This window comes from Moschus berezovskii, chromosome 1 (assembly GCF_049115385.1).
Source record: "Moschus berezovskii isolate FMDL1 chromosome 1, NW_MosBer_1.0, whole genome shotgun sequence".
NCBI lineage: Eukaryota > Metazoa > Chordata > Mammalia > Artiodactyla > Moschidae > Moschus > Moschus berezovskii.
This window is the reverse complement of record NC_142460.1, coordinates 101,934,145-102,078,323: the sequence shown is the minus strand read 5'-3', so window position 1 is coordinate 102,078,323 and position 144,179 is coordinate 101,934,145. Positions and strand designations below refer to the sequence as shown.

Sequence of the window (144,179 nt, the reverse complement as noted above, 5' to 3'; positions counted from 1 at the left end):
ATTATCCATATACATCCCTCTCCCCTGAGTCCACCAAAGCCAGCACCATCATTGCCAGGTCAACCTTTTCTATTTCTGCAGGCTTTTCCCATCCTTTGTACTCTAAATTTGTTATTGCCAGTCCAATTTCCAATTTTATGACAGAGAGAAATGACCTAGGGAGAAAAATAGAGGACTGGGAGATGAGAAAACCGAGGCTACAAAGGCTGGAGATGGGCAATGTGGTAGAAAGATGGGGGCAGTAAATGAGAGGTGCTAGGGGACACAGGGGATTAGTCCTGGGTGTTCATTGGAAGGACTGATGCTAAAGCTGAAACTCCAATACGTTGGCCACCTCTTGCGATGAGTTGACTCACTGGAAAAGACCCTGATGCTGGGAGGGATTGGGGGCGGGAGGAGAAGGGGACAACAGAGGATGAGATGGCTGGATGGCATCACTGACTCGATGGAGGTGGGTTTGAGTGAACTCCGGGAGTTGGTGATGGACAGGGAGGCCTGGCGTGCTGTGATTCATGGGGTCGCAAAGAGTCGGACACGACTGAGAGACTGAACTGAACTGAACTGAATTGAGGGGACACAGGAGGTGAAGAAGGGGAGGGGAATATGTGAAATGTTGCTAAGTTGGTGAATTTGATCACTTTGTCTCATTTTGGAAAAGCAAATAAATAAAAGTCTTCCGTAATTACTTGTTTGGTTTTCATAATATGAGTCTTGAACACAGTGCCATGTAGACATGAAACTTTATGGACTATAACTTCGTATTCATAATGTAAGCACCTAATGTGTTTGCAGCAGATACCAGATTGAGATTTAAGTTGGCTGTGAGCATGCAATCAGTTATGTGTGAATTAATATATATGTACTGACTATGTACTAACTGAAAGCCATCCACGTGCTTGGGTGCACTGCATGCAATGTAGGTATGTCTCTTTCTAGTTATGAGCAGACCTAGAAAGCAAGGCTGGGTCCTACCAGATACCACGTGTCCACTTATGTCTTAGTGCTTGCATCCAGGTCTTCCGGAATGAAACTGTGTGAATCCCTGGCAAAGTTTCTAAAAAAGAAGAAAAAATATATCAACAGAGTATAAAGCCTGACTCTAAGCACAGCCAACATATTAACTAAACAAGATAGGCCAAGTTGTCAAGATGTTGGCAAGTGTGGCTGTCACATGAAAAACTCCTACAGTCAGGTTTTCCATGATCAGTGCCCGAGGAGCTGCCACATCTGTCCTGCACAGGATTCTTTCATGGGAAAGGAGCCTTCTGGGCCTGTCCCTGGTGACCTTGAGGGCTGATTGGAACCCATTCCCCAAGGGTAGCATTCTTATAATCCTCTACTTAGTTGATCTCTATCTGTGGAAGACCTGGGGCCTGAATTCTTTTTCCAGAGAGTTTAGTTTTTAAACTTCTATTTGCAGCAACCTGGGGAAGTCACAGACCTGTGACTGCTTTAGACTCTTTCCTTGTCCCAGGCTTCATCTGGGAACCTTAGGTTGATTCTGCTTTCCTTCTGCTCAGAGTTTATTTCTGGATTATTGTACTGATACACATTGGTAAATTGCCAATGAGGTGACTCTCTCTTTTTCTGCCCACCACTAGTTTAAGCTCGACGTTTTAAAAGTAAATGCAAACTTTTCACATACTTAACTAATTTATGCTCATGAACATTCTGTGAGGTTATTATCCTGGCCCCTACCATGACCTCCCAAATCAGCCAAATGAGGCTACAGGCTTTAGAAGATATAAATTCTTTCAAAATTACACTCATAGTAAGTGGCAGAGCTGTGAGTTTCAGTCCTGTCTGTTTGACTACAAAGTGCATGCTCAAAACCACCATGCTTCCTGCCAACTCCTCCCAGGGGTAGACTATGACCTTGGCCTTCAAACAGCCACTCTGCTGTTTTTCTTCATGTCAATCCCCACTTTGTGCTGCTAGCCAACTGTCCCTTTTTGAACATGGCTGTCTAAGATAGCACCAGTCTAACCATCCTTCAGTCGTGTCCAATATGCCATCTCCCTACTTCCCACCAAAATGTGCAAAAATACACAAAGGACACAATTGCAAAAGCATTTCAAATTAAGGATGGTGATGGACTATTTGCTAGTGTCTGAAATTTTCCCAATAAGTGAGACGTGAAGGGGCTTACAATGGCAAACTTTCCCTTTGACCTGTGACACAGAACAGCAGAACTAGCCATGGTGATGCCACAAAGCAGATCTGACATTCCCCTCCCCAAGGTCCTCTCTCCAGGCCATAGCAACCCTTCATCTCTAAGCTGTCACATCTACTGGACAGCAATTCCCTGGGTGGAGGGAGAATGGAGGAAGTGTCTGTGTTTGTTTCTTCCTGGCACAAAATCTAGAGCCTTGGGGGCAGTGCCTTCAGGGGCTTTGTTTCCTGAGACAGCACTGCCCTGCCTCTCCCTCCCTTTCTTGTGCCAAGAGAAGTAATAGATGGGCATAGGGTTGCTTGGGAAGGAGGCCAAGAGATCTCGGTGGGGCGGTGAGGGTGATTTAACAGGTTTTGTTGAGGGAGGCACTCTGGAGAGCCAGTAAGGATTAGGTTTCTATGTTACTTTGAAGAAAGGAAAAGAAAAAGATTTTAGAGGAATATGCTATGGTATATAAGAGATGGATACGTGAAAAGAACATTTAGGACATGTTGCTTTGTGTTACACAATATAATTCACTACCTGGCAACTCTCTGAGTAATGTCAATAAAAATATAAGTTATTTTTCATTGCCTTTTTTGGATTGTGCTTCTTTTGGTTGTAGCGCTGTGTAATGAATGACTGTATGGTGGTCCAAAGGTACCTTCCCTTCACAGTCAGACAAATGGGCAGTGGAAGAATCAAAAGATTCCTTCTTAGTCAGAATGGGTCACTCCTAATGTCTAATTTTCTACAGGACAACCACCTCCCTCCTGGGTGTGACCTGAACGAGGGGAACTCAGGCAGGCAGTCGATAAAGAGGATATCCATACCAACAATTTTCTGGAAAACACTGAGCCTTCACGGATCTCCTTTCAAATTTGAGCAAAAAGAAAAACAAACAAGCCTCAAATAAAGCCAAATAAAAATAAAAACACACTCCAAGTGGAATCTATAATACAATTAAGCCACAAAAAAGCATAGTAATACTCTACAGTTGCAAAGTAAAAATTTAAAAGAAGTTACTATAGGAAACAAAAGCTTGCTTTAGAGTAATCTGCTTTCCCTTATTTCCTCTCCAACTTCCCTTTCTTTCTTCCTGTGACTCCCTTGTTTCTCATAATCTCTCACTGTTCCATATTCTTTTTCTTCTCTTCCTCCCTGTCCACATGACCTCTCTTTCTTCCTCCCTCTCTAATTTTCCCTATTTTCCCATTATCCTTTTAAGTTTCCATAGTCCTTTCTAAGGATGACAAGGAGGACATCTTTAAATCTTCCCCCCATTCCCTATCCTGTGTCATGGGGGGCATGTGGGATCTGAAGTCCCAGGTCATCTCAGCCCCTGAGACACCTGGGTTTGGCGGGGAATCTCTCTTCCTGTGGTTGCCTCCTTTTCAGAGTTTAAGTTCATGTCTTACATCAGATTCCCTTGGCTCTGTGTTCACTTGTTGAGGCTTGTTAGGGAAGGCAAGCTGCACCAGGTGTGTGTGGCAGTAGTGATGCCCTATGTAGAGTCCAAGGTTGCCTTGGATTGAGTCTCCTGGAAACAAGCTCTGAGATGGAGAGTTGCATGTAGAGTTTATTGGGAAGTGCTCTCAGGAGTTATACCTGTAGGGAGGTGAGGAAGGCAGGATTGGATAGATAAGAAAGGAACATGCAATATGGTTGCAACTGGGCAATAGTCTATCCTATGTGGGGCTCTGGCAGTAAGATGGTCCTTTAGAGTTGTCTCGAATCAGGCTGGGGTGGGGGGCAAGACTTCGGATCCTTGAATCAGCCAGTCATTGACCTTTGCCCACTGTGAAGGGCAATTCCCAATGAGCCATCAGCAGTCCAAGTATTCCTAGGTGAGGGATGCCTGGGGCATTGGCAGAGAGGAGGCATCTAGGTGGAGAGCTGGAGTGATATCTTGGGGATGGGCATAATACATATTCACCCATCCAATGTACTTCTGCAGTCAGAGTGATGAATGAGACCTAGGGTAATCAGACAGGGGTTTGGCCTTTCACTCAAGGTGCAAAAAGATAATGACCAAACTAATAAAGGAGCAGGAAAAAGCCTAAAAAAGGGACATATCTTTGGGGGATGATATAAGAGGGGTCCCGGGGGAGGTAGCATTGAATTGGGCCTGAGAAAAAGGCCAGATTTTGATAGGTAGAGATGAAGGGTAGGTAGCAAGAATGTAGGCAGAGAGTTATCTGGAAGGACTTCAAGTCTTTGCAGGTCTTCAAGTCCCAGATTATTGTGAAGAAAGAGGATCTAATTTCTCAAAGATAATGTCCTTTAAAGACACTTTGGATCATATGGCAGTTCTATTTCCAGTTTTTTGAGGAATCTCCACACTGTTCTCCATAGTGGCTGTACTAGTTTGCATTCCCACCAACAGTGTAAGAGGGTTCCCTTCTCTCCACACCCTCTCCAGCATTTATTGCATGTAGACTTTTGGATAGCAGCCATTCTGACTGGTGTGAAATGGTATCTCATTGTGGTTTTGATTTGCATTTCTCTGATTATGAGGGATGTTGAGCATTTTTTCATGTGTTTGTTAGCCATCTTTATGTCTTCTTTGGAGAAATGTCTGTTTAGTTCTTTGGCCCACTTTTTGATTGGGTGATTAATTTTTTGGAATCGAGCTGCAGGAGCTGCTTGTATATTTTGGAGATTAATCCTTTATCAGTTGCTTCATTTGCTATTATTTTCTCCCATTCTGAAGGCTGTCTTTTCACCTTGCTTATAGTTTCCTTTGCTGTGAAGAAGCTTTATGATCTAGCAATCGCACTCCTGGGCATACACACTGAGGAAACCAGAATTGAAAGAGACACATGTACTCCAATGTTCACTGCAGCACTGTTTATAATAGCGAGGACATGGAAGCAACCTAGATGTCCATCTGCAGACGAATGGATAAGAAAGCTTTGGTACATATACACAATGGAGTATTTTCAGCCATCAAAAAGAATGCATTTGAATCAGTTCTAATGAGGTGGATGAAATTGGAGCCTATTATACAGAGCGAAGTAAGCCAGAAAGAAAAACATCAATACAGTATACTAACGCATATATACAGAATTTAGAAAGATGGTAACCTTAACCCTGTATACGAGACTGCAAAAGAGACATAGGTATATAGATCAGTCTTTGGGACTCTGTGGGAGAGGGTGAAGGTGGGATGATTTGGGAAAATGGCATTGTAGCATGTATATTATCATATGTGAAATGAATCACCAGTCCAGGTTCGACACATGATACAGGATGCTTGGGGCTGGTGCACGGGGATGACCTGGAGGGAGGATATGGGGAAGAGGGAGGTGGGAGGGGGGTTCAAGAGGGGGAACACATGTACACCCGGGGCGGATTTGTGTCAATGTATGGCAAAACCAACCAATATATTAATGTAAGGTAATTTGCCTCCAATAAAATAAAAAAAAGAGACACTTTGGATAAAGCATAGAATGGATAGAATGAAACAGAAGAGAAGCCCAAGAGACCTTGCCCTGGAGGTGTTTTCATATATTAATACTTCAAATATGGCAGGAAGATGCAGATGTTTCCCAAAGGCTTCTAGCATCTTTTATTTAATAGAAGTTTATTCACAGAGCCATTACTGAGGCTTGTGTCTTGAAGCGAGTGTTAGGAAAGTTCCAAGGGTCATAACTGCAGCTGCCTTTAAATATCTGAAGGGTGTCTTGAAGTGGGAGGAGTGGATATCATTTACTCACTGTGAATTCACAAGGCAAACCTGAGAACTAATGGATGAAACAGGAAAACAGAGGGTTCACGGCATTGAAAGAAAGAGTTTAAAGGAAGACAGTATTTTTTCAGAATTAGGTAGGTTTTGAAGTAGTGAGTTGACTACAGGAGGAGATATTCAAGAAGAAGTTGGAGACTATTAGAGAGAAGATTCTTTCTTTGGAATTGGCAGTTGACCTAAATAACTTTAAAGCCCATTCCAGCTCAGAGGGGCTTCCCAGGTGGCGCAGTGGTAAAGAATCCACCTGCCAGCACAGGAGACATAAGAGATGTGGTGTGGGTTCGATCCCTGGGTTGGGAAGATTCCCTAGAGAAGGAAATGGCAACCCACTCCAGTAATCTTGCCTGGGAAATCTCATGGACAGAGGAGCCTGCTGGGCTGCAGTCCATGGGGTTGCAAAGAGTCAGACACAACTGAGCAACTGATGCCAGATACAGATGCCAGCTCAGAGATGATATAAGAATGACAAACATTTATTCAACATTTGCTATATACCAATTACTATTCCAAGCACTCTGAATGTATTACCTAATTTAATCCTCATGAGTTCATAAATTGGGAACTATTGTTCATTTCATAGATAGGAAATTGAAACTAGGGAGATCTAAACAAGACATTTAGCCAATTGTCACATAACTAGGGAGAGGTAATGCCAAGATTTGAATGCAGAAGGCTGACTCTAGAATCTGCTTTTCAAGTCTGAGCCTGTGGCATCATTGACCATCCCACATCAGTAGGAAAAGCCCAGGAATAACAGTGATAGACTCTGATAAGTTAGTAAATGTCCCCTCCACTCAGTGAGTTACTTAACTCAGTCATCTATAAAGTGTCCACAAATAATGGTACCTAGGGGACATATTACTGCCACTTACCTGAGGCAGGAATAAGATAATCAAGCCCTTGACAGTCTCTAAGTGATGGATGTTACTCAGCAAGTGGACTAAGTTTGCAGATGCGTTTCTTTGCTTCTCTTGCAAGTTTAGAGGGGGACCAAGAATATATGACCCAGTTGTCCTATCTGAGTGGAAGTCCTTGTGGGCAGGAAGTGTAGCCATATTTCTTGAGGCCCAGCGTATTTCTTGGGGCCTCACCTCTTGTGAGTCAGCCTGGATTCCCAGACAAGAGCACTGAGCCTGGGTAGTTCTGGCAGACACAACCCTACCCTTAAGGGGCTTATGAACGATTAGAATTGCTGTCACATTCATAACTCACTCACACTCAAGATAACATCACAAGTGTAACTGAGGCATCAGAAAAGAGTTTGCAGTGGCTTAGAAGACAAAGGACATTTTCTCACAGGGCAGAGTGGGGAAACTTTCCAGCGCAAGCAGGACTTTAACTCATTCATTCAACTTTCTTTGATGCTATGCCTAACATATCAGTGAGTTAAGCTGGAGGAGGAACTTGTCTCAGAGAGCTCAGCTTTTCTTAGAGAAGACGGATTATCCTGCCACCACCCAGCACAGTGGTTAAGAGAGTGGGCACTGCCATCAGATTTCAAATCCCTCCTTCACCACTTGCTGACAAGTGATCCATGGCAAGATGCAGAACCATTTCAAGGCTTGAGTCATCCATGAAAGGCAGAAAAACAAGAATTTACCTTATAGGGTTGGTACTCCGCGTTCAAGGTCAGGAGGGGCGGCCTTGAGGAGATACCCCTCACCCAAGGTAAGGTACAGCGGCTGCACTTTGCTGGAGCGGCTGTGGAGATTTTCCACGACCAAGGTAAGAGAAACCCAAATAAGATGGTAGGTATTGTTAGGGGGCACCAGAGGGCAGACAAACTGAAATCATAATCACAGGAAACTAGCCGATCTGATCACATGGACCACAGCTGAATGTGGTCCACTGGAGAAGGGAATGGCAAACCACTTCAGTATACTTGCCTTGAGAACCCCATGAACAGTGACAAAGGGCAAAATGATAGGATACTGAATGAGGAATTCCCCAGGTCAGTAGGTGCCCAGTATGCTACTGGAGCTCAGTGGAGAAATAACTCTAGAAGGAATAAAGGGATGGAGCAAAATCAAAACCAATACCCAGTTGTGGATGTGACCAGTGATAGAAGCAAGGTCCGGTGCTGTAAAGAGCAATATTGCATAGGAACCTGGAATGTTAGGTCCATGAATCAAGGCAAATTGGAAGTGGTCAAACAGGAGATGGCAAGAGTGAACATAGACATTCTAGGAATCAGTGAATTAAAATGGACTGGAATGGGTGAATTTAACTCAGATGACCATTATATCTACTACTGTGGGCAGGAATCCCTTAGAAGAAATGGAGTAGCCATCATGGTCAACAAAAGAGTCCGAAATGCAGTACTTGGATGCAATCTTAAAAATGACAGATGATTTCTGTTCGTTTCCAAGGCAAACCATTCAATATTACAGTAATCCAGGCCTATGCCCCAACCAGTAATGCTGAAGAAGCCGAAGTTAATCGGTTCTATGAAGACCTACAAGACCTTTTAGAACTAACACCCCAAAAAGATGTCCTTTTCATTATAGGGGACTGGAATGCAAAAGTAGGAAGTCAAGAAACACCTGGAGTAACAGGCAAATTTGGCCTTGGAGCACGGAATGAAGCAGGGCAAAGGCTAATAGAGTTTTGTCAAGAGAATGCACTGGTCATAGCAAACACCCTCTTCCAACAACACAAGAGAAGACTCTACACATGGACATCACCAGATGGTCAACACCGAAATCAGATTGATTATATTCTTTGCAACCAACGATGAAGAAGCTGTATACAGTTAGCAAAAACAAGACCAGGAGCTGACTGTGGCTCAGATCATGAACTCCTTATTGCCAAATTCAGACTTAAATTGAAGAAAGTAGGGAAAACCACTAGACCATTCAGATATGACCTCAATCAAATCCCTTATGATTATACAGTGGAAGTAAGAAATAGATTTAAGGGACTAGATCTGATTGATAGAGTGCCTGATGAACTCTGGACGGAGGTTCGTGACATTGTACAGGAGACAGGGACCAAGACCATCCCCATGGAAAAGAAATGCAAAAGAGCGAAATGGCTGTCTGAGGAGGCCTTACAAATAGCTGTGAAAAGAAGAGAGGCGAAAAGCAAAGGAGAAAAGGAAAGATATAAGCATCTGAATGCAGAGTTCCAAAGAATAGCAAGGAGAGATAAGAAAGACTTCCTCAGTGATCAATGCAAAGAAATAGAGGAAAACAACAGAATAGGAAAAACAAGAGACCTCTTCAAGAAAATTAGAGATTCCAAGGGAACATTTCATGCAAAGATGGGCTCGATAAAGGACAGAAATGGTATGGACCTAACAGAAGCAGAAGATATTAAGAAGAGGTGGCAGGAATACACAGAAGAACTGTACAAAAAAGATCTTCACGACCAAGATAGTCACGATAACGTGATCACTGACCTAGAGCCAGACATCTTGGAATGTGAAGTCAAGTGGGCCTTAGAAAGCATCACTACTAACAAAGCTATGGAGGTGATGGAATTCCAGTTGAGCTATTTCAAGTCTTGAAAGATGATGCTGTGAAAGTGCTGCACTCAATATGCCAGCAAATTTGGAAAACTCAGCAGTGGCCACAGGACTGGAAGAGGTCAGTCTTCATTCCAATCCCAAAGAAAGGCAATGCCAAAGAATGCTCAAACTACCGGACAATTGCACTCATCTCACACACTAGTAAAGTCATGCTCAAAATTCTCCAAGCCAGGCTTCAGCAGTATGTAAACCGTGAACTCCCAGATGTTCAAGCAGGTTTTAGAAAAGGCAGAGGCACCAGAGATCAAATTGCCAACATCCGCTGGATCATGGAGAAATCAAGAGAGTTCCAGAAAAACATCTATTTCTGCTTCATTGACTATGCCAAAGCCTTTGACTGTGTGGATCACAATAAACTGTGGAACATTCTGAAAGAGATGGGAATACCAGACCACCTGACCTGCCTCTTGAGAAACCTGTATGCAGGTCAGGAAGCAACAGTCAGAACTGGACATGGAACAACAGACTGGTTCCAAATAGGAAAAGGTGTACGTCAAGGTTGTATATTGTCACCTTGCTTATTTAACTTATATGCAGAGTACATCATGAGAAACGCTGGGCTGGAAGAAGCACAAGCTGGAATCAAGATTGCTGGGAGAAATATCAATAACCTCAGATATGCAGATGACACTACGCTTATGGCAGAAAGTGAAGAGGAACTCAAAATCCTCTTGATGAAAGTGAAAGAGGAGAGTGAAAAGGTTGGCTTGAAGCTCAACATTCAGAAAACAAAGATCATGGCATCTGGTCCCATCACTTCATGGGAAATAGATGGAAAAACAGTGGAAACAGTGTCAGACTTTGTTTTTTTGGGCTCCAAAATCACTGCAGATGCTGATTGCAGCCATGAAATTAAAAGACGCTTGCTCCTTGGAAGGAAAGTTATGACCAACCTTGATAGTATATTAAAAAGCAGAGACATTACTTTGCCAACCAAGGTCCATCTAGTCAAGGCAATGGTTTTTCCCGTGGTCATGTATGGATGTGAGAGTTGGACTGTGAAGAAAGCTGATCGCCGAAGAATCGATGCTTTTGAACTGTGGTGTTGGAGAAGACTCTTGGGAGTCCCTTATACTGCAAGGAGATCCAACCAGTCCATTCTAAAGGAGATCAATCATGATGTTCATTGGAGGGACTGATGCTAAAGCTGAAGCTGCAATACTTTGGCCACCTCATGCGACGAGTTGACTCACTGGAAAAGACTCTGATGCTGGGAAAGGTTGGGGGCGGGAGGAGAAGGGGACGACGGAGAATGAGATGGCTGGATGGCATCACCGACTCTGTGGACATGAGTTTGAGTGTACTCCGGTAATTGGTGATGGACAGGGAGGCCTGGCGTGCTGTGATTCATGGGGTCGCGGAGAGTCGGACACGACTGAGCGACTGAACTGAACTGAACTGTTGAGAGTAAAACATGAAGCTTTAGCAGGGTGCCTGCTTGGCATATAGTAAGTGCTCAGTAAATGCTAGCAAGCTTTATAAATGTGGCAGTATGGAATATGTGGGCTGCTAGAGAATGTATCGGAGAAGGCAATGGCAAGCCACTCCAGTACTCTTGCCTAGAAAATCCCATGGATGGAGGAGCCTGGTAGGCTGCAGTCCGTGGGGTCGCTAAGGGTCGGACACGACTGAGCGACTTCACTTTCACACATTGGAGAAAGAAATGGCAACCCACTCCAGTGTTCTTGCCTGGAGAATCCCAGGGATGGGGGAGCCTAGTGGGCTTCCATCTATGGGGTCACACAGAGTCGGACACAACTGAAGTGACTTAGCAGCAGTAGCAGCAGAGAACATATGCACCCCTCCCTTTCCACCGAATAGGGGAAGAAGCATACCAGGCTGGGTAAACTGGTGCTCTATGAAAATGGCAACAAGGCATGTCAGGTAGAAGAAACAGAAAGAACAAAAGAGGAGGTAGATTCCAGATCCTGTTCTGGAGAAAGAAGCATCGGCAAGGTGGATTGAGAAGGGATGATGTGGTGGGAGCTGTGTTTGGCGAATTAGACTGAGAGCAGGTGATGGGAGAACTTGGGTCCCATGGGGACTTAGTTCCACACTTGTACATCCATCCTTCTTTGCAGACTCTGCTGAGTTTACGTGGAACCAGAAAAGACCTGGAGGATACACTGATTCAGGTAAAGACATAATCTTGAATTATCTGGATGTGAGGGTAGTTATTTTATAACTTTGGCCATTTAAAAATCTGAGGAGTTTTCTAAATAATCACCAGTTCCTATTTATTCAGAAAATATTTCATGAAGAAAACTAAGGGCACAGCAATATCTATTCATTGGGAAAATAGAAAGTAGTTCCTTATATGTTTCCGAGTATCTAAGTGGCTTTTTTTAAATAATTTTTTTTACTTAAGGATAATTGCTTTACAGAATTTTGTTGTTTTTTGTCAAACCTCAACATGAATCAGCCCTAGGTATACATATATCCCCTCCCTTATGAACCTGCCTCCCATCTCCCTCCCCATCCCACCCCTCCAGGTTGATACAGAGCACCTGTTTGAAAATGAGCCATACTGAAAATTCCTGTTGGCTATCTATTTTACATATGGTAATGTAAGTTTCCATGTTACTTTTTCCATACATCTCACCCTCTCCTCCCCTCTCCCCATGTCCATGAGTCTATTCTCTATGTCTCTCCATTGCTTTCCTGTAAATATATTCTTCAGTACCATTCTCTAGATTCCGTACATTTGCATTAGAATACAATATTTATCTTTCTCTTTCTGACATACTTCACTCTGTATAATAGGTTCTAGGTTCATCCACCTTATTAAAATTGACTCAGATGAGTTCCTTTTTATTGCTGAGTAATATTTCATTATGTATATGTACCACGACTTCTTTATTCATTTATCTGTCGATGGACATCTAGGTTGCTTCCATGTTCTAGCTATTGTAAATAGGACTGCAATGAACAATGGGATACATGTGTCTTTTTCAATTTTGGTTTCCTTAGGGTATACGCCTAGGAGTGGGATTGCTGGGTCATATAGTGGTTTTATTCCTAGTTTTTAAAGGAATCTCCATACCGTCTTCCGTAGTGGCTGCATCAATTTACATTCCCACCAACAGTGCAAGAGCATTCCCTTTTCTCCATACCCTCTCCAGCATTTAATGTTTGTAGACTTTTTGATGATGGCCATTCTGACTGGTGTAAGGTGATATCTCATTGTAGTTTTGATTTACATTGTCACCCTGCTTATTTAACTTATATGCAGAGTACATCATGAGAAACGCTGGGCTGGAAGAAGCACAAGCTGGAATCAAGATTACCAGGAGAAATATCAATAACCTCAGATATGCAGATGACACCACCCTTATAGCAGAAAGTGAAGAGGAACTAAAAAGCCTCTTGATGAAAGTGAAAGAGGAGAGTAAAAAGGTTCGCTTGAAGCTCAACATTCAGAAAACAAAGATCATGGCATCTTGTCCCATCATTTCATGGGAAATAGATGGGGAAACAGTGGAAACAATGTCAGACTTTATTTTTTTGGGCTCCAAAATCACTTCGGATGCTAATTGCAGCCATGAAATTAAAAGACACTTACTCCTTGGAAGGAAAGTTATGCCCAGCCTAGATAGTATATTGAAAAGCAGAGACATTACCTTGCCAACCAAGGTCCGTCTAGTCAAGGCCATGGTTTTCCCCGTGGTCATGTATGGATGTGAGAGTTGGACTGTGAAGAAGGCTGATCGCCGAAGAATCAATGCTTTTGAACTGTGGTGTTGGAGAAGACTCTTGGGAGTCCCTTATACTGCAAGGAGATCCAACCAGTCCATTCTAAAGGAGATCAATCCTGGGTGTTCATTGGAAGGACTGATGCTAAAGCTGAAACTCCAATACTTTGGCCACCTCATGTGACGAGTTGACTCACTGGAAAAGACTCTGATGCTGGGAGGGATTGGGGGCGTGAGGAGAAGGGGACGACAGAGAATGAGATGGCTGGATTGCATCGCTGACTTGATGGACATGAGTTTGAGTGAACTCCGGGTATTGGTGATGGACAGGGAGGCCTGGTGTGCTGTCATTCATGGGGTCGCAAAGAGTCGGACATGACTGAGCGACTGAACTGAACTGTACTGAACTGAATTATGAGTGACGTTGAGCATCTTTTCATGTCTTTGTTAGCCATCTGTATGTCTTCTTTGGAGAAATGTCTGTTTAGGTCTTTTTCCCACTTTTTGATTGGGTTGTTAGTTTTTCTGGTATTGAGTTGTATGAGCTGCTTGAATATTTTGGAAATTAATCCTTTGTCAGTTGTTTCATTTGCTATTATTTTCTCCCATTCTGAGGGTTGTCTTTTCACATTGCTTATACTTTCCTTTCCTGTGCAAAAGCTTTTGATTTTAATTAGGTCCAATTTGTTTATTTTTGCTTTTATTTCCAATATTCTGGGAGGTGGGTCATGGAGGATCCTGCTGTGATTTCTGTCAGAGAGTGTTTTGCCTATGTTCTCCTCTAGTAGTTTTATAGTTTCTGGTCTTACATTTAGATCTTTAATCCATTTTGAGTTTATTTTTGTGTATGGTGTTAGGAAGTGATCTAGTTTCATTCTTTTACAAGTGGTTGACCAGTTTTCCCAGCACCACTTGTTGAAGAGACTGTCTTTTTTCCATTTTATATTCTTGCCTCCTTTGTCAAAAATAAGGTACCCATAGGTAAATGGGTTTATTTCTGGGCTTTCTATCTTGTTCCTTTGGTCTATATTTCTATTTTTGTGCCAGTACCATACAGTCTTGATGGCTGTAGCTTTGTAGGATAATCTGAAGTCAGGAAGGTTGATTCCTCCAGCTCCATTCTTCTTTCTCAAGACTGCTTTGGCTATCCGGGGTCTTTTGTGAATCGTGGAATTTTTTGTTCTAGTTCTGAGAAACATGCCATTGGTAATTTGATAGGGATCCCACTGACTCTGTAGATTGCATTTGGTAGTATAGTCATTTTCACAATATGGATTCTTCCTACCCAGGAACATGGGTAGTGTCTTATACTTTTTTGTGTATAGTTCTTTTGTCTGCTTAGGTAAGTTTATTCCTAGATATTTAATTCTTTTTGTTGCAATGGTGAATGGGATTGATTCCTTAATTTCTCTTTCTGATTTTTCATTGTTAGTATATAGAAATGCAAGTGATTTCTGTGTATTGATTTTGTATCCTGCAACTTTGCTAAATTCACTGATTAGCTCTAGTAACTTTCTGATACTATTTTTAGGGTTTTCTATGTATGGTATCACTTCATCTGCAAACAGTGAGAGCTTTACTTCTTTTCTGATCTGGATTCCTTTTCTTTCTTTTTCTCTCTGACTGCTGTAGCTAGGACTTCCAGAACTATGTTGAATAATAGTGGTGAAAGTGGACACCCTTGTCTTGTCCCTGATCTTACAGGGAATGCTTTCAGTTTTTCACCATTGAGAATAATGTTTGCTATAGGCTTATCACATATGGCCTTTACTATGTTGGGGTAGGTGCCTTCTATGCTGATTTTTTTAATAGTTTGGCTGGATGGCATCACCGACTCTGTGGACATGAGTCTGAGTGAACTCTGGGAGTTGGTGATGGACAGGGAGGCCTGGTGTGCTGTGATTCATGGGGTCGTGGAGAGTTGGACACGACTGAGTGACTGAACTGAACTGAATCTTAAAAACTGAATTTTGGGTGCTGAATTTTGTCAAAGGCTTTTTCTGCATCTATTGAGATTATCATATGGTTTTTTATCTTTCAATTTGCTAATATGGTGTATCACACTGATTGATTCGCATATATTGAAGAATCCTTGCATCTCGGAATAAACCCAACTTGGGATCATGGTGTGTGAGCTTTTTAATAAGTTGCTGAATTCTGTTTGCTAAAATTTTGTTGAGGGTTTTTGCATCTATGTTCATCAGTGATATTGGCAGGTAGTTTTCTTTTCTCCTCTTTGTCTGGTTTTGGTATCTGGGTGACGGTGGCCTCGCAGAATGAGTTTGGAAGTGTTCCTTCCTTTGCAATTTTTTGAAAGAGTTTTAGAAGGATAGGCATTAGCTCTTCTCTAATTGTTTGATAGAATTCTCCTGTGAAGCCATCTGGTCCTGGGCTTTTGTTTTTTGGGAGATTTTTGATCACAGCTTCAATTTTAGTGTTTGTAATTGAGGGATTAATAATTTCTATTTCTTCCTGGTTCAGTCTTGGAAGACTGAATTTTTCTAAGAATCTGCCCATTTCTTTGAGGTCATCAATTTTATTGCCATATAGTTGTTCATAATAGTCTCTTATAATCCTTTGTATTTCTGCATTGTTTGTTGCAACCTCTCCTTTTTCATTTCTAATTTTGTTGATTTGATTCTTCTTTTTTCCTTGATGAGTCTGGCTAAAGGTTTGTCAATTTTGTTTATCTTCTCAAAGAACCAGAATTTAGTTTTATTAATCTTTACTATTGTTTCTTTCATTTCCTTTTCAATTATTTCTGCTCTGATCTTTATGATTTCTTTCCTTCTACTAATTTGTTTTGTTCTTTTCCCAGTTTTTTTAGGTTTCCAGTAACTTTAGGTTTAGACAAGTTAGGTTGTCTATTCAATGTTTTTCTTGTTTCTTGAGGTAAGATTGCATTGCTATAAACTTCCCCTTTAGAACAGCTTTTGCTGCATCCCATAGGTTTTGACTTGTTGTGTTTTCATTGTCATTTGTTTCTAGAAATTTTTTGATTTCCCCTTTTGATTTCTTCAGTAACCTGTTGGCTATTTAAAAATGTATTGTTTAATCTCCATGTGTTTGCATTTTTTACATTTTTTTCTTGTAATTAATATCTAGTCTCATAGCACTGTGGTCAGAGAAGATGCTTAATATGATTTCAATTTTCTTAAATTTATTGAGGTTTGATATTTACAGTTGTATGTCTTCCTCTTGGATTGATACCTTGATCATTATGTAGTGTCCTTCATTATCTCCTGTAATCTTTATTTTAAGGTCTATTTTGTCTGATATGAGGATTGCTACTCCAGCTTTCTTTTGCTTCCCATTTGCATGGAATATATTTTTCCATCCTCTCACTTTCAGTCTATATGTGTCTTTAGGTCTGAAGCGGGTTTCTTGTAGACAGCATATATATGGGTCTTGTTTTTGTATCCATTCAGCCAGTCTGTGTCTTTTGGTTGGAGCATTTAACCTATTTACATTTGAAGTAATTATTGATATATATGTTCCTATTGCCATTTGCTTAATTGTTTGGGGTTGATTTTGTAGGCCTTTTTCTTCTCTTGTATTTCCTGACTATATAAGTCTGTTTAACATTTACTGTAAAGCTGGTTTGGTGGTACTGAATTCTCTTAACTTTTGCTTGTCTGAAAGCTTTTTATTTCTCCATCAGTTTTGAATGAGATCCTTGCCAGATACAGTAATCTTGGTTGTAGATTTTTCCCTTTCAGTACTTGAAATATATCCTGCCATTTCCTTCTGGCCTGCAGAGTTTCTGCTGAAAGATCAGCTGTTAAGCATATGGGGTTTCCCTTGTATGTTACTTGTTGCTTTTCCCCTGCTGTTTTTAATATTCTTTCTTTGTGTTTAGTTTTTGTTAGTTTGATTAGTATGTATCTTGGTATATTTCTCCTTGGGTTCATCCTGTATGGGACTCTTTGTGCCTCTTGGACTTGATTGACTATTTCCTTTTCCATGCTGGGGAAAATTTCAACTATAATCTCTTCAAAAATTTTCTCATACCCTTTCTTCTTTTCTTCTTCTGGGAGGCCTATAATTTGAATGTTGGTGTGTTTGTATTGTCCCAGCAGTCTCTGAGGCTATCCTCAGTTCTTTTCATTTTTACTTTATTCTGGTCTTCAGTAGTTATTCCCACCATTTATCTTCCAGCTCACTGATTCTTTCTTCTGCTTCAGATATTCTGCTATTGATTCCTTCTAGAGTATTTGTAATTTCAGTAATTGTGTTGCCTTTCTTTGTATGTTTATTCGTTAATTCTTCTAGGTCTTTGTTATTTGATTCTTGCATGTTCTCCATTTTGTTTTCAAGGTTTTTGACCGCTTTACTATCATTATTCTGAATACGTTTTCAGGTAGTTTGCCTATTTCCTCTTCATTTATTTGGACTTCTGTGTTTCTAATTTCTTCCTTAATTTTTGTAGTATTTCTCTGCCTTTTCATTATTTTTTTTTAACTTATTGTGTTTGAGGTCTCCTTTCCCCAGGCTTCAAGGTTGAATTCTTTATTCCTTTTGGTTTCTGCCCTCCTAAGGTTGGTCCAGTGGCTTGTGTAAGTTTCGTATAGGGTGAGATTTGTGCTGAGTTTGTTTGCTTGTTTTTCCTCTGATGGGCAAAGCTGAGTGAGGTGGTAATCATGTCTGCTGATGATTGGGTTTGTATTTTTGTTTTGTCATTTAGATGAGGTGTACTGCACAGGGTGCTACTGGTGGTTGGGAGATGCCCAGTCTTGTATTCAAGTGGGTTCCTTTGTGTGAGTTCTCACTATTTGATACTACCTAGGGTTAGTTTTCTGGTAGTCTAGGGTCTTGGAGTCAGTGCTCCCACTCTAAAGGCTCAGGGTTTGATCTCTGGTCAAGAATGAAGATTCCACAAGTGGTTTTTTTATGATATTAAGTGAGATTAAAGCAAATACTCAAAAATGAACATCAGACAAATGACAGTTACAAAATCAGACAAATAATAATTAAAATAATGGAATATATACATATACACCCATAAGCAAAATCAAAATAGTCTAACAAAAATAAAATTCTGTACATTGACCAGGTAAACAAAGGAAATCAAAAAATTACATTTACCAATTAAGAACAAAACTGACCAAAGCACAAACGAAAACAAAACTAAAGCAAGGTCCTAAGTACGGAATAAAGCAATGAAAACAAAATTTAAAAATATGTTGAGAGGAAAGGAAAGAGAGAAAAGAAAGAAAGGATAGATGTGCAAAGTTAAATAGAGGTAGATGAAGATTTATATGCATTAACGATTAAATGCAAGAGGAAAAGAAGAGTAGGAAAGGCAAACAAAGGAATAAATGTAGAGAAATATAATTGGTTTTAAAGGATTAAAAACTGAAATAAAAAAAGAGAAAAGAAAAAGAAAGGAAGAAGAAAGAAAAAGAAAGGAAGAAGAAAGAAAAAGAAAGGAAGAAGAAAGAAAGAAAAAAAAACAACAACAAAGGAAAACGCCACAGAACTGCAAAAGCCCAATACAGAGGAAGAGGTTTATAACAATAAAAAGTGTGACTGAATATTCACATATACATATACGCTCATAAGCAAAATCAAAACAGTCCAACAACAAAAAAAGTACAATAGATTGACCTGGTGAACAAAGAAAACCAAAAATTATAACTACCAGTTAAAAACAAAACTAATTAAAGAAAAAAGGTCAGTTTTATTCCAATCCCAAAGAAAGGCAATGCCAAAGAATGCTCAAACTACTGTACAATTGCACTCATCTCACACTCTAGCAAAGTAATGCTCAAAATTCTCCAAGCCAGGCTTCAACAGTATGTGAACCGTGAACTTCCAGATGTTCAAGCTGGTTTTAGAAAAGGCAGAGGAACCAGAGATCAAATTGCCAACATCTGCTGGATCATAGAAAAAGCAAGAGAGTTCCAGAAAAACATCTATTTCTGCTTTATTGACTATGCCAAAGCCTTTGACTGTGTGGATCACAACAAATTGTGGAAAATTCTGAAAGAGATGGGAATACCAGACCACCTGACCTGCCTCTTGAGAAACCTGTATGAAGGTCAGGAAGCAGCAGTTAGAACTGGACATGGAACATTAGACTGGTTCCAAATAGGGAAAGGAGTACATCAAGGCTGTTTTTGTCACCCTGTTTATTTAATTTCTATGCAGAGTACATCATCAGGAACGCTGGGCTGGATGAAGCACAAACTGGAATCAAGATTGCTGGGAGAAATATCAATAACCTCAGATATGCAGATGACACCACCTTTATGGCAGAAAGTGAAGAACTAAAGAGCCTCTTGATGAAAGTGAAAGAGGAGAGTGAAAAAGTTGGCTTAAAGCTCAACATTCAGAAAGGTAAGATCATGGCATCTGGTCCCATCACTTCATGGCAAATAGATGGGGAAACAGTGGAAACAGTGACAGACTTTATGTTTTGGGGCTCCAAAATCACTGTAGATGGTGACTGCAGCCATGAAATTTAAAGGCGCTGGCTCCTTGAAAGAAAAGTTATGACAAATCTAGACAGCTTATTAAGAAGCAGAGACATTACTTTGCCAACAAAGGTCTGTTAAATCAAAGCTATGGTTTATCCAGTAGTCATGTATGGATGTGAGAGTTGGACTATAAAGAAAGCTGAGCACTGAAGCACTGATGCTTTTGAACTGTGGTGTTGGAGAGTCCCTTGGACAGCAAAGAGATACAACCTGTCAATCCTAAAGGAAATCAGTCCTGAATATTCACTGCAAGGACTGATACTGAAGCTGAAACTTCAATACTTTGGCCACCTGATGCGAAGAACTGACTCATTTAAAAAGACCCTGGTGATGGGAAAGATTGAAGGCAGGAAGAGAAGGGGATGACAGAGAATGAGATGGCTGGATGGCATCACCGACTCAATGGACATGAGTTTGAGTAAACTCTGGGAGTTGGTGATAGACAGGGAGGCCTTGGTGTGCTGTGATTCATGGAGTCACAAAGAGTTGGACACTACTGAGTGACTGAACTGAACTAAACTGAACTAAAGCACAAATTGGAAAACAAAACTAAAGCAAGGTGCCAATTGGGGAGTAAAGCAGTGCAAATAAAACTATGTTGAGAGAAAAGGAAAGAAAGAAATAATAGATATGCAAAGTTAAATAGAGGTAGATAAAGAAGATTTATATACATTAAAGATTAACTGCAATGGGAAAAGGACAGTAGGAAAGCAAACAAACAAATAAATGTAGAAAAAATAATAGGTTTTAAAAAATTAAAATTAAAAAAGAGAAAAGATAAAAGGGGAAGAAGAAGAAGAAAAAAAGAAAAACTCTACACAACTGCAAAAGCCCTACATAGAGGCAGAGGTTTATAACAACAATAAAAAATGTGACTGAGAAATAAAAAGATCAAAAGCTTAATTAGATTTCATAGTGCCAATAAAATTGACAACTACAACAGAGGGGGGACAAAAAAGGGGGAAAAGAATCCAAAACTCTACAGAACAAGTAGAAATGTAAGAAGAATAATTGTTTTTCTTGAGTCACTGCTGTCAGAATCCTTTCCCTCACTGGGAGTCACAGTCCACCTCACCTTCCTAAGATGCCCTCCAACACTGTGCTGATCTCTGGACCTGCTGTGGGGGCAGCTCAGATTCTAATCTGGTCCTACTCCTGTGTGTTCTTGCCTCCAAAGCCCACAGCTTTCAGAATTAGTGCATTTTCCTTTTTGGGAGCTCTCAGTGTCCTTTTATATATTCCACAGACAGAGAGTCTGCCTAGTTGATCATGTGGATTTAATCTGCAACTTGTTCAGCTGATGGGAATGTTTGGGGTCTTCTTCCTGGGGTCACACTGCCCCTGGGTTTCGATTGTGGTTTTATTTCCACCTCTGCATGTGGGTCGTCCACTGGGGTTTGTTCCTGAGGCTGCCCTGGAGGACTTGGGTCTGTCCCAGTGAGGGCCAGGTGTGGAGGTAGTGTAGATGCTTGGGTTGCAATGGTTCTGGCAATGCCAGGTACTCAGGGGAGTTGGCAACTAGGTTAGCAGGAAATATAATGCTCTAGAAGGGTATGGCAACCAGTATTGGCCAATATGCTCCAATATTCTTGCCTGGAGAAACCCTCTGACAGAGAAGCCTGGCAGGCCATGGTCTCCAGGGCTGCAAAGAGCTGGACACAACCGAAATGACCCTGCATGCACAGACACAAGACTTTTTTTTGCCTGTGGTAGCTCTGCCCCAGTGAGGGCTGAGCGTGAAGGGGCGCAGCTGCTTGGCTTGCAGGGACCCTGGCAGCACCAAGTGTGCAGGGACATAGACTGTCTCCACAGCAGGAGTTGTGGCCCTATCAGAGTCTTTTTTCAAGCCTTTTGTAGCTGGTGATCAGAAGGCCTCTTTAGGGCTCCCTTGCCTGGGGCCCTTCTCTGTTGTCTGGCACATCAGGCACATAGAGGGGACCCCCTGGTTGGGGTCCTACTCTGTAGATTGGTGTGTCAGTCACTTAAAGGGGCACCCTGGGTGGGGTCCTACTCTGTAGTTCAGTGCGTCAGGTGTTTGATGGTCCAGCCTCTCTATTGTTCAGCTGCTGATGCTGACCTGTGGGGAGAGAAAGGCTATGGTGATGGCTCCACCCTCTAAGCGTGACTCAGCAGTGTAGCCTTGCTTCCATGGCTTCCCGGCTTTCCCCCACAGGCATTTCCCACCACAACCTTCTCCCTCATATCCCCTCAATCCATCTCTCCACAGTCAACAGCAGCCCTCACCTTGGGATTTCTCCACAATCCCTAAACTCCAACTCCCAGCCACTGCACCTTCCAGGGGACCTGCATCCCTGTCCGGGGTATGTATGGTTGCAGCAAGGACTATTTGATTTTCATTCCATTTAGGCTGCCACAGATCAGCTGTTTCACTCTCAACCTTAAATGTTTCTCCTCTGACTCAGACAATGGCCCCGATGTGGGGATCAGACCCCTGCTTCAGTTCCCCCACCCGCTGAGGTCAGGTCCAGTCCTACTAACACACCAGTTTTTCCCCTTTATCTTACTGAGATTTGCATGGATCTATATATTCTTGTCCACTCATCAGGTATTCCTGTCCACTCTCAGCTGGTGTTCTGCATGCACTTCTGTGTCTAAAGGTGTATTCCTGAAGTATCTGTGGAGAGAGATGTATTCCACGTCCACCTACTCCTCTGCCATCTTAATCTCCTAGGTGGAGTTTGAAGAGAGAAATCCTACCTTTGCCAGAGCTTTAGGTGTTTCATATAACCGTGTGCCCATAAATTGTTAGGACAAAGAAGAAACTTACAGATATGTGGTACAATTCTATTAACCTTAGGGTCACAGAAATGTAGGACCAGAGAAGTCAGCTTCTCTAGGTCACACAGCAAGTCAGTGACAGAATGGAGACCGCCCCCCCAGTTTTACTTGCTCCCATTCATTCCACAATTCTTTCTACTTCTCTCTCTCCTTGTAGTTTCTGAGAGTTTATATATGTAGATATGTACTGAATATCATATTATATTAATATACAGGGGTATGTAGCACCATGTAGTCAGACAAGAGGCCAGTTGCTTCCAGAAGCAGGTAAGGTGTCCCAGATGTTAAAATGCAATTCAGTCAAACAATGGCCAAGAGTCCAAAGAAAACAGTCAAGGTAATACTTACATTGAAATGGCTATGGATGCCAAAATCCTTCTCAGTCAGGCACAAATGGTCTGGGTGATGCCTGGGTCACTATAACCCATGAACTCACTTGGGGGCAGACGTGGCTAGTTCTGGGCTGGAGTGTTAATCTGTTTGAGCCTTCTAGACTTGTTCCCCATGGACATTAAGATAAGGGGCTGAGGGAGGGATAACTTAAGAGTTTGGGATTAACAGATACACACTACTATATATAAAGTACGTAAACAACAAGGACCTATGTATAGCACAGGGAACTATATTTGATATCCTGTAATAACCTATTATACTGCAAGGAGATCCAACCAGTCCATTCTAAAGGACATCAATCCTGGATGTTCATTGGAGGGACTGATGCTAAAGCTGAAACTGCAATACTTTGGCCACCTCATGCGACGAGTTGACTCACTGGAAAAGACTCTGATGCTGGGAAAGGTTGGGGGCGGGAGGAGAAGGGGACGACGGAGAATGAGATGGCTGGATGGCATCACCGACTCTGTGGACATGAGTTTGAGTGTACTCTGGGAGTTGGTGATGGACAGGGAGGCCTGGCGTGCTGTGATTCATGGGGTCGCGGAGAGTCGGACACGACTGAGCGACTGAACTGAACTGAACTGAACTGAATAACCTATAGTGGAAAAGAATCTGACAAATTACAGATATATATGTATAACTGAATCACTTTGCTGTACAGCTGAAACTAACATGACATTGTAAATCAATGGTACTTCAATTTTAAAAAGAGGTGGAGTTCATTTTCTATCTTCTTCACTCTGGCCCTGTGATTGCTTTGACCAACAGAATATGATAGGAATGATATTCTGGGATTTATGACCCCAGACTTACGAGGACTGGCAGCTTCCATTTCCTTCCTCTTGGAATGCTCCTTCCTGGAAACCATCCAGCATGCAATGAGGAAGCCTAAATAGCTGAGGAATGCCATAATAGTGAATAAGGAATTCTGAAAGTTCACATGAACTGTGACCCGCCAGGCTCCTCTGTCCACGCAATTCTCCAGGCAAGAATACTGGAGTGGGTTGCCATTTCCTTCTCCAGGGGATCTTCCCCACCCAGGGATTGAACCCAGGTCTCCTGCATTGCAGGTGGATGCTTTACCATCTGAGCTACTAGGGAAGGCCAATGAAGAAGGAAGAGAAACCTATATCCATAGTACTCATCTATTTCTGTTAAAAACAAAATTCTACCTATTTTCATTTCACTGATGGAAATGGTCAAGTAATATCAAACTGCCACCAGGTGGTTAGCTGGTTCCCCATGGGATTATGCCCCCAGTCAAGGGTTCAGTGTTGATCTCTGCTCTTGTCATTTGGACACTCAGCAGTGAGCCTGAAGCTGCTGCTGCTAAGTCACTTCAGTCGTGTCCGACTCTGTGCGACCCCATAGATGGCAGCCCACCAGGTTCCCCTGTCCCTGGGATTCTCCAGGCAAGAACACTGGAGTGGGTTGCCATTTCCTCCTCCAGTCAGCAGTGAGCCTAGAGAATACCTTATTTGCTACTATGATATTCTGCATAACATTGCTTGGGTTCATGCTCATGGAATTCATTTGTCTTACTATATCTCCCATCACTCTAAAGCGACTGACTTGAATGAACAGTGGGAGGCCTTTGGAAGACTCAGTTATAGAGCCATCTAGGTGACCTTGCAGGGCTTCCCTGGTGGCTCAGATGGGAAAGAATCCAGATGCAATGCAGGAGAGCTGAGCTTGATACCTGGGTGGGGAATATCCCCTGGAGAAGGGAATGACAACCTACTCCAGTATTCTCGCCTGAGAAATTCCAAGGACAGAAGAGCCTGGTGGGCTACAATACATGGGGTCACTAGGAATTGGACACAGCAGAGCGATTAACACACAGCTGACCTTGCAGGACTCAGGTATTATTCTCCAGGATGTGGCATATACTCTGAATTAGCAACCAAAGTTTGGTGATGTTTTCCTCAGCCCCAAGTATTAAGAGGTGGAAAAGCTCTCTCAAAATTACCTCTGATGGTACACTAGTGATTGTAGTTCAGTCAGTTCAGTTGCTCAGTCGTGCCCAACTCTTTGAAACCCCATGGACTGCAGCACACCAGGCCTCCCTGTCCATCACCAACTCCTGGAGTTCACTCAAACTCATGTCCACTGAGTCGGTGATGCCATCCAGACATCTCATCCTCTGTTGTCCCCTTATCCTCCCTCCTTCAGTCTTTCCCAGCATCAGGGTCTTTTCCAATGAGCCAGCTCTTCACATCTGGTGGCCAAATTATTGGAGTTTCAGCTTCGGTGTCTGTCCTTGCAATGAATATTTAGGACTGATTTCCTTTAGGATGGACTGGTTGGATCTCCTTGTAGAACAAGGGACTCTCAAGAGTCTCCTCCAACACCACAGTTCAAAAGCATCAAGTCTTCGGTGCTCAGCTTTCTTTATAGTCCAACTCTCACATCCACACATGACCACTGCAAAAACCACAGCCTTGACTAGATGGACTTTCATTGACAAAGTAATGTCCCTGTTTTTTAATATGCTGTCTAGGTTGGTCATAACTCTTCTTCCAAGGAGTAGGCATCTTTTAACTTCATGGCTGCAGTCACAATCTACAGTGATTTTGGAACCCCAAAACATAAAGTATGTCACTGTTTCCAGTGTTTCCCCATCTATTTCCCATGAAGTGATGGGACCAGATGCCATGATCTTAGCTTTCTGAATGCTGAGCTTTAAGCCAACTTTTCACTCTCCTCTTTCACTTTCATCAAGAGGCTCTTTAGTTCTTCTTCACTTTCTGCCATAAGGGTGGTGTCATCTGCATATCTGAGGTTATTGATATTTCTCCCAGCAATCTTGATTCCAGCTTGTGCTTCTTCCAGCCCAGCATTCCTCATGATGTACTCTGCATAGAAATTAAATAAGCAGAGTGACAATATACAGCCTTGATGTACTCCTTTCCCTATTTGGGACCAGTCTGTTTTTCCATGTCCAGTTCTAACTGTTGCTTCCTGACCTGCATACAGGTTTCTCAAGAGGCAGGTCAGGTGGTCTGGTATTCCCATCTCTTTCGGAATTTTCCACAATTTCTTGTGATCCACACAGTCAAAGGCTTTGGCATAGTCAATGAAGCAGAAATAGATGTTTTTCTGGAACTCTCTTGCTTTTTTGATGATCCAACGGATGTTGGCAATTTGATCTCTGGTGCCTCTGCCTTTTCTAAAACCAGCCTGAACATCTGGAAGTTCATGGTTCATGTACTGTTGAAGCCTGGCTTGGAGAATTTTGAGCATGACTTTACTAGTGTGTGAGATGAGTGCAATTGTGCGGTGGTTTGAACATTTTTTGGCATTGCCTTTCTTTGGGATTGGAATGAAGACTGACCTTTTCCAGTCCTGTGGCTACTGCTGAGTTTTCCAAATTTTCTGACATATTGGGTGCAGCATTTTCACAGCATCATCTTTCAGGATTTGAAATAGCTCAGCTGGAATTCCACCACCTCCATTAGCTTTGTTCATAGTGATGCTTCCTAAGGCCCACTTGACTTCACATTACAGCATGTTTGACTCTAGGTGAATGATCACACCATTGTGATTATCTGGGTTGTGAAGATCTTCTTGTATATTTCTTCTCTGTATTCTTGCCACCTCTTCTTACTATCTTTTGCTTCTGTTAGGTCCATACCATTTCTGTCCTTTATTGTGCCCATCTTTGCATGAAATATTCTGTTGGTATCTCTAATTTTCTTGAAGAGATCTCTAGTCTTTCCCATTCTGTTGTTTTCCTCTATTTCTTTGCATTGATTGCTGAGGCAGGCTTTCTTATCTCTCCTTGCTATTCTTTGGAACTCTGCATTCAGATGCTTATATCTTTCCTTTTCTCCTTTGCTTTTCACTTCTCTTCTTTTCATAGCTATTTGTAAGGCCTCCTCAGACAGCCTTTTGCCTTTTTGCATTTCTTTTCCATGGGAATGATCTTGGTCCCTGTCTCCTGTACAATGTCACGAACTTCCATCCAGAGTTCATCAGGCACTCTGTCTATCAGATCTAGTCCCTTACATCTATTTCTCTCTTCCACTGTATAATCATAAGGGATTTGATTTAGGTCATATCTGAATGTTCTAGTGGTTTTCTACTTTCTTCAATTTAAGTCTGAATTTGGCAATAAGGAGTTCATGATCTGAGCCACAGTCAGCTCCTGGTCTTGTTTTTGCTAACTGCATAGAGCTTCTCCATCTTTGGCTGCAAAGAAGATAATCAATCTGATTTCAGTATTGACCATCTGGTGATGTCCATGTGTAGAGTCTTCTCTTGTGTTGTTGGAAGAGGGTGTTTGCTATGACCAGTGCGTTCTCTTGGCAAAACTCAGTTAGCCGTTGCCTTGCTTCATTTTGTACTCCAAGGCCAAATTTGCCTGTTACTCCAGGTGTTTCTTGACTTCCTACTTTTGCATTCCAGTCCCCTATAATGAAAAGGACATCTTTTTTGGGTGTTAGTTCTAGAAGGTCTTGTAGGTCTTCATAGAACCATTCAACTTCAGCTTCTTCAGTATTACTGGTTGGGGCATAGACTTGGATTACCGTGATATTGAATGGTTTGCCTTGGAAATGAACAGAGATCATTCTGTTGTTTTTGAGATTTTAGGTAGTGATTTTAGTTACTTAAGAGTTTTTTTGTTTTTTGGTTTACTCTTTGCTTCCTGTCCCCCATAACTTTGAACTCTGCTGGTTCAGAGGTCCTGGTTTCCAAGGGAGGAATGTTTCCATCAAGGAAGAAAAAAATGGTTTAATTAGGTGGAAGTTGAGATTACCACCTGGGCTCTTTATACCTGCAAATCAACAGATCATGGAGGGACTTACTATTTGGGTTCAGAAAAGGTAGGTCATTTTAGGAAGGACAGTTCTTTGTTGTGGAAATGTTAGGTATATTTAGATCCTTGGTCTCCAGGCATTGTGTGCCAACAGAAACGTCTAGTCCTTGATCCAACCAGTGAACATAACCCCCTCCTTCTCAAATGCCTTTTAGGGATATGGAATTGTTCATGGTTGAGAATCACTTGTCATTAGTGTGTTATTTTAAGAGTGAGGATGTTTATTTTTATAACATTTTGATTAGCAATAATAGAATAATAAACTTCAGGAAATATTTCTTATTGAGCCAAATAACAAATTAGAGACATAGTTTTCTTTTTTCTCTCCCCCCACCCTCCACACTCTATTTTCCACTTGGGGATTTAGCATTAAGCCATTTAATGGATTTAAATTGTTATCACAAACTTTAAGAAATTGCTCCAGGCGAGGCCATTGGCTTTAAAAATATCTATATTTGAGACAGGCTGGGACAAGGCCCCTTTGCTGCAGTGCTTGCATCTGGGCAAACATCTCCTCAAGCAAAAAAAAAAAAAGAAACTATAAGGGGCTAAAAACAACCGCAGGCATGTGCAGTTGGGGCAAATTATGAACATCAGGATACGAAAAGACCAAAAGCCCACTGCCACTCCAGACGGCTCCAAAGCAAAAGCAAGGTACTGTGCATGCCCCTTGCCCTCAGTACAAGGGTCAAACCACCTAAACTACCCCTCTGGCATGACCCCTGGACCCACCCCTACCCTCATCCCATATGAGGAACTAGCTCACTGCTCTCTTCAGGGATGACCAAGAGAACCTGTTACTTGTTTCTACCCCATCCTGCTGCAGCACAAGTCCCAGCAAAGCCTTGCCTGAATTTTTCCTCTGGCCTCTTATCAATTTGTATTAATTAGGGTCCAAGAATCCTGATTGCTAAAAGACTGGCAATCTCTAAATTGTGGATTTCATGGCATCAGAGTTCATTTGATAGAGAGCAAGTTGCAATACCATAGGGTTATTTGCCTCTATAGAAATATTATTATGTTAGAGAAAATATTCTCCTATACAGAAAGATGTATTACATAGATCTCCGCAATAGTAAGCTCAGGTTCTAAATTAAACTTAATTTGTGCCAATGGGAATTGCATCAGCTGGTTATATACACACATGTGGACATATGCACACACACACACAACTCTGGTGATTCTTACCTTCTGTGTTCTTGTCTTTCATCATGATGTTTATTGTAGCAACAACTGCAAAATACTTCTAGAGAATTTGTTCCTGGTGTCAGGAAATACACTTTGGTTTCACAACGAGTTCACAGAAGCTTCTCTCAGCTTCACATACTTCCTGGCAATATCCTCAGTTTCCACTCTCTCCTTGGCCTGTGGCTGCAGTGTAAGACAGCTCCCATCACACCTCTGAGGCTGGCTAGTCAGTTTATGTACTTCTCTGGGTACTTCAACTGCCTTAACTCAGAGGCGAGAACACTGACTTGAAAGACAAAAGTTTAATGAGCCTAAAAATCCTTTCCAGCATGAATGTTCAGTGGCTCTGATTTAATTTCTGTCCTTCTTATTATGTCCTGTACAAAGCTAGTGGATTGACAGCTCCCCAGAGATCTTTAACTATGTAGCAGCCCCCAAAGAGACAGACCCTGGCCCCAGGCACTACCTGCAATGTCTCATGAGAAGCATCCTTCTTCCATCCAATGGCCTCCATCCTACCTCTTGCCCTCCAAGGATTCAGGTTTCTAAGTATAAAGCTCCTTGAATTCATATGTGGCTACAGTCAGAGGGGATCTTAGCCTTGCCCTCTACTCTAATTCTTCATTGAACAGATAAACAAACTGAGGTGAAGAGAAGTGCCTTGACCATGGTCACAAAGTCAGCTAGTAAAAGGGCTGAGGATATATGTTGATATCTCCACCTTCCAGTTCAGTGTTCTCTCTACTGAACCTGGGTGCCTCTCAACAAATGACTATGGCATCACAGGAATGGTGAAGCTGCTGATATTACCGCTGTATAGAGATTATTTAGTTCAGTTCAGTCGCTCAGTCATGTCCGACTCTTAGCGACCCCATGAACCACAACACGAAAGGCCTCCCTGTCCATCACCAACTTCCAGAGTTCACTCAAACTCATGTCCATCGAGTCAGTGATGCCATCCAGCCACCTCATTCTCTGTTGTCCCCGTCTCCTCCTACCCCCAATCGCTCCCAGCATCAGAGTCTTTTCCAGTGAGTCAACTCGTCGCATGAGGTGGCCAAAGTATTGGAGTTTCAGCTTTAGCATCAGTCCTTCCAATGAACACCCAGGATTGATCTCCTCCAGAATGGACTGGTTGGATCTCCTTGCAGTCCAAGGGACTCTCAAGAGTCTTCTCCAGCACCACAGTTCAAAAGCATCAATTCTTCGGCGATCAGCTTTCTTCACAGTCCAACTCTCACATCAGTACATGACCACGGGAAAAACCATAGCCTTGACTAGACGGACCTTGGTTGGCAAAGTAATGTCTCTGCTTTTTAATATGCTATCTAGGCTGGTCATAACTTTCCTTCCAAGGAGTAAGTGTCTTTTAATTTCATGGCTGCAATCAGCATCTGCAGTGATTTTGGAGCCCAAAAAGATAAAGTCTGACATTGTTTCCACTGTTTCCCCATCTATTTCCCAAGAAGTGATGGGACCAGATGCCATGATCTCCGTTTTCTGAATGTTGAGCTTCAAGCCAACCTTTTCACTCTCCTCTTTCACTTTCATCAAGAGGCCTTTGAGTTCCTTTTCACTTTCTGCCTCATCTGCATATCTGAGGTTATTGATATTTCTCCCAGCAATCTTGATTCCAGCTTGTGCTTCTTCCAGCCCAGTGTTCCTCATGATGTACTCTGCATATAAGTTAAATAAGCAGGGTGACAATATACAGCCTTGACGTACTCCTTTTTCTATTTAGAACCAGTCTGTTGTTCCATGTCCAGTTCTAACTTTTGCTTCCTGACCTGCATACAGGTTTCTCAAGAGGCAGGTCAGGTGGTCTGGTATTCCCATCTCTTTCAGAATTTTCCACAGTTTATTGTGATCCACACAGTCTAAGGCCTTGGCATAGTCAATGAAGCAGAAATAGATGTTTTTCTGGAACTCTCTTGCTTTCTCCATGATCCAGCGGATGTTGGCAATTTGATCTCTGGTGCCTCTGCCTTTTCTAAAACCTGCTTGAACATCTGGAAGTTCACGATTCACATATTAATAAAGATGAAATAAATTAATACATATACAGCACTTAGGAAAATGCCTGGTACCTCACTTAAGTGCTACAGAGTGATTACTGTTACTGTGCAAATTAAAAATGTATTCACATAAAACATCAACACACATTTTGAAATGATATGTATAAATATATTAGGATACCCAAGACGATATAAGAGCATTCCAAAAAAAACAAAAACAAAAAAACCACCCAGGCAAGTAATTTCAGAGCTCCTGCTTTTAATCACCAGAGACACTGCTTCATTATTATCCCATTGCCTATCTGAATAAACTGAGGCTAAAATAAAGGATGCCAAAGCATCAAGCATTCATGCAAAGGCAGGAGAATCACTTGGAAGACAGTCTCGAGTATCAGATAGGAGATTTAGGACCTTCTTTTTCATCCCTAAGCTTCAGAATCTGTAGGCTGTCTACAAGTTATACTGTTGAAAAAGCCTGCTCATGTTCTAGCCACATCAAGCTTTTACAGGGAGTAGAGCCACAGTGTGTTTTCCAACTGCAGGAAGTATCATCTCTCATACCTGAAATGCAGGTCCATGAGCTTCAGCAATAAGCTTTATTCAAATAGGAAGTGAGTGTAATTGAGAAATGTTGGAAAAAATTAATGCCCCCAAATAGAGGGTTTCTTAAATAAATTATGCTTAACCATATAACAGCATATAGGCATCCTCCGAGATGGAATAATATTAATGATGTATGTGTGTATATACATGCATACACACACACACACACATATATATGGATACACAGGTACATGTACAGAAAAATAACAGGCAGGGTGTGCATACCATAATATTAACAGTGACTATCTTGAGTATGGGTATTAGGAAGAATCTTATCTTTGCCTTGTTTGATCTATATTTTCCAATTTTTCTATAAAAAACCCGTATGACTTTTATAAAGGAAAATGTATTAAAGATTAGCCAAAGAGGCACCAATAGTAAAGGTTGTTTTCCCCACGGGTATTATGCTCCTCTTCTATAATCAAGTTGAAGATGATCTTTTCTGCTTCTGCCAGGCTGATGCAATGGCCCCACCTTTGTGCACAGGTGGCTGCTCTTCTACACGGCTGTCACAACACAGATCCTGTTGCATTCTGGTTACTGAGTACACACCCAGTTATAACTGTCTGGCATACACAGAGCCTGGCACATGGGTATGTTTGACAAATGAATTGATGGATTGGTACAGGCTGAATACCTTGGATTTGGCCAGGAGCTCTGCCACTTATATGCTAGGTGAGTCCCAGTCTCCTGATCTGTATAGTGGCAATAACAGCTGTGGGTCAAGAGACCTCCAATTGTTTTTGTAAATGGCAAAGTGCTGGTTGCAACATAGGTCAGGGCTCAGAGAGAGGGTTTATTATTATTGCTGCATCTATTAACAGGTCTGCATCTTCCCATCCCCTATTTCTTTTTGGCTCCCAAAGGCATCATGGTTACCACAGCAGCCAGATGCTGATGATACCTCCAGGGGCAGCAAGGTAAAGCTGAGCCAGTTCCCAGGTCCTCGCCTCTGCATGCCCTTGGCAGGCCAGAGTGAGATGGTCTGAAGCTCAGTCTCATTTCAGGCCCCCCACCCTGTCTAAGGTTGCTTAGATCCACAAACTCTGCCTCCACAGCCTCAGTTTGGGGCCCTGAAACACCCACTCAGAGACTCCCTCCTTCCCAACCTGTGTCTCTTGGCTCCCTGCCTGGTTGCCGTGGAAACAGGTTCCACTGCGGACAAAGGAGGGAGCTGGGCCCTGCTTCCTCCTGGTCCTACTGATGAGGATTTTTAGACCGTGGAGACTGCGCTGCCCTGCCCTGCACCTGCCCTCACTCCCCGTCTTCTCACTCAAGTGGAGCTTGCCCTCCCTCGCCCCTGACGAGACCATGTGTAAAAGTGTGACCACAGGTGAATGGAAGAAAATCTTCTACGAGAAGATGGAGGAGGCAAAGCCAGCGGACAGCTGGGACCTCATCATCGATCCCAACCTCAAGCACAACGTGCTGGCTCCAGGCTGGAAGCAGTACCTGGAGTTGCATGCTTCGGGCAGGTGAGTAGCCCAGGAAACAGGCTCTGCAGGCAGCCCGGGGGACACCTTTCCAGAAGAGATAGAAACGTGGAGAACCCATGTGCTAAGGGTCGGCTTTGCTGTGAGGCCACTGTAGACTGGGAGGCAGAGGAAGGGGAGCTAACTGGGAGTTGGGACATGTGAGTTTGATCCCAGTTCTTCCACTCAGCACCTGGTAACTTTCCCTCTCTGAGTCATAACTCTAAGTGCTGATATTTTATCTATTTTTATATTTTAATAACCTCTTTGATAGCTCAGTTTTAAAGAATCCACCTGCAATGTAGGAGACCCCGGTTCGATTCCTGGGTTGGGAAAATTCACTGGAGAAGGGATAGGCTACCCACCCCAGTATTCTTGGGCTTCCCTTGTGGCTCAGCTGGTAAAGACTGCCGGCAATGCAGGAGACCTGGGTTTGATCCCTGGGTTGGTAAGATCCCCTGGAAAAAGGAAAGGCTACCCACTCCAGTATTCTGGCCGAGAGAATTCCATGGACTGTATAGTCCAGGGGGTCACAAAGAGTTGGAGGACATGACTGAGCGACTTTCACTTTCAACCTCTTAAAAAGGTTGAAAGCCAAGAGAAGGGGGAAGTGCTTGTGGGTCAAGAGATCTGTGTTCTGGTCTTGGACCAATTCAGTTTCAATCTATTTAATTCAGCTTGACTTAATATAAAATACTGAACACATGAAGTATCTTGGAAACTAGCTCTACTCTTCATGGCCTTCGAACAATCCAATTTCCTTCTTGGACCCCTTTCCCCACTTGGAGGAAGAAAGGGTTAGCGTAGATCCTTGTTCCTCATGGAACAGTAGTATTGGCATCACCTGGAACTTGTTAAAGATTCAGAATCTTGGGTCCCATTATAAACCTACTGAATCAGAACCTGCATTGCAACAAGGTTCCTAGGTGATTCGTACATACAATAATTTTCGAGATGACTTTCCAGCACGCTTGTCTGTGGCTGGATTATGTAAAGACTGACCTCTGGGACACAAGGTTTGGAGGCTGAGTGGTGCAGCCTGGGGGTCAGAAGCAAGGCCTTCCTTCCTACTTTCCGTGGTTCAAGTCACTCAGTTTAATTCAAGAAACATCTACTGGGCACCTGTTATGTGTTGGATACCAGCTCTGCCTCTAACTAACTGTGTGTTCCGCTTTCTGACTCTCTGTGTCTCAGAGTAAAACAAAGGGCTAACTAGGTGACTCCTAAGGTCCCTCTAGTTCTGACATTTCCATTCCAAGTTTTGTAGTTTTGTTTCGGAGAGGGGAAACAGTCCCCAAAGGATGTGAGTAAAAGAAAAGAGATAAAAAATGAAAATGTGGAGCCCCTTACCCAGCTGACAGGACACATGCAAAAGGACTGGACACTTGTTGACAGGGCCCAGGAGCTGCTCAAGGGCCTGGAAGGCTTGTGGGGCTGAATGGGGAGGGCTGATGTCTCCTCCGGACCCAGCTGATGGCCTGAGAGCCCCAGCAGGCTCCAGTTAGCTCACTCTGGGTGTGGACTGCCTCCATGTCCAGGACTTCAGACACATTAATCTTGGCACTGGCCCAGAGGCTAAGAAGCAATAATGGTGTCATTTTCTCCTGATTTGGGTCTAACCTGTTCACAGTCAGTGTTGACAGGTAAGAGCATGTGGATGGATTTTGCGATTTCTAGGTGATGGGGGCCATCCCTGCTATCAGACTCAAAGGATGTTTGAACAGGAAGAACTCTTTTCGTGCAAAGTGCACATTTTACATGTGAGGAAAGCTGCCCAGAGCCAATCTCCTAGGGGCAAGGCCCTTGGGCATTGAGATGGAGGGCACTGAGGCTTCTGCAGGGCACAGAGAAGGGCCCCGAGATGGCTGAGCACTGCTGAATGCCAAGTGCATCCTGAGGCACGGGCTCTGGTCCTAGCAGAGCGCACACGGGGGCGGGCTGAGCAGCCACCTGGGGAAAGCTCATGAACTCAGGCAGCCGTAAACACCGCCTCCGCCTCCGCCTTCCAGCTCTGCCTCCTGCCCCATACCTCCTTCCTGCAGTCTGTTTCCACCGCCTCCTTTCTGTCCTCTCCTCTCGCCTCTCCTCGTCCCCGCAGGTTCCACTGTTCCTGGTGCTGGCACACCTGGCAGTCGCCCCACGTGGTCATCCTCTTCCACATGTACCTGGACCGCGCCCAGCGGGCGGGCTCGGTGCGCATGCGCGTCTTCAAGCAGCTGTGCTATGAGTGCGGCACAGCGCGGCTGGACGAGTCGAGCATGCTGGAGGAGAACATCGAGTGCCTGGTGGACAACCTCATCACCAGCCTGCGCGAGCAGTGCTACGGAGAGCGCGGCGGCCAGTACCGCATCCACGTGGCCAGCCGCCAAGACACCCGGCGGCACCGCGGCGAGTTCTGCGAGGCCTGCCAGGAGGGCATCGTGCACTGGAAGCCCAGTGAGAAGCTGCTGGAGGAGGAGGCGACCACCTACACCTTCTCCCGGGCGCCCAGCCCCACCAAGCCACAGGCCGAGGAGGGTTCTGGCTGCAATTTCTTCTCCATCCCCTGGTGCTTGTTTTGGGCCACGGTCCTGCTGCTGATCATCTACCTGCAGTTCTCCTTCCGCAGCTCCGTCTAAGATTCCCTTGCTGGGCCCAGGGAGACGCTGGGGGCCCAAGGCCCGAGGGGCCAGCCAGCTGGTGGGAGGGGGTGAAGAGAGACCTGGGTTGGGAGTGGGGTTAAGTGCTAGCGCTGGTGCCACCACTGACTCCACAGGGACCCTGCACAAATCACCCAGCTTTTCCATCTATAAAATTAAGGGTTTGGGTTTAGTCATTGGTTTTTCGAAGCGAGACCCAGTGCCCCAATGCTCTGCATGGTGCCTTAGGGACTTTTGCATTTGGAAGGGAGACTGACCGAGTGGCTTTCCCACCCTGGTCCTACCTCCCATCCCCAACTCCAACCTCCTCCTCTTGCTTTAATCAGAGCAGCTCCATGTTAGATGGAGTTTTATTTAAGAGTTTTGGATGGAAAAATGTCCAACTGGTTTTAAAAAGTTTGAAAGTTACAGGGCTAGGTGATCTTAAAGGGCCTTTCCACAGTGATGAGCTCACCCTTGCCTTCTGGTTCAGCTTACCCCTACCCCTCATTATCACCCACATCAGGAGCTGTGGCCTTAAATTAGCCTCTGCCTAGTGTATGAGTCTCTTCCAGAGCTCTGTCTCCACACACACAGCAGAGGTTCCTCTCAAAGAGAGAGAGCTGGTGGCACTAGGCTGCCCCTTTTTCCCTGGGTGCGTCAGGGTCACACTCCCAGTTTCCAGCTTCCCCCCATTCAGGGAAGACATGGTGGTTGGGGTGGAACCCCATAGCGCTTGGTTTCCCACCCACTGCATATGAACCATCAAAGAATTTAGCAGAGGTTTAGAAGGTAGAGTATTAGAAGTAAAGCATAAAATTCCTAGGAAACAAATCAGTGCCTCTCCATTATAGTGAAGAGTCTTCAAAGTTCAGGGACAAAGTTCGACTGATTCTCAGCGGTTCTGATGGTCAGAATACAGAAAAAGAGACCTGGCTTCCTGGGCTGTTTGTTGAGAAACTTTCCCTTATTGGCCAGGCTTGGTTCCTCTCACCAAAGGTCAGCGGTGCACCCAGAACTACAGGGTTGGGGGTTCATTAGTAAGAGACGGAACATTAAAGATGCAAAGGGTTTTGCCATAGAGAAGTGCATAGGTAGGTGCAAGAATCCTGATAGCTTTCGAATGGGGTGCAATATGGTTTGGAGAGGGAGGAAAGATGATTTCTGACAGTAGGGGTATAGAATAAGGTATGAGGGGGCAGAAAGCAAGAAGCGGGATGCCACCTTCATTTCTGACGGTCCTCATTCACCTCACTTTTGTTAATAACGGACTCCTTCTTCTTCCCTCACCACTCCCCTTTCTAAGGGAAAGTCACCACCATCTATAGTGGTGGAAGGAGGAGGGCCATTTATATATAGGCAGGGTACTTTAATAAAGATGAGATTTCTTCAGTCAGGCTTCGTAGTGATTAATGTGTGCTTGAGATTCACCAGTGTCCTTGATCTGTAACGGGCTGTTGGACACCCTGATCCCCTCTCTCCCCTTTCTGGGGTCCTCACATAAACTTGATCTGGCTCCAGCTTCCAGGTCAGGGCCGATCATGTACATAGTCAGGAGGGATGCAGACAGACCTTGGCCAGTCATTCAGGGGACTCAGCATAAGATCAGTCTTATTCTTGGCATTGCTCTGATTCTAATAACTGGCTGGTGACTTTCTCTGCTTCACGTACACAGCATTCTTTCCTTTATCCAGGAAGCATACCTGACCACCTTCTGTCTGGCAAGGCCTAATGCAGTGGCCACTAAGGGATGGGCTCTGTCTCTCAGAGATCTCTGCTTACAGCAGATGTCCTCAACCTTGACTGCAGTTTAGAAATCCTGGAGAGCTTTTAGAGAAATGTCAGTGCTCAGCCACTACCTCAGACCCATAGAATCAGATTTTCTGGGTGGCACTTGAGCATCTGAATTAGAATCAGACCCCCAAATGCCGCCTACCCGAGGAATAGGTTTTCTTCTGTACCCAGACTTATGATTATAAGCCCTGAGATCTTCCTTGATGACCTCCCTTGGATTCTTTAGTATTTGGGCACAGTTTCCCTACTCACTACCCCTCCCTGCTGAGGACTTGACCCTCTCTCAAACCTCCCTCCTCCTGCTTGTCCACCTGTGACCATGGCTTTATCTTGCTCTGAGCGTCTCCATTTTTTCAGCTCTGTCACCCTTGCCAGATGCTTGTCAAACTTTGTTGCAGTTATTTAATACTGGTCTATAGTTATACTCCATGCTAGAGCATGATCAAAGTGACCCCAGATCCCACTGCCAGGTAGTGGCAGAGCAAGGAGTCCAGCTCTCACCTGGTTTTAGTCCAGAACTCTTTGCTAAAGCATTAGGCTTCTTACTGCTCTGTAGGAAGATATCTACAATCTATGAATGCCTCCTCTGTCACCCTTATTGTCCCTTATACTTGCTAGGCTTGCTTACAACTTAGCCCTTGTCTTAGCAAAGACTTCTCAGGAACAGTTCTTTCTTTGCACACATGGCCACATGCCACATGATGAACTTGTTAGATGTACCCTAGGTGTTATAAACAAACACCTCAGGGATGTTTCAGGATCCCAGGCCCCTCCCAGTGGAGGTTCTGTGCATTTGTCTTGATGTTCAAGCCAGAAGGAGACCTGTAGGCATTGAATTGGGGTTGGAGAGGCTGCAATCCTTGGGGTCAGCAAGAAGTGCTGCCTTGATCACTTCCTTCAAACTCAGCAGGCCAGGGGATCAGCTCACTCGTCTTGGGGCTCAAGAGTCCTGTGGCTCTTGAGGGGGCTCCAGAAGATCACCGACTAAGGACAACTTCTAACATTAGTAAGTCCATAGGCCATCAGAGCTATAAGACACATTAGAGGTGTCTTGATGAAGTGCCCTTATTTTATGGAGAAGAAACTGAAGCCTAGAGAAAGCACCAAACTTATAGTGTGGAGTAAGGCAAGATCATGAAATCTGAGGAAGAAACACTTAAGTCCTGGTTCTGCTACTTACTAGCTGTATTGTTGTTGTTCAGTTGCTAAGTCTTGTCTGACACCACGGACTGCAGAATGCCAGGCTTCTCTGTCCTTCACTATCTCCTGGCGTTTGCTCAAACTCATGTCATTGAGTCAATGATGCCATCCAACCATCTCATCCTCTGTTGCCCCCTTCTCCTCCTGCATCAGGGTCTTTTCCAGTGAGTCGGCTCTTCACATCAGGTGGCCAAAGTATTGGAGCTTCAGCTTCAGCATCAGTCTTTCCAATATTCAGGGTTGATTTCCTTTAAGATGTACTGATTTGATCCCCTTGTTGTCCAAGGGACTCTCAAGAGTTTTCTCCAGCACCACAGTTAGAAGGTATCAATTCTTCAGTGCTCAGCCTTTGTACTTGACATGGCCTTGGGCCAATTAGTTAAGCTCCTTGAGCCCCATTTTCCTCCTCATCAAAATGGGAATAATAGATTTGCCATGGATGTCTATTATAAGGAATAAATAATACATTTTCTATGACATTCAAGATTCAAAGCCCATATTCATTCTCTTCTTTCTGATGAGACTGAACAGTCATCCTTATCTTTCTTCTCCTTTCCCGTTCAATTGGCAGCTCCCCTTTGAGTCTTCAAGGGTTCTTCCTCTTTGTGATTTCGGTTATGTTGCTAAGTAGTTTAGGAAAACAAGAGTTAACTTCCCAGTGCAAGAGTTAGAACTGGTTTATTTTAATACATGTAGTATCATTTCTTTTCTTCTCCTCATATATCTCTCAAAGCAACGACTCCATTTTTCCAGCAGCATGGTAGCACTCTTCATTCTTCAAAGATAGCTATTAAAAACATCTCCCCAAACAGAGAACATCAGTGATTTCTGGGCCCCATTCCCATTGGCTGAAATACCCAAGAAGGAATTTAGTTCTTTTCCAAGTCCCATTCTGGTTCTCTGTAGGACTCCCAGCTAAGAAATTTCCTTTGGGATCATTTTCGGCATTGCGTGGGTAACTCTGCATGCATCAGGGGAATGAAATCTGCCTATTTTATGGCTTTGTTGTGACAGGGCCTGGTGAGGGTGGGTGGTGGTATAGAAAACTCATTGACCTGAGAGCCAGAAACCTGGGTTTCAGCCCTGGTTTAGCCATTGTCTAGGCCTCTAGGCTGCTGACCTTGGGCAACCTAGTCTTTTCTCTTCCCTGGTTCTCAGTTTCCTCACTTACCAAGCAAAGAGGTAAGGTGATCTGAAGAGTCCCTGCTAGCTCTGACATCACTCAAAAACTTCTGCTTAGCCTTCTTTTGTCCTCAGGCATTTGGGATGGTGCCCTGACCCTGATCCCTCTAATAGGTCATCCAGTTGTTACACCAAGATTTCCGTCTGCTTAGGTCAGCTTGGGGTTGGACCTTCTTATCTGAATGCCCATAGCATTTTCCTTTCCTTTCTGGCAGCAAACTGTTATATGTCTTACTCTGACTCAACCTCTCTTTAAAGGTATTCACATTTTGAAAGGTAGTTACTTTGAAAGGTGTCACCTTATACAAATACTTGTGTGGTAGTGATGAAATTTCAGCCTGTGTCTTATTCTCTCTCTTCTAAAATAAGCCCAATAATTTTTCTTCACTTCCATCTCAATAGGCCTATAATTTTATTTTGAGGACATAATAAGATACTCAGTATTTTCAAGGTTCATTCACTCAATGCATGTTTATTGAGTATGTATTATGTGCCAGTCATTGTTCTAGGTGCTGGGATACATGGAAGAGCAAGGTGACTACATCACTGACTTTATGGAGAGTAGAGGAACTAGACAGAAAACAGTATAAGTAAGCTGTGTGGCACACTAGTTTAAGGACTAAGGCAAAGAATAAAGTAGGCAAGGGGGACAGGAAGGGCAGGGGACAGAGTTACAGCTTCAGACTAGGTAGCTAGGGAAGGTCTCACTAAGAGGTGACATTTGGAAATAAACGATGAAGAAACTGTCAGGGGAAGGGGAAGGGCATATGAAGGCCCAGAGGTAGGAGCAGCCTGGAATGCTGGACCATGAGGAGGCCAATGTGGCTGGAATGCAGTTCAGGCTTAGTAGACATTACTAAGTGGGAATGGGGCGATGGATTCAGAGCATGGAATCCATATAGGTCATTATCAGAACATCAGTTTTTAACTTAAACAAGATAAGATGCCATTGGAGGGTTTGAGCAGTGGGGTGATGCAATTCAGTTTACTGTCACTGTGCTGAGCATGACCACAGAGGGATAACAAAGAAAAAGGAAAGATTAGCCAGGAGGCTGGTGCAACAATCCAGCAAAGAGGGGATAGTGGCCTGTTCCAGGGTGGGGACCTGTAACAGGGTGGCAGCAACTGGAATTGGGTCTGGCCATATTTTAGGGTAGAGCTGAGAGGGTTTGTTGATGAAACAGATGTGGGGTCTAAAAGAAAGGGGAGTCAAAGACACCCTAAGATTTTGGGTCAGGTCATCTGGAAGAGTAGAGTTACTGCTTTCTGAGATGGGGAAGGCTGTGTGAAGAACAGATGTGGGGCCATATCAGGAGCTTGACTGTGGACACATGAAGGTTGAGTTGCTAAAGGCATCCTGTTACATAATGAAAACAAGAAATGCCAAGGCAGGTAAATATTCACACATATGGTTCCAAGGCAAGGACCAAGCTAGAGATGCAGGTAAAGTCATTAGCATTTCCATGATGTTAAATGTCATGAGATTAGATGAGATCCCTGAGGGAGTGAGAGTTGAGAGTACAGAAAGGAGGCCCAGAGACTGAGGCCTGGGGCTGTCTGAGTATAGAGGCTGGAAAGAATGAGACACCCTCGGGGACTGTAGAAACTGAACACGAGAGCATGAACCACTTGAGTTTTCAGAACTATCAGGCGGGAGAGCTGGCTCTGGAGCCCGAGTCTTCAGGGTCAGGGTCCAGGGCTCCTCCCATGAGTCTAAAGTGCCTTCCTTCCCAATGGTACCAACTTACTCCTTGGATTGGAATCCTGCCCACATCCTCTGCGTGGGGTGTGTTGTTTCAGCAGGTCTGAGCTGGACATGGATTTGTGTCTCTGTTTTTTTCTTTTTCTTTTTTTAAAGCATTTCATAATGTTGAAATGCACTGAAATAAAAAGACATAATGCGAGGCCTAGACTGCCAACATGGATTTGGGCCTTGGGCATACAAACTCAGACCAAAGGGAGTTGTTGTTGGAAAGATTCCATTGTCTGGGATCCCGTCAACAGGTCTGGGCCACATGTGAGTGTTTAGTGGGCCTGGGTTAAATAAGCCAGACAGTCCCAGAAGATGGGCAAGATGGAATAGTGGCATAGGATGAACAGCTCAGGGGGAGGTGAGAATCCTCACTGTTAAAGTAGGTCAGCATTTCCGAGACCCCAGGCCTGTACTGCATCTATGCTGTATCCCTGGGGCTTGTTCTGTTTGGTGCTGTCCCATTGGCATGTTACTTTGCAGAGTCTTCCCCTGGGACTGGAGGATATTAGAGGGAGAGTTCTGTTCCCACCCACACTAATCCGTTCATCATTTTGCATGCTCGCCCTGGGCACAGGCCCAGCTTGACACACCTTCCCACTGTTTTGTCGCCCCCTTCCTCACAGGGGCCTCCCATGGAGCCTTTGCCTAAATATTGGCAGGGTCCTGGCTTTTTTTCCTGTGATCAGAGGCTCATTGCTGGGAAAGGAGCCTGTGTTTTTGCATACAAAAAACATTTTCCTTATCTTCTTGAAAAAAGGTCAGCACATACCAGACACAGGAGGTGGTCACAAAGGCCCTGTTTGTCTCTCTCTCAAGCTCAGAGAATGCCCTGGCTTTCTTTCTGGAGATCCCACTGATGCCAGAGGGTCACAGTAAGTCCAGAGACCTGAAAACAGTGACTGCCTTTGGGTTTCGGCCTGAGCTCTTTCCCCTCTGTGCTCCCTACTTATTAACTCTCACATGTGAACAGAAGTTTGACTCTCTTTAAAGAGGCTTCTCAGGGCCCAGTCCTAGGTTCTCAGGGCCCCTGGAAGCAGATTCCTCTCCTCGGCCTGCCCTTGTTCAGGACTAGGGGATCCCTCGTCTGTTGTTCAGAAGCCATACTGAGTCTCCTTATCTTTAGGCTCTTCCCCCTCAGTTTACTCTTTGCAGTAAAGCTTGATTTTGAAAGATATAGCCGATCACGCCTCTCCTTGGTCCAAAATCCTCAAATTCCCAAAACCACTCTGAGCATCCCAGTCAGGACTTCCTGAAGGTGTTCTTTTTTCTCCTGATTTCTCTGGTTCTCCAGGGACAATGAGCTACTCAGTTTTCCCCAAATGTTCACTACCCTTTCATCTCCCTGCTTTTTCACATACTATTGTCCGGGGCTGGGATGCTTTCTTCTTCAGTTTGCAAAGTAAAAGAATATGGTTCTTTCCAGGAAAACACTAATGCAGAATGTCTTAGTGATGGTGCTGCTGCTGAGTCAGAGAAGTTCTGGATCTCGGGCCAGATCAGGAGGGTGTCTGCCTTACCTCTGCCTCCCACCAGATGTGTGACCTGAGTCGAAGACCCAAGCTTGGGAAATACTCCAAAGTGTTATTGATTACCTCCCATAGAACTATTTATATTGATCTAATTTAGTTTCCAAATTTTTTTCCTGTATGTTAATTCATCTGATTGCACAACCCTCAGACAAGGGTAGAGCAAAGATTTCTCTGTCAGTTTGTAGATGGGAAAATTAAGTGAATAAGGAAGTCAACCAATGCTTGGATTACAACCTAAGTCTCTTGATTTCAAGACTCCCTCTAGATCCAGATTGGTTACTGTTTCTGCTGCAAGAGGGGTATAGATTTTCCTTCCCTGATTCTTGCTTACCTTGACTTGAAGGACTTCTTGGTGGCGCTGATTCTTTGATTCTGTCACCTGGTAATAAGTTTAATTCATGGCAGAAGGAAAGTACATATTCCAATTCAGAATAGGCTACTCATCAACCTGGTGCCATGGTCTCTGAACCAAACAACTGAACACATGATTCGGAAAAATATATGTTTTTTCTATTCTAGGTGTGGATGACAATCAAGAAGTATAACTCGGATATTGAAAGATTGTCTTCCTGGAATATTTTGATAACTTACAGGAACAACATAGCAAGGTATTTCATCAGAACTGACCTGAGAAGCCTAAGAAGTGCTTTGGGATCAATGATTTGATTTTCCCATCATAATCTCTCTCTTTCTCTTCATGGTACAGGGATCCTAATTGGATACAGAAAACTGTTGATAAATGACAATGCAACTCACCAGAACCATCAGTCCATGAAAAACATACAAGCCAAATAGGATGCTTTGATTCAATACAGATGTTTATTGGAACAAACGTGCAGTTACAGCTACACATGTTGCAGAGCAACAGTTTCTGTTTCTAATGAAATTGGGTTTGATCATTATTTCTAATAACAACATTCCATGTTACAGAATCATAGCTTTAGATATACTAACTATTCTCTGGGAGGCGAATTGTGGTTGCATAGGAGAGACCTCTCTAAGAGTTAGTCATTTTGAAGTTGAAATTGGCTACATTTGGAGGTAGCTAGTGTCACATCTTTAGATATGCTCAAGAATGAGGTCATAGAGTTAGACAATATGGTGCTAACAGACCCTCCAACCCTCTGCTTCTACAACCCTGTGAGACATTTGGGTTTCTTGGACCTTAGCAGCAGTGCAGGGGCTGGTATATCTAGTAAATGCTCATAGATCAAGGGTAAGGTAAAGTCCAGCAGCACATCTAGACATCCCTTAGATAAAGATGAAGTTGCAATTGGAATAAACAAGATAAACTGGTCCAGCCATAAATTGGCATTTGTATTCAAATTTTGAGGCTGCTTCAAGTCCCAGAATTGCCTGAATTTAAGGAGAAAGGTTCTTTTGATATTGACTCTGATTCCAGAGTCAGAGCACTAGTCTGCTGGACACGTCATTTTTATGAGAGAAGAATGGACATGTGCTCTTGTTGTTGCGTCTAGAAGGCCTCCTTTTGTCTTACCTGTAGAAATGCCCATCTTCTTCAGGGCACAGCTCCGACACCGTCTCCTCTGAGACGCTTTCCCGGTGTCCCGTCCTCCAATGCCTGCATACAGGAATGGCCTTTCTTTCACATCTGTGCTGCTCTGACACACAGCACTCGGTAGGGTTCATTCTGTCATGGGGGATACCTGCGTAGGTGTCAGTTCTTCCTGCAGGAGCTCCTGAAAAGTATGAATCATGTTCCCTTCATCATGGTGGTATCCATAGCAGTCATGACAGCCTGACACAGGGGGGCACTCAGGCAGGGCTGTGAAATGAGCAGGCATGATGTTTGGAATGCTTTAGGGTAGTTCCAAAACTTTGCATTGTGATTCTTCTTTGGTGTCTAAAATAGAGCTCCAGTTTGCTTGACAAATGGACGGTGGGATTGAGTACAAAGGCCAGCTTCTGTGTACAGAACAAACAGCAGGGCACAGACAGGTAGAATGACCTGCTCAGAGAATCAAAAGCAGGCTATAAGTTGCTGTCCCTGAGTGGTCAGCCTAGGGCTTAGTGTTCATAAGTTCTCAGTCCTCAGTATCTTCCTTCGGCAAGAGACCTTGAATGACTCTGGCAGCTGCCATGCAGGTCAAGAACTGAAATCTCCCATGAAGACCAATTTTGATAGAAGAGAAGACAGGACGTGGGGCTTCTGATCCCTTGAAGGGCTCACATCTCAGCGTTCTGGAGGGGAGGAGGACCCTGGAATCTTCCTGAGAGAGAAGGTGGCTCCTGAAGGGAAGAGGCATTCATTCTGCTTGGGAAGATTTTATGACCCTGCAGGGCTGGGGTGTTCTGGCTGAGAAACAGGGGTGAGAAACCAGGGGAATGGTGCTTGGGGCCAGCTGTGGACACAGGGAGGGAGAGCACAGGGCCTGAGTCTGGCCTCCCAGGGCCTACCTCATGCCAGGTTCCCAGGAAGAAAAGGAGGTGGGCACCTAGAACAGAGGTTCTGCTTAGGAATAAGACAAGGCCCCTAGGCTTGCGCTTTGCCTGGGCTACATCCTGGGGAGCCAGGCTGCGGTGCACGGGGTGGGTGTTGCAGTAGCAGCAGGATTTGGTCTGCATCAAAGCTCTACTGGATTCTGGTGGCTCAAGTGGTAACGAATCTGCCTGCAATGCAGGAGACCTGGGTTCGATTCCTGGTTCAGGAAGATCCCCTGGAGAAGGGAATGGCTACCCACTCCAGTATTCTTGCCTGGAGCATCCCATAGACAGAGGAGCCTGGCAGCTACAGTCCATGGGGTCACAACTAGTTGGACATTATTGAGCAACTAAAACTTCCACTTCAAAGCTCTATTGGGCCTTTTTGACCTTTTGGTTATTTTGGCTTTAACTCATCTCATCAGGGAGAAATGGCTTTATTGGATCCTTGACTGTCAGGGCTGGGAGGGTCTTTGTTGGGATGAGGGGAAGGGACTTGCATCGAGTCACAGGGAGCTGCGGGCAGAGCTGGTTCCCAGTCTCCTGTCTCCCTGTCTCTACTTCTCTCAGGCACGGTCACAGTTTGGCATCCAGCTCAGTCATAAGTGTATCACTACGGGACCTGCATAGTCTAAGACTGTCTCTTTTACCTTCTGATGGAGAGGGGTGGGAACTGGGGTTGGGGAATGCGTGGCAGCAAAGACGCATAGAGCATCTGGGGGCAGGCGAAGGCGATGGTCAAGGCTGGGGGGACACTGGATCAACTCTAAGGCCCAGCCAGGATTTAAAAGCAAATGCAGTGTGCCTGGTAGACACACCGGCCTTGCGCTAAGTCACATTTACTGGGCACTTAGTTTATACCTGCACTGTGCTAAGTGCTATGAAAGAAATTTGATCTTCATCATACTTTTCTAAGGAGGTAAGGTAGGCCATTTCCATCACAGGGAGGAAGAAACTGAGGCTCAAAGAGGTGAAGTCACCTGTCCAGTATTGCAAAGCTAGTAGGTGATACAACCTGGGTTCTGAGCCCTCTGCTTCTGTAAGGAGAGTGAGGAGATGGCTGAGATGCCCCCTTAACTGGCCAGTAACAGGTGGGCTGAGTGAGGTGCGTGTGGGGTGAGGGACGTCTGGCATCAGATAATTATTCCCTGCTGCTGACTGACCGTGGGCAGGTGAGGCAGAGGGAGAGGAACTGAACTCAATTGCTCATGCCAGTGACTCTCCGGATCCAGTCCTTGCTGTGGAAGATGTACGAATACACTCCATAGCGGTCCTTCTTTCCGCAGTCCACGCCCCAGGACACTGTGCCCACCAGGTACCACTGGCCTCTCTTTGTATCCAGTGTCACCATGGGCCCTCCAGAGTCACCCGCACAGGCATCCCTGCCCCCTAGAGGAAGAAGTGATGCGGGTTAAAGTGTCTCCTTCCCTAGACCCAAATCCAGAGGACCCTCCCTCCGCCTATGACTGACTTGTAGTTCAGAGAATTGGACACCAGGGGGCGCAGCAGACCGCTGGACTCAAACTTGGGCTCTGAGCTGGTGTTTGTCAGGCCTCCTACTTCCGTGATTTTAGAAAGTGTAGGTTCAGGACTCTCGGTTACATAGCGGGAAACCTGGGCTGGGTGAAGGGAAGTATGGACATTCCTTACTTAGCACACTTTTCTCTGATGTGACTTCTCCAGTGGAGTCTTCCCTCTCATGATCTTCCTCCCGTCCCCTGCCTCGTTCCTCCCCTTCCACCGCTGTTCAACCTGCCAGCTCCAGGGTCTGCAGTGTGGCCATTGCTGGGCTTGGCGCCCCGCCCTGGCTGGTGGCGCCCCGCCGTAGGCAGGCCTCTTGACTCACCTTCCTTCTCCCCAGCACAGATCATGTCTCTGGTCACTTTTTTCTTCAGTGGAGCATAGGCCTCCCGACAGATGTGGTAGTCAACAACTGGGATTTCGATCTGGAACACAAGACCGTTGTCCGTCCCCAACCCTGGCTGAGGAGCCCTGCTCTTCTGACACCCCGTCCCCCTCTCTGTCTCCTTCCTGGACGAACCTGGGTCTGCCTCAGACCTCGCCTCAGAAACTGCCCTCTGGTGCAGGTGAAGGAACACTGAATGCAGAACGAGATCTGTGTTCCGGTACAGTCTTTGTTGTGAACTTGCTGTGTGACCTTGCACGTGTCATTTGCCCCCTCTGGACCTCAGTTTTTTCATCTGTCAAATGGAGATAATATTGCTTAGCATATGCATTACTTCAAACACATCAGCATATGCAAAACCTATGGGCAGTCTTCTTTTCCCCACCCTTAACATTACTGGTTGTGGGATGTGGGACATGTAGCCTTCATCACTGGTTTTTCAGATTTCTGAGACTCTGTTTCCTCACCTGAAAAATGGGAATCATAATGTTTGACATACTAATCACATGGAGTTGTTACGAAAAGAGGAGTTGAACGAGCAGATGTTCTGTAAACTACAAACACTGCATACACAGGGGGTGGTGTAGACTTCCCAGGTGGCGCAGGAGTAAGGAATCTGTCTGCCCATGCAGGAGGCGCAGGAGATGCAGTTTCAATCTCTGGGTTGGGAAGATTCCCTGGAGTAGGAAATGGCAACCAACTCCAGTGTTCTTGCCTTGAAAAATGGACAGCGGAGTCCGTGGGGATCGCAGAAAGTCAGCCGTGACTGAGCACACACACTCACACAGAGGTTAGTGAGGCTCACCTTGCAGCAAGCTTCACGTACGTTGTCCCTCACCATGGTTTGAGTTTCCATACACTCAGACTGTATGTTGCACATTTCTATCTAATATGGCTTGGAACATGGGCTCTACTCAGGAAATGTTGTTTTGAATTGAGGTGATACACTGATACACAAAGGCAAGGTATTGCCTTTATCATTGCCCTTGATTCAGCTTGGGGGTAAATGTTGGAGTGGGTGTCTAGAATAAAAAGAGGAATCGCATGAGTCTCATTCAGCCAAACCAAGAGCAGAATGAGTCACATCCCCCACAAAGCACAAGTCCTATTGGCCCTTGCTGGGAGGTACCAGAGGTATCCACGTCCCTTTGGGGCATGGCCTTCCCAGAGAGGTGGGGCAGGGGGAGTCAGGCAGGGTGATATAAGCACCTGTCCTCAGCAAACCATCGCGCGTCTGACTAACCTCTATCAGTCACTCATACATCGCTTAATTGTCACTTCCTCTGGCCTTCTGCACTCCCAGGACGAGGTCAGAGCTCTGGTTATACATTCTGACGCATCCTGTACCTCTTCCTCATTCCGATGGCCACACTGATGAGTACTTTCTGTCTGTTCCTATAAGCCAAGAAGACAAAGGGGCCAGATCTGTCCTCTTATCCCCCTGCATACTTAGTAGTTAATACAATACAAAGTAGTTAATACAGTGTCAGTCGTGTCTGACTCTTTGCGACCCCATGGACTGTAGCCCACCAGGCTCTTCTGTCCATGGGATTCTCCAGGCAAGAATACTGGAGTGGGTTGCCATTTCCTTCTTCAGGGGACCTTCCCAACCCAGGGATAGAACCCACATCTGTTATGTCTCCTTCATTGGCACGTGAGCTCTTTACCACTAGTGCCCCCTGGGAAGAGGCACTGAATAAACACTCAAGAGTGAATGATTGAAGGGGAAAATGGTTGTTGCAAACCCAAAATTTTAAAGTGTGTTAAAATAATGTACGTTGAATGGTTTAGAAATTAGCTGTGGCTCTCGTAGAACCTGGTAATGTCCAACCCAGATAGCTCTTGGAGGACATCTAGTGTTGCCGGTGACTTTGCAGCTTGAAAAGCTACACTGCAGTCTAGAGAGGCAAGATGACTTGTTTAAGATCACCCAGTAGGTCACTAGGAGCTGGGACTTGGAAGTGTGGCTCCTTACTCCTGGTTCAGTGTTCTTTTCTGAAATGATGGGAAATGTAAACTTTCAAATGCCATAGTCAAGCTCATTGCTGCAAGGACTGTGGCTCTCAGGGCCCATCCCTTGACCCATTCTTGGTTACGGCTATGTGAGTTTTCCTGATGTATACAGATGGATCACCATTTAGGGTGTCCAAGCCTGCTGTTTTTCTGGAAGAATTTCCATAAATTGAGCTTTTAATAAGCTACAGAAATACTGAACAATGTTTACAGATTGGAGTCCTATGACATGTAGAACAAATAGATCAAACTAGCTGGGATTCAATCTCACTTAACTTTGAAGGCGAGTCTGGTCCCTTCGTACCTGTCTCACTCATCCCCAGTCCAAAACTCCAAACCCCTGAGAGACATTGGAGCTCAGAAATGTCCAATGTGGGGCACAATTGTCACCCTCTGAAGGGTATATATTGAACTTCACCTCCATCAGGGTCTCTGGGAACCTTTGCAAGAACTGCTTCCCCCAACCACTGACGATGACCACGGCCCCTGGAGGAGAGAAGACACAGTGAGAGCGGAGAGGCTATCTGCGGAGTTTTGGAGGGTGGCACCTTGCAGCCCCCTCATCCCCTGCATGTGGAGGAAGCACTGAGTTTTCCCCTGAGAAAATGCCAGCATGGTGGGGAGGAAGACTTGGGCTGGAGCTTACCTGAGACAGTGGTTTGGGCATTTGTTCCTGTGAGATGTTAGCTGCTTTATGTGTTTAGCTGTCTGTTCTCTCCCACTCCCAACTAGCTTGGAACCTCAGCTCCGTGAGAGCAGTAATCTCATCTGCCTTATCCAGGGCTGTATCCTTATGCCTCTAGTAGGGCCGACACAGAGTAGATGCCCAATCAGTAACCGAACAAACACAAAGTCCAGCCTAGCCCACAACAGGCTGTGCTCCCTCCCCTTCTGAGTCTTAGTTTTCTCATCCATAAAATGAAGAGGTCGGACTTGGTACCTCTAAAACCCCTCCCAGCTCTGATGTTCTAGGAGTCTGTAAGGTTGGCAGATCTTGAGGCAATGTGGAAATGGGCTGGGCACTAGTAGAGCACTTACTTGTTTCATCATTTGAAAAGAGCCTGGATACTGAAAACAGCTCTGGGTCTTAAGTTGGAAGATCTGAATTCCAACCCCAGACCTACTTCTTACAAGCTGAACCTTGGGTAAATCACTTCCCTTCGCCAAGCCTCAGTTTTCTCACCTGGAAAATGGGACTACAATACTACTTCACAAGGCTTTTATAAGTAGCACATACATTAATTAATGTAAATCAAGTGGTACATGGCAGGCACATGGTATCTGATGCATCAGAGCCATACCTGGGCCTTTCCTGTGGGCTCACTTCCCCTCAATACTTCTCATATTCCATTCAGCCATTTTAAAAAATAACTTCGTTGAACAAAGAAGGTTAGCTGTGACACGGCACCACTGAATTTAGAACAGGATGAAACAAAAACCAACTTCCCCGAGTTGGACTCCCACTCTATGCTGAATATGTTTGATTATTATTTCACTTAAACATCACAACCCCCCATGGGTTATTATTCCTAGTGTAAAGGGAAGGGGCTTGAAGTTAGGCAACTTCTTCAAGGTTGTCCAACTAGGAGATGGCAGCATGGAGAGTTGAGCCTGTGCTAGCAATTAAGCTACTGTCCCTCAGCTCCAGACGTGCCCTTTTATACTCTGCTTTGTGATGCTGCGAATGAGACTCTGAAACAGCAGATCCATTTCGTCAGGAACATTCCTGAAAGCAGGGGGCACTTCCAGGAAGCCTTGCTATTCCTAATGGCATCACCCTAGTGCTGGCTCCTCACCCCACCGGTGGCGGTTGCTTCCCTAGCACCATTGGTCCGGGGCCTCTTCTGCAGAGTCTGAGCTCCTACTTCACAGAGCCCCTGTCTAAGCTTCCAGGTTCTTCCCTTCTTCCCTTCTTCCAGCCCCAGGAGCGGTATTTCCTCCCTGCAAGTGCTATCTCTCTGATCTCAGCATCCGGCTTTACTTCTCCGACACCCTATATGAAATTCTTTTTGTTACAGTAACAGTCTGGTTTCTGTTTTCCTATCTGGACCCTGACGCATACATGCTTGCAATACTGGCCGAGCCTGCCTGCTTCTGTGTACCGCCTTGAGGCCTGTTTTGACTTCGCAGTTTTAGGGGAGGCAGCTGAGTCAGCTGGCTCAGCAGGCCCTGCAGCCTGACCAGTGCTGGAGTGAAAGCCTCCGTGGAGGCTCTGCCGGGGTGGAGTCACAGGTGGGTGCGGTACCTTCCTCCGATGGCCCCTGGGGTAGACAGATGGGCATTACAAAGTCATTTAGCACCGGGCCCCTCGACAGCTCCACCAGAGCGACGTCATTCTCGTACGTGTTGGGGTTATACAGGGGATGGAGGAAGACTTGTTTGACACTGAGACTCTGTTCATTCTCATCTGACTGGGCCCTCCGAAGCTTGCCTGGGCGAGAAGAAGGCATGTGAGGCACGAGGGCAGCAGAAGCTTGGAGGATAAAGTCACACATGTTTCCCCGTCAGCCCCTGTCCCATACGGCCCATGCTTCTAGCCTTAAGCCTTCCAGTGCCTTTCACTTACCCGCTTTAAACCACTCCTCATTTGCCTTTCCCCACATGTTGTCCTGGGCTCGAACCGCTGTCTTTCTTCATAATCTGATCTGATCCCATTGCCTTGTAATTAATACTCATTCCAGTGCCCATTGCCATAGGTCCAAACCATAATCACCCTTCCATACCCGGGTATGTGTTGCCTCCTCCATGAAACCTTGGAGATATCTTGAGTTAGATGGTTCAGTTAGGAATCTCTTCCCTATGAACTCCCCCTGTTCCTCTCCTACAGAACTTACTGCTTCCTGCATTTTATTAGAAGGCTTTGTGCTCATATTTTATTCCTTTATTAGACTATCAGTCCTTGTGGGCAGGAACTTGTGTCTTTAGATCTGACATGGTGTCAGGACATAAATATGCAGTGAACTGAACTCCATCAGCCGGTTTACAAAGGAGAGGGGAAGCTTGGATTATTTGTGTATGAATCACTTAAAACCACGGATTCATAGAAGCCTGAGACATCTTTGGAAGTTATCCAGATAGGAGTCTTTATTATAAAATCTAAGGCCTCACCTTCAATGATCTGCTCATGGTCCTACCACCCGAGAATCACTGCCTTGGGCTTAGACTGTGATCCAGGACTTGGGCAGGTCCCTGGACTCCAGTCCTGGCTTGTCCTTCATTCCCAGGCTCCCTTCCTAATGACTGAGTAGGTAGATACACCCCATCCCCAGAACCACAGCTGGATTCAGGAATCAGCTTGGCCCACACTCACCCATGATGATCTTGAAGGCAGAGGGGCTGAGCAAGTCCAAATGATGAAGAGTTACGTCCTCTGAATCCAGCACTTCATGGAGACAGTGAGCCGCAGTCACAATCCATTTGGAGCCTGAGAACAGAATTGCGAACACACACTGTCCCCATGGCCCCATCTTGCATCCCACCATCTCAAGCTGAGGGCTTTCAGACCCCTCTCCACGGCACCACTCTTCCTTGCATTTCACAGCCCCAAGTCAGAAACTCGTTGATCTTAATCTGAAGATGAGGAGTTGAATCTGTGATTTCTTTACTTCCCCAACCTAGGTCAATACTGAACATTTTAAAAAGGATTTCAGGTCTCCCTTAAATGCATGGGGCTGGTAAGCTCCAGACAGCCCAAGGTGTCCACAGTCTTGCTCACGGGTTGCCCCTTAGGCCTTGTTGCTCAAGGTGTGGCCCCTGGACCAGCGGCATCGGCCTCACCTGGGAGCCTCTTGGAAATGCAGACTCTCAGGCCCCCACACAGGTCTACTGAATCAGAGTCTGTATTCAGTAGCAAAATCTGAGAATCTTAAAAAGAGCTTCAAGTAATTTCTGGGTGTATTAAAGTTTGAAAAGTATTGTACATGATTCTTCTCAAGTGTGAGTGCACATTTATAATAGAATCATGTGGGGAATTAAAAACAAAGAAATCCTCCCCAAACAATGTCTGGGCTTGAGCCAGACCATCTAAGCTGTGGCGTGAGGCCCAGGTACAAGCACATTTTAAGAGTGCCCCCAAAGTTCTGCTGTCACGAAGGCTGGGAACCACTGCTCCGACCCAAACCTCTCACTTTATAGATACAGATTCTGAGGCCTGAGGGGAGTGGGTTTGTCTAGGGCAGCTCTGCAGGCGGGTGGCAGGACCAGGGCTGACCGTGGCTCTCCTGATGATCAGCCTAGCACATCTCTTGTATCTTGGCTCTTTTTCCCTTGCTAGACACATTCCTGCTCTTGCTTAATATAGGATCAGGGCTTGGTTCATCACTAAGGTGGATCAGGTGACAAACCCATAAATAGCTGAGCCCAGAGACATACTGGGATGAGCCAAACAGAAAGAAAGGTACCAGGGCTTTGGAGGGTGGGCATTATAGCAGACTGCAGAGTTGAGGGCAGAGGTCCCTTTCTGTGCAGGGCTCTGGCCCTCTCAGGAGCAGCCACGTGCTCTGGCTACTGGCTTCTGGAGAGTGCCCTACACAGGCCATCCTCTTTCCCCTGGTGGTATTTTTGATCCCTGTCTACAGCCAGGGGCTCCTGGCTAATTTTTGAAGTGGATAAAGTAGAATGAGGTACCCAGATTAGGAAGCCTGCCATGGAACAGGGCTGGGGAGAGCAATGATGAGACCAAAGACATAGCTTCATCTCCCAGCTCTGCAGAGAGTGAGTCCCTGAGTCAGGACCCCTCTGCACAGGCTTCATGGTGGGCACTGAATGGGCAGGTTGCCTCGGTCTGTCCCTCAGCTCCTTCTCTGCTTCTTACGCCCTCTCCGGCCTTTCCTTCCCTCTATAAAACTAGACAGCAGGAGGAGGAGACGGATTCTGGATGAGGAGGGCTATGGGCAAGGCTGAGGAGCTCTGACAGCTTGGCTGGGGGTAGAGAAGTGGGGACAAGCATGCAGTAGACACAGTGAGCACTGAACATCACTGAACTGAAACACCCAAGCCTTCAGAAAACTAACCTAACCCTTACCCACGGCACTCAACCCACCTCTTGTACATGTAGTACATTCTGACAAAATCAGAAGTGTCTTTGCTCTCTTCCGCTCTCCCTGCCTGCCCCTCCCCTCTTGTTGCTTCTTTTCTGAGGCTTTCTTCTCCTCTGGGTACCCCTGCTTGCCTGTGCCTTTCCTGATTCTCTCTCTCATCTCCCGCCCTACCAGCTTCTCTTTCTGTTTGTACTTGTTTTCTTTCATTTCGCCCTTCGTCTCCCTTCGCTCCCCTCTCTAGGCCTCTGACGGGCCCTCTTTCTACATGTTCGTCTCTGCCCTTCTAACCCCTCTCATTCTTGGTTCTCTCCACTGCCTGCTCCCCACTGGGCTCCCCTTTAACCTGTGCTTACTCACTGTGACCCTTTGGGAGGCTCCATAGAGCGAGGGCTCTGGTCTTTGTGTTTGTGGGAATATAAGGATCAGCCCCTCTGCCGGGTTACCATTTCACATACCCCAGATGTCCAGGCTGCAGCCCCACCAATGCCTGCACCTTCCCTCAGGGGTCCTCCCGTGAGTGCACCCTGGGGGAGGAGGGTGAGTCAGGGTGAGGCGAGGCCAGCAACCCCAGAGCTGCCCAAGCAGAGGTGGACCGTCCATGCCTTCCTCCTCTGTGATGGGGTCAGAAGGACTCTAGATTGCTTTAATTTTTATTATGATGTCAGAACTGGGATGGACCTTAGATCATCTGGGCTAAACTGTGATAGGAAAAGCCATAAATCATTTCTTTCCTGCCTTTGCTGACACTCCCAACCATGTTCAGTCCATTACAAAAGTCTGACCATTCTCTTTTCAATGGCTTTGAATCTGAATCTGCCTTGTTTCCATCCCTCGTCCCCTATTCTTATTCTGAGGCTAATGACTTCCCTCCTCACTACTGCAATCTAGCCACCTCACTGGACTCTTGGCTTCCAGATTAACCCTTCTTTCAATCCATGTTGTCTCGGGAGAGGACTTTTAAGAACATGATTATAAACTTGGAGTAACATTAAGGATACATCTTGATTCCCAAGCATTGCATTCAAAGCTTTGTAAACCTCCCTTCTTTGACTCCTCTAGGGTGGGTTTCCTGGTTCTACCTCGGCCCAGGGCACTGGCACACCCTGACTTTGAGCTGCATGGAAGTGCTTTGTGTTGTAGCCCATGTTTAAGGGTCTGACTCCCTGACCCTTCTCAGTGCCAGAGAGTGACCAGGGCTCAGGCTGGAACAGAACAAGTGTCTCCCTGCTCCAGCTAAGGGCTCTTTGTACCACATTGTGCTTCTGGGCCCAGCTGCTAGAGTAGAAGCTTCTCAGTGAAGAAACCTTGTCAGTCTCCAGGAAGAGGGTCAGTCCCTTTCCTCTATCCCACCCTCTAATCCCCACCCCTTCCACCTCTCCTTACCTAGAAGGGAGCCCCCGCAGAAGGGCTGCCCATTCAGGTGTGACAGCATGGCAATCCAGGGGGTGGTGCCCTTCTGGACGGGGCGTCCATTGATGATCCTGGCCAACAGATTCCGGGAGAACTTGGGGATCCCACACACTGCAGCCAAGGGAAGGAGGACAGGTCACACTCTGGGCTCCACCCGGCCCTTTGCGAGAGCTGCTAGCTCATCACCCTCTATTAGGAATATCTGTTATTTTTGATTTCCCAGCATCCATTGCCCCTTTCAGTAACCCGAAGTTTCCTCTGGGGTCCTCTCTTCCCCCAGTTCTTGTCCCTTTAGCCTGAGTTGCAGTGATCTTACCTCTGGTTTTAGGGGTAGGAATGTGGCCATGACCTGACTAATGAAAGCCTCTGATACTCTGGTCACAGGGATTGCTCAGGGATGGGAATGTAACCCTGGACAGGCCAATAAAAGCCTGCCTTGGGAGTTTTTCTAGAAGGTCCTTCTCAGTTGGGCTTGCTAGACTACGGACTATAAACCCAGACTTGCCAACCATCACTTTATGGAAAGTTTGTAGAAAAAGTTTCAACAAACAAACACAAAGCCCAAAAGAAACCGTCCCCCTTTCTATCTACTCCCCTCTAAACATCTCTTCAGAACTGATTCTGGGCTCTGGGTCCCCTCACTTCCAAACTCTTGGGGACCTGGTTTTGGGGATTCGTGCCCTTCTCTATCTTGCACTTCTCCTTTGTCTAAACATGATCAAGACTTTTCATGCTAAAAATGGAATTTTCCACTTTCTCAGCTTCTCATTCATTCCATCGTCTCTCCCTGTCCTTTCTTCCATAGTCAAGCTTCTGGAAAGAAAAGTTGACACTCAGTATCCACACCCTTCCCTGTCCTTCGGAGGTGGACTCAAAAGAACAAAGTACCGTGGTTTGCACAAACTTGGACATGAAGTGGCCATTTGACAATCTAATAGATTTGTCATCATACACGGAGGCAGAATGGCTCCGGACCCGTAACTGGAACTTCAGTGGTGATATTTACATGTATAGGAGGACACTATTTCTGAAATTTTCTGTCATGTATTCTTCATCTCTAAGAATTCTCCTCACCTTGTAGCTGCCCACTGTTAAAGTTGGAGCATCTGTTGTTTTAGGTGAGGCTAGATACAGCTTTGACTCATGAAACAGCAAAACAGAAACCAAAGTCTGAAAATACAAACTCATTTGAAGAGTCACACAAGAACAAGAGGTTTGTATTCATTGGTTTCAAGGAAGCACAACCTGGAGAACTGGGCAAAGACGTCCCAGAGAGGCTGCCTCAGGAAAGAGGTAAAAAACCTAGGAGAAGCTGGAGAGAGAAAGAGAGAAGGAGGGAGACAGTGGGAGGGAGAGGTAGGGAGAGAGCGAGGAAGAGAAACGCGGGAGAGAAGGAGGAGGCTCTGGAGGAAGGGGAGGAGGATCAGGGACATGGAGCATAAAGGAAGCGGGAGGAAGGGTTAGGGACTGGAACATGAGCACGGGTCTGTTCCCTGGATCCTCTTTCAGAGTGGATGGTCCTGGTGTCAGGAACATCCAGCCCGGAAGCGTCCTCTGGACTGTCCCAGCTCATTTGCATTGTTGATCACTTTCTTCTTCTTGACGCTTTCTCTCCTTGGCTTCTGAAGCTCTTGTCTTCCTGTGTTTCTGATTTCCCTTTTCTATCTCTTTCTTGGGGTTTTTCTTAGTCCTCAGCCCCCTCGTCTTGTCTCTTCCTTTCCCGTGGATGATGCCACGTCTTCCCATGCCATCACACCACTTAGACCCTGATGAATTTCAGACCAGTGTCTGTAATCCGCCTTCTCCTCTGGACTCCTCCTTTCTGCGTCTCCAGCTGGATTGCTCATGAACTCCTCAGACACAGCGAAACCAAGCCCTGGTCTCCATCCTCCACCGCCCATCCCCTCTGTTATTCCAGATGCCTGTTAATGTCTGCACAGTGTCCTTGCCGCCTCCCCGTTCTTCGTCACCATCTTTAACCAGCCACTGGTAAAAACAATCGCCAGGAGAGGCAGAGAGTACTGTCGCGGTGTGCTCTTGATGCAACCCCATGACACTTCAGTGTCTCAGTACATCAACAACATAAATCCAAAAACCTAGGGGATGTGATGGAACGCAAGACTTATAGTCTCTGAAACCAGCTACACATAAAGTGTAAGGTGTAATGTGGGATTCTTTTAGTTCTCAGTAGTGTAAAAAGCATGACAGTTTCAATATGGTACAAACTCCAAACACAAACTATGATCATATGACATGGGAGCCCTCACTAACATATTAGCTTGTGTTATACCACATCTCCTGTCTGCACTATTTCACACAATGCCTCTGCACCAAGTTCTACCCACTACACTACTCGAATGCTTTCAGACTCCACACCCACCTCTGCAGTGTCACGCCCTTGGTCTGGTGGCTTGCACCGCCTCTCTCCAGAATGGTTGCAGTGATTTCCCAATCACTCTCTCTAGGTTGGTCCCTTCCTCCACCCCCTCCACTTTCCACAGCCTGCTGCCCACCCTCAGCCTACTGATTCAGATCCTCCCATGGGTGAGACCTAGGAACCTGCATTCCTAATAAACACAAGTGATTCTGATATGCCCCAAATCAGGCAGTCACTGGCTACGGGACAGGGCACTAACACAAGTACGACATTCAAGACTGTCCACTCTCCCCTGTGCCCTCTGTTCCCATCCACTTGGGGCACACTTTCCTACTTGACCTTTGTCCCCCTGCCCTGCCCTCCCATCTCCCACTGGATTCTTTGTAACCTCTTCAAAAAGTCACCCAGACCCCCTTCAGCTGCGTGAACCTCCCCCTCCTTAAATTCCCGTAACACTAGATCTCCACTCCTCTCATGACACTGAACTCCCCTTGCCTGCACGAGACTTGGGGGCACACGATCTTGCTTCCTGTGCTTATCTGGGCACTTTGAGCTCAAGGATTTAAATGGCAGGCACTTCTATGATGGAACAGGTACCCTTTGTTGGTTATGGACATGTACCCATCAACTCCATTTCTCGTCACCCTTTCTTGGATAATGTCCAGGTGACAAAAACTGTACCCTTTCCACAGTGAGAGAGATTGTGGCTTAATGAAGGGTCAGATTTTCTTCAAAAGGTCAAAATAAACAAACATCAACAATAACCAAACCCCAAAACAAAGGCTGTTGGTTATCCACAGAGGATTTATTTCCATTTTAGTCCCCTGATGGAGGAAACAGTGCAGAGGCACCTTACAGAGGAGTGAAGCTTGTGATATAAATATACAAAGTATAGCATCCTCTATATGTACCGTTCATAGACACAGGAGTGTGCTGTCAGGACCCAACTGGAAAAGCAGATGCTTCCCAATTGCTCTCTTGGAATCCTTCTCAAGGCTTCTGTCTCTGGTGGGGATTCCCCAGGAGAGCAAACCCTGGGGAGGAGGACGGTCGGGCTGGGGATAGCCAGGGAGAGGTCGCTGGCATTGGAAGCAGTGAACGCTAGAGCCGGAAGGACCCTGAGGGGCATGCGATGCCTTCCTTTTACAAATGGGGAAACTGAGGCCCAGGGAGGGAAAGCAATTTGTCAAAAGTTACAAGCCAGTTTGGGGGCAGAGCTGCGGTTTGAACCCAGGACTCTGGGCTCTCCGGCTCCTCTTATTGCCTTTCTTGGGCAAGTCCCTGCTTCTCTTGACTTGGCTCCTGGAAGCTGGAGGAGTGTGTCCCTCAGAACATTCATTCCAGGTGGGTTCTCTGTAAAGCTCAGACCGCAGGCATGCTGTGGGGGGAAGGGGGTCTGGTGGGAGAAGGTCACTCATATAATCCTCCCTTCTTCCATTTCCCTGCCCAGAGGCACAGCAGGCATGGGGCGAGCCTTCTCTTTCTCCAAGCAATCGGGTTGAGTCTCCACATCTAGGGCTGGGCTTGGGTAGCCCTTTCAAGGTGACACATTTCAAGACTGGAAGCTTGCTTCGTGCTTGTCTGGAGAGTCAGGTGTGGATGTACCCAGATAAGTGTTCTGCGTTGATGATAGGAATTTAATGGGGTTAGAAAGCTTCCCACTGCTCTTCTCCTCCCCCTGGTCATCACAGAGTTTCCCAGCTTTCTCTTTGTCCTTTGAGATTCCTTTAACAGGGAACAGAAGGGATAAGGCTTGGATTGCAAGAAGCTTTGGGGAGAGAAAACCCAGGGATGAAAGTACTACAAGCCCTTATATTTAGAGAGAGGGGCCTCTAGGGTGTCATCCCTGTTCCCTCAAATCTGAGGGCTTTTCTGCTAGAAAAGGGTCTAGACCCAGAGGGCAGAGTGGGGAAAATATATGGACTCAGCTCTAGGCAAGGAAACATTTTCTAACAGTCAGGTCCAAGCTCAGTTACACCAGCGGGGGTGGGGGGGTGTGCACTGGATTTGATGAACAACTAGGAGTGAATGAGGCCCTTGGGGTGGGCATTCCAGGAGAGGAGTCTGGGCACTGGCCTGAGTCTAGCTCCCTCCCCGTCCTGCGGGAGAGTGCGGCCCAGAGAGGGAAAGGGACTTGCCCCAGGGCCAGGGACCCAGGTTTCCCATGTAGGGCCTTTTCCTGTACCACACTGCTGCCTCTCAGGGACCCAGGAGCCATCTTGGGAGGGTGGGAACAGCGCGTCCGTCCCTTGGTCTTGTGAGTAACAGTGGAGTGTGTGGTCTTTAGGAGGGTGTGGTGCAGTCTTGCTGGGGCTGGGCAGGGCGCTTGGCGGGCAGGAGTCCGGCGGCTCACCGCTCCACCTGCAGCTCGCCCAGGCCCTGCGGGGAGCCCATCTGCTCCCACACCCAGTCCACATAGTTGGAGACCTTGGTGTAGACCCCATACACCTGCTTGCTGCCACACTCTTCAGGGCCTCCCCAGGACACCAGGCCTTGGGCCACCCAGCGCTGGCTGGCGTCGTCGAGGATGACAAAGGCGCCACCGCTGTCTCCTAGGCACGTGTCCTTGCCGCCCTCGTAGTAGCCGGCGCAGAACATGTTCTCGGTGACGCTGTAGTTGCCCGACCGGGACTCGTAGCTGGTCTTGCACTCGGCGTGGGGCACCACGGGTAGCTTGACGTACTGCAGGACGTCTGACAAGGTCCGCGTGCCGCTGCCGATGATCTCGTCCACCGTCACGTTCGGGTTGGAGATGCCCCAGCCGGCTACCAGCCCCAGCACGTGGGGCGCCGGGCCGGCGGGCTTGGGCGGCGGCAGGCAGACGGGGAGGATGTGGGGCCCCAGGGGCACGGGCTCCCGCAGCTGCACCAGGGCTATGTCATGGTTGTAACTCTGGATGTTGAAGTCCGGGTGCAGCACCACTCGGGCGGCCGAGCTGTTGACAGCCCCGGATTTGTCCCGCACGTCGTGCAGGCCCAGGTGGACGGTGACGTGCTCCTTGGAGACCGGTGTCACCGTGTTGTCTCTGCGCTGGGAGCGCAGCACGTGGGCGGCCGTGAGGATCCAGGACTCGGAGAGCAGGGCCCCGCTCCCAAACCATTTGTCATTGGGCACCCTCGAGGTGTCCTCCACCACAATCAGGGCCTGCCACGGGAAGAGGCCGGGCTCGGCGTTGCGGCCCCCAATGATCCGCTTGACCAGGTTTGGCAGCGAGCGCGAGGGCTGACCGCACACTGTAAGGAGAAGCAGGGGGCGGGACGAGAGAAGGAGACTGGTCAGGTCAGCGAGGTGCAAAGAGCCTTTTAAAGAAATGCACATCTCACCCACTGTAGATTATGCCACCGTGGACCCTGGCCTACGTCCGGGGGCCATGCTGGCCTGGGAAAGCTCTGAATGGGGTCATTTTTGGCCTAAGTCTTTCTAGCCTGGCTCCTCTGTAGTCTGACCCTTCTGTAGCCAGGACCCTCTATGGACCAGACCAGGTTACTTGTGGGCCTTCACCATCTTGAACCCTTCCAGCCAAGACCACCTGTGGTCTGGACAATCTTTAACCAGGGCTATCTCCGGCAGCAGTCCCTTTGCCCCTTTCTTCTCTAAAAAAGGCACCTCAGAACCCACATGTGGCCCGTGCTGTGGGCACTTGGAAAACTTTTGAAAACCACAGGTCAATGGCTTTGAGGGGCAGGAGATTAAAAGACTGTCTAGCAGGTCACAGCAAACACTGGAGTGGAAAACAAGACACTTGGGATCTTTGATCTGGCTTTTCTGCCCTCTGTCCTGTGTATCTCTGGTAAGTAAATTTCCTTCTCTGGATTTCACTTTTTGATCTGCTAGATGAGACTGTTGGTCAAAATAATCTTCAAGGATCCTTTAAATTAAAAATTCCTTTGATTTTTATTGCATTTCCCCTGGCCCCTCTCACTTTATAGGTGAATAAAACTCTCCAGAGGGTAAGTGACTGACCCAAGGCCACATTGCTGTTAAGCTGGGTAGCAGGGGCTTAACTAGATTCTAAGACGAATGTCTTATCCTGTATTCCACAATGCCTTATTACATATGAAGAGTATGGTCTCATGCCCTATAACCTTTTCTTCTCTGGCCTATGGGACACATGCTGTGAAGGGATGGCCAGGGCATCGAAGCTTAGAGAAAGGTGGCATAATCTACAAGCAATGATGCATGGGCTCTGCTCTGAGCCATCCATCATTGCACCCAGGAACCCAGTAGTACCTTCAGGGGAAGAAGAAAGGTCTGATCAAACTTCCACTGAGTTGTACCCCGAGCATGCACATGCACCACCAGTCTCCTGCAGCCACACGCCTTTGGCCCATGAGCAGAGGGTCTTCAGTACCAGCCCCTGCTGGCCAAGAACAAGCTCACAAGGGCCCCTCCCAGCAGAGTGCTTAGGTCTGGTAGGTAAGCCTGGTGTGAGCATTGACCTCCTCTTGGTTGCAGATTGCCAGGGCTACACCCCTTGGCCCTGGATACTTTCAGTAATCCTTTAAAGACCAAGGAGATTTGAGTTGTCCTGGCAACTTTGAGAGGTCAGGCTTCCAGCAACCTAATGCTTTTCAGATGCTCTTCTTCCGGATGTTTTATGTGATCCTGAGGCACCCTGCTGTTCACCCCAGGCCAGATGTGAGCTGGGTTTAGCTAATTGGCTGTGGCCAAGCCTTTCAGAGTTGAAGGCCAGACTCCCAATTATAAACAGCGGCCGACAGAGTGACTTCTCAAGGCTGGTCTGTGACTAGCCCTGCACAGCAACTTATTGAGTGCTGAAAGACCCGCATCTGATGAGGGACATGCCTGTGGCTCAATCCATGGTCAGAACAAAGCCAGCCCTGAATGGTGCCTTTTTCCAACCAAGGTGCCAGTGGCATGCCCCAGGTCACAGAATGTCTCCAAGCTGGGGAAGCTTGTAGAACGGCTAATTTACTGATGGCGAAATCGAGGTTCAGGGGATGCAAGAGACATAGTCAAAGTCATTAGTGACAGAGCCAGGAGTGGAGCCTGTGTCTTTGGATTCTAGCTTCATTTTTTCCACTAAAGTCTATTTTTCTTCTTTATATGTTCTTGTCCTTTCAAGACGTTGAATGATGCCACAAGCCTTTGAGAGCGCTCATTGAAATGGGGCCGTTCTTTTTCTCTGCTACCATTCTCCATCCAGTCTTTCCTGGGACAGAAGACTTGACTTAAAATACTAGAGCTTCAGCTATGCTGAAATCAGATTTGGGCTCTAGAAGACTGGAGGTACTGAGGGAGGGCCCTAAAAACAAAATTGTGATATTCTGGAATCCTGGGTTCCTGAGGATGGCAGAGTCAAGAATGGCTCAGCATTGCTTGTGTTGACATCAAAAGTCTTGAGTCCACCTTCCAGTTTTGCCTCTAACTTTTTGTAGGTAACCTTGGTTAAATCATTATACCTTCTTGGTCCTTAGTTTTCTCAGTGTAAAATAAGGGGAAAATAATATTTGATTATTATTTTCCTTGGAAAGGTGGATATTATGCTGCCAGATGAAATGGCTTTCTCTATTCTGGCTTGTTTCTGCGTTCAATCTCAGTGTTTTAGAAGAGAATTTAGAACTATCTGGCCTGGTCCAATGGTATACCATGTTCTGCTCAAGACTAGGTGTTACCAGAATTTCAAGACTCATTATATCCAATATGCTTTGTATGAATCTAGAGGATGATGACCATCAAGAGTCATATACAATGTCATGGATCACCTGATTCTGCTCCCCCACTTCTGAGGTATGAAATCCTAGCCGCAAAGAGGTCAGATGACTTACCAAAGATGGAGATCAGGAAAAGGCAACACCAGGCCTGGGAGCTGGGCCCTTGACTCCCAGCGCAGTGCCTCATCCCCTTCCAGGCATCACGACAGGACTGCCCAGGATGGAACCCACCTACACTGCCATTTTCTTTGGCCCACAAAGTATTAGCAAATGGGGATTTGATCTCCAGTTTGTCACAGCTGTACCATGCCCCATCTTCTCCAAGGCTTCCCCAGTGGTGGCCCTTAGGTGTGCTCCTGGCTAAGCCTAACTCAGATGATGGGGGCCAGCAGAGTGTGGATGGGTTGAGCTTTTCCTTCTTCTAGATCCTCACGAATTCTTTGAATTCTTGCTTAGATTGAAAGCACTCTTAAGTGAAGTCTTTCTAACCTGTCCTCATTTCTTTGCTCCCAGACAACCACCTGTAGGAATGTTTTCCTTCTCTGAGATCTTGTAGCAGTTGTGATGGCCAAAGCTGATGCTAAACTTTCTTCAGATCTGGTAGACGGCTCCATAGCCTTTCCATTTTAATACCTAAATCTAGAAATCTACTCAGTGAATATTGAAGGTTACTAAAATGCACCATTCAAATAATACACTATCTCAGTTTACCCAACACTCTAATTCAGTAAAATATGAATGCCACTCAACCCTGAACCATATGGCAAAGCTACTGCTCTTCGACTAAATGATGAAATCAACACTGCTTCTCTTGAGTGATTATATCTTTCAATCACTATTGATTGAATCACTATTCTTATTTCTTTTTGAAGTGTAAATTTTTGTGTTGTGAATATTTAATTTTGGTGGGTTATTTATTTAACCCTAGAGTGTGCATTTAGGGCTAAAATATTCTAAGTCAATTTGAATATGTGCATACATCATGATTACGATGTAAATCATTCATCTGTTTAATACCAATGCAAATATCCACAAAATAGCCCCCAAATCTATATGCAGAAGGACACTTCCTGTTACCACAAAACTCTTTGTTCATTTTAAAGTAGGGTCAATAAGTAAGCTCAGGGGAGACAGCAGTCACTAAGAGTTGAGTATGCTGCTTTTTGGAAGAACTTGTTGCTGTGTCCTGTGGTTATTTGGTGCTTGTCTGATCTCCACCTCCTCTGCCACAGTGAGTGCTTGAGGAGCAGGTACCCGCTTTCTCACTTTTCCTGGGGCACAGCCGATACAAATACCAACTGTGTGAGAGAAGGAGCCTGGCAGGACGAGAGCGGAATGGCAGAGAGGGGAGGCAGGAAGTGTCCTGTTGTGATAAAACAGGTTGAACATAGAGGCTGGTTTGTCCGAGAAGATGTGCGGCTAGGCTTTTCTGACCTTTGACCATCTAAAGATACCTCTTCAAAAGCAATCAAAGCATCATGCCCCCTACCCCTTACTCCATTAACAGCCGGAGCACCGGTGGACCCAGTGCCTTGCATGGGACCTTGAGGCAGAGAACTTGAGTGCGAGGTACCTGGCAGGCAGGTGGGCTGGCTCCTCCCCAGGTCTTCATTCATCCAGACTCCTTGGGCAGAACAGGTATATACACCTGGGTGAGGGAAAAAAGGTTGAAGAAAAAGGAGAACGTGGTTGATTCATAGCACATGGAAAATAGATCTGAGCTCTTAACTCCTCCACTGTGAATCACTGCAAGTCTTCCAAAGAGTCTTTCTGATGCTGTTCTCTCTTAGCCAGTCCGGTCTGCAACTTGAAGCATCTTTCTAAAATGGGAATCTGATCTCGTCCTGTCTCTGCTCACAATCACAATAGCTCCCTATTGGCCTCCAAAATAAATGGCATGCTCTTCAGTATGGGGTCTGAGCCTTTGAGCAGTCTGACTCCTGCCTGTGGGGGCCCCGCCCAGACCCTGGAGGGCACTTCTCATCATTAGTCACACGGCTCTGGGCGGCGCACTTGCCCTGCCCCTGCTTCCTCCCGAACTTAATAAACCCTTCATAAGCCACACTCATGCCCACCATCTCATGAGGCTTACACTAGCTCTGTGAGCTCTGCCACTATTCCTCTTTGAAAGAGAGGACTTGGAGGCGCAGGAAATTTGGAGCATTTTCTTGGTGCTCGTCTGTGGCGGAGGCAGGACTGATTGGCCTTTTCACATCTTTCTGAGGGTTCCTTCTTCGTGGGGGGCTGTGAGTGTGTCATATAGGTCCCAGCAGTCTGTCGTGCTGCTGGGGTGTCATGAAGCTTCACTCTCAGGGTGCAGGCCTGAGGCAGGGAGAGGTGAGGCAGGTCTCCAAGGGTTTCTCCTCCCAGTTCCTCTCAAATGATGGCCAGCGGACCGGCTGTGTTAGCCCCCAGCCTAACCCTGAGCCCAGAGTGTGAGGAGGGAGTGGGCTGGGTAGGCGCGCAGGCTCACCTGAGGTGTTGTGTAGCATCTTGTAGTAGGGCCTCTGGCAGGAATATCTGATCTCAGACTTGTATGTGGTGAGGTTGTTCCTGGTGGAGAAGGTGACCACTCCGTTTTCCAGCTCTGCCGGCGCTCCACAGTCCGCAACTGAGAGGGGAGAGAGCAGACCCCTCAGCTGGCCTTGCCCCTTCTTCTTGGGGCCACTTGGTCTGTCTCATACCATGTGCAGGTTGTCCACTGCGCACAGCTCCAGAGAGCAGTGTTACAGCCTTGCATTTGGGGGTCTCTCCCATCTGTGAGAGTCCTGCGGGGCAGTCAGCTCACCTGGTCTGGTGTCAATTCCAGGGCAGGGGCTGGTCTGCTGACATTCAAGCAGATCCTAGACTTTTCCCCACCAGGGCCCTCTCCTTGACTTCCAGTTCTATTGTGCAATCCTCTTATCCTCTTTTGTCTAAATATGAAACCCATGGCTCAGTGAGAAAATTCTGGCTCATATAAACTAAAGAACCTTCACTTCTTCCAGCCCCAACCACATGCTGAGTAAGAGCAGTTACTGTGTTCACTTTGAAGCTTGGCATTTAAGGAAAAACAAAAACAAACAAAAACTCAGCTCCTGCATGCCTGCACAGCCCCACCCTGCTGGCTCCCCACAGGCACAGCAGGCAGGATGGGGACGGTTAGGGTGAGCCAAACTTTCATCTTCACCTGCACATTTTCTCTCGTTGTGGGTGGCTGCTCCTGGGGGCTGGCTGAAGGACAAGACCAAAGATACCTGCTCCTCAGAGGTGGTCTTAGGAGAGCTTGCCAGTCTAGGCAAGTCTTGGGAGTTGCCAGCATGAGTCTGCCAGGAGCCAGGACAGGGCCTGAGGAGCCAATTTGTCAATATCTCTTCAAGGGCCTTATTAGGGGGTGATGCTCATTTTTAAGGAAATCATAATCTTAGGTTAAACAGCCTCTGTCAGAACTAAAGAATTCCAGGGGGCTCAGAACTTCCCAGAGAGAATGGAATCTGAAGTTAGGCAATCTAGAACATCATCTTTATTTACAGATGAGCCAGAGAGGAGACTTGACTGGTCTAAGGTCACACAGTGAATTAGTCAGAGAACTAGACCTGATCTTAAACTCAGTGCTTTTTTTAAGTAAACCAGACTGATAGTTATTAGAATCTGTTTTCTAGTGAAAATGGCCTATAATCAATATTCTGGGTAAGGCTGGACATAAGCTGTCTGATGTCAGAGGATCACATTCTAAAGTCAGTTTCCTTCCTCCTGAATTTTACCTGCTTACCTTGGAAAACAGAAACAGGGGCAATTTACCCATGAGATGCTACTCAGAAATTGTGATTTTTAATTTTAGAATTCCAAATTTATCTTTTTTATTGAATAGAGTGTTATCTAGATTAAAACATAGGTGATCTTAAGAGCTTCCAGCATGGAGGAGAGGGATGAAGGATGGGAGTAAATGCAGGTAGGTACCTCCTATCCACAAGGAAGGCAAATACACCCAGAGAACTGGTTAGTGGTGTTTCCTGGCCTCCAATCCCCCTGGATGAATCACTCCCATTTGTTTTGCTCGCCCAAAAGTAGAGACACCCTTCTGCTCTGGGGGGGCGGGGGAAGTATGTAAGTTTGAGCACTATGACAGCCAGAGGCAATAATATTTACTATCTAAAACTGTAAGCAATTTTACATGTATTTTCCTGATGAGTCTCAGAGCAGCTTTTTCTTCCTTCTTTTTTTTAGGAAATATCATTGATTAGTGTCTGGATCTTTGTATGAGCCTTGTCTCCCTTAACTTAGGTCTAGCAGTTTATTTTGCCCAAATTATCCTCAAGACCTAGTATCGAGTATTAGGTGGAGCAATTCCAGGGCTGGTCTTAGACATGGCTAGGTGTTCAAGCCCCTGAGAGCCTGTACGTGTCCAACACTAGCAGATATTATCTGGACTGAGGGCCTGCTTTCACTTCACTCCAGAGAAGTCACTTGCCCTACTGATGAAGCTGCTCTTACAGCCACACAGAGGCTGTGACAATCAGTGGAAAACAGAGGATCACTTCAGCTTGGATATAGTGAGTGGGGAAGAGGTGCACCTTCTCTCCAGGTCTACAGTGGTAGGCAAATTACTGTGTCTCCATGGGACATGGGGACAGCTTCCCTTAGCAAGACCCTTTGGACTCTGCCTGACACAGTCCAAGATGCTAGATCAGGCCCTTCTTTGCTTGCGGAAGGGTCTTGACATCTTCTCTAAAGTGCACCTGGTCGCTTCCACGCTCGGAATCAAACACTCTTCTTTCCTCCATTCCCTTGGCCTCCCTTTCTCATTAGTCTCTGGGTTGGGCTCTGCTACCCACACCCTGTCTTCACTCTCACTCTTGCTGTCATTTATTTTCCTTCAGACATGTCTTTCTTGATCCGCCATCCTGAAGATGCCTTGACACAGGCTAGGGGTGTCCTAGGCAACCAATCACAATTGGCTCACCTGGCTCTCAAGATCTGGAAATGTGCAGCCCACCCCACCCCACCCAGACCCCAGCTCCATCTTCATCCCTCCCATGGTGCCCTTGTGCTCCAGTGTCAAGGACCCCTCACTGTGCTGCTGCTTTCCCACACGGGGAAACCCTGTGGTTCATGCTCTGCCCACCCTTCGGCCTTGATCAAACATTGCTGCTTCTTGAAAGCATTTTCTCATTCTTTTAATTGGATACAGCTGCTTCCACATTTTTCTTTGCACGGCCCTTTATTCTTCACTCTCTGACGCATGTATCTTTTGTTTGCTGGTATTGTAATTATTTGGGTTCATATCATATCTTCAGCCTAAATGATGATCCCCTCTAGCACACTGAATGCAAGGCCTGTTATCCTTTGTGCTGTTCAAAATATTGATTCAACTGATGATTATTTTAGTGATTGCCCCAGCTCCTCTCTCAGGGGCACCCTTGACCTAGAATGGCACTTCAGTCTATGGACCTTTCTTTGGCCAACTTTGCAGGATTCTGCCCTCATCAAGAGGCCATTTAATCAGCGAATAAACTAATAAGCAGTCACGGTGTAATGCAAGGGTTCTCTGAATATGTCCACCTAGATTTTGTTCAGGCTGAAGCAGAGATTCCCAACCTCTGCAGCCCCTTCTTCATCATTATTTATAACCCAGTGATGTCCCATGACTCTAAAGCTGAACACTGCTGTTTTCAAGTCTGATGCCTATCTTTTGAAAAACTTTAATTAGGAAATTTTCAGAAATGCAAACTTTGTAAGCCCCAGAGGAAAGATCTTCTGGTGATGGGATTTTAGCCCCATTTTAGGGACAGGTGGAAGAGAAACTTTTGGGCATGAGGCTAGATCTAGGTTTCCTAAAAACCCACACTGAATGAGTTATTGTTAACCTCACCTACTCAGGGTTGTTAAGAAAGTAGCAACCTCCAAGAGGTGTGGAGTAGAAATCAGGGCTCACTTTGACCTGGTCCTCCTAAGCATTTGAATATAAATTAAATCAAGTGTCTCTAGAATCAAAGCCATTTTTCCTTTCAGAAGAGTATAGTCCACATACACATGCTAAAGAAACCCCCCATTGTCTTTTCATCATTTTCCAGCGTAATGTTTAAATGATGGGTGAACCCTCAGAAGGAGAGTTGTTCTCATACACGAGGCAGTTGCAACTGCTCGGGCCTGTGTTGCCTTGTTCAGCGTCCGTTCTAACCCGCACTGAAATGGGAAATGGAGTGTTGGCAGGATGGGGAGGGATGGAGGAGCCCTGGGACCCGGGGTCTTGTGAGTGGTCCATTCCTGGATGTCTGCACAGTGTGGGGTCCCAGCATTCACTCTGCCACTTGCTCTGACTCAGGTTCGCTTTCCACATCCATTTCCGTTTCTGCCACCATGATGAAGATCAAAGAGGGGTTAGGAGGTGCAGAGAAAGGAAGCAGAGAGAAGGGAGAGAGAAAAAGAAGAGAAAGAAAAATTAGCAAGCAAAGCAGAAACGGTTTATGCAGGAGATACAGAAATTGCTGCACCAGAATTGATTAAGAATGCACAGTGCAGGTACAGTCAGTGTGAAGGACAGCTTGGGACTGGGATGTGTACCATTCTGAGAACTCGCACAGTCATAAGTCCTGGCTCGTGGCAACGATAACATTCTGCTCCCCGAGCAAGCTTTGCATTCATCTGTTCCAAACCCTCATTTGACAGATGGCATCAGAGCAGAGCAAGACTTGTTTGGAGTCACCACAGCAGGTGCAGGCAGGGCCAGGACCACCACCCATAATTGCCACTTCCTGTTCCCATGCAGATTTCTTCTCTGCACACGTACATTTCCTGTCTGTCTCAACCCCTTTCCCTGGGGACTCCCAACCTCTCAGTCTTTTTTGCCTTTGCATCTCTCCTAGGACCCGGCACATGCCTGGAACAAAAATGCTCAATAAATACCTACTCAGTAAACAAGCAGAGATGCCGGTGTGTCTGAGAGCCAGGCCACATTAGGAAGGAAAAAATTCCTCTTTTCTTGATACTTTTGTATATTAATGTGTCACATAAAAGTATCATCAAACACATGAGTTACCCTGCTTTATCAACACTTCTGTTACAATGAAAAGTGTGTGACTCATTAGGGAAAAAAAAATATTACCAAAATTTCCAAAAGCGTGAAAGAGAGACCAAAACCTCTTCTTTTAAAAGGCATTGGACTGGGGGATGAACAAGCTTTTTGGGGTTTCTGCTTATTCCTGGTGCACCTTGGGTATGAGGTGCACATTAGTTGCTCAGTCAGGCTGACTCCTTTCAACCCCATGGACTGTTGCCTGCCAGGCTCCCCTTTTCCATGGGATTTTCCAGGCAAGAATACTGGAGTGGGTTGCCATTTCTCCTCCAGGAGAACTCAACCCAGGGATTGAACCCGAATTTCAGTTAGTCCTCAGAACAATCAACAATGCTGGAAACTGAGGCCAAATGAGGACGAGCCAGTGGTTCAGGGATGCTGAACTGGTGGAGTCTGGAGTGGCATCTAGAACTCCTTGTCTCCAAAGCAACATCCTGTCCTTTCTACCCCTTGTCCTTCAGTCCCTTCAGAACGCTCCCTTGCCTTGTTCTTCTTCACAAAGGCCTCAGTCACAGCACCACACAGGAGACACCTGCTGGAGGAGGTGGCACACGTGTCTGCTGGCATTTGAGTTCTTTAACGTCTGGGCCTTGTCTTTTCCATCTGAATTCCCTATGGACTTCTGCATAGGCAACCAGTAAAAGTCTGTTGAAACTTTTTGTTGGAGTCATAAAATACCCCTCTTTCCTACACTGGGCTCTGACTCCAGCCACAATATCACATTAAAAAGAAAATTTAAAACAAGCACTTTCCGCTCCAAAATTATGTCTTGGATTTGCTTCAAGGGAGCCCCACCCTGAGAGTGTCCCCTTGGGAGTGCATCCGCCTGCTTACTGGACCTGAGTCATTTAGGACAAGGGAAGGGAATAGCACTTCAAAGTTTATATAGGGTCATGAAATGGGGCTGGGGCAGGGTGGGGACCCACTCTAGTTCTTGACGTCTCACCTCTCCATTCAAATATAAATCCTCCTCCCCTTCTTCCCTTCTTCTCTTTCACTTTCTGTCACTATGCCTCCTCCCATCACTTTTGCCACAGATGTCCTCTAAAACTGTGGTCCTTACAAGTCTTGCGTTAAAATCACCTGGGTAGCGGGAGAGGACGTGGTGGCTGTCAATTTGTATTTTTACAAATAAGTTTTTACAGTTTTACTTCTTACAGTAAGTTGTACAAAACTTACTGGAGGATTTATATGGATCGCATTATTTCAGAACCACTGGGATATATTCTAGAATATTAAGGCTAGTCCAGACCTCTTTATAGCTGAGATGAAGGATCTTATCCATGATCACAGCAGAGCCAAGGCAAGAACTCTGGGTTCCAAGAACCCATGCAGAGCTGAGTCCCCTGCTTCGCGCAGGCCCACTGTGCTGACCTCACCACCCAGCCTTCACAGCTGTCCCAGGAGACAACGGACACAGCTGATGGCCACATTAAGACTGTCAAAGTCACCAAAATCGTGTTCTATGTTAGCAAATGCCAGAGCTGGTTTCAAACGTGGAGACAAGCTATTCCTCTAGCAAATTTGGCAATCTATCTGCAGGCAGAGGTAAAATTAGTATTTAGAAAGCAAACTGGGACTCACAAGCAGTGTCTTTTGAAATCCTAACACCTTACTGCTGAAAGGAACATTTGAGAGCTTTTCATCCAGCCTCACTGTGTCTGTAAAATTCCTGTCCCATCCCTCTCAGGGTGCGCTTGCCAGGCTCCCCAACCCCGTGTGGGCTCTGCTCACATCCCCCCAGTGCTGGGGGGCTTGTGAGCCTTATAACCAGCCAATAGCATTCTCTTACTTTTACAGGTGGGAATCCTGTTACTCCACGTCCCGTCCTTCAGACACTCCATCTGGAATGTGTCCATCTCCGCGTTGTCCTAGGAAGAAGCAGAAGAAGGTGAGGAAGGCAGGAGGGGCTGGGTTGGTAGCTGTTTCCCAGCATAACCAGCTCACCCTCCAGAGCTGGCTGTTCGCTGGGCTTTCCCAACGGGGGCCTCCGAGGGCCTGAAGTCAAGGGGAGGACAGACTGAGTTCATTTCCCCCGTTCCTAGTCTGGAGAGACACCTAGTGCCAGGGTGGGGTTGGGGGGCGGTGTTGGTGGGGGCTGGGCAGCTGTCTGCGAAGGGACACCTGTACTGGTGACGCCTTCTTTAGAGCCGTGGCTCTCAAACCTCACTCCGTGAGCATCAGTGTCCCAGGCCCCCTCCCAGAGTTTCTGAATCAGCGGCTCTGGCCTGGGGACCAAGTTCTTGCATTTCTAACTAGTGATGTGCTGGTGTGGTGGGGACCCCACTTGGATTATCATTCCATGAGAGCAGCAGTCCACTAGCTTGGCTTACACTGGACTCACCTGGGCAACTTAACAGACAAAATGATCATGGGCCCAGCCCCAGAGATTCTGTTTTAATTGATCTCAGGTGGGGCCTGGGAGGTGATTTTGTTAAATTAACCAGAGGATTCCTAGGAGAACCACTGTTTCAGAGAATGAGCAATGCTCATGTGCCACCTTTAAAAGCTCAGCTTCTGTCCCAGGGCTACCCGGTAAGCCTGATGAACTTTGTTAAGGCTGTTTGTACTGACTGATGGACTGAATGGATATTTTGCTCGGACTTTTGTACCACTTTCAGAAGGGAGAGTCTGGGACACACGCTTTGAATTTTCAGAAGGCTGGAATTTTTGGTGCATTGTGGGAAAGTTCGGAAATACTGTGGTGGGATCAGGACAAACTCTGGAAGCCCATCTGCCCTGGGAGGCTCTGGGGAATTTCCCTAGCCTGGAGACCCACCCCTCCCCTGGCAGGACCCTGTACCTTCAGCACTTTGTAGCCTGTGTCACAGCTGATGAGCACCTGGTCTTTGAAGGAATATGTGGTTTGCAAGGGTTCGATTTTCCCATGGACAGGAGGCTGCAGCTTGGGGCATTCATTCCCTGGTGGGGAGCAATGAAAGGAGTAGGTGAGGAAACAAAGGAAAGTGCGGTCATGAGAAGCCTTTCCTTAGAATTCAAGGCCTGATGGAGGTGGAAAAAACCATGTGAAAACCTCACCCCCAGGGTATGGGGGGCCTAGACCTACCAGGCCCTGAAGAAGGCTTACTTTGGACACTTGAGCAGGTCACTTTCCAACTTGGACCTTTATTTCCTCATCTGTAAAATGAGGTGGGTTGCCAGATGATCTCATCAAAACTCAGGGTAGGAGAAGGTATTAAATGTCTGAGTATAACTCCTGTCTGATATTTCCTTTCTGTCTTCCGCAGACCTGTGGGGCATTACTACAGGGACAAGGAACTCAGTACCTACCAGTGTGTACCTTTCATACTAGACTCCTCCGATGAGAGGAACAGAATTTTCATACTCAGCTGAAATTTATACCCTTGAAATTTTTACTCAATGGGAGTAGTTGGCTCTTTTGGGCCACTCATGATGACCGCACTCTTTCTTCCCAAGATCATTCTTCACAGTGCTAGAGAGACTGTGATTTGCACTTCAAAAGGCTAAATTGGATAGAATTCCTCTGCCTAACATATTTCCTGGATAAACGCTCCCTCATTAATATCCTCTTCCTGCCTCTCCCCACAAGCAGGCACTGAAGCTGGTGATGAGCCAAGGCCAGGATATAGCGTCTTTGCACTGTATTAGTCACATCCAGCTGTGGTCCTGCCTCTGCCCCTCTTCCTCCAGTTACTGTACGCCCTTAGGTCAAGTAACTCCAGCAGGGTTTGGACCAGGACCTGGTGCCTCAAGATATTGGGCAATGAGGCCTGTGGGCTTTTTCACTCTGGGTGCACAAGGAGCCAAACCACCATGATGAAACATTTTGTGCTAGAGGCTCACACGCAAATTTCTGCCCCAGACTTTGGAAGGCCTGGGGCTGGAAGGATCCTCTCCAGGCCCAGTCAATCACAGTGTGAAGTTCTGGAAACTGTTTTTTTTTTTTTTTAACTATAGTTTTTTAAAAATTATTTATTTTATTGGCGTCCAATTGCTTTACAATGTTGTATTGATTTGTGTTGTACAATAAATGTATACATATCAGCTATATGTATACATTTATCCGCTCCCTCCACCCCGCTCTCCCATCCTATCTACCTAGGTCACGACAGAGCACTGAATTGAGCTTCCTGTGTTTTATAGCAGGTTCCCACGAACTATCTGTTTTAGATATGGTGGTACATATATGTCAATCCTGATCTCCCAATTTGTTCCACCCTCCCCTTTCCCCCACCCCATGTCTGCATGTCTATTCTCTTATGTCAGCATCTCTATTCCTGCCCTGGAAATAGGTTCATCTGTACCATTTTTCCTAGGGCATATACTTTGAGAAAACCATAATTCAAAATGATATGTGTATCCCAGTGTTCACTGCAGCACTATTTATAATAGCCAGGACATGGAAACAACCTAAATGTCCATCGACAGATGAATGGAGAAAGGAGATGTGATACATATATACAATGGAACATTCAGTTCAGTTCAGTTCAGTTTAGTCGCTCAGTCGTGTCCGACTCTTTGCGACCCCATGAATCACAGCACGCCAGGCCTCCCTGTCCATCACCAACTCCCGGAGTTCACCCAGACTCATGTCCATTGAGTCAGTGATGCCATCCAGACATCTCATTCTCTGACGTCCCCGTCTCCTCCCACCCCCAATCCCTTCCAGCATCAGAGTCTTTTCCAGTTACTCAGCCATAAAAAGGAACGAAATTTGATCATTTGTAGAGATGTGGATGGACCTAAAATCTGTCATACAGAGTGAATTAAGTCAGAAAGAGAAAAACAAGTATCGTATACTGATGCATATATGTTTGTTTTTTTTTTTAAATATCTCCCCCCATGATTCTGAAGTGCAGCCAGTTTTTAAAACGTCTTATCCAAACCCACCATCATTGCTGCCCTTTACCCCATTTATAGATGAGAAACTAGTCAGCAGAGAGAATCTACCTTGGTCCCAAGCTGCTCAGTGACAGGGTTGGGGGTCCTGCCACATCCCCAGAGGAGCCCCAGGCCAGCACCCCCTCACACTCCCTGGCCGCTATGCCATGAGGGCTGAGCATGGAAGCCAGGTGTGACCCAGGAGGGGAGAGGCTATGTTACCTGTCGCCCTGTATGACAGCCTCCAGCCCCTGTTCTCCCCTGAGTTGTCACTGCGAAACAGGATCTGGACGCTGTGGCTCTGGGTATTGATGGGTTCTGGGGCTTTCTCTCCACAGAAGGGCCCCAGAACTTTTGGACCGGCTTTAATCTGTGAGGGGCGAGACAGAAAAAAAGCAGGGTCACACCTGAGTGGCAGTGACTGCTTCTGGGATCATCTCTACTCTGCACCCAGGGTTTTCTGGAAGCTTCCATGTGAGTTCATGGTGTTCACTCACATTCTTACTGGGCATTACCATTCCCAAAGGGTTCCATCTCCACTCTCCCATTCACAAATTACAATGACCTTGGAAGTGGACAAGGCAGGCTGATTATCCTCTTCTCAGAGATGAACATATTATAGTTCAGAGAGGGGCAGACCCCTGTCCAGATGACAGGACAGAAGAGGCCCCTGCTTGCAAAGACCCTGAAGTCTAGTTGGGGCAGACTAATAGATAATAATAAAAATAAAATTACCAACTGTAGTAAGTATCACAAAAATAATCAGGGTGATATATAGTATACATATATAATATAAATGTATGCTATATGTTTATAATTTAAGTAGTAAAATCTATGTAGTCTATATAATTTTCATCATTAATATAATAGATGTTGTTTAGTTGCTAAGTCATGTCCAACTCTTTTGTGACCCCATGGACTGCATCCCACCAGGCTCCTCTGTCCATAGAATTTTCCAGGCAAGAATACTGGAATGGGTTGCCATTTCCTTCTCTAGGGGAATCTTCCCAACCCAGGGATCAAAGCCCTGTCTCCTGCATGTGTCTCCTGCATTGCAGGTGGATTCTTTACCACTGTACCACCAGGGAAGCTTCAGTATAATAGATAGTTAGGGAAGGCCTCTTCGTGGAGGTAACATTGGATTTGAAATATGTAGAATGAGTAGGAGTTTGTAATTTGGGGAGGAGGGGAGAATACTTTCCAGGCAGGGAAGACAATGTATATAAAGGTTGAGGCCAAAAGTGGGAAAGAGCCTGGTAAGTATCAAGAGCAGGAAGGAAGCCAGTGAGGCTGGAGGAGAGGGAATGCCATGGCTTGAGGATGGGAAGGCAGCCACGGGCCATACTGTGTTGAGGAATTCATGTTTACTCCAAGTACAATCTTGATATAGCCTGGCTTTTATAAAATTTACCATGGATGCTAGAAGAGAACATACCATGCAGAGCAAGAGCGGATGCCAGAAAAGCCTCCAGGTAGCTTTGCCGCTGACCAGAGAGAGCAGGGTTTGCACTCAGGCAGAGGCAGCGGAGACAGAGAGAAGGAAGAGGCACTCTGGGCTGGTCCAGATTTCCAGCCCCCAGGCCTGGGTCCTGCCTCTGCTTTAACTCTTTCTCCTTCCTCCTCTGAGGACCAGCACTTCTTAACCCTCATTTGATGACTTCTATAATCCTGGGTGTATCTTCATCTTGTCACCCTTACTATGGTGAGGGGGACAGTGAAGCCCCTAGAGTTACCTGCCTAATGATAAGCTCATAGCTTAACACCTGGGATCTAGTGGATGGTAGACAGAGTTCTGGGCCTCCCTTGTGGCTCAGCTGGTAAAGAATCTGCCTGCAATGTGGGAGACCAGGATTCCATCCCTGGGTTGGAAAGAGCCCCTGGAGGAGGAAACCCACTCCAATATTCTTGTCTGGAATATTCCACGGATAGAGGAGCCTGATGGACTACAGTCCATGGGATCATAAAGAGTCACACATTTTTTCACTAAATGACTAACACACACAGATGGAATTCTAAGATGGTCCCCATGATCTTCACCCTGGTGTCACTTCATGATGATGTCATGTTACCTGGCAGAAGGGATTTTGCAGGTGGGGCAAAGGGCTGATTTGGGATCAGGGAAGTTCCCTAGACTGGGTCCAATTAAGGTGGTAGATGTTATTTTAAATAATTACTTAAAAAGTAAGCCACCTGCTTGGGCCCCTATCCTGGAAGAAGGTAGAGAATGCCAATTTTTTCAATTCAGCCAAGATTTGTTAGTATCCCCAGGGCATATGGCCACTGCTGTTTTACCTTGATGTAGTCATAGGGGCAGGACACCTCAGGATGATCCTCAATGTCGAAAATGTCCTCAAACTGCAGGCTGATCTTGAAACCCTCCTCTAGGTCAATGGTGTAGAGGCATTCGGAGCTCTTGGGGTAAGGGCTGGGGAAGTCGGGGCTGGTGATCACGCCGGTCCGCTGGGTGAAGAGGTTGTCACTGCACTCCACTGTGGGAAACACATGGGAGCAAAGCGGTACACCACACTCAAGGCCACAGCATCCCCTTTCTTATCTGCTATGGCACAATTTTCCCGGTGGTTCTGACAGGAAAGTGGGGGGAGGAGTCACTATCCCCATTTTATAGATGGGGAAACTGAAGTTCAGTGAGGGGAAGAGATTTACTCAAGGTCAGACAACCAACTAATTTGCAGGGTTAAGACTCAAAGGCAGTGAGTGTGATATGCTTTTTTGTCCAATTCTGCAATCTCAGTGTGGGGCATGAGGGGTCTCAGATGGAAGGTTTTGAGATGTGTGGTCAGGAAGAGGACCTTCTCCTCTTCTGTGCTGCTCTCCCCTCAGCCCAGGACTCCATGAGGTCTCTGCTCAAAGCCATCCTTGACCCCTCATTAACACAGGGCCCTCACACATACCCTCGCTCTCTGGCCCCCGGCCTTGCTTTGTTTCTCTTCATGCTGTTGACCGCTGCCTGCCGTTGTGGAATGTACTTCTTGGTGGATTTTCCTGCCCCCACAAGCTCCCTGAGCTCAGGGAGTCTGCTCTGTTCTCCATCGCAGTTGCAACCCAGCAACCAGTGTCTTGGATCCTGGCCATGGCTTAACCCTGCAAAGGCCCTGTTATGTGCCATTGAACTACTGTCCTTGGATCTGGCATGTCAGTTCTTTCTGGTCATTTGTAAATGAGAAAACTGTGGCCCAGAAAAGAGGCATAGCTAACTCTAAAGTCCCTCAGTTACAAGCTACAGAACATGATTTAGAGTGGCCTCTGAATCCCTGTGCTTTAATATTCTACCCCAAGCCTTTTCATGGGGATGACATTGCTCCCAGAGGGGCCAAAATAGGTTCTTAGAGAGGGGAAGTTGTTACTCTTTTCATGCATAACACACAGGCAGACATATAGTAGATAAACATACATACAGGGTATTTGTGGTATTAAATTTCATGGGTGAGACAGTTAGGAAGATAATGTTTAAAACGGTTCTTGGGGGCAGAAGCAAACATGAAAAACAGGATTCAGAAACATTGCTCAGTCTTAGCCCCTCTGTGCTCAGCACATGGTAGATACTCAATAAATACTTCCCGAATGAAAACCATGGAAAAGACAACCCTCTTCAAGAAAACTCCTGTGTGTGCCTGCTTTATGCAGATGGGTTTGATTCAGAGGTAGAAGTTTTTGAAGGAGGAAGGAAAAGAAATCCTGTTTCTAGCATGCCCTCCCCCAACGCTCCCTCACTCAGCTTCCAAGTGGTCCTTCTAGGACCCAGATCCTTACCCTGCAGTCATACGGATCTACTGGCAATTCCCCAAACATTCCGAATCCTGTCATACTTCTGAATGCTGGCAGAAGCTGTCCTCTCTGCCTGTCGTGCCCTCCTTTTCCTTGTTCTTTTTCCTCCATCAGGGGCATCATCTCTGGGAAGTGCCTGCTCACTTGGTGCAGACTCGGGTCTGACGGTACCACACCCACACTTCATCTGCAACACTTGTTACATTTCATCACTTGCCTCTGTGCCTACTACGCGCTAGCCAGCAAGGTCCTCGTGGAAATGTCTTAGTTCTGCTCTTTCTCCCGCCTCACCTCAGCCTGGATCCGATGGCAGAGAAGGCACGCGGATGAGAGGGGGAAGCAAAGGGAGCAAGAAGGAAAGCGATGTTTTCTTGCTGTCTTATCTTTGCCGGTCTCTCCCCGTCTCTCGCTTGCACTGGGGTTCTCTCTATCACAATATAAAAGTGAGCGGCCAGGGAAGAGCAGAAAAAAAGGATCTGGTGGGTAAAACCTGGTTCAGAGTTCAGAACTGGGAAACCTGGGTTTTCCCTTGACTTGACCTCTTACTTACAGGAGAGGAGGAAATAGGGACTAAAGAGCAGAAAGCCCTGCTCCCCAGGAAGAAAGGTGGCCTAGAGGCCAGGGCTTCTCAAATGCAGCTCTCTGAGAATCTGAACCCGACTTCCAGGATGGTGGGCCTTTCAGCATCTTTATCCTTGTGGTCTGATTTCACTTTTAATCGTTCCCACTGCCTGTCCCTCCTTCCTCTGAGCCTCCTCATCTTACTGGAAAATATGGCTCCTGACAGTGATGCACAGCGTCAGTGCTGGGCCCCACCTCGGCACGTCCTGTTGTCTGTGTGGAGAATGTAGCCAAAGCGACAGGAGCAGTAGTAGCCGCCGATGTAGTTGTGGCAGTAGTGGTCGCAGGACAGCTCCTCGTCCTCCCGCTCTGTGCACTCGTCCACGTCTGCAGGGCAGGGAGAGCCTCTCACAACCAATTCAAGTGTGACGGTGAAGAGCACTCTGTGGGGCCACTCACTGTGCTGGGAGATACCTGCATTCTCTCATTTAAGCCTCACCTAAGCCTCCAATTACAAATGAGGACACTTACCCAAGGCCACAGAGAGCCTGGTCAAACCCAGGCAACCTGACTCCCGGTGGCGCCACTGTCCTCTAACAGTTGATGACAGCAAGCAGGACGATTATGACCCCCTTTTTTACAGATGAAGAAACTGAGACTTAGAGCCACGAAAGAACTTACTCCAAGTCACACAGGTAGTAAGTGGAGTCCTCATTCCAATCAAGGTGGGCTGGCTCTAAAATCTGGGTTTTTAACCTCTCCTCCATGTTGCTTCTCTCTTTCTAAGTCTCTAAGGTGGGTCAAGCCCTATCATAGGTATTGGAAATATAAAGATAAAAAGATGTATGTTCTCAACCCAATTTGAACACATATTTCTTCCCAAAAGATACAGGAATGGCCAAGAAACTTACACATGAAAAGATACTCAGCATCACTAGGTGCCAGGAAAATGCAAACTAAAACCATAATGAAGTACCACGTCCTCTGGAATGGTTAATTTTTTTTTTTAATTGATGACATCAAATGTTAGTGAGGATATAGAGCAGCCAGAACTCTTATACATTGGTTGCTGCTGCTGCTGAGTCACTTCAGTCGTGTCCGACTCTGTGTGACCCCATAGACGGAAGCCCACCACGCTCCCCCGTCCCTGGGATTCTCCAGGCAAGAACACTGGAGTGGGTTGCCATTTCCTTCTCCAATGTGTGAAAGTGAAAAGTGAAAGTAAAGTCACTCAGTTGTGTCCGACCCCTAGCGACCCCACGGACTGCAGCCTACCAGGCTCCTCCATCCATGGGATTTTCTAGGCAAGAGTACTGGAGTGGCTTGAGGGATACAAAATGGTGCAAGCACTGTGGAAAAAGTCTATAAGACAATTTCTTATAGAGTTAAACATACACCTACACTGTGATTAATCAATTTTGATCCTAGATATTAATATACACCCCACAGAAGTGAAACATATGTGAAACATATGAAAACATATATTTACAAAATGGCTTGTACAAAAAAGTTTGTGGAAATTTTATTAATGAGAGCCAAAAAAAATGGATAGAACCCAGGGGTCTGTCAGTAGGAGAATGGATAAATAGATTGTAGTATATTTATACAATGGAAAATTACTCTGCCAGGAAAAGAAATAGTTACTAATGAATTGGAACAACATTAATGAAAATCAAAGAATTTGTGCTGAGTAAAATATTTCTCATCTCCAAAATATAATCTGTATGTGTTCATTAATATAAAGTTTTGCAAGAGGCAAAACTAATCTATGGTAGTGGAAACAATCAGGACTGTTGTGGTGACCTCTAAGGCGATAGGAGTGTGGTGTAATTGGAAAGGAGCATAAAGGAACTTTGGGGGTTAGTGGTAAAGCTCAATATCTTGTTAGGGATTTAGTTATGTACAAATATAAATTTTTCAAAGCTTAACAAATGTACTTAAGATTTATGCATTTCATTGAATATATAGATTTTACATTAAAAGAAAAAACTGTGAATAGCTGTCGAACCCTAGATAAACAATATAAACGCTAAAGTATTTAGGAAGAAGAGTACTGATGTCTGCAATTTATTTTGAAATGTGTCAAAAAGGATGAATTGATGGACAGAGGATAGATAGATGGATAGATGTGTGATAGACCAAATGCAGTAAGACATTAGTGGTAGAATTTATGTAGTAGGTATTCATTTTAAAGAAGAGAGCACAAGACAGTTTTAATTTTGAGAGAGAAAGGGAGATGTGGGGATGAGTCACCCACTTCTCCAACTTACCCACAGCCATGTAGTGAGCATCAAATCCTGTGAATCGCTCTTCATCGGAGAAATCTGACCGGAAAGTGATGGACATAAAGGAGCCGGGGGAGAGAACCACTTCCTGGCCAGGGGTTTGTTCTGTGTCCGTGGTCTCCCTGCCACAGAAGGTTGCCAACACCTGGTCTTCAGTTTCTACCTTTAGGGTCAAAAAGAAAGGGAACAAGATGTGCAGCTTCCCAAATTAGCTTCTCTGCTGGTCTCAAGGAGAAAAGACAGAGGAGCTGCCCACAAGTGGACCAGGCAGCCTGGGAAGCCCAAAGAAAGAGGCTTAGGAATTCTGGAATTTGAGGAAAGACACATTACAGGTTAAGCCAATGTGTCTGTCCTCTCCCCGTTTCATTCATTTTGTTTAGGTCCATCAGAAGTAGCTTCACATTAGTCCTGTTGGCAACAAAATGGCTTTGTTAAAAAAAAATTCAATGCTAAAATTAATCTTCATATTTAATAAAACAGGAGAGTTAGATTTCACAGATGGATTCTAGATACAACAGGAACTTACGTTTCCAGGAAAAGAAACTTTATACACAATATAAGTCATTCATTGAGAATTCAGTGTGTGCCAACCACGGAACAAAGCGTGGGATGGGGATGATGGGAGATGAGTAAGCCCCTGAGCTGTGCGTGCGGAAGGGCTTCCCGGGTCTCTCAGTAGTCAAGAACCCACCTGGCAATGCAGGAGACACAGGACACTTGGTTTCAATCCCTGGGTCAGGAGGATCCCCTGGGGTAGGAAGTGGCAACCCATTCCAGTATTCTTTCCTGGAAAATTCCATGGACAGAGGAGCCTGGCAGGCTACAGTTCATGGGGTCGCAAAAAGTTGGACACAACTAAGTGGACTAAACACACACATGCCCATGGGGAGGCAGTATTCAGATGGCGGAAAACAGACAGAGCTATCATACAGTGTGACAAGTGTCTTGTGAAGAATGTACTCAGAAGGAGTCAAAAGATCCCCACTGGAATATAAGCTATGGGAAGGTGAGACTTTTAGTTAATTAATTACTTTTTTATTGGTATATTTGAGCTTTATTTTTAAAATGATACATTATCTATATCAGAATTGGAATTTTTAAAAATGTAAATATGCTTTTTATTATTATTTTTATTGAAGTATGGTTTATTTACAATGTGTTAGTTTCAGGTATAAAGTAATTCAGTTTCACACACACACACATATTCTTTTTCATATTCTTTTCTTTACAGTTATATCTTCAGTGCATGAAATAGGACCTAGAATATAGCAGTTATCCAATAAATATTTGTCAGCCAGAACTAAAAGTGCAAGACCTATTTTGAGAACAATGAGAAGCCAGAAATTCTGTGAGGATTGTAGGAAAAGATATATTTGGAGGAATAGGTTGAAACTAGATTATTATTGACTTTGAATTACATAACAAGTGACTTGAAATCCCATGGACAAAGGAGCCTAGTGAGCTTCAGTCCATGGGTTTGCAAAAGAGTCGGGTACGGCTGAGCGACTAAACAACAAAAAGGGGAGTCACGTAATCAGAACTGTATTTAATAGGTAGTCTTACTAATACAGAAACTATTGGAATCACCCCAAAATAGCTGCATTTTTTTAAGACTCAGCTGCAAAAATAGCCTATTTGCTAAAGAATTACATATTTCGCAAGAGCCAGGGGCCCTGGGTAGATTCAGAGACCCAATGAGAGATTCTAAACTGGTGTTTAAAGCCGATTTTGTGTGTTTGGTTTGGGAAGCAGTGTTGTAGCTGGCTGGTATATTTATATGACTACCATAATTTGCTTACCTACCATTCTATCATTTATATCTATCTTGATCCTTTTAAGGAACCATTTCTTTCTGCATCCTCCAGATTGATATTTTAGCCAAGATGCATGAGAAAAATCTGACCAAGAATGATGTCTGTTGCCTTTCAAAATCTTTAAAGGAAAGTTCTCAAAGGCTGCCTATCTCTAGTAGCTTCTAATGAATTGTTTTGTTCATTAGTTTAGTGTGTCAGAAGTATCTTGACATTTGACACTTCTATTTTGAAACTAATGATTTATTTATTTAAAATAAGTGGGAGCTTTAAAGGAAAACAATTTGCCCTGGCAACAAAACACGAGGACAATTAATCACTAACTTTGGGAATTGAAGTGTAAACAGAAGATGAGATCATGGCTTTGCTATGTTTTCCTCTTCTCTGCAGATACTAGCCAAACTCACACCAGCCTTATTGCTGTAAAGTGTTCCAATCTGCACACAGCTGAAATGTCACTTTCTTGAACATCTCTGCTGCTTTGTTGTTTTGATGATCTGAGTTTTCCAGGTAGCTGAAGTTTTACCTAACTATGATTTTTTAAAAAATTGGGGTGTTTGTGTGTGTAATGCTTTTCAAAGCGCTTTATTCAAATCCCTGCTTTCTCAGGTAAAATATACGAACATCAAGTTTCTTGGGGATATTGAGTTTTGTAATGTTGCTTGCCCTGCATTGAAAGCCCCCAGACTATAAAGCCTTTGCAATTCTTATGTCTTCTTTATGTAGATAGGGTTTTATTTACTGTTTTAAAATCAGGTTCAGTTCAGTTCAGTTCAGTCGCTCAGTCGTGTCTGACTCTCTACGACCCCATGAATCATTAAGCTGCTATCACTAGAATTTAATGAGACTAAGACTAAATACATAAAGAGTGAGGGTCTGGGAGAAGGCTTCTTCTTTGAGTAACCACATGAGCTGGAATGCACTATCTTGGTGACCTCTGCATTGGAGTGAAATGTTTAGACCTGACTGTTAGAGGTCCTGACCCCTATTTCTGACTCCACCAAAAAGTGGTATATGACTGACTCCTATAGTGCTCAATTATCCACCTGGTAAACCAGGAGTTTGAACTAGCTGAGCTCTACGTTCTCTTCCAGTCCTGACATCCTAGTATTCTAAAAAGGCATCATATCCATACATTAAATAAACCAACTAGAGCAGGGGTCCCCAGCCTCTGGGATCTAATGCCTGATGATCTGAGGTGGACATGATGTAATAAGAAGAGAAGCAAAGTGCATAATAAATGTAATGCACTTGAATCATCCTGAAACCATCTCCCACCCCCGGTCTGTGGAAAAATGATCTTCCACAAAATCAGTCCCTGGTGTCAAAAAAGTTGGAATTCGTTGAACTAGAGAATGGTGAGGAGGAGTTTCAACACGGAGATTGCTTCCTAACTAAGAACTTGAACCTGTTTGTGGTCTATACCCTTGTGCTCTGGAAGCAATTACTAATGAAGAGTCAAGCCTGGAGCATCAGCGCTTCTGGACACAGCAGCCTCATTCCTCATTTGCTATCCCCGAGGTCTCCAGGGTTCTATAGTATGGGTTCCTGTTCTGTAGCATGAGACTTTCAAGTGAAACCAACCAGAGATCTTTCGAATCAGGGAGAGACATATTGAAGGTCTATGATAAACAGCCTCCCTTCTTGTAACTTCAGGCTTAAGGATACCTAAGTTTATGATGGCAGATAAACAATCCTCACCTGTAGAGCCTCACTATTTCAGAGGACAGGTAAGCATGCCCCAGCTGAGGACCATGGGAAAATCTGAGTCTGATAGACCTTTAAAAGCCGGGAAGAGAAGGCCACAGGGCCCTGGGAATTCAGCCTGCAGCTCCAGATAGAGCCTGGAGGGAGGGACCTTTAAGAGCTATTTCAATCCCCTCCTTCTAGAGGAAACTGAGGTCCAGAGAAGGGCAGTGACTTGCTCAAGAGTAGAGAGATAACCACGAGCATTTCCTGATACCAAATTTGTTTTTGGAACAGTTCTGACCCTGGAGAAAGGAGCCCACCAATCCAGAGAGTGCAAGGCAAATGACACAGGCATTTTGCCAAACAACTTTTCTGGCTCAAGGGCCTCTTGAAACTTTATCTGGTGTGCATGGACTGTCTCCCAGAGAGGATGTGGCTCAGTGACAGCTCTGGTCGTAACCTAAACAGAGGGGTCACTGGCCCTACTTAATATTTGCAGCCCTTGCTATGACTGTAAAATTCTACAAAACCCATTGACTTCTGAGTACAGATGGAGGATTGAGCCCTGGCTTCTGTTTGGACTGTCCCTGTACTAGGGTCATTGTATTAACATGATGGGGGGAAACACCTTATCAAATGAAAACAAAAAATTCACAATAGTAGAAAACCATTTGGCTGGGGATCACAGACTGTTTTATTTTTCTACTTATTATGGGCAGCCGTGTCCTTTCAGCCGTGTCCTATTGTGATTTTCGGCGCTAACATATGGATGCATGTCCTCAATTTGCTTTCTTTCATCTCAACAAATATTTATATACCAAGTTCTGTCCTCATTATAACATGAAGGATGCCAAAAACTACTAATTTATTGCAGGTGCTTAATAAGCAAGCCCCCTGCCTCTGGGAATATAAAGTTTAGTAGGAAAATAAGTACTCACATGTGTCTGTGTTAGGGAATTACCAGATTATAGTTACTGCAATGAAAACTAGGAAGTTCCTGGGGTTATAAGATGGGAAAACATTGCATCTAGCCTAGGGGAATCAGAAAACAGGAAGAAGAGAATGGTTTCTGAGCTGGGACCGAAAGGTTAGTAGGACATAGGCAGGTAGAAACTGTAGGTGGAGGGCTGGGAAGGGGGCAGTAGGGAGGACATCTAGGTAGAGGGAGTAGCAAAGTTCTGAGGGCATCTGGAGTCTCAACTGCCCCTCCCTACCCACCACTGCCTGATATAGGAAAGGGGTTCTGTTGAGGACAGGGAGCAGGGAAGAGAGATCGAAGGAGGAGAAACCAGAGTCTGCTTTCTACGAGTTGTCTACCTTAGTAGAAACAGCACAAACCTCCTAGGCAAAGCTAAGGCAGGGCAGCAGAAAACTTGGTGAACTTTCTGTGAGAGCACAGCTATGGCCTCTTTCCACGTGTCCATAAAATGATCTCATCAGAGACTATCAGTGCATTGACATCCACCCAGTGACAAACTTGAAGCCGAGATGATTTCAATGAATCAATCAAAGCCATTATCTAGGGAGTGGTGGCTTCAGGTTCACACTGCAGTTTTCTGATCCCCCAATCAGTGATGTCTCACGCTCCTTTAAGACACAAGGTGAACAAAAATGGCTGCCCACTACTGTGTGATAGCCCTTATATGTGGAATCTAAAAAATAATATGAATTGACGAATATAACAAAAAAGAAACAGACTCACAGATACAGAGATCAAACCAGTGGGTGCCAGTGGGGAGACGGGAGGGTGGGGACAAGATAGGAGTAGGGGATTAAGAGGAAGGAGCTATTATGTATAAATAAGTAAGCTACGAGCATACATTGTACACACAGGGAATACAGCTAATGGTTAATGATAACTATAAGTGGAATTTAACTTTTAAAAATTGTGAATCACTATGTTGTACCCGTGTAACTTACATAATAATGTATAAAGAAGGTTGAATGCTAAAGAATTGATCTTTTGAACCGTGGTGTTGGAGAAGACTCTTGAGAGTCCCTTGGACTGCAAGAGATCAAACCAGTTAATCCTAAAGGAAATCAACCCTAAATATTCATTGGAAGGACTGATGCTGAAGCTGAAGCTCCAATACTTTGGCCACCTGATGTGAAGAGCCAACTCATTGGAAAAGACCCTGATGCTGGGAAAGATTGAAAGGAGGAGAACAGGGTGACAGAGGATGAGGTGGTTGGAAGGCATCACCGATGCAATGGACATGAATTTAAGCAAGCTCCAGGAGATGGTGAAGGACAGGGAGGCCTGGAGTGCTGCAGTTTTTAGGGTTGCAAAGAGTTGGATACTAGTGAGTGACTGAGCTACAACTGTATATCAACTCTACCTCATTTTATTTTCCAAAAGACTGTGATATAAATCCAAATACCTCAGAAATTTGCTTGTCAATGTTCCCAAACTACATCCTTGAGCCCCTTTGACATCTTCTCTGGACCCTTGGAGAGCTATTCAGGCTTAATTTAGGCAGATATTCGGAGAGTGTGCTGATTGCCTTCAGAGGTCACATGGCTCCACCGACACCTTAATTTCAGACTTCTGGCCTCTAGAACTGTGACAGAAGAAATCGCTATATATTTGTTTATTTATAATTAAATGAATAAACCACTAGTTTAATGGTAATGTATTATGACAGCCCTATGAATTGAAAATGCTCTGTAAATAGGTTTTTCTCATTTGTAAAATAGTGAAAATAATAGTATTTATAAATCAGAGGACTTGGTGAACATATACGTAAACTATGTAGATAGTTATCTGAAATATAGTCAGCACTCAGTAAATCAGAGAGAAAAACAGGAGCGCTAAGATTGAGCCAACTGAGGTAGCATCTTTCTGGACTCGCAGATAAGTGGCGTGTGGGTAATTTCACACATTTGAAGAAGAATGAAGAGATTGAAACCATTCCTGGATGCCTTGTTTTCTGGTCCACTCCTTCATTCCTAACCTCAGTGGAGCCAGCAACACAGACCTCTCTTCTTATGAGGCCCCCAGATCACAGGTTAATGGGGTGGGAAGGGAACTGAGCGAGCCGTTGCCACACGGCCTTCTCATCTGAAGGTGCAACCTTAGGTCTCTTTGACTCTCTGTACTTTACAAGCTTCCTAATGGTCCTGGGAGGTGGGTGACGTGGTGAAGATATTTTCCTGATTTTGTACGAGTGGACCAGAGTAATTTAAAGGATCTCTGACAGCTTTCATCCACAAGAGAATAATATCAAGTCCAGGAACCTCCCCCTTTCTTTCCTGGGTTTCAAAAGATTTCTCTAGATGTGTGAATTTAGGTCAGTGTTTTAGTGACAGCCCTGGATCCAGAACTCCTGATTCCAGGGACTGGGCCAGGGGCAACAGCCCAATGTTACTACTTTACTCAGCTGCCCAAATTGCAGTTAAAGATCATGAAAGTGAAAGTCGCTCAGTCATGTCTGACTCTTTGTGACCCCATGAACTATACAGTTCATGGAATTCTCCAGGCTGGAATACTGGAATGGATAACCTTTCCTTTCTCCAGGGGATCTTCCCAATCCAGGGATCAAACCCAGGTGTCCCGTACTACAGGCAGATTCTTTACCAGCTGAACCACCAGGGAAGTCCAAAGACCATGAGAAGGAGCAAATTAAAAGTACCAGATGCTAGACAAGAACCTGGGACAAAAAAGAATAAAAAAAGGAGATGTGTGTATGTGTTGCATTTCAGAAGTTCTTGAAAGCCACATAAGTAAAAATAGCACAGCTGGTGTGGTTAAGACTCAAGTTGGCCATATTTGAGAGGGGCTGTAGGTTGTTGCTTCAGTCCTGACCAAATCATTTGGCTATAAAATAATAATGATAATAATAATTAAGTACTACTAGTCGAGTTGACTCACTGGAAAAAAGTCTGATGCTGGGAAGGACTGGGGGTGGGAGGAGACAGGGACGACAGAGAATGAGATGGCTGGATGGCATCACCGACTCGATGGACATGAGTTTGAGTGAACTCCGGGAGTTGGTGATGGACAGGGAGGCCTGGCGTGCTGTGATTCATGGGGTCGCGAAGAGTCGGACACGACTGAGCAACTGAACTGAACTGAGTAGTGCATGCTTAGTCCCTTAGTTGTGTCCAACTCCTCGCAACTCTGTGGACTATAGCCCAACAGGTTCCTCTGTCTATGGGATTTTCCAGCAAGAATACTAGAGTGGGTTACTATTTCCCCCTCCAGGGGATTTTCCTGACCCAGGGATCAAGCCCACATCTCCTATGTCTCCTGCGTTTCTAGGCAGATTCTTTACCTGTTGAGCCACTGGGGAAGCCCACTAGCAGAAATAGTAGTACTAGGAATAGAAATAATCCACCCCCACTTTCCATGTGAAATTTTCAGTTGACAGGGTATTTTCAACCATCTTTAGGTAGTCTTGCAGTGAATGCACTTCAGGTAGATAGTAGTTTCTGGACCAGACTGGTGATATGAATCTCCAAGTTCACATAGCCTGGGAGTAGCAGACCTAAGACAAAACCTAAATGTCCTGACATGAGTCAGCCCTGGTTCAATAACTGGAATTACAAGACCATAGCAGATCAGAGATAGAAAGGATATTAAAGGCTATCTTTTTCCTCTCTTAGATGGGGAAACTGAGCTCAAAGAAGTAACTGGTTGAAAGTCACATGGCCACATAATGGTGAAGCCACTGTCAAGTAAGTTCAAGTAAGAACCTCTCAACGGAGCTGGGGGAACCTCCTAACCCTAGCAAGGTATGTATCGTGCACATTCAAATACTAGACGCTGTAAGAATGGGTTAGCATAAGAACGGCCATCTTAGAGGCCGGAAAAACCATTTTACTGAGTACGTGACTTGAGGGAAGAAGAACTAGATAAAACCTGGGAGACAAGTTAATCATAAGTACCAGGAAGGCAAGTTAATCTTAAACACCAAGGATGTGGGCGGCTTCGACACTGAAAATTAGGTAAACAGGTCTGATAAACTTATCTCCTTAAGACCCCAGGAGAGAGATAGGCACAGCTGTGTGTGTGTGTAATGAAAAAATTCCTGTGAGTTAGGTAATTTAGAAATATCATGATTTGAAAATGCTATATAACCCCTTGGCTCTGAGTGCTCGGGGTCCTTGTTGAAACCCGCTGCGTCGGGCGGACACTTGGACCCCAGCTAGCTGGAAATAAACCTCGCTGTGTGTCTTGCATTATCGTGAGTGTCCTCTGTTCCTTTGAGGGAAGGGCGACTCCGGACTCTAACAGACGCCACTAACAGTGTGAGGGCCTAGACCCGCTGGCAGGTCCTTAGAATCCAGGAATCCCACTGCTACCAGGGAGGATTGCCCATTTGCCAAGAGGGCCCTGTGCAGAAAAGGAGATGGTCTATAGGCAGCAGAGCATGGGGAGAAGAAAAAGCTGGCTGGGGAGGGGTAATCTCCAGCGTGGGAAGCAGGCATCCCGCAGGTGGGAAACTGGCGGTGCCCGGCATCTCAGTGTGGCAGGGCTGGGGGTGTGGGCTGAAGCGCCTGGGAGTCATGGCTGGGAAGGGGGGCCAGGAAGGACTTTACTCTCTTTGGCCTGTGAATGGCTTAGACTCTCCACACACCCCTTCTGTGACTTCAGAGACAGGCCTATTCACATGCAAATCTCCTTTGGGACTGGGAGGCTGAGCCCCAAATGGTTCGGGGCAGAAAAATAGCCTGGGGACAGGCAAAAACAAAGCCTTGTTGTGTTCTTCTGTGGCAGAGGCAGCCTGGCTCCAAGTCAGTCGCAGTCAGCACTGGGGTGAAAGCAGTGATTAAGTAAGTGCCTAGCAGAGAGAAGGGACCCGCCGCGGGCCAGCGTCGCCAGGCACTTTCCAGGAATGTGTGAGCTGGTGTGTCTCTCTAATATTGCCCAGGACTCTATCCTGCACCTGTCTGAAAGTACATCCTCAAATTTTCACAGGGAAAATTTTAAGGTCCCTGGAATAGGGACCTAAAGACCTGGGTTCTGGCCCCCACTCTACCACTCATATGTGTTATTTCAACCTCTCCCCAGCACATGCCCTGGAGCTGGCTCATATCAACCTATAGGGACCAATTGTCACTTCTCAGGGATTTTTGCTATGCTTTTTTTAGACACAGCCATTATGAAATATTCAGTTTCATAAACTTACAGTTAAATAAATTATATTAAAAAGAAATAAATTATGTAAAAATGCATCACCGCCTAACAATTCTAAAATTTTACCATTATCTCTGCATTTGAGTTTACTAACTTCTAGAATATTGGAGTGGTGAAGAGCGGGCTCCTGTCTGCCCTCCCAGTCCACCCTCCAGTCCAGACCCAGTTGCAGATTATGATAAGCACACTGCTGGGTTCTGGCTCAGTTTTCACAAACATACTAGGTGGAACTTCCTTCTATCCTCTAAGAGTCAGGAGGTGAAACGACACATGGGCAGAAAAGCAGCTAGTAAAGTCTGCCATTGCCTGTGAGCATTCAGCAGGGACCTTATTTCCCAGGCCCCGTGGCGATCCAGCTCCCATCTGTACCTCTGTCTTCATCTTATACCCCTCTCCCTTGTGCTCCAGGCACACAACCCTCCTTGAAAGTGAAAGTCGCTCAGTTGTGTCCAACTCTTTGCGACCCCATGGACTATACAGTCCATGGAATTTTCCAGGCCAGAATACTGGAGTGGGTAGCCTTTCCCTTCTCCGGGGGATCTTCCCAACCCAGGGATCGAACCCAGGTCTCCCACATTGCAGGCGGATTCTTTACCAACTGAGCCACAAGGGAAGCCCAAGAATACTAGAGTGGGTAGCCTTTCCCTTCTCCAGTGGATCTTCCCGACCCAGGAATCGAACCGGGGTCTCCTGCATTGCAGGTGGATTCTTTACCACCTGAGCTACCAGGGAAGCCAGGCTTCCTTGCTGTTCTTCAAATACACCAGGCATTTTCCCTCTAAAGTCTTGGCTGTTCTCTGGTTGAGAGCTTTTCCCCAAAAGCCACATGGCCGACTTCCTCAGTTTCTTCGTCTTTGCTCAAATGTCACCCTTTCATCTAGGACTGCCTTGACCAACACATTTCAATCATAACACCCACTCTTCTTCACCCTGCTCTATTTCATTTCTTTGCCTATTACCTTACTGGTGGCGGTGGTGGTTTAATTGCTAATTAAGGTCCAACTCTTTGCAACCCCATGGACTATAGCCCGCCAGGCTCCTCTGTCCATGGAATTTCCCAGGCAAGAATATTAGAGTGGGTTGCCATTTCCTTTTCCATATCTTACTACTCACTATATAATTAGCTTTGGATTGTGTTTAGTGTTTATTGTCTGTTCCCCCCAGAGTAATGTAAGCAGTGCCAATAAACATTTCTGTCTTAATTACTGCTATACTCCAAGTGCTAGTAAATGGTAGGCATTCAATGAAGATTTATTGAATAAATGAATACTTCCCTTTCCCTTTGTCTTGCATGAGCACCCCAAAGTAAATTCACGCTCTGCTTTTTACTAAGGTGTGTCTGAGAGCAGCCTGTGTACACTTATGCCCACAGATTTGCACACCAGGGCACTCCAGAGCATTCCACCTCACTCTTGCCCACATTTTCTGCCTCAGAGCTGGGACCATCCTTCTGTTTTTCATCACCCCCAAGGCTGTGCTGCTTGCACCTCCTGCATAAAATAAGCCTTTGTCATACTGTTTCTGAAGCTCATTTTCACCTCCTGATTCTTCTGAATCAACTAGAATGGATTTGGGAACCGGGTATCTCAGGAGTGGAGGAATTCCACTAGGGAATACAATTGAAATTCATGAGAAATATTTGGTCATTCTTCTTTTCCTTCAGGGGCAAGCCCTCCTGTCTGCTCCCAGAGAATGAGCGGAGCTGCATCAGTAGTTGAAGGTTGAGGGCATGCTCGGAGTAAACAGAGCAGTGCACAGAGATCAGGAGCTGGGGGTCAGAGGAGTCAGTCTTGGAGCGGGGCCATGGGAGGGATTTCTCTCTCACTGCACAGCAGGATGCAGACTGACCCAGCAAAGCTTGGGAAAGGAGAATCAGGACTGGAAGGACTGGGAGAGGCCAGCCAGTCCAATTTTCTCATTGAGCAGATGGAGAAACTGAGGCTGAGAACAGACAGGTGACTTGCCAACGTCTTGGCAGGAGTCAGTGGCTCACCTCTAAACCAGAGCCCTTTCCTTTATGCTCACCACCAGAAGACCCATGCTTTTTCCTGTTCTGCCCCCCAGGACTGTGTTCACTACAAGAAACAAACACAGACACAGGCCCTGAGCTCATGAGGCTGACAATCCATGCAATGACCTTGAGTTTACTATTAGAACTTGTGTACCACAGACAGATAAATCAAACACTTTCCATCCTTCATAGCACAGATTCCATTTCCTCTTATTTTTATAAAATATTTTTTCCTCGCAAAGTCAGGATAAGAGAGAAAGTTCTTTAACAAAACCTAGACAACACAGGGGCCCTCAAGGTCCCACAGTTTTTCAAAATTTTACAAAATTTCTCTTGTAACCAGGAAGCATATACAAATCCCGATACTCCATTCAGGATAAAACCTGTTCTGAGAAGGTGCAAACAGAGACACCCAATCTTAACTTGGGAGTAAGAAGACCAGGGATTGAGACCTGGTTTTGCTATAAAGTCCTAGACGAAAGCACTTAAGCTCTTGATGCTCAGTGTCCTTTCCTGTAAATTAGGTGTAATAATTCTGGCTCTCCCTAGTCTGTGAGCATCAAAGAAGGTAACAGATTAGAAAGTGCTGTGAAATGAAAATATCTCCTTTCATATCAATAAACAGGAAATATCATAGCCATTGTTGATTTCTGGCCTCCAAACGTGAATGAGGGCTCCCAAAACTGGCATCCAGCAGATGCTGTCACCTCTCGACCATGATTGCTAAGGAGCTGGGGGAATGCAAGAAGCAGCCATCTGCCACTCCTTAAGGTGAACAAGGAAACAGGATTTGGCCCCCGAGAGTGGAGGTGCATATGAAAGAAATGAATCCACTGAGCCCAGAAGCTTGTATCTTCCCATATATAGAACGCTAAATTCCTTAACTTGAAATCTGATCTTTGATGTTCAGATTGCCTGCTCTGTTTGTTGCAAGCCAGTATATAGTTGGACTCCCCCTCTGGCCTCCTTGGAACAGTTTTCTCAGAGCTACTGAGATGCTGCCTCCTGGGCTGGGAGTCCTAAACATTCCCACCAAAGAAAATAGCTCTCTAATTTCAGGTTGTGACTATATTTTTTAGTTGACACTGCCATAAACTTGTGTTACTACAAGGTGAACACACAGCAGAAATAAACAGCCTCTTGCATTTGATCAGTCAGTTCAAAGTACTTTCCCATAAATTGAGAAACTCAGTGACTTGAGCAAGGTCATGGGCAACCAGTTAGTGTTAGAGGAGATGAGGAAACGGACACTCACTGAGCATCCAGTAATGCCAGCTGGCGCTTCAGTACTCACACCCTTGCCATCATCACCACTGAAATAATACTTACTGAGCTCATTACATAGGCATTGGACACATGCAAACACAGCATTTACCTCACTTGGCATTCACAATAATAAGCCCAGGAGACAGGCATTATTGTTATCCCTATTTTACCGTAAGTAATGGAGATAGGACCTGACTCTAGGTCTGACTGGCTCTAGATCCTGATCTCCAAACCATTGAAAATGTTTGCCTTTTCACAGTATTGATTCCACTCACAGCCATCATTTCACTCAAATCCTCACATAACCTTTGAGGAAGGTACTGTATTATTAAGTCTTTTTTTTTTTGGTATAATCACAAAACCAATGCTTAGGGAGATCAAGGCATTTAGGGAATTGTTAAATAGAAATTGTTAAATTCCTGTTTATCCTTCAAGACTTATCTCAAACATCAACCATTTCCAAAGCCTTTTCTGAACCTCCAGAAATGACCACTTTATAGCATATATACTACCTCATACTCTTGTGTTCCTCTTCCTGGCTTTACTTATTAATTATATATTTGTCTCATGATATACTATGAAATTGTGAGTTCCTGTAGGGCAGGTATTGTTTTACTCATCTTCATGGGCCCCATCTTTGGTGCGGTGTCCAACTTACAGTAGGATTTCAATAGAATTCTTGGACTTCATTCCATAGACAGTGGGGAACCGTTGAAAGGTTTTGAGGGTGGCACAATCAAAGCAGTGTTTAAGAGCTTCTCTCTGGACACATGTAGAGGGAGGATTGGACGGGGAGAGACTGACCTCTGGTAGACATTTAGGAGGCCATTATAATAAACTAGGTGAGAAGAACAAGAACTGGAACTAAGGGGCTAAAGTGAAGAGAATGGGAAAAAATATTGACTATATCAAGAATATAGGATTAAGAGGAGAAAAATGGTGTTATATCATAAGAGCATTTAACAGTTGCCAGTTGAGTTGTATGCAATCAACAAGAGAAGGAAAAAGAGAGAAAGAGAATGAAAGCCAAGTGTAGGTTTTTATTATGTCCTTTTCCAATGAACAGATGCCATGAAGTGAACTTGAAAACAGGATGTGTGAATCTGCTGTTCCCTTGGTGGTTCTGATTTCCGAGTATTTTTTGCAGTAAGTATAGCTCCAGGGCTCCTTTCTCAGCACAAATCAGTTACTTCACCTGATGTTCAATTAAAGGAACCATAATTGGTTGCATTTCTGGAAAAAAAAAAGTCTCTTCGGGACATTCTAAAAGACAGTGCCCTACTATATTTAAGACATTAAGTTTGATTATAGACAACACTTGCCTTCAGTTCAGTTCAGTAGCTCAATCGTGTCCGACTCTTTGCAACCCATGGACTGCAGCATGCCAGGCCTCTGTTCATCACCAACTCCCGGAGCCTACCCAAACTCACGTCCATTGAGTCAGTGATGCCATCCAACCATCTCATCCTCTGTCATCCCCTTCTCCTCCTGTCCTCAATCTTTCCTAGCATCAGGGTCTTTTCAAATGAGTCAGCTCTTTGCATCATGTGGCCAAAGTATTGGAGTTTCAGCTTCAGCATCGGTCCTTCCAATGAATATTCAGGACTGATTTCCTTTAGGATGGACTGGTTGTATCTCCTTGCTGTCCAAGGGACTCTCAAGAGTCTTCTCCAACACCACAGTTCAAAAGCATCAATTCTTCAGCACTCAGCTTTCTTTATAGTCCAACTCTCACATCCATACAACACTTGTGTTATATTACACTTAAAAGCCTAAGCATCCGTATGATGGGGGATTTCACTGTGACTTAATATTTTTAAAGAAAAAAAAGACTGAATGTTTTGAGATATAAATTCTGGTCCCACTGTGACCTTGGCCCAAGAATTGCCCTTCCCTGGGCTTCAGCGTGATGATCATGAAGTTGAACCATGATTCCTGGGGTCTTTGATACATAGAATATCAGGGCTAGATGAGCCTTAGAGACTATCTAGCTCAACTCCCTGTATGTGAGAGAGGAATCCCTTGCCCAGGGTCTCTTAGTTATAGAGAATGGCCACAAGAATCCAGGCCTCCTGCTCCCTGGCCCATGTCTGTGCTCTGCCCCTCGCCTGCGGCATTAACCAGATGTGACTCCTACGCCTGTCTGTGCACTGCAGGAGTCCATACATTGCAGCCACATTCCAAGGAGGCAAATACTGTCGTGCAGATGCTCGTGAGCTTTGAAGACCAAGGACTGCGGGAGATCAGGCTGGAGAGGAATTTTCATAAAGTGAGAGTATCTGGACCACAGCCTTGGGGTCCTGCTCTTCTTCAAGCTCCTGATGTGCAGTGTCAGCAATTCCGTCATCATGACCCTGATGAGCCAGGATGGAAAGGGCGGTTTGTGGAACTGTGTGCGGGCAGAGAGGATTCCTGTGAACTGGAGGGTCCTTTAAACCCACTGCAGGCCTGCCAGGGGAACTCAGTCACGGAGTGAAAGAGCCTCGGGACAGGAGTGTCGTCTCACTGGAAGGGAATGTGTGATATTCAAAGTTTTTTGGAAAAAGAACGGACCTAGAAGGATATATTTACAAGTTCTCCTTAAATGACGTGTCACTAAGGCAATTCCAGCAGACTACAGTCTCTTACCAGAGTGCTTATGGCCAAGGAGCTTGGGGAAGTGGCTGTTGTACCATATTATTACTATTTTCTGGCATTATCCTACTTAGGAAAATGAGGATTTAGTGAGGTCATCTGGAAATCCCTGGAAAGGAGAATTAAGATTAAATTTCTGGAATTTTAGGGACCTTGGAGATCATCTCATCTTACTCCTCATGGAACAAATGAAAGAGCAGAATTTTGTAAAGGGGTATTAACTTATCTGAGGGTGATATAGCCAGCATGCTCACGCTTCATTCAGATAAGAAGGGAAGAACCTCTTTCTCATTCATAGCCAGAAAAGCCACATATCCTGGGGGTAGAGGGTTAGGGAGAGAATGCAATTTGAAAAATTCAATGGGTTTCAACTATATGTGGAAGACTTCTGGGTTTGAAAGCTTCTGAGTTCTCAGATGGAAATACTAGTCTTGTACCTGAATTGAGAACTTAGGGAGTATTTAAGCTGTAATTGGGGCTTCCCAGTTGGGCTTCCCTGATAGCTCAGTTGGTAAAGAATCCACCTGCAATGCAGGAGACTCTGGTTCAGTTCCTGAGTCGGGAAGATCCACTGGAGAAGGCATGAACTACCCACTCCAGTATTCTTGGACTTCCCTTGTGGCTCAGCTGGTAAAGAATCTACCCACAGTATGGGAGACCTGGGTCTGATACCTGGATTGGGAAGATCCCCTGGAGAAGGAAAAGGCTACCGACTCCAGTATTCTGGCCTGGAGAATTCCATGGACTGTATAGTCGATGAGGTCTCAAAGAGTCAGACACGACTGAGTGACCTTCACTTTCACTTTCAGGCAGTGCTAGTCGTAGAGAACCTGCCTGCTAGTGCCGGAGATGTAAGAGACAGGGGTTCGATCCCAGAGTTGGGAAGATCTCCTAGAGGAGGGCAGGGCAACCCACTCCAGTATTCTTGCCTGGGAAATCCCATGGACAGAAGAGCCTGGAGGGCTGCAATCCATCGAGTTGTAAAGAGTCTGAAACAACTGAAGCAATCTAGCACGTGCCCACACATGCACACAACTGTAATTCCCACAAGCTGTGACCTTCAGGGGGACCAAGGAGACTAAGTGAGCAGAGTGAGCTCCTGAGCCACCTTCAGCACCAACAGCCCCACTTCTGTTTCCTGAATCAGGACTACTAGATTTCTAAGAAGAAAAACGTCCACTAGGGGGAAAGTATTTGAAGAACAATAATAACCACGTGGGTCTCGGTGGGTCTCCAACAGCCCTCTGCAGCCTGACGTTCCATCAGTTCTTGAGTCTAGGAGGGGAACTCTGCCAGGGGCGTGTGAGCAAGGGCACTGGGCCTGTCTCCACATGAGCATCAGTTGACAGCTGATCAGGGTGCAATGTCCTTTGAAGGAAGGCCTACTCAGGCCCCGTGGCTGCTAAAACCTATGAAGAGGGACCAGTGATGGTGCTGGACAGCACCATTCTGGAAGGAAGTGAGCTGTGCAAGCCTGAGGAAAGAAATACCTCTCTGTCCAATATATAAATCCCTTCTTCTGAAGGAATTGGGAAAACTGTCAGGCACTTCCGATAGGTGGCTCAAATTCTGTGTTGTTTCACCCAGACTGATTCTTTGCTATGCTCAGAGGTCACAAGTTTAATTTTGGAGCAGAGAGTGGTAAAAGATTGCCTTATCCACTCCAGATCATTTGGGAGTTAGTGGCAGATCTGGGACCAGAACAGGAAGTTCCCAAACTCCAGGCAAGGACCCAGAGCATGCTGCCCTTCCAGAGGGCCTAGTCCCATCTCTTGAATTTTCAGGAAGGTGTCATATCACCCTGGATTCAGTTCAGTTCAGTTCAGTCACCCTGGATAGAAATCATCAATTAGCCTCCAAAATATTCTCCAGCCACAAAAGCCAAGCTTTGGAAATAAATGTATTCCAGTGTCCCAAATTCAGGGTCAGAAGAGGTCTTCATATTCTACTGTGGCCCTTGAAAAGTACAGTGTGTGTGTGTGTGTGTGTGTGTGTGTCATTACAAAATAGCCAATTCCAACCCCTTAATCTGTCTTGTTAGGAGAATCCAGTTATTTGGGAGCAGAGGAGTGGGTTGCGTCCTCTATTGTGTGTTTATCTTCTTGGTAATGGAGTCCAGTGCTGTGCTGTGCTTAGTCACTCAGCTGTGTTCAACTCTTTGCGACCCCATGGGTTATAGACCCACCAGGATCCTCTGTTCATGGGGATTCTCCAGGTAAGAATACTGGAGTGTGTTGCCATGCCCTCCTCCAGGGGATTTTCCCAATCCAGAAATTGAACCCAGGTCTCCTGTATTGAAGGCAGATTCTTTACCAGCTGAGCCACTAGGGAAGCCCCAAAGGTGTCCTAACAAGGTCACACTTGACCTCTGTCTCAATAAGAGGAAAACTTGTTAGAAAAAAAAAAAAATTGCAAATGAATTGAGAGTGAATTCTTGCAGTGGAGGGATGGGAAATAATGAAAAAAAGTCATTGTCACAGCTAAAGAAAAAAAAATTGCAATTTCTATGGCCTTGAGGCCTGAACTACTAATAAAGGCAAATGTTTCCACTGGCAAAATTTCTAGATGTTTGACATGTTTGAAAGTAGATAAAAAGCAGTTAGGAAGTTCACATCTAGCCTTGTCTAAATCAATGGAATTTACTCTTGTATTAAGCTAATGTCTGGTCATTTTCCTTCTGCTAACTTCACTCTCCAACCTAAATATTTGAGAATACAATGGTGGTACAGCTAGGTGAATGGGCTGGGGGATTCTGCTAACCAAATGCCCCTTACCCATAATACATCTGGGATCTTCCAGAGGCTAGATTATATCCTAGAAGACATAACCAACCTGTTTGTTAGAAATTTCAATTTACGATGATGAACACTTAGGGCCTTGGTGAATACTCCCTGTTTGATCCTTGTGACTCTGAGAAGTTGGCTCCATTTGTAATGAATTTATAGAAACTGTATTCAATTTAAATTACCAAGCCACATCATCTCTGAGAGTAGATAGTTTAAACATTTCTCATCCTTTCTTTGTCAATGTTTTATCATCATTACTCTTTTCCACCTTGTGCAGTGGCTCTTTTTCTAGGCTCATCTGTTTTGGTAATGGACTGGATTTCTGGGTCCTTAAATTCTCACAGTTCCTAGCACAGGACATTCAAAGACAGGCAGCAGCACAGAGAGAGCGCGATGGTTCTCACATGTGGAGTTCTTGCTCCTCTGGGGCTATTGATAACTGCTGGAGGCAATTTTGGTTGTCACAACTGGAATGTGAATGCTGTTGACATCCAGTAAGTGAAGCCAGGGATGCTGCTAAAAATCCTATAATTTACAGAATAGCTTTCTTCGGCAAATAGTTATCTGGCTCAAAATGTCAGTAGTGCTAAAATTGAAAAACTGTGCCATGGAGGACCAATTTTAGGAAGTTTTTAGTCACAGAAAACTCATTTTAAATGGGATACTTGATACATAGCCAACATATGTAACCAGCAACACTCACCATTCAAAATGAGTTAATCAGGGTAGGAGTTCACAGCCCCACTTACCAGGCTTCCCCGGGCCCCACCCCAGTGCTTTTATCAGCCTCTGCAGTATCCTAGGGCTCAGTAGAGTACAGCCTGTGAGCAGTCTGGCGGAGCCAAAAGAATGCAGTATTGAAAGTCATAAGACATGGATATAGAATCTTGATCCATCATTTACTAGCTGTACAACCTTGGGTGAGTTGCTTCACCTTCTTGGGGTTGTGTCTTTGCTTGTAAATGGGATAGTAATACACCTATCTCATTGGATTGTTTTAAAGGTTGAATGAGATTGTAAGTGTAAAAGCATCTTGCCGACTCACTTCTTTGCTGATGATCAAACATTCTGGTTAATACCAGGTTAATTCTTACTGAATTATGGCTGTAGAAAAAATGAAACTATACTAATACCAAAAATACAGGAAGTCTATGCTAGAGTGGTTTAATAAGAGCTTCTTCCAGGAAGCCAGAGAGAGGTTATAAGTAGGTTCTTAGGTCTTCACCTCTTTTGGAACCAGATACAACTGTAATATGTGTCATCTCTCAGAAGTACTTTGACCTTTCTTAGCTCCACTTTTCGGAGAAGGCAATGGCAAGCCATTCCAGTACTATTGCCTAGAAAATCCCATGGATGGAGGAGCCTGGTAGGCTGTAGTCCGTGGGGTCGCTAAGGGTCAGACACGACTGAGCGACTTCACTTTCACTTTTCACTTTCACACATTGGAGAAGGAAATGGCAACCCACTCCAGTGTTCTTGTCTGGAGAATCCCAGGGATGGGGGAGCCTGGTGGGCTTCCGTCTATGGGGTCACACAGAGTCGGACACGACTGAAGTGACTTAGCAGCAGCAGCAGCAGCTCCACTTTTAAAAAAGAACAGCTTCATGTCTATGGCATTGCTTGTGGGAACTTTCTAAATTCTGAGAAATTGTTGTTTGAAGCTGTAATCATTTCCTGCTCCTCTTCCCTTTGTTTTTTACATCCATCGCCACTTCCATCTTCTTGATGACCCCTTGCTGTTGCCCATACTCTTTGTTGGTAAAATCCAAACTCTTTAGCATTACATTCAAAGCCCTTCAGAATCTCACTCCAATCCAACCTTCCAACCTCACCTCTTATTTCCCCTGTGGCATACTCTACACTTCTCATGACCTTGATCATTACCTAGGGAACTGGACAGTGCTTTCTAATGCCTCAGCTTTGGATATACTGATAGCTTACTCTGGAGTCTCTTTTGCTTGTTGAACTAAAGGTGACATTGGAGCACAGGTTAGCAGAAATGTTAGACTTTGAGAACAGAAAGGAAAAGGGAAGACTGTATTTGAGTAACACTTTGCCAATTTCATCTTCCCTTAAGATCTTTTCTAGGTCTTCCTACTCAACCTGCACCTGGTGTACCACCCGCAACCTTCATTTATCATGTTATGATGTTGTATGTCTCCCTCACTGGACTGCCAGCCTGGGGCGCAAACACAGCATCTAATCCATCTAGGTTCCTCTAACTCCCAGCATATTCTCCAGTAGGGGAACATCAGGATCTCACCTTCACATAGTCGTATTCACAAAGGTAGGAGGATTCCAAGTTGAAGTGCATGAAGTAAAGCTTGATTCGAAAGCCCTCTGGGACAGTGATATTCCAAGTCACCTCCGAATCACTTGGGTAGGAGTCCGGATAGCCAGGAGACTGGATTTGGCCAAACATATTGTTAAGCTCCACAATGTGGGCTGAGGCCTTCAACAAGGAGAAGCACAGAGCATGAGAGAGAAGGAGCCACCTGGAAGACATGAACGGGTTCACTCACACTCAGATAACGGTCCTTGTCATTTAAGTGAATCAACAGCCAGGAGACCAAGTTCCCAGCATATCACTGACCTGCTGTAATGATTTTTCCCTTATGGGCCTTGCTTATCCACTGTATAGTACTGGAGGATAGTAACTTGATTTCTCAGGTTACTCCCAGTCATGCTTTTTAAAAGATTCAATAATAGTATTAAACTTTCCTAGAAAATATCTTATGTGGGACTCTGAGACATATTGTTTTTTGATTTAAAATATAAATTTCATAGTTAGGCAAAAGCTGATATAATTTCTTCAGCTCAGCTTAATTTAAGAATCAGAAACTCTTGATTCAGTTTTCTAAAAAGTAAGTAATAGTAACATGGAAATATTGAGATAAGGCTTGTACTCAATGATGGGGTTTGCAGTACCTTAAACAAATTTAACAAAATTAATCAAGAAATATAAAATTTTGAATTAAGAAGAAATGACCAAAACAAGTTTTTTTTTTCCCCCTTTGACATGTGTTCTTATAAAAGGATCAAACATTTATAATCTATTTCCAGTTGAAGGAATCCAAGATAATAGACCGTTAAGAGTTGCATAACGGGCATGGGAAATTCAACTAAAACTTACAGAATACACCCAAGTGGCTGATGCAATAATGAGGCAGAATGTCCAAGGCTTGCCAAAAACCTAATTGTCAATGTACAGTACAACCAAGGCATCCAATAGATTGTTCCCCTGCAAGACTCAAGGACCTTGAACTCAAACATCTCAAACCTGGCTCGTCAATTTCTCCCTTAAATCTTATTTATTCTGATTCCTATGTTTTGGAAACTCTTCTGTTCCTCCTCCGTCAATTAATTTAAATGTTCTTATCTGGACTATTGCTACTGAATCCTAACTGATTTCCTTGGCCCCCATTTCAGACCATTTAGCAATCTTCTGCCAAATTTGATTTTCTAAAACACAGACGTGTCCATGTGGCTTCGGTGTGCCTGCAGGGCAAAGCATCTGCTACTGAGCTGGCTGAAGAGCCCTTTTTGATCTGGTGCTGATTTGCCCGTCCAGCTTCATCTCATACCAGCCTGAGGCAGATCATTCTGGAAGCATGCCACAGCCATCCGGGCCTCAACTCCATCACACATGCCCCACTCATTCCTCACCTGGTCATCTCATTGATCCTCCACCATCCAACTCAAAGCTGCCCAGGATACCATGGAATGTCCTTCACTCCAGATTGCAGCTTGCTGTACATGCTTCCAATTAGAGCAATGCTTTAGGCACAGCACTGAAGTTAGGTGTATTTGGGTTCAAATCCCAGTTCACTTCCTTGCTGGCTATGAAATCTTGGGGAATTAGTCTCTGAGTTCAGGTTTCCTCAAATGTAGTGAAGATTATAGTCTCTAATTTACAGAGCTCACATGAATATTAAGGATGATGTATGTAAAGGGCCCAATATAAAGCCTGGCATATAATAGATGATGAATGAAAGAATGAGCTAAAGCATGAATGTGGGGCCAGAGTCTTATTAATACATAGTCTAAAAAGTAAGTTCTGGGGAATTATACCAGCATTTTAACATTAATAGTCAGAATTTGGCTAATTGGAAAGTTGTTTCTCCCAACCTACCCCGCCCTGCTCAGTAAAAAGATGCATATATGCGTCTACATGCATATATATGAATTTTTGAGTGTGTAAACACAATGAGATAACTGCAATGAAATTATCTAGCTGTTTTATATAATATGTACGTAAAAGGTAAATACATGAGTGCAAAAAGGCCTAGAAGGGTATCACTAGGGTATTAACAGTGGTTATCTCTGAAGTGGTAATATAAAATTACACTCAATAAAAATGAGTGCTTTCAATTTTACTTTTGTGTATGTAAAATGCTCAAATGTGTCTAGAAGGACCTTGTGCTATTTTTTCAATTTTGAAAAATAGAGGTAAATTTTTTTCCAAGGCCCCTACAATAGCAACACATGAGATGCAACTAAGGAAACAAAATGTTTTCATCCAATTGCCAGGGTCAATATTTTTATAAACCAATCTGTGGAGGAAGGGCCTCCAAGGCAGAGAGAAAGGCAGGCATGGGTCCAAGCTCTCTGATGAAGTAGTAGGAAAGGTAAGTTTGAAAACTCTGACTTGCAGGGGTCAGGCAGCCCCACTTTGAAATAAGGAAATATACTGATATTTCCAACCTGCGCTGGAAATTCTGGTTAAGTGCCTCTTGAGCAGGGGAGGGCACTAGTCTTAGGTTGGAAGAGCTGGATTCCAGTCCATACTTTTACTTCATTCATCTAACCCATCTCGGGGAAGTCATGTAAGGTCTCCCTCTCAACTTCTTCATTCATTAAGTGTCATAGTAATGACACCCCCCGAGGCTGCTGTCACAGTAAAGGAGGATTGGAGAGTAAGTACTTTGTCAGCTGTCCAGCCCTAGTCAAACATTAGTTGCTGTTACCCCATCAGGCTGCTTCCCGAAAAGCAGGAGTTAGGAATGAGCTTTGGCTCCCAAACTGGACTTCCCTGCAATAGCAACACCCGGATTATGCAAGGCTGAAAGGTCAGCTTTCTCCACTTCTGCTTTTTTCACACCACATGGCGGAGACCCTGAGCTTCCTGCTGCTGGTTCTGTCATGGGCTGGCCCAGGCGGATGGCTCCATCTATCCTCAGAGGCCTCAGACCACGTGTAGTAGGCAACTGGTCAGCGTAGGAGGAAGGCCTGTGAAGCACTCTGTTCTATTTTGTTTGCATTTCAAAACAGTTTCAAACATATGAAACAAATCTCTCTTTTCACATAATAAGCCTGAGCATATGCTCACTTGCTTGCTTGCGGGGCTGCAAATCAAAGAATGTAAGTGGCGGCTTCCATTTCCCATCACGCTCTCTGAGTGTTTTTGGCTTCTGATCCACCAGGCACCGGCTGTACAAATTCTGACACCTGCTATCTATTCTCCGACTAATCAAAAAGTTTAGTTACGTTTGCTTGAAATGTCACAAGTAATATATAAAGCCGGGATTTCATAAGCCCTACTGTAGGAGCAGGCTCTGAGGAATGCATAAAAAATGCCGGCATATAGCCATGGTTGTGGAACGAGTAGCACTTTCTATCCTTTCCATTCACTCCTCACTTCAGCCTACGCAACACCAAGACTGTTTTGGGATAGAGGAGTTGAAAAGGCTTGTGTAGATCTCTTTGACACTCTTACTTGACAGAGGACAAAAAGGATACCCCAAGAGGTGACATGTCACGCCCAGTGCCATATGTTGAGTTAGCTTCCACAGAAAGCAGCAATAACAAAAGCTCACAGAGGAAGCTGGGTCCATGCCCATATCATGCCCAGGCATCTGGCCAAAGCAATTAATCCTGTGAAAAATAATTTAAAAAACCCATAGCTTTATGTGAAAATTAAAAAAAAATACTAATACAAAAGTATTCAGTTTAATTGTTCAGATTTTAGTTTAATTGGTCTGGAGTGAGGCCTGGTCATTGGCATTTTTTAAAAAGTACTATAGATTGTTCTAATGTGCAGCTAGGGTTGAAAGCTGCTGATGTAGAATAATATACTTGGTTGAGAGTCTGGCACAGTATTATAGAAAGAAATCCTAAACTTGAAGCCCAAAGATCTAAATTGGGTCTGGGCTTTTTCAAGATCATCAGTGTGGCTTTAGGCAAGTTGCTTAACTCTTTAATCCTCATGTCTCCATAAACCCTTACCTCATCCAAAATCTGAAGACCAGATGCAACAGTGACTGTACAAGTGCTTTGCAAACTCTGAAGTGTTGTGTCTGTATGAGGCAAAAGACCTTTTAGAGACTTCTAGTGGAGCACTTTTCCAGGAGAAGTTTTGCTATTGAACAACTGAATTCAATGCAGCCAGTAGGGCTTCCCTGGTGGCTCAGAGGTTAAAGCGTCTGCCTCCAATGCAGGAGACCCGGGTTCGATCCCTGGGTCGGGAAGATCCCCTGGAGAAGGAAAAGGTAACCCACTCCAGTATTCTTGCCTCGAGAATCCCATGGACGGAGAAGCCTGGTAGGCTACAGTCCACGGGGTTGCAAAGAGTCGGACACGACTGAGCGACGGAATGGAAGGAACAGAGTATTGATTGTATGCAATGAAATGATTGTATGTATGAAACAGACATTATGCTAGGTACTAGGCATACAAAGGCGAACAAGCCACAAATCCTATTCCTTAAGGAACATTCAGTCTTGGAGGAGGAGGTGGACATTTCAACATGATAATATTAAGAGAGATAACTCCCAAGGACAGAAAAAGCACAAAGGATAAGATGCTGACTCTCAGGAAGCTGAGCAGGGAAGAGGAGGTGATGTTTGAGCAAGCTTGAATGATTGAGTCATGTAGAACAGTGGGTCCCCAACCCGTGGGCCTGCCGAGGACTGGTACCACTCTGCCGCCTGTTAGGAACCAGGCTGTGCAGCTGGAGGTGAGCAGCGGACCAGTGAGCAAATCTTCATCTGTCGCTCCCTTTAGCGTGCATTACTACCTGAACCCCTCCCTCCTTCCCCCATCCCTGGAAAATTTTCTTACATGAAACCAGTCCCTGGTACCAAAAAGACTGGGGACCACTGCTCTAGAAATAGGGGAAATAAGAGAGTTAAGGGATGAGCAAATGCCAAGGCAGAACTGATCATTGGCCCTATAGTTTGGTATGGCTTGGGTCCTGGGTGGTAGGGTGAAGACTTGAATAGTGGACAGATGAATCAAATTGTCATTCCAAGTAGATAGGCATAAATCTCATCTCTTTCAGGAGAAAGGAAAACGAAGTTAGACAGCAGGTTTAACATAACAATGGATTTAAAAAGAATGGAGTGATTGGATTAATCTTAAAGACCTCGAAACCACAGGTAATCTGAGTTCAAATAGTTAACACAGCCTGAAGCCCCTCATTGGCCCCAGACCCTGAAAAGTTGCTAGGTGACTGCAGAAGAGAAACAAATAGAAATCCTTTTCCAATTGAGAGTAAAATTAACGGGAAAAGAGGTGCTCAGAGACTTAACACGTCTCTGGAGTGTTCTTTTTTTCTTTTTTGTATTTTTAACAGTATTAGCACTTATAAGTAGTAAAAATAATTATGGTGGCTGGATTTTGACACTTGGAGAGGAAAACTTACAAGAAATGTCTGGTAACAAGCAGCTAGTAACTAAGTATAGGCTGAGACATTGGAAATATTGAAGAGCTTGGAAACAATTGCAATTTAAAATCCTAGGTTTAGAATCGGAAAGATTCTTTTTTTTTTTAATTGAAATATCCCTTTAAGAGTCATTTGGTGCAATTCATAGCCTGATTCATTCTACTGGCGGCCTCTGATTTCAGTGAGAAATGCAGAAATTTATAGGGGACTGTAAAATGTGGACAGGTTTTTGCTTTTCTAAACTGAGGTTTAAACTAGCAAACTTCTGAAGGTTTAAGAAGCCACAGAGCTGAGCAATGGGAATCTGGTTTCTTTTCCGGTCAGAACAAATAAACACACAAACACATATTTAACTCACAGAGTGTTGGAAGAGAGAAACCAGTGTTCTTTTTAAAGGAGGAAAACAAAAACTCAACCTTGTAGGCAAGAGGAGAAAAGTCACATTGGCCGGCGGGCAGCACCCTGCGTTGGCAGAGGAGAAATCTGAGCTCCAGCGGCACCGGCGGCATTTGCACACAGCCACAGCCTCCCGTTTCAAGTTGCAAGTCTCTGGAGTCCCAGGCAAGGCCCCAGCCTGGCTCCCTTCTCAGAGCCCCGAGAACTGATGAGGAGCCCCTGCACCAACCATAGGACACGCAGGTGAGTCTGCCCAGAGACAAGGTCAGACCTTCCAGAGCTACTTGGCATCTGGTCCCTGAAAGCCACCCCCCACCCACCCTGTGCCCACTTCTGCCCTGGCACTCACCTCATTTTCCTGCCTTGAGTGCTCCTGGCTGCCTGGTCCCTTGGCCTGACTCGTCCGCGAGCTCGTCCCCAGTGTGGTATCAGCCTTATCTTTGTTCTGAGGTCCCTGTGTGACTCTGGAATTGGCTGGCATTCTCCATTCAGGTCACGCCTTCCCCTGCCTGCAACAGATCCCCTCTCCCCCTCTCTCCCTCTGCTTTCTCCTCTCTCTCTCTCTCCTCTGACTTGCTCTTAAACACACTCAGAGGAACCTGACAGAACAGAATCCGTCTTCTTCCTTACAAGATCTCCTCCTCCAGTTCCCTCCTTCATCCTGAACGGCTGCTTCCAGCTCCCGGGAGAGAATCACTGAGCAGCTCGATAGGTATTTGTATCACCGTGTGTGTGTGTGTGTGTGTGTGTGTGTAGACAGTGGAGAGGGACAGTCTCCCTTGCCAGATGGCTATAATTCTCTGCTTGTCTTCAGGACACTGGCGAAAGGACATCAATTAACCAAGGACAATACTAAGAAGGCAATTCTACTGTCTACACTAGGCAAGAAAAAAGATCCAAAGCTTGTCTGTCTGCAAACATCCACAGGCTTTTTGGTGAACCAAGCAGCTGGCTGGGCTTGTGAGCTAGCAGCCAGTCCTTCACTTGGCTAGTTGTTCCTCACCACTTGAAAGTGAGGCTTGAGCTTTTTACCAACTCAGACTGTGCAGGGGCCTGTTACCGCCCAGGGAGGACCCACCGCAGTCAAAGAGCCTCACACCCCATGGGTGTGAAGAGACCTGGGCCTATGTACGTGGCTAGACCCAGGGACTGTGAAGAAAAGCAGCACCAGATCTCAGCTGAGCTGAATAAGGAAATTTCCTTTCTCCACAACAATGACCATCAGTCCTGAACAAGGAGAGGAATGTCTGGTTATAAAAAGTACAGTTCACTGAGAACGTTTTCTGTGTTAGGCACAGGGCTAGGTGTAAATGTCATCTCAATTATTTCTACAAATTTGAGAGGGTCACATTATCGTACCCATTTTACAGACAAGAAAACTGAGGCAACAGAGGTCCATAACTTGCCTAGATTACCCAGCCTCTTATTACTCCTACTGCAGTCACAGCTAACAGTTAACATTTACTGAGCACTCTGTGTCAGGTACTGTTCTAGTAATGCGTTAACTGCTTTTGATCATCTTTACATTTTGCAGAGCTGAGTAGTAATATTATTCCTGCTTCCAGATGAAGAAACTGCTCAGAGAGTTTAAGTGAGTTACCCACGATCACACAGCTAGAAAGTGATGGGGAAAAATCTGAGCTGGTATCCACTATGTTGTGCTGCTTCTCACCAACATAGTGCATATGGCATTACAAATAAATACCACATTCACAGAGAAACTCAATTTGAGGCATTTTTTGAAAAGAACAATTAGACTCAGTCAGAGTTAGCTATAATCTTTCCTTTCTATTCAAGCAAACTGTGTACTTTGGACTCAATGACATCTGTGATCCTGTTTCCTCATCTGGAAAATGGGGTTTGCTATGAGACTTAAAGGAAATTATTCTTATGCTTTTTTAGCTGTTCAGTGTACTCAAGAGACGGCTTCCACCCATTCCAAACAAGGCGGTAAACACATGCATTCTCCACACTCTGATAACACTGCTTTGGCACATTTTGGGGAACAGTGCCTTGAATCTTGCTAAAGTTCTCCTTGTTGCATTTTTTCTCCGGTTTCTCTGTTTTATCACCTTTAAATGTCAACTTCGCTAAGCTGATTAAGAAGCTGTGTTTGATATTGTGGGTGCAAATATATGTGATGAGGAAATGTTTGAACCTAGGCACTGTTTTTACAAAATACTGCTTTCTGGTTTAGACAAGAGAAAAAAAAAAACAGTTTAAAAGTCCCGTTAAGAAGACTCACAGGCTCCTCAGACATCAAATAACTCTCACCAACATTTTAATGATTTAAGTGTAAATGAATCAGAAACACATGGACTGCATTTCTCTTGGAATACACAAGCATTTTAAAACCAAGAGAGGAAGAACTTGGCACGAAGCACCCTGTGCCATGCAGAGGGCCCTGCCCACTAAAGACATTCCCTCCATTAGTGCTGCAGATGAGCTGGGCCTCTCCTAATTTAGGGCATATCCAGGGAAATGCAGTCATTTGTTCTGGGCAGAGAGGGGAGAGTTTGGGAGGGAAAGCCATCAGCTTCTCCTTGTAAAGTGTCACAGAGCCACTGAGCCTCCCAGAATAATTTCCTGACTATTTTTTTTTTTTTTAAGGCTGCCAACGCTCAATGGGAGGCATTTGAAATATGTTCTGAGCCAAAGTTCTGCCAATATACAGCAGAGCTGATATGTGCTTCCTTGGGAGTTAGCCAAGGCTCAGATGGAATCTGCATGAAAACTGTGTGGCTTGGGACTGATCTGGCCTGGATTCAGGGCAATTTCCCATTGTGTGGGGCTGCACTGGTGATACCGTCCTGATCTTTTGATAAGAACGTCCTGGAGCAACATGAATAAATCATGAAGAGTGGGAGGAATGGAAAAGACAGTGGTCTAGGAATAGACTCAAACATGGGTAACTCATATGTGACCTTGGGCAAGTCACCTACTTTCTCTGCTGCAGGAGGGGAAGGAGGGACATCAGTTTGCTCTACTATAAACTCAGGGGGTAGGAGTCCATTGGGAGCACAGAGCACATATAAATGTGAGTGTGAGGACTGTGGAATGAAATTGCATTTGGGGTGGTGAGGTGAATTGCTAATAATCTGTTCGAAGTCAAAGAGCCCAGAGTGGCCTTCTCATCTTGATACTTGCTTTTATCTGTGGTTATAATATTACATCACTCAGGATTCAATCATAGATATTCAGAAAGATAATTTCTAAGAAGATTCAACTTGTTTTAAAAAATGTTGATGAAAAGGTTAACATACTTAGGAATAGGAAACTAACAGTATGCCAGTTAGAATCATAAAAGTGTAGAATTACGGATGTTGGCTCAACATCCCGTTTATAGTAAGGGAAATGAATCAGAAACCTACTACTAACAGAGTAAATACTACAGCATTCCTACAACTAGAACAGGGCTTTGTTTACATGTTCTACCAAAGTGTTTATTATATACAACTCTTGAGCACAGACTTTCTGGAATTCCATGAATGCGCTGGAAAAAGTAAAATATTTGGGCAAAAACGTTTTTATTGGCCGAGTGTAAAATCTAGCCTGCCTATAGAATATCTAAAAACTGATAAATGGCCCCAAAGATTACACCTTAGAGTTAAATTTTGGGTTATTCAATACACTGACTGACATAATACTGGAAACCCTGACTTCAGAACCTATCAGGTCATCAGAATAATATGGGAAATTAAAAAAATAACAATGCCTGAGCTTCGTCTCAGAAGATTCAAATTCAATGAATCTTGGGAGGGGCTCTTGAATCTATAATTTTAAAAGCTCCCATGCACAAGTGTCCCATTTTGGATATATATAATGGTGTGTCATAATTAATGACATCATGGATTTGATGTAATATTCTTAGTATCTGCCAGATACCTTCATGAACATCATTACATGTAATGTTTACATGTGTTTCCAAATGAGGTTCAGAGAGACTAAGTATGCCAACAAGAGGATGATCAACATCTAGAACCTTGGACTCCTGACCCTAAATCCAGCTCTCTTTCTCCTCATCTGTAGACCCCTGATTCTGCCTGTGGGTTTTGAGCATTCGTGAGCCATGCTGTCGTGTGACTGCAAGATTTTAGGGGAGGGAAAAGTAATTTATATGCAAAAAATAAACTAGGCTCTATTATGGGCTGAATTGTGCTCCTCCAAAATTCATATGCTGAAGCCCTAACCCCCAGTATCCCAGAATTTGTTTGGAGACAGGATCTTTAAAGAGGTGATTAAACTGGAGGTTGTTAGGGTGGGCTCTAATCCAGCACGACTGGTATCCTTATTAGAGGAGGAGATTAAGATACAGACAGCACAGAGGAAAGATGGGGTGAAGAGACAGCCATCTGTGAGCCAAGGAGAGAGGTCTCAGAAGAACAGCCTTGATCTTTAACTTCCTTAAAATACCTGCCAACACCTTGAGCTTGAACTTCTAGTCTCCCAAACTGTGAGAAAATATATTTCTGCTGTTTAAGCTATCTAGTCTCTGATCCTTTGTCATGGCAGCTCTGGCAAACTAATACAGACTGTCTAATAGAAATTTTCCTATACTACCGTAGTGTCAAGCTAATTTCAAGCACCACATACACGGAATTAACAAATACTGGGTTAGTTAAGGTTTTGTTTAGTAGGGGATAAGAAACCTTGACTAGTGCTGAAACAGGGTTTATTTTCCTTGTGTAGCAAGAAGTGAGGCAGAAGGTGGGCCTGGGGACATTCTCTTTTTTTTTTTTCTTTTCTGCCAGTCCTAGGAGGGGTGATGTGTCCTAGGGCTAGGTACGTGAAACATAGACCATCTGTTATGGGCTGAATTATTTCCTCCCCAACTTCATATATTGAAGCCTTAACTCCCAGTATCTTCAAATATGAACATATTTGAAGATATGGGCTTTAAGGAAGTGATTAAGTTAAAATAGGGCTGAATGGGCCTAATCTAATTATTAATGTAAGAAGAAGAGTTTAGGATACAGACAACACAGGCAGCAGGGAGACCACGAGGGAATGCAGTGAGAAGGAGGCCATCTGCAAGCCAAGGAAAAGGCTCTCAGAAGAAACTAAAGCTGCCAACACCTTGATCTTAGACTTCTGGCCTCTAGAACTGTAAGAAAATGAAAGTCTTTTACTTGAGTGGCCCAGTCTGTGGTATTACAGTATGGCAGCCCTAGGAAGCTAATACACCATCTATACTTGCCTTACCTTTGCTCACCTAAATATGTTTGATACAAATTATAGTTGCTATTCACTCATATTAGGTCTCCCCTCCCCCAGAAGTTCCTCAGATGCTAAGACCATATAGATCAAGAAGATACAACCATCAGACAGGATTAATTAGGCCTTAAGAAGCAAATGAACAGCAGGGGTCAGACCTTGTGAAAGGTCAGGGGATTCAGGGTTATCACCTCCCTAACTCTCAAGTGCTGTTTCATGACCATTACTTTTCCAAACTCCTTCTAAATTCCCCTGCTTTTCTATCATTCTGACACACTCTACTCATCTCTACTTCTGTCATCTTCCAGTTTCTTTATCCTATCCTCTTTTCCTTTCATTAATAACTTAGGCATGTGACACTATGCTCACCTCTCCTTCCCAATTCGTCCTGACATCCTGAGTGACAGTGGCCTCTCATATTTTGATCTCGTTTAATGATGATTTCTTCCATTTCACCATAACCATCTGCTCTACTTATAGCCATATCTATGTCTGAAAGCTTATCCTTGTGACACCCCATTCCCTGACCACTGTCTCCCATCTTTCTAAGTCTGACTTCTTCAATAACCCTAGAATTCAACCTCATCAGGATAGACAGCCCTCTAACACCATTCCATTTCCAGATTCTCTTGGCTTTATATCTTTTCTGAATTCCACAACCAATCGCCATCACTCCTTCGTGGATTCTTCTTCTTCTTTTTTTAAAAGCAGTTTCTTGACTCTCTTCTTCAGAGGAATGATTCTTCATATTTCTGGTAAATCATTGAGAATCTGATGAAAGCCAGATTCCCTCTGCAATATCCCCAGCAAGACCACATAATTCATTCCCTCACTCCTTCAATTCTTTCTAAAAATGTCACCTTATTAGTGAGGTCCTTCCTGGCCACTCTATTCTGTTACTTCTATTCTCACCCGCATTTGCTCTCCCCATATCCTGCCTCATTTGTCTTTGTGGCACTAGCCACCAGCTAAGATGGTACTTATTTTAAGTGTTTATTGGTTTGTTGCTTATTCTCCGCCCCATTAAAGTAACACTGTCTACAAGTGGACAAGTATTTTTGTGTTTTTTTTTTTTTGTTTCCTGCTCTATTCCCAGTACCAAGAATAATGCCTTTGGCTTGCACAAAATAGGACCTTAATAAACATTTGTGGAATGAGTTTTCTTCCAAGAAATATTTAATAGGCACTTAGGGAGGCCTGGCGTGCTGTGGTTCTTGGGGTCGCAAAGAGTCAGACACGACTGAGCGACTGAACTGAACTGAACTGAACTGATTCCTCAAATCTGGGATATAATTTCAGGGACTTGATGGCTCTCCTAAAACCATGAAGCTCAGAGGCTCAATTGTAACCAGTCTCCTCAAATATTTCTCATACACCCCACTATAGTTTTAAAAATCATTACATACTGATCACTAGCAAATCTACTACTTCTTTAGTCTAAATGTCTTTCCATAGTTCCTCATGCTCAAAGCAAATGTCTATTCTCACCTCCACCTCAAGCTTCCATTAGGCAGAAGTCATTTTCTATAACCAACTTGCTCATTCTCTCATATGAACAATGTTCATGAACTACTAGCAGATCAGAAATTCAAGCTAGATATTTTAGTGTCATCACTGACTTATTCTTTCCTTTTCTTCTCATCTGCCATCAATCAATAACTCCTATAGTTTACATATAAGTATCTTTAAAATCCATCATTATGCATAACATCCATTCCCCATTGCCCTTGCACTAGTGGAATGATTCACTAGTTTTCATTGGATTATTTCAATAACTTCTCATTGGTTTCTTTACCTTTCAGTCGCTCAGTCATGTCCGATTCTTTGCGACCCCATGAGTCACAGCACGCAAGGCCTCCCTGTCCATCACCAACTCCCGGAGTTCACTCAAACTCATGTCCATTGAGTCGGTGATGCCATCCAGCCATCTCATTCTCTGTCATCCCCTTCTCCTCCTGCCCCCAATCCTTCCCAGCATCAGAATCTTTTCCAGTGAGTCAGCTCGTTGCATGAGGTGGCCAAAGTAGTGGAGTTTCAGCTTTAGCATCAGTCCTTCCAATGAACATCTAGGATTGATCTCCTTTAGAATGGACTGGTTGGATCTCCTTGCAGTCCAAGGGACTCTCAAGAGTCTTCTCCAGCACCACAGTTCAAAAGCATCAATTCTTCGGCACTCAGCTTTCTTCACAGTCCAACTCTCACATCCATACATGACCACGGGAAAAACCATAGCCTTGACTAGACGGACCTTTGTTGGCAAAGTAATGTCTCTGCTTTTTAATATGCTATCTAGGCTGGTCATAACTTTCCTTCCAAGGAGTAAGCATCTTTTAATTTCATGGCTGCAATCAGCATCTGCAGTGATTTTGGAGCCCCCCAAAATAAAATCTGACACTGTTTCCACTGTTACCCCATCTATTTCCCATGAAGTGATGGGACCAGATGCCATGATTTTTGTTTTCTGAATGTTGAGCTTCAAGCCAACCTTTTCACTCTCCTCTTTCACTTTCGTACCACTCTTATAAGTATACAAGTCTCATTAATTCTCTCCCTTTGCTAGACCTTTCAGATCCTTCCTTTGCCTAGAGAATAAAATAAAAATACCTTAGAATGGCCTTTGAGCCTTAAAGTCTAATGCTGCCGTGAAGCTGAAGTAGCCTGCTGTGCTGAGCCAACATGTGGAGGACAGCTGCCTGGAGATGGCCTGGATCGACAGCATACTTTGCCTAAGTGAGAAAGAAACTGTTGTGTGAAGCCACTGAGCTCTTGGTATTGTTTGTTACTGTAGATAATTTAGCCTATTCTGACTGACACAATACTCTTATGTGGGTTTACTCTTTCACCTCCATATTTTCCCCCAGAACCAGCATGCCTACACATCACACTAATGTCTAGAACTGGTACCAAACTAGTTTCATATTCCAGATTTTATCATGCTCTCTCATGTCTGTAGGCACTTACATACTTGGTTCTATTGGTCTTTAATGCTATTTTCTTCCTCATTTGTCTACAGAACTTCCTCTTATTTATCATTTGAAATCTTTCTTAAATATCAGCTTCTCTGGAAAATTTCCCCAATCATTCAACATGGAAGTAAACACTACCTTTGTTCCTTACACTTAAACTTCAAATTATACTTTAAATTGCATGTGTCAAACTATAGAGCAATTTTTTTGTTGACTTGTGTCATTCTTTCATCACAATAATTTGAGGGTCTGAACAATATCCTTTGTACTTTCAACTCAATGAATGCTTATTGAATGCATAGATGTCTAAATAAATTTTTAGAACAATATCAGGACAATTAAGTCTATAATTATAAATTATGATTAATGCTACACAGAAAGAGAACTATGAGAGAGGCTAATAGAAGGGCTTAATTTATGCAGAGTGGTCAGCAAAGTCATGGTGAACTGTTATTTAAAATCAACAGGATGAGTACAAGTTTGCTAGTGAAGAGCTAGTGATTTCTCAACGATGGACTATCCTACTTGGACATCACACGTGTAGAAACTCCCCATTTTTATAACCCAGTTCATAGAAATAATAAAGATATAGAATCAGAATCAATAAAAAGGAGTGACCTGTGGATGAGGAAGTGGGAAAGTCCATAAAAGGAGGGCGGTAGATGAGAAGTTCCGGCAGTGAGTTTCCCACAGTGGGAACCCATCCTGACCGTGTGGGAGGTCTTCATAGTCCTGCTGGGCTGACAAGACTGTATGTGAAGTCCCTGGGAAAGGAGAGAGAATCACCAACACAGAAAAACTCCCAACAAGGGTCAACAAATATTTTTCAAAGCCTGTTTATGGAAAAGTGATACTAAACTCAATAAGAAAAGGATTTCATGGAAGGAAACAGAGTTAATAGAACCACAAGGACAGGACTGTAAAATAACTGTCTCCAGAAAGTTAAAGGAGGGGATATCAGCTATGAGACAAGGAGAAAGATTTGAAATAAGAACAGGTTGAAATGCAAAAAAGAAGCAATTGGACAATTAATGAAATTAAAGTAAGAATTTTGCATTTATTAAATGTTTATTGAAATTAAAAAGTAAGATGCAATTGTAAGTATAAATAGCTGAATGGCTACAAATGAAAAATTAATTAATGATTTGAAAAATCAAGCTGAATAATACTCTCAGATAAAGAGATCAGAAGTATAGAAAAAAAATAAAGGGATATAGATTCTGAAGTTCTTACATGTCTAATAGAATTTTCTTTAAAAATGAAATAAAGAGGGGAAATGTGAAACAATCTTTGATGATATATTGGCCTTAATTTTCCCAGAACTGAGAAAAGACAAGAATTCTCAGACTGAAAAGATCTACCAAGGCCCAAGTGAGATATTTACATAAAATTAGACCTAGATTCCTTGTCATGAAAGGTCAATGTATTAAGAATAAAATTAGAATCTTAAAATTACCAATTTTTAAGAGAAAAAAATGAAATTAGATTATCATTCAGACATTTTCACCAGCCACATGGAAACAAAAGGGAAATAGAGAATATCCAAATGTGAAAAAAGAAAATACCTTTAAATTTATAATTTTTTACTAGCTGAAGGATTATGTAAGTGAAGCTGAAATAATGACATTTTCAGACTCTAAAAAGCCTACCATTTGCAGGCCCTTTCAGAAAGAGTTACTGGAGGATGTTGGAGCTGGTTAGCATTGGTGAAATTGTGGAGAAATAAGCACACTAGAACCTTGGTGTCTCAGGCGGTAAAGAATCCACCTGCAGTGTAGGAGACCTGGGTTCGATCCCTGGTTTGGAAAGATCCCCTGGAGAAGGAAATGGCAACCCTCTCCAATGTTCTTGCCTGGAGAATTCCAAGGACTGTATAGTCCATGGGGTTGCAAAGAACTGGACATGACTGAGTGATTAACACTTTCAAGTACACGCGTATCATGCTTGTCAGAACATAAAGTGGCCTGGCTACTTGGAATACAATCTGGGGATATTAACAAAATAAAAATAGGCATATCCTACAAACCAATAATCTTACCTCAAGATATCTGTCTTAGAAAAACTTCCACTTGTGAACATATTTATTGTAGCATTATTTGTCAAGGTGAAAAATGGGCTTCAGTGGAATAATGGCTAAATATATTATAGTCATACTTTGGAACACAAAACAACAATAAGAAGGGATATGAAAGATCTATTGATATATGCATCAATCTGGATTTATCTCTAAGATTTACTGTTGAGTGAAATGGGCAGGTTGAAGAATGGTATGTGTTTTAGGATACTATTTATTTAATGAAAAAGGAATAGGTTCAACACGCAATACACATTTTGCTCATATCATAGATGTTTTGCATATATTTTCCATATATAATGGACAAAAGTGGAAGGAAATAAATCAGAAATAACTAGTTACTTGTGTGGAGGATGTGGTGAGAGGTTTTATTCGTATTTATAATAAGCAAAACTTTTAGTGACTGATCAAGGCTGTTTAAGCAGGGAATTTTAAGGGTAAAAGAGGACTCTGGGTATTGTGAGGAAAATGATTTGGAAGCCAGTTTGGAGCCTGTTGCAGTACTTAGGACCGTTAGGCACTCTGGGCACAGAGCCTGGGGCCCATGAAAATGTTTTAATTTCTTTCAAAATCAGAATTAAAAAATAAAATAATAATGGATATATAATAAAGAATCCAGTTATCTTTGTAGCCATGCAACACTAAAATATGACATTTGTTTATTTATTTATATTTTTATGAATAAAGCCCAGATTAGGAGAGAGAATGCCTGGATGGATTGGACTGGTGGCGGTGAACATGGAACCCAGAAGATAAAGACTAATTATATTTTGTCTTTCAGAAAAGCCTGAACCTGGCCGTAAATTGAGAGTGAGAAATTGAGGGAGAGGAAGATAGCAAAGACAACTCCCAGAACTCTGACTCAAGATTGTGTTGTTGCCACGTACTGAGATGGGGGAAGAGAAGTAGGTGGTGAGTGGGGTCAGGGTGTAAGGGGCCTTGCATGCCACACTAGATGCAGAAAATCTACTAGGCAGGCTGGGGATTTTCTCAACTCTGGATAAATGAGAGAGCCACGTGAGGAGCTTGAAAAATTCAAATTTCTGCCACAGCTCCCAGACTTGATCCCATCCAAAATCTTGAAAGGGTTGAGGAACACTGACATTTTAGGCCACAGAAAGACAAGATTTTTAAATGGAGAATGACATGATCAGATAGCGTTTTGTTTTGGTCTTAAATTCACATTTGATAGCAGTAATGAGTTCGCAAGAGATTGGAGGATAATCAGGAACTACAATACCTAACAAAGCCAGGCTGCCTGATTCTCAGCCACTCCCAGGCTAGGAAAAATTTAATGGAACTAAAGCTGTTTGGAAAAGAGCTGAAAAGACCTCCTGGCCAGCCCCAGCCCAGAGCACAGCTTGGCTGAAGCCCAGGGGCATTTGGAGCACATGGGCCTTGGGGCCATCGGCATTCTCTGGCCAAACCGCAGTGCTAATTTAAACGTTCTGTTGTCACAAAACAGTGAACCTGAACCATAATGACTTTTTAAAAGCAGGATTTTAAAACCAAAAGTATTTCACAAAAAAAGCATTGCAAGAAAACTGGTCATCCCTTAGATAACGATTTTTAAAATGGTGGGCTTCAAAATATTTTTGGGCTCCAGATGAAGGTGCTGAAGCAGGAAGGGGCAAAGAGCCCTATGTGTGTCTTTACCAATATAAGACCGTAAACAAGTGTGACTCTTCTGAAGACATGCCAGCAAACCCTGATAGTTGAGCAGAACATGGTATTCAACGCTGCACTCATCAGGACAGTGAGGGTATTTGGGTAAGCTGTGGTACCTCTCCGGGCCTGAGTTGTTTTGTTTTTCCTCACAAGATGGGAGAAATGAGAGCACTTTTTTTTTACATCTTGTTTCAAGGACACAGTTGTTCTTAAAGTCTTTTAAATGAGTGATACCTTTGGGATTCTAAGGAAAGTTGACCTTCTCTGAAGAAAAGCATAAAATTTTCCTGTATCTAGATATGTATAAGACTGGTGATTAATCCTTGGTGAAGTGAAAGTGAAGTTCGCTTAATGGTGTCCGACTCTTAGGAAATTCTCCAGGCCAGCATACTGGAGTGGGTAGCCTATCCTTTCTCCAGCGGGTCTTCCCGACCCAGGAATCAAACCTGGGTCTCCGCGTTGCATGCGGATTCTTTACCAACTGAGCTATGAGGGAAAACAATCCTTGGTAATGTTTATGAATCGCCTGCAAAGCTCCTGGCTCTTTGTGGAGATTCAACCAATAGTAATTGTTATTAATATAATTAGAAAGTGAGAGTAAGGACCATGATAGGCATACAAAGAAAGTGGCCTTCGGGATGGGCGTGAAAAGATGAGTAAGATTTTAACTGGCCGAAAGAGAAACAAAAGCTACAGTAATGGCAAAAATTGAAGTAAGACTCAGTGATGAAGGGATTATGCAGAATGAGTAATTCTACTGAGTTAGCTCCGTTCCAAGTGTGATATGCATTATTTTCTTCAACCTCCACAATGAGATATTGTTAGAGAATAGGAAACAGAGAAAAGGAAATGTTCTTACTGAGAATCACCCACTCAACTTTGCTTCTGCTTCCTTAGCAAAGAATTGATTATCTTTCTGTCACTACAGGTTCATTTGCACTTTCCAGAGATTCAAGCCAATGGAATCATATAGCATATACTCATGTTTGTCTGGCTTCTCTCACTTAGCATAATTATTTTGAGATTCCCTCATGTTGTTACACACATAATTAGTTCATATGTCATGATTTGCTTATTCATCTGTTCATGGACACCTGGATTATTACCAGGTTTCAGATATTACAGATAAAGCTTCTGTGAACATTCATGTATGTGTCTTTATTTGGAAAGATGCTTTCATTTTTATTTGGTTCATCTCTAGGAATGGGATAGCTAGATAAGATTGTAGGTGTGTGTCTAATGTTTTAATACACTACCAAACACTTCTCCAAAGTGGTTGTACAATTTTACATTACCACCAATAGTGAATGAGCATTCCAGTTGTGCCATACTTGTGCCCAAACTTGGTAAGTTCGATTTTTGAAAAACTTTAACCATTATCATATATATGTAGAGATATCTCATTGGATTTTAATTTTCTTTCCCCTAATGATTGCCAGGAGAAATATCAATAACCTCAGATATGCAGATGACACCACCCTTATGGCAGAAAGTGAAGAGGAACTCAAAAGCCTCTTGATGAAAGTGAAAGAGGAGAGTGAAAAGGTTGGCTTGAAGCTCAACATTCAGAAAACGAAGATCATGGCATCTGGTCCCATCACTTCATGGGAAATAGATGGGGAAACAGTGGAGACCGTGTCAGAATTTATTTTTTTGGGCTCCAAAGTCACTGTGGATGCTGATTGCAGCCATGAAATTAAAAGACGCTTGCTCCTTGGAAGGAAAGTTATGACCAACCTAGATAGTATATTAAAGAGCAGAGACATTACTTTGCCAACAAAGGTCCATCTAGTCAGAAGTGAAGTGAAGTGAAGTCGCTCTGTCGTGTCCGTCTTTGGACTGTAGCCTACCAGGCCCCTCCATCCATGGAATTTTCCAGGCAAGAGTACTGGAGTGGGTTGCCATTTCCTCCTCCAGGGTCTAGTCAAGGCTATGGTTTTTCCCGTGGTCATGAATGGATGTGAGAGTTGGACTGTGAAGAAAGCTGATCGCCGAAGAATTGATACTTTTGAAGTGTGGTGCTGGAGAAGACTCTTGAGAGTCCCTTGGACTGCAAGGAGATCCAACCAGTCCATTCTGAAGGAGATCGATCCTGGGTGTTCATTGGAAGGACTGATGCTGAAGCTGAAACTCCAATACTTTGGCCACCTCATGCGACGAGTTGACTCACTGGAAAAGACTCTGATGCTGGGAAGGATTGGGGGTGGGAGGAGAAGGGGACGACAGAGAATGAGATGGCTGGATGGCATCACCGACTCGATGGACATGAGTTTAAGTGAACTCCAGGAGTTGGTGATGGACAGGGAGGCCTTGCGTGCTGTGATTCATAGGGTGGCAAAGAGTCGGACACTACTGAGCAACTGAACTGAATGATTAATGATTTTGAGCATTTTTAAGTGTTTTCATTCATGTATCATTTTTGGTAAATTGTTCAAACCTTTTGCATGTTTTTAAATTTTTTGTGTTTTTCTTTCTAATTATTGATTTATTTATATATGAGTCCACTGTATATGGGACTTCCTAGGTGGCACTAGTGGTAAAGAATTTGCCTGCCAATGCAGGAGACACAAGAGCCATGGGTTTGCTCCCTGTGTCAGGAAGATACCCTGGAGGAGGAAATGCAACCCACCCCAGTATTCTTGCCTGGAGAATTCCATGGACAGAGGAGCCTGACTGGCTACAGTCCATGGGGTCATAAAGAGTCCGACATGATGAAGAGTCTAAGCACTCCACTGTATATCAGGTGCATAATTTGCAAATATTTCTCCCTTGTCCACAGCTTGTCTTTTCATTATGTTAATGTTTTTTGAAGAGGAAAAGTTTTTAATTTTGATGAAGTACAAGATCAGTTTTTTTCTCCTATAGATCATGCTTTTGGTGTTGTATCAAGAAAATCTTTGCTTAACCCAAGTATTCACAATAATAAAATACCATGTACTGGGGGTTTAAACAACAGACATTTATTTTTCAGTTTTGGAGGCTGGGATGCCAAAAAGCAAGGTATCACAGATTGGGTTTCTGGCAAGAGCCCTTTTTCTGGTTTGCAGACTGCCTTCTTGTGGTGTCCTCACATGGGAGAAGGAAAGGGTGTCTTTTCTTATAAGGACGCTAATCTAGTCATGGGCACCACCCTCATGATCTCCTCCAACCTTAATTACTTCCCAGTTTCCACCTCCAAACCATCTCATTGAGGGACAGGGCTTCAACATACGAGTTTTGGGGGATACAAATGTTCAGTCTGTAACACCAAGGTCACAATGGTTTTCCCTGTATTTTCTTTTTTTATTCCCTGTATTTTCTTTTTTTATTCCCTGTATTTTCTTCTAAAATTTTTTGATTTAGATTCACATTAGGTCTGTGATACTATGATTTACATTTCAGTCTATGATCCATATGGAGCTGATTTTTGTATATTGCACAAGATTTGGCTTGAAGCTCATTTCTTAGCATATAGATATCCAATTGTTTCATCATCACTTGTTAAAAGGACTATCCTTTCTCCACTGATTTGCTTTTACACCTTTGTCAGTTGTCCTTAAGTGTGAATTTGTATCTGGTTTCTCAATCTGTTCTGTTCATCTATTTGTGGATCTTTATGCCAGTACCACATTGTCTTAATTACTGTAGCTTTGGAAAAATCTAGAAATATGTAGTGTTAGCTCTCCTTCATTGTTCTTTTTCAAAGTTGTTTTAGAAAGAGTTTGTTAATTCCTACCAGAAAGCCTGCTTTGATTTTGATCGGAATTTTGTTGAATCTATACATCAGTTTGGGGAAGAACTGGCATCTTAAGAATAATTAAGTGTTCATATTAAGAACGTTCAGTATTCTGAAGTGAACACCATATATCTCTTCACCTATAAAGTTGTTTAAAATTTCTCTCAGTAATGATTTGTTGTTTTTAGTGAATACTTCTTATCTACCTATTGTCATATTTATCTCTTGGTCTTTCATAAATTTTTATTTCATTGCATATGACATTTTTATTTTGATTTCTGATTGCTCATTGCATGCGAAGAGTTGACTCACTGGAAAAGACTCTGATGCTGGGAGGGATTGGGGGCAAGAGAAGAAGGGGATGACAGAGAATGAGGTGGCTGGATGGCATCACCGACTCGATGGACATGAGTTTGGGTGAACTCTGGGAGTTGGTGATGGACAGGGAGGCCTGGCGTGCTGTGATTCATGGGGTCGCAAAGAGTCGGACAGACTGAGCGACTGAACTGAACTGAACTGAATATAGAAATATAAGTGATTTCTTTCTGTCTTCTGCTATCTTACTGAATTTACATTTTAGTTATAATAACTTTTTTTAAGATCCCTTCAGATTTTTTACATAGATGATCATATCATCAAAACAATAAAGACGGTTTTACTTCTTTTCTTTTCCTTGTTTTGTTGCACTGGCTGGAACCAAAAGTGTAATATTGCATAGAAGTGGAGACTGAACATAAAAGTGTTATTCTTGATCTTATGGAGAAAACATTTAGTTTTTGCCATTAAGTTATTTGCTAACTGTGGGATTTTTGTAGTTGTCCTTTATCAGATTGAGGAAGTTCCCGTCTATTCTTAATTTGCTGAAAATTTATACCAGGAATGGCTATTGGATTTTATCAATTATTTTTTTCTGCATTTATTTATTTATTACGGCCATGCCACACGGCTTGTGGGATCTCAGTTCCCTGACCAGGCAGTGGAAGCATAGAGTCCTAACCACTGGACCTCCAGGGAATTCCATTTTCTACTTTTATTGACATGATCATATGATTTTTCATTTGTTAATATTTAAAATGTCAGTGTTAAAAATTTACCACTTTAAAAATAAGGTAAATTACATTGATTTATTTTCTTGACTTTTCAAGAAAGTTAATTTTCCATTAACTCTACTTGGTTATGTAAGATATATTTATCTTTTTGTATATTGTTGAATTCAATTTTATAAAATTTTGTCAATAATTTTTATATATGGTTTTGAGTCATATTGGTATAGAGTTTTCTTATAACATTTTAATATGATTTTGGTATCAGAAAAACACTGGCTTCAAAGAATGAGTTGAGAAGCATTCCCTTCTCTTCAGTTTTCTGGAAGAGTTTGTATAGCGCTGGCATTCTTTCTTTCTTTCATTCTTTCTTTCTTAATACAGTAAAGTTATATAGGCTTGAGTTTCCCCCCTTCTTCTCTGTGGGGAGATAATTTTAACTAAAAATTCCATTTATTTAACAGATAAAAGGTTGTACAAGTTATCTGTTTCATCTTGAGTAAATTTTTGTGTTTTTTGAGGAATTGGTACATTTTATCTTTTTTAAAATTTATTTTCAATTGGAAGTTACTTACTTTACAATATTGTGTTGGTTTTTGCTTAATGGCGTAACGTTGCTTATTGTAGTATTGCTTTATTGTACTTTTACTACTTATAAAATCTTTAGTAATGTCACCTCTTTTATTCCTGAATTTGGTAATTTGTATCTTCTCTCTTTTTGTGCCAATCAGTTTTTATAGAAGTTTGTCAACTTTATTGCCTCCTCGAAGAGGCTGCTCTTGATTTCATTGATTTTTTCCCCCCAGCATATCTCTATTGCATATTTTTAATGGATTTATCCTCCGGTTCTTTAAAGTTGTGTATCTAGAAAGGTCTTTACCCTTCTCTTGTTTTAAAAGGATATTCTCATGGAAGCAAAAGAGTCTGTATTATTTTGAGTGCAAAGAAAGTCATAATTAAAATGACAGTATACATATATCAAGCACTTAGGTTATGCCAACAATCTTCTGAGTTAAACATCATTATTATTTGTATTATACAGACTTGGAGATTGAGGCTCAGAAAAATTTAAGTTTTCCAATGGCATATACCCAACAAGCAACAAAGCGACATTCACACAACTCCAGAGACTCTAATCTTAACAACAAGATAGACAAGATTCTGCTGTCTATCAAGAAAGTAGAGGACGTATGAGTATACACTCCAGGAAATGCCTCATGCTTATAGTCCTGAGAAAAAAACTTAAGTCACTTGAGAGTCATTCCAGACATTTTCCAGGACAATGGTCTTAGCAGGAAACTCCTGGGACCCTGTGAAACCATACAGCTCCCCAGAGACACTTACAGAGAACACAACCAGCAAAACTCCAGTACATAGCTTACTGATCAAAGCCACCCAAAGTCATTCCCAGAGCCTGAGAAATGGCTTCATAAAATTAGCAGCTGGGGGTTGGAATGGGTGTTGGTTCTAAGAGGGCATTTCCCTATGGATGGCTGCACACACTCAGATGAAAAGACAGCCTTGCTGATAGTGTTGGGTGGGGCAGCATGTTCTCTTTTCAAATGTTCTGTGGAAATAGCATGGACAAAACAAAGAACACTGGGTCTGCACACGTGCTACCTGAATGGATTCAGATCCAAGAACCTGAGCATCCCGTGTTGCTTGCCTGGGCCTGTTTCCTCATCTATAACAAAAAGACATGAGTGGTCATTCAGCCTACCATTTGGTGCTACAAAAATCAGAAGGATAATTATCACTGTTGTTGTTAAAACTTTTCTGAACATTTCAGGATTCTGCACGGAGGTACAATGAAAACATTTTGTATCACACACTGAAAACTGAAATATACCAAAAAAGCTGCACCAAGTTAGGATTTGGAACAGAAATTATTTACAAAATAGGCAATGCTACTGGGCATGTTTTGGTCTTCAATTAAATTCTTTTTAAACTCTGGCTCCATGGTGTAATGGTTTTGGAATTAGTAATAATAAAACATTAGTTACACTGGTGAGTTATGGTTTTATTTAAAACAAGATGAAATGTTAACCCGGTGATGCCCAGAAACAAATGTAAGGCCTCTAAGTGAATGTCAGAGGCCAGTGGTGGGGTCATTGCTACTAACCATTAGGTGGAGGGCTGAGATATACACAGCACAGCTAACTGCATCTCTTATTTCACCTTGCTGTTTTATCTGTGTCTTAAAATCCTTTTGGAAGCACTCAATATTGACTTTTTTTTTTTTAGCAGAGACACTGGGACTCAGAGAAATTGATTTGGTCAAAGTATCATGACTTGTAGGGGTGCAGGGCCCAAGAGGTCGTGACAGTGCAGAGAGCAGGTTCTGATATCAGGTGTCAGTTGGGGCAGGTGCCTGCGTAACTGGGGAGAATCCACTATGTGAGAACGGGGATAATACCTACTTCAGGTGCTGACTCAGGGCCTGATGCTTACTTAAGTACTTAATAAAAGTTACCTATTCTTCTTCATCTCCCACCTCACTTTCCATTGCAGCACACGGGGGTCTTGGCAAACAAAAGCACAGCCACAGGCAAGCTCCCACTTCTGCAGTCCTCCACCTGCCAGGAACGTGGCCCCAGCAAACCAGCCTGGAATGGGCTCCATTCCGCTCCCCTCCCAGCTTGTGAGTCTTGGGCTTTGGAGTTTCTCTCCCAGGGCCTCTTGCCCTCCCTCTGCCAGGGAGAACTTCAGAACTTCAGCCTGGGGCTATCCTCACCTGATTCTGGTGACTTCCCAGGGGTGGGAGTGAGGGTAGAGGGGCAAGGGGGCAGTGCTTCATTTCAAGTGGGAAGGGAGAAAGAAAAGGAAAAGTTAGAGCGACCTTCTCTTGAGGGGCCAGTCCCTGCTCTGATCTCTATTAGACTCCCTCCCATCTGTACCCTCCTCCCAGCCCACATCTCTTTTTCCTCATTGGCTCCAGGCCTCAGGGCCAAGCTCCCTGGCAAATCTGCATTTTTTTTCCCCCTGGAACATGGGGCCTGTAGCCATCTTCTGGGTTTGCAGAGAACCCATGCCAGCAGTAGTATTATCTGAGGACTTGCTGAAGACCCACATTCCCTGAAGGCACCAGGCCTACTGAATGGGAACTCTAGGGGTGGGGCCCAGCGGTCTGTGTTATAAGAAGCTCCCCAGGTAATTCCAAGGCAGTCAAAGTGCAAAATTACAGGTTTAGAGAAATGAGGCTAAAGGAAGCTGAGGACCTGACTATTCAGCTCTGCTTCCTGAGCAGAGTCAGAACCTCCCAAATTGTGGTTAAAGAGGATAAAGTTCTCAAATCTCTTCTGAGTAGATAGAGAAGACAGGATATAAAAAGAAATGAGAAGGAAAGAGTTTTCTCAGCAGGAAAAACAGGTTTCTGATTTTCCTGGATCCTCTATTGCTTCTCCAGAGACCACCCATGCCTTCCAACAAAAAGCTCTGGGTCTAAGCTTCTGCAGGTGCCATCCAAAGGGACACAGGTAGCAAGGGAGCAGTAGCAGCATTCCAAGAACTTAGAAGTTCAGGAAACCTTGGAGGAATCTCAGAGCTCAGCCACCCAATTCTCCCTCTGATGCTTGAGTTTCTATCAAACTCTGAAGGAAACTCACTCCCATTCAAAAGCCTAGAGTTCTAAAAATGTTCTTTCACTGGACACCAGAACAGGGCTGTGCTTTCTTGTTCACTCTGATATTCTTACTCCGCCTGTTCCCACAGGGCTCAATGAGTACTAGTTGAATGAATGGATGGATGAATGAGCTAATGAGCAGACATTCTGCCCAGTTTATGTGGTGAGAAGCACAATCTGCCTATGAAGCAGGGTGGCAGCAGTGTGCCAGGGACACGGCTTCTGTGACCCACCCAGCCAGTGCCTTGCTGAGGGTAGGAGCCCTTTGAACTTGAGATGGATGGGAGAGCTCCAGACTAAGGTCCCTGGCACGGAGAGACGACTCTTTCAAGTGTTCTGAGTGTCAGAGCCCAGTGGCAGCCTTCCTCCATGGCAACGACTTTTTACATTCCTGAATAAGTGAAGGGAAATTCAATCCATATGTTCTGGAGTTATTTGCACAACACTCAGCAAGATGCTGCCATTGTGTAAGAGCCATTTGACGTCGGTGGCATGACTTTCTTCTTTCTGTTCTGAGAAGAGTCCCTGAAGAAAAGCCAATTCTACTGTCCCTGAAGGCGGAGGGGCAGGAGCACAGGGGACAAGTCATCTAGGGCCATCCTGCAGGCAACTCAGAGCTTGGGGAGACTGGCAAGTCTCAGAGAGGAGGCCGAGGAAAGGGAGACTCCTGCCCAGCTGTATGCCCACGTGGGCTGAGCCAGCTGCTGCCAGAACAGCCTCAGTGGAGGATGGGGGTGGAAACAGCTTAAGGAGTTGCTGAAGAACAGGGAGGAAAAGCCGATGAATTGGAAATATGGGAGCATCAGGAAGAGCACCTGGGTTGCATTCTGGTGTGACTTTAGGTAAGTTACTTCCTCTTTCCCAGCCTCAATTTCCTCTTTTGCAAAGTGTGAGGCTACACTTATGCTCCACCACCCTTATGCATCCCAATAGACTATTCTAGGACCCTTTTTTGTGTCTTACTATGAATAATATCTGGAAATGCCTGGATAATATTTTTACCACAATCCTTAGTAAGAAATACATTTCACAGAGTAACTTAGTATATGTAACTGAAACAAAATTTCCACAAATCAATGCTTACCCTTCCTGCAAGCATTGACATGTTGATCAATGGAAAGCAGAGAGAATGCAGAAATAAACCTACACATTTATGGTCAAGTGATTTCCAACCAAGGTGCCAAGGCAATTCAAAGAATAAGAACAGCTTTTTTAGGTGGTGGTGGCACAATTGGCTATCCATATTAAAAAATACATTCATATATACATATGTACACACAGCTACTTCACATGACACACGTAAGTGAATTAAAAATGGATCCTAGACTGAAATATTAAGGGCTAAAAGTAAGTAGTGAACTATGTGCATATGTTAACCACAAGGATGAACCCTCATGAACATTTTGTGAAGTGAAAGAAGACAAACATGAAAACTAAATACTTTGTGTTTCCGTTTATGTGACATTTTCTAGAAAAGGCAAAACCTTAGAGATGGAAAGCAGATCATAGGTTTTCTTGTGTTGTAGGGCTGTGTGTGGGAACTTTGTGGAGTGACAGCAGTATTCTAAAACTGCGATGAATGCCATTCAGCACTGTAAATGAGCTAAAACTCATCCAATTGTACACTAAAATGGGTGTACAATATGAACTTTACAATATGTACATTATAACTCAAAGAGATATGACAACTAATAAAATTAAACCCAAAGGATAAAGATGATACATGATTTATTCAATTGTGTTGTTTTTTGGTCGAGATGAGTTAGTTCTGGACCACCTTATTGCCTTATTAGTCTCTCTTCATATCATCCACAGCATCATTGCACATAAATATACTTCTCATGAATACTAGTCATTTGAAAAGGTTAGATATAGAGTGATTAGGTTTATATTGAACACTAAAACTTTTTTAAGGAGTTTATAAGCCTGAGCAAGTCTTCATGCAACACCAACAAATGCCATTCAGTTCAGTTCAGTTCAGTCGCTCAGTGGTGTCTGATTCTTTGCGACCCCATGGACTGCAGCACCCCAGGCCTCCCTGACCATCACCAACTCCCGGAGCCTGCTCAGACTCATGTGCGTCGAGTCAGTGATGCCATCCAACCGTCTCATCTCTGTCGCCCTCTACTCCTCCTGCCCTCAGTCTTTCCCAGCATCAGGGTCTTTTCCAGTGAGTCAGCTCTTCACATCAGGTGGCCAAAGTATTGGAGCTTCAGTTTTAACATCAGTCCTCCCAATGAACATTCAGGATTGATTTCCTTTAGGATGGACTGATTTGATGTAGACCATAATTAGCCATAGTTTCAGGTATGTAATTTGTCATACTCCCCAAAGGCATGATCTGATAGCTATGAATACTTGCAAAACACAAGAAAAAAAGCTCTATTTCTCCTTAGTAGCTTAGTGTGGCGACCAGACACCTCCAAAGATTTCCTAATCAGTTCAGTGGCTTCCAAACCTAACAGATCATGAGAATGATTCTTGGAGAGCCTCCCTTCTCACTTCTAAGACCCCGGCCATCAGAACATCTGAAGGGTGGAGATTTAGGATTCTTTAGCCTTAGAAGGACTTCCCAGGTGGTGAGGGAGATTTGTGAGTTTCATTTGGTGAGATCAGTGTGATTAGATTTGAGATAGAATGCAATGAACTAGTTTCCAGTTATAGTTAAAAGATCAAAGTTTGCAAATGAATGACTTAAAATAAAGCAGAGTATAGATTAAGTTGTCTCAACAATCACACCACCCACTCTTCCTCACTTTCATTCCTTTAAAAAGGGATGGAGTAACAGTCTTAAGCTAGAATTCTGCAAATCCCTGGATCCTACATTGATAACCTCAAATTCTTCTCTTTTAAAACCTTCATAATCCTTTTAGGTTAAATGGAGAATATCATCAATTATTATTTTTTAAAAATAGTTGGCTGCCATTAGGTTAAATTGCCCTTTTGTATTTTCAGAAGCTAATTTTTAAACCAAGTGCAGAATTTACATTTGCACGGTTAAAGTCAGGTTTAGGTCTTCATTTGAGACTCAACAGTTTTTTAACTCTTAATACAGTTATTTAATGAACTCTCTATTTCTCCCAGATTTATTTATCAACTCAAATTTTGACAAGTTAAGTTTACATATTTTCACTATTTGTTTTCTTTGTCCCTTACTTTAGTCAACCTGCAAACCTATTTGCATTCATGCTTTTCCTCTTATCATCTGCCTCAGGAAAGGAGCATCCTGCCTCTGGGGGCTCAGGACAGCTCCCTAATCCTGCCTGCGCTCTGGGAGCCCCACCTCTCTCTCCTGGACCCTCTGCTCTGATGTCAGTCCACGTGTCCTCCAGCGCATGGAAAAATATCCCAGTCTTTCCCATCTAAAACCAAAATGCTTCCACACCATCAGTCCCTTCCCACCCAGCTTCCATTCCCCTTCTCATTTTCTTTCCTAGTCAAGCTTCCAGGAAGAAAATCCCCCAAGTATTGGTGCATCTCTCCTGCAGGGACTTCCTACCCTCTGTTGTCTGGCTTTTGTCCCCACTGTTCAATACACCACTGCTGGAAAGAATCAGTAATGACTGTGTAGTTGTCCAAATCCCATCAACCCATTGTCTATTCATAACTAATTTAACTTCCACGTTGAGTTTGTTTTGAGGAATATTCTCTCCTTTTTTTCTTTTTTGTATGTGTGACTGGTCCCTGTTTTATTTTCTAAATTAATTTTTTAACTAGAGGAAAATTGCTTTACAATGTTATGTTGGTTTCTGCCATACAACAATGCAAATCAGCCGTAACTATACATGTATCACCTCCCTCTTGAGCCTCCCTCCCTTGCCCTCGTTCCTTCCCTCTAGGTCATCATAGAGCACCAGGGTGGGCTGCTTTCCATGGTAGGTGGATGCCACTTTCTTCATTTGTTCCACTCTTTCCTTCCGCTGCTGTGTCGACAAGTCCCTTGCCTATATTTGGGAAGGAATAGTCTCTCCTCCTTAAAGCAGTCTTCCTTCCGTTTCTCAGGCGCTGCTTCTCCCTTCCACCTCCTGTTACCAAACTGCTTTCCCTCCACCACCGCCTTCACTGCCCATCCCCTGCATGTTGCCTTCTGTCCTCTGCTCTCTCCTCTTCTCATTCTCCTCTGTGATATCTCAAGCATGCCCTCACGTCATCTGTATCAGAAACACTTAAAGGGTTTGCTTCTTGCTGAAAGTGCAAATGCACAGACCTACTGAATCAGAATCTCTGGAGGGGACCTGGGAATCTGCATTCAAGCTGGCTCTCCTGGGAATTCGAAAGCAGGATGAAGTGTGAGAACAATGAGCTCTATGGACTTCCACTGGGCCACACTTTTTAATCCAGTGTTTCCTGACTCAGCGACCCCACTGCTGTCCAGTCCCCATCTCATTGTTCTCCTTAAAGTCTTGCATGGCCTTCTCGCCCCTGGAAACTGAGGCGAAGCTCCCAGATCCTGGCATTAAGATCTCTTGGGTTAGGCTTCTCCCCACAACGCTCAAGAGTTCTCCATACCCTAGATGTACCCTTAACACACCTGCCTGTTCCACCTCTGGGCCTGGTTGTTCCTGCTGCTCTCCACCAAGGTTCTCCTGAATTCACCTTCAAGTCCCAGAAACTTCCCTGAGCATTCTTCACTGAAACTCCCCTAAGCCTGACAGCCATACCACGTTCTCTTTTCGCCCTTCAGGCACTCAGGTGTAAGCCACCCCCAACTCCGTATTGTCCTGACTGGGCCTCCTACCCACTGGAGCTCTTCACAAGGGGACCCACACCTGCTCTCTCCAGGACCCCAGAAGCGTGGGGCTCCATAGCAGAGAACAGGAAGACAGTGGCTGTGGTGAGAGGTGAAGATGCTCCTGGTTCAGACACAGACTGTGCTGCCCGCCTGGTGAGCAAGGTTACAGGTGACTTCTCTCATCAGTTTATATCTGCTAGGCTCTAGGCTGTGAACCGTCTCTGCTCTCACGGGTTTCTTGTTGAGTGAAGGATACAGGAACGTCGATGGAGAGACCCTGGGTAGAGAGAGAATCTGTTATAGAGGGAAGTGCGGGGAGCTGCAGGAGCATGGAGGGGTACAACCAGACTGGACCTTGTTTCCAGATGGAAAGTGCCTGTCCTAGGAAAAGGGCGAAAACATAGGAAAGATTAAACACAAAACACGGCACAGGGTGTGAAAGAGCTCCTTAAGCCTCAGTCTGGGCTCTGCCACTGATAAGCTGTGTGACACGTGCTTATACAATTCCTGAGCTGCAACTTCATGTAAGTAAACGGAGGAGTTTATACTGCGTTCAGTTCTGAAACCCTTGAAAAGATCTGAGGCTGAACTCGATATAAATACATGTTGTAAAAAGGTGCATAATTAGCGTTAACCACCAGATGGCAGGAGAGGATCTCTTTTATCCACAAACTTGGGTCTTGCCTCCATTACTGAAATCTCTTTTGGGGCAGTCCATTAGAATTGGACCTGATGGATGCCACCAGCTCCAGATGTGGCTTCCATGTATGAGGCTCTTCTGAGATATATGAGCAGCATATAAATACCTCACTTTGGGGAATTTGTCATTAGCTGTCTTTAAATACACACTTTTGAAACATAGCCCCTGATACCTGCTGAAGGTCATCTTAGCATTGCTATGTTGCAGCTCTGGTTCTGACAACATGGGCTAGATATCGGAGGGAGATGTTTTGTTCAGGTCCTAGTGGGACAATCAGCCCACACCTCAGTCTCTGTGGGGCCAGGTATTGATCACCTGGGCAATGGACATTGCCAAGAAATGGCTGGGATACCTTGTTAGGTACCTATGTCCCATCCCTGGTCCTTTGAGCAAAGCTGGGAAGTCGGGGAGGGAACTCCAGATCCTCAGCGGCTGGATTGAAATCAGAGACCTCTATGAGGATCTGATGGAAGCCATGGATGCTGTCCTCCAGGACACTCATGCTGTTGCTGCTAAGTCACTTCAGTCTTTTCCGACTCTGTGCGACCCCATGGATGGCAGCCCACCAGGCTCCTCCGTCCCTGGGATTCTCCAGGCAAGAACACTGGAGTGGGTTGCCATTTCCTTCTCCAAAGCATGAAAGTGAAATGTGAAAGTGAAGTCGCTCAGTCGTGTTCAACTCTTAGCGACCCCATGGACTGCAGCCTACCAGGCTCCTCTGTCTGTCTATGGGATTTTCCAGGCAAGAGTACTGGAGTGGGTTGCCATTGCCTTCTCTGAGAACACTCATTATATACATGTTATTTCAGCAGCTTCTCAGACCTTGTTTCGAGGGACCCAGGCTGTGAACCACTCGGAATTCTCAGCCTTAAGAACCTAAGGTCATGTATTCACTCTCAGTGGTCAGCTATGCTGGGCTTCCCAGGTGGCTCAGTGGCAATGAATCTGCCTGGCAATGCAGGAGATGCAGGAGACATGAGTTTGATCCCTGAGTTGAGATGATCCCTGGAGGAGGAAATGGCAACCCATTTCAGTATTCTTGCCTGGAAAATCCCATGGACAGAGAAGCCTGGCTGTCTCCAGTCCATGGGGTTACAAAGAGTCGGACACAACTTAACAACTGAGCATGGGCAGCTATGCACATTGATTTCTGAGTTGTGGTTAGACTAAACTCATGGTTATTTTCTCTAGAGAAGAAATAGAAGGAGTGATGAATCCTGAACCTTACTATGGCTAATAGCTAAAAACTAAATAGTGGACCTTGAAGCATCAGTTAGATATAACTATGGTGTGTTTGGATGTGGGTTTCCTACGAGCACTTGAGCCCTGCAGAAAGGCTGTATTCTGGAGCTCTGCTCCAGGGGATGCTGAAGAGCTGCACATGTTTCCAGCCAGTGTCTGCCTGCTGGAACACTCTTTGTTCTGCACAGGGAGGGCATGGAGCTTTTTGTTAGCTATATGCCCACATCTCTGTCCTGAGTTTTCTTTGAATATCTTTCTCCATGCTGGAAAACCCTTGCTGCCTGTTCTGTGCACTGGATGGCTGTTACTCATACTCATGGCTTTAGGGTTCTTTGCTTCCTTAGGCTAGTGACCTAGAAGCATCAAGGGACTAAATGACTAGCAATGATCTTAGGTTAGGAGACTCTGCCTGGTTCTGGCTCTGCCATTTATTAACTGCGAGTCTCTAGGCCTTAAATCTAGAATGGGGATAATGACTCCCTTTTGTGGTCCCACAGCGTTCATTTATTTGACAAATATGCACTGACAGCCTATTATGTGCCACTCCCTGATCCAAACACCGTGGATACACTGAATGAAACAGACATGGTTCTCTGTCCTGGTGAAATTGACAGTCCAGGCTAGTTTGAGAATCAAAACCAGAAAACATATCTGAACACCTTCTGTTAACTATGAAGTACTCTGCTGACATGCAATCTTCCTACTGGTTTTGTTTGAACGGTTTCGCAGGCTGTTGTGGCAGGAGACAGGGTTCCAAACAGACAGACTCAGGGCTCCAAAGAATACAAATATGAGGAAGTTACCTCCTAGCAGAATTGATGGACTCAGTCCTGCTAGGTGGGAAATTGTAACTGGTCTGACCATGCCCATCCTCTTTTCTTTTTTGAAATCATTCTTCTGGAAGATAGGAGCATGGGACGGGTGATACCAAGCAGGACCCTCTGGGGTTCCTGGGCAAAAAACCTTTCTGTGTCCCTCATTTCTTTGATAATAGGAAATAGGTTTCATTCACCCTGGCGCTCGTGGTAAAGAATCCATCTGCCAATGCAGGAGACATAGAGATGCAGGTTCGACCCCTGGGTCAGAAGATCCCCCTGGAGAAGGAAATGACAACCCACTCCAGTGTTCTGGCCTGAAGAATCCCAGAGGAGCCTGGCGGGCTGCAGTCCATGGGGTCGCAAAGAGTTGGACACGACTGAAGCGACTTAGCACACACACACCCTCCGTGATCTTCCCTAAGTTTCAACAGGCAGATGCAAGCAGTTGTTAATTAGGGAAGGTGGGGATGTGAAACCAGGGAGAAACAAACAGTCAAGAGAAACAGTAGAGCATCCCTAGGGCAAGGTCCTGGTTCTTCATGAAGGGATACATACAACATTATCTGTGTGCTATTTTGCAGATACTGAAACCCCAACCAGGTGGGAGAAGTTAACAGTTAGTGACAGGATGCTGACCATAAACATGTAGACCCCAGACCAGCTGGAACCAGAAGGTCGATGTTGACTGACTTCCATTTACCTCATCACCAACCAATCAGAATAATGTCCATGAGCTGATCACGCCCTCTTTGAACCATTACTATAAAGCTTCACTGCTCTCTCCAAGGAGAAGGCAATGGCAACCCACTCCAGTGTTCTTGCCTGGAGAATCCCATGGGCAGGGGATCCTGGTGGGCTGCCGTCTATGGGGTCGCACAGAGTCGGACACGACTGAAGTGACTTAGCAGCAGCAGCAGCAACTCTCTCCAAGGGGGACACAATTTTGAGGGCATTGGCCCACTGTGGCCCCCTTTGCTTGGTGAAGCAATAAAGCTATTCTTTTCTGTTTCACCCAAAAATCTGTCCCTGAGATTTAATTCAGTGTTGAAGTACAAAGGCTGGATTCAAGTTTACTGGGGACTTCACTATTCAAACAAAACACAAAGTTCTCCATTGAGATTTGGGCACACACACAAGACCTTATGCGCTGCTGGCCAGGGAAGCACCCCAGGACACCTCCAGGTCTCCTGTTCCTTGTGATCTTCCTCACGGTGTCCTGAGCCTCCCAGGCCATCCTAAGACAACCAGCTGTAGGTTTCTGTCTGGTCTTTCTGCTTCACGTGATCCCAAATTTCCAAATCATAGGCTACGTACACAAAGGAATCTAATGTTAGTAAAGGGGAGCTGGAAGACCCTTGGTCCTCTTCCCCGCTCTTGTCCCCTTTTTGTCTCCAGCAAGCCCCGTCCTCTGGGTCAGGTTCCGTCTGGGTGAGACACTGTGTAGCTGCAGAAATCCAACAGCCCAGAGGACACTGGACCAGAAAATGAGGCTGGTCCTTACCCCGAGTGCTTAGAAATGTAAAACACAGCCCTTCCGCTTCCCTGTACTCCTCTCAGTCATTTGAAAACTCACCCCTCTCACTGGGTGGGCTTTAAATCAACACTGACATAACACCACACAGAAAAATAAACTCAAAATGGATTAAAGACTTAAATGTAAAGCCAGAGACTATAAAGCTTTTAGGCAGTACACTCCTTGATATAAGTCACAGCAAGGTACCCTCCTCTTTCTTAGAGCAACAGAAATAAAAACAAACAAACAGAAGAAACAAATGGGACCTAATTAAATTTAAAAGCTTTTACACAGCAAAGGAAACTATAAGCAAGGTGAAAAAAACAACCCTCAGAATGGAAGAAAATAATAGCAGATGAAACAACTGACAAAGGATTAATCTCCCCAAATACACAAGCAGCTCATGCAGCTCAATACCGGAAAAACAAGTAACCCAATCAAAAAGACCCAAATAGACATTTTTCCAGAAGATATACAGTTGGCTAATAACATGAAAAGATGCTTAACATTGTTCATTATTAGAGAAATGCAAATCGAAATTATAATGAGGTATCACCTCACACTAGTCAGAATGGCCACCATCAAAAAAATTTACAAGCAATAAATGCTGGAGAGGATGTGGAGAAAAGGTAAACTTCCTGCATTTTTGGTGGGAACGTAAGTTGATACAGCCATGGAGATTCCTTTAAAAACTAAGAGTAAAACTACCATATGACCCAATAATCCCTATACTGGGCATACATCCTGAGGAAAGAATTGAAAAAGACACATGTACCCTAATGTTCTTTGTAGAACTATTTACAATAGCTAGGAAATGGAAGAAACCTAGACGCCCATCAACAGATAAATGGATAAAGAAGTTGTAGTGATATATACAATGGAATATTACTCAGCCATTGAAAAGAATGCATTTGAGTCAGTTCTAATGAGGTAGATGAACCCAGAGCTTATTAGACTGAACGAATTAACTCAGAAAGAGAAAATTGTGTATTAACACATAAAAATGAGATCTAGAAAGGTGGTACTGGTGAACCTATTTGCAGGGCAGCAGTGGAGCGCAGACATAGAGAACAGACTTGTAGAAACAGTGAGGGAAGGAAAGGGTGGGCGAATAGAGAGAGTAGCATGAAACATGTACATTACCATATGTAAAGCAGGATAACCCAACTGATGGGAATTTGCTGTATGATGCAGGAGCCTTAGACTCGGTGTTCTGTGACTACCTAGAGGGTTGGGGTGGGCTGGGAGGTGGGAGGGACGCTCAAGAGGGAGGGGACATCTGTATGCCTATGATTGATTCATGTTGATATATGGCAGAAACCAACACAACTTTGTAAAGCAATGATCCTCCAATTAAAAATAAATAAATAAACAAATCAACTCAGAGCTTTCAGACAAAACCTGCATGTTGAGGGTCTGAGTTCACTCAGGAAGCTCTGTGAGTGTGTGGACATCTTTAAAGTTGCATTTTAATTAAACAATATGTTAGACTTAAGCTACTCTATTATGTGCAAATTATTCAGAAGATGAGTTTTCCTGGACAGAGTTAAAAAAAGGAAGCAAGGAAAGGAGGAAATAATCATTAGGAATTCTGAGGGCAAACCCTTCTCTCTCAAAAACTCTTCTCTGCTTTATAGAAGACATGTGCAATGTTTGTGTACAAAACAGTTTTATTTAATACAACTCTTTCTCTGTCCTGTCCTCACAGACATCTTCTCAAAACCAAGAGTGTCCTTGGGTCATGTGAGGTGCTGTGAGGGCTCCCACTCTCTGGAGCTCAGCCTCAAAACCATGCTCTTTGTGACCCCTTGCTTTCTCTTATGCCACAGATCCAACCAGTCAGGAAATCCTATTGACTCTTTTTTCAAAGCGTATCCGGAATCCAGCCATGTCTTACTTCTATTACTGTGATCTGAGGTTTCAGTAGGATTAGTGCAATAGCTTCCTAATTGCTTTCCCTACTTCCCCCATACACTCTATTTAAAAAATTATAGCCAGGGTGGTCCTGTAAAACCCAAGTCACATTAAATCAGTTCCCTTGCAAACCCTTCTATCAAAATAAAGTTATAAACTATTTGCATGCTCTACTGATCATGGGAATGTCTGACAGGCTCAACAGAATCTATGTATCCTTTGTTCAGTAGTATTAATTACTACCAGCTCTTGGGTTTGTACCTAATTCTCCTAAAGTCTCTTAAAGACTGAAAACTCCTGGAAATGAGGTAACAAGAGAAACAGGCTGCGATTTCTTTGAGGTTATTAATTTTTACTTCTCTCTAGCTAAATTGGGCCTGAAGTTCTCCTGAAGAGCACAGAGCAGTGATTCAAGCAAAGCCCAGCCAGGATAGGTCCAAGGGATCCATCCAAGTCTGGCACAAGGGAGCAGTCAGAGGAGAACCGAAAGAGCCCATGCAAAGTCATTTGGAAATAAACGAGCCTTGGATAAGCATCTATAACTGGCAGATTTTCCCCCTTTACCCAGGATCTTTCTTTCAAGGGGAAATCTGCCAGCCCTAGATCTTCCTGCCACAAAATCTGATTTGAATATGGATGATGCATAATATTATTAAGCATGTATTTTGTCCACACAGTATTCTAGATACTTTATGTTCATCCATTTATTTATTCACTCATTCAACAAATATTTATTGGGTATTTAATAAATTTACATATAAATCAGAAAAATAACCCCACCTTCCAGAACCTACATCCTAGTACAGGGAGACAGAATTTATGATAACCGTAATGAATAAATAAATTATATTGCATATTAGGAAGTAATGGGGCAGGGGAAGGGAAAGGGAACATCTGAGAACAAATCACAATTTTATTGTTGGTCCAGGTAGGCCTCATTGAGGAAGTGACGTTTGAGAGAAGATGGAGATGGTAATGAAGTTATCCATGGGGTTACCTGGGAGACCAGTGTTCCAGTGCAAAGACCCTGCAGGCAGAGCAACCTGGATGCTCTGGGACCACCAAGGACCACTGTGGCTGGAGTGGAGGGAAGGGGGATGAAGTCAGAGGCCATGAAAGGATCAGGAAGCCACTGGAAGTGCTCAGCTTTCTCTATAATCAAGTGAGAAGCCATGGAGGACTTTATTTAAGGTGACCTATGTCTTCCAGGGGAGAAGGCAATGGCAACCCACTCCAGCACTCTTGCCTGGAAAATCCCATGGATGGAGGAGCCTGGTAGACTGCAATCCATGGGGTCGCGAAGAGTCAGACACGACTGAGCGACTTCACTTTCACTTTTCACTTTCATGCATTGGAGAAGGAAATGGCAACCCACTCCAGTGTTCTTGCCTGGAGAATCCCAGGGACAGCGGGGCCTGGTAGGCTGCCATCTATGGGGTCGCACAGAGTCAGACACGCCTGAAGCGACTAAGCAGCAGCAGCGTCTTCCAGGAGCTGACCACTTTGCTGAGAATAGAGTGTAGGATGCAAGGGGAGAAGTAGGAAACCAGTTAGGTGGCTGGTGCAATAATCTTGGTGAGAGATGGTGGTAGCTTAGTAGAGGGAATGAGAAAGATTTAGATTCCGGATATGATTTAATTGTAGAGTTCATAGGACTCCTTGGATCTGTGGCAGAAGAGAAAGTGAGATAGTAAAAATGAATACCAGATTTTGGTCTAAACACCTGGAAGAATGGAGTTGCCCTCCATCAAGGTGGAGAAGAAGGCAGGAGAAGAGACTTTTGGAGGAAGACTGGGAGTTCAGTTTGGAATATGCTACGTTTGTGTATCTGCTGGAGTGGGCAGCTATGCGAGCCTGGAGTACAGGGGAGTGCCTTGGCTGGAAGTGTGCATGTGGGTGTCTTTGGCACGTGGATGGTAATTAACTCTAGAGCTTGAATGCGTGCACTGAGGGGATATGTGTTGTGCGTAGGCAGAGAGGAGGGCCAAGGACATGACCTTGGGGTGGCCCACACCTTGAGTCTGGGAGAAGACGAGGGACTACCCAGGGAGAATGATCAGGTATAGTCAGAAAGGGAGGACAAAGTCAGCAGCATGTAGTCCCAGAAGCTAAGGGAAGAAGTGCCTCAAGGGCACAGTAATGACCTGCTGTGTCAAAGGTCACTGGTGGTTCAGACAGGGATAGGACTGAGCCGGCCAGTAGACAGCAATGTGGAAGCCATTAGTGACCTTGACTAGAACTCTTTATGTGGAGTAAAGGCCATGAGAGCATCGAACTCATGAGAGAGTTTGAGTGTGTTTAAGAGAAAATAGGAGAGGAATTGGAGACAATGAGGGTATCAACATAAATTTTGCTGCAGACTGCGGTAGATAGAGAAGTGGTAGAAGGCAAGGCAATGAGTGTCGAGCGAAGTTAAAAACAGTAAACATCTTTTTGAGATGGGACAAATAACAGCCTGTGTGGAGCTGATGAGAATAATACAATAGACAGAACAAATTAATGCTATGGGGGAAAAGCGCTGTTGTAGCCAGTGTCTCTGGGTCTTCTAAAGGGGGTAGAATCTAGTCACTTAAAGACTGAGGGTCAGCTTTTTGGTAGTTTTCTGCAGCTGCCAACGCAAAGGACCATAAGCCAAGTGGCTTGAACAATGGAAATTAATTTTCTCATAGTCCTGGAGGCTACAAGTTCAAGGTTAAGGTGTTGGCAGTGTTGGCTCCTTCTGAGTCTATAAGGGAGGATCTATGTGTAACCGCTTCCGTAGCTTCTTGTGGTTTGCGGGAAATCTTTGTCATTTCTTGCCTTGTAGGCACATCACCCTGGTCTTAGCTCCCTTTTCACTTGGCGTTCTTCCTGTGTGTGTCTGTGAACAAATTTCCCCTTTGTGTGAGGACACCAGTGGTATTGAATTAGAGGCTCACCCTACTCCAGGGTGATCTCATCTTAACTAATTATCTCTGCAATGTCCCTCTTTCTAAATAAGGTCACATTTCGAGGTGCTGAGGGTCAAGATTTCATTATAAAGTTTTGAAGGGCACAGTTCCACCGTAATAGCTTTCCAGAGGAGGTGGCCAATTTGTCTTTAGTAACAGAATGGAAGGTGGAACACTTGTTTGAAAATGCTGGCAGGTTTATAGATAGATTTGTGGGAGTCCACGGAAATCCTCTTTTGATGGCTTCTATTTTCTCAGTGATATGAAAAGCAAGGCCATTAGCCAAGAGTGTGGGCAAAGGCAAATTGAGGAGGAGGATGTTGTGAAGTTGTTTCTAACAGGGTGGGAGAATGGTTGGTCTAAGGGGATAAGATAGGGAAGCTGAACAGTCTTAAGTGCACACCTGTGGTCCTTGGTCCTGCATCTAAAGCAGTCAGTGTGGTCCTGAGGTTTTTTCAAGCTCCATTCAGCTGCAGGAGGGCAGGCAGAGAGCTTGGGGAGACTTTCAGTTCATTAGGGTGTGATCTTGCAAGGTGAGCACAGCACGGGGAGGAGAAACAGCAGCAGGGAGTTGAGAATAAGTATTGATACAAGCAAGTTGTCATGAGAGACTGTGGAGATAAAATTGGGTAACAGGGAAGAGAGGATCCTACATGAGGATCCTTGGTTACTCTGATTTCACAGAAGGAGAAAGTGATGTGTAGGGAAGGGAAGCACTTCTGGGGGTTCAGTCGGTGGCACCATCAGAGAGAACCAAGTCCAGAGAGCGTGGCTCAGAGCCTGCGTTCTTAGAGACAAGACCAGAAAGGTGAGCGGAAGGAGGCAGGAAGGATGAGGCTTCGGCAGTTATGAGACCGTTCTCTCCACCGGCTCCACACAACTGTCAGCGAGGCGTTCCCTCCCCTGTGACACAGTACGCCACAATTTCAGTACCTTCCTCCTCTCTGGAGAACAATCTTTTCTCTTTTGTTCTGGCAGTTATTCTCTTTTATTTAAGACAGATATATGTGTGCATAGTAACCTCCCATTTTCCCTTCCACTCCTCCCTTAAACATATCCACTGTTTCATTGTTTACAACATACCTTTCTATTCATTTTCACATTTTGTGTCCACTGCCAACCTGCTCAGGCAGTTATCTTCAAGATACGGAAATGGAGCTTAAAATAGTAAAGAGATGGACACAACAGCTGGTTCATAGTAGATGTAGGCCTCAAATCTAAACCTTTCATTTAAAATTCAATTCTCTTTTT

At 44.5% G+C, this 144,179-nt stretch overlaps 2 protein-coding genes and 1 long non-coding RNA gene across 6 annotated transcripts; 2 read left to right on the top strand and 1 right to left on the bottom strand.

Annotated features, from left to right (window-relative positions):
- Nucleotides 1-32,626: 32,626 nt before the first annotated feature.
- RTP1 (receptor transporter protein 1) lies at nucleotides 32,627-35,513 on the top strand. Its single transcript, XM_055418682.1, has 2 exons — nucleotides 32,627-32,898; nucleotides 34,994-35,513. The coding sequence occupies exons 1-2, from the start codon at nucleotides 32,627-32,629 to the stop codon at nucleotides 35,511-35,513; spliced, it is 792 nt and encodes a 263-aa protein (XP_055274657.1).
- A 23,438-nt stretch (nucleotides 35,514-58,951) lies between these two features.
- MASP1 (MBL associated serine protease 1) lies at nucleotides 58,952-109,454 on the bottom strand. 3 transcript variants are annotated; one of them, XM_055408362.2, is made up of 11 exons: nucleotides 109,127-109,454; nucleotides 102,982-103,213; nucleotides 82,368-82,545; nucleotides 80,353-80,484; nucleotides 78,043-78,239; nucleotides 75,973-76,120; nucleotides 73,691-73,809; nucleotides 72,680-72,758; nucleotides 66,307-66,444; nucleotides 65,407-65,481; nucleotides 58,952-61,391 (listed from the first exon to the last, which is right to left on the bottom strand). In XM_055408362.2, exons 1-11 carry the CDS (start codon nucleotides 109,129-109,131, stop codon nucleotides 60,508-60,510), a joined length of 2,187 nt encoding a protein of 728 aa, XP_055264337.2. In that variant the 5' UTR covers nucleotides 109,132-109,454; the 3' UTR covers nucleotides 58,952-60,507. The 3 variants fall into 3 exon arrangements, with proteins under 3 accessions (XP_055264337.2, XP_055264346.2, XP_088694472.1); XM_055408371.2 differs by lacking the exon at nucleotides 80,353-80,484; XM_088838346.1 differs by lacking the exons at nucleotides 58,952-61,391; nucleotides 65,407-65,481; nucleotides 66,307-66,444 and adding an exon at nucleotides 68,831-70,164.
- Nucleotides 108,786-127,406, top strand: LOC129544629 (uncharacterized). 2 transcript variants are annotated; one of them, XR_008683497.2, is made up of 4 exons: nucleotides 108,786-109,020; nucleotides 109,371-109,489; nucleotides 119,813-119,936; nucleotides 122,139-127,406. It is a non-coding gene; the product is annotated as an uncharacterized LOC129544629 (long non-coding RNA). The 2 variants fall into 2 exon arrangements; XR_008683496.2 differs by having other exon boundaries at nucleotides 119,813-119,943.
- Nucleotides 127,407-144,179: the final 16,773 nt, after the last annotated feature.

What these genes read in the sequence shown, in the direction of transcription:
- MASP1 (XM_055408362.2), bottom strand. An exon ending in GCTGTCATACAGGGCGACAG is followed by an intron (nt 73,810 to 75,972) that starts GTAACATAGCCT and finishes GCTCCCCACCAG; the next exon opens with GGAATGAATGCCCCAAGCTG. An exon ending in GATGCTACACAACACCTCAG is followed by an intron (nt 65,482 to 66,306) that starts GTGAGCCTGCGC and finishes TCCCTCACCCAG; the next exon opens with GTGTATATACCTGTTCTGCC.
- RTP1 (XM_055418682.1), top strand. Translation starts at nt 32,627, where the DNA reads ATGAGGATTTTTAGACCGTGGAGACTGCGCTGCCCTGCCCTGCACCTG. An exon ending in GAGTTGCATGCTTCGGGCAG is followed by an intron (nt 32,899 to 34,993) that starts GTGAGTAGCCCA and finishes TCGTCCCCGCAG; the next exon opens with GTTCCACTGTTCCTGGTGCT.